This window comes from Epargyreus clarus, unplaced genomic scaffold (assembly GCF_041222505.1).
Source record: "Epargyreus clarus isolate Ecla_fem2 unplaced genomic scaffold, WU_Ecla_fem_2.2 ptg000003l, whole genome shotgun sequence".
NCBI lineage: Eukaryota > Metazoa > Arthropoda > Insecta > Lepidoptera > Hesperiidae > Epargyreus > Epargyreus clarus.
The window spans coordinates 13,134,081-13,254,165 of record NW_027332211.1 but is presented as its reverse complement, the minus strand read 5'-3'; the positions used below and the strand labels follow the sequence as shown (position 1 = coordinate 13,254,165).

Genomic DNA, 120,085 nt, shown 5'->3' with positions numbered 1-120,085 from the left:
AGAAAACATGTACAATACGAATATTTTTTTATATTATATGTTCTTACTCCTTTATATAAATTTAGTACACTGTTATTAAAAGCTACGAGCTGTCAGCCTTACCTTTTGCTATAAAAATATTTCAGGCGCTACGATGTAAAAAAAATATTATAAACTTTTTTACAATTTGACTCAATTACTAAAATTACAAATGACTCAAACTAGGACATATTTATTTCTTTTCGACTATTGTCTAATAATGTACCTGCTAAACAATTTTACTACAGAAAATGTACAGGACAGAAAAAATAAGGTGTTCATGTTAATATCATCGCATTAAGTTTTAATCTAAACAAACTGCCTGGCAGGCGCCGCATTTATGTTAGTTAACCGCAGATTATGACGTTATTTTAATGAAGCAATTTATTATAAACTAGCCTTCCTCGTGCGAATCCGTCAGCTTTTATGAAGGAGAATATTTTTTCTACATTTCACTTTTGTTGCATTAATTTATACATAGATACTTATAAACATAGGTCTCATTTTAAGAATTGAGTCAAGCGATGCTGTAAATATTATTGAGAAGGGTGTGGTAAGTGGTACAATCGAGTCTATGATATAAATCTATAGTAATCTTTAGGCATAGCAAAACACGCATGACCGACTACGTAATAGGTACTTAAGATTGATTGATACATGAGCAGCAGCGACCACTTACCATGAGTCCACTCAGACTACATCATAAGCTCATAAGCTAAGAAAACCAAAATTAATTATATATTAATTACTTTCGTAAACAAATGCTATGAATTTGTTACAATTTTTATGAATATATTAATTACTGGATAAAAACATATTACATAATTGAGTGCGTATTTTTCGACTCACAACCAATTATGTCAGAATACATATATCTTATATATACATATATTAATAATAAGAACCTTTTTAAATCCGATAGCAGCGTTAAATATTTTTAGGATTTCTCCAATTGTTTCGAAACTAGCAGTAGGCTAAGTAAAATTAAAAAAGCCGCGTCCGCCTATTTAGATAGACGCCTTCTAAAAATATCAGCAAAGTAATCTTAGATCAATAACTAATTAATAAGTATAAAGCTAACTAAGCTTTATTTACCGATATCCAGCTGCAGCTGACGGCTGCTTGGAGCACGACAATAAAACTCTTAAGTCCTGCCTGGCGGAAGATTTACTCCAGCAACTTAATATACCGTAATATCGCTGGGTAAAGGCGCTTCTCCACAGTCAACGAAGCTAATGGGAAGCTATGAAAATCAATAATATTTCTACTATTATATTTGCACATTAATACATGCATGTTTACTCCATATGTCACAAGAGTTGAGTTTTGACTAGTGAAATAAGTTCTGTAGTTATATTGGTACTGAAAGAATTCGATGTTTGTCAGGCAGTTGGCGATATCGTCTTCTAGGTAATGGTTAAATAAAAACAATACATAATGAATTTCATTCATGTAATTAGGTAAATATTACAAGTAATTGAAATAAATGTTAGCTATACGATTACGATACGATTACGATAACCCAAATAGATTTATAAAATACAAGTTAGATATATCTATTTTTATGTAAAGTATCGTACCTACCTATATTAAAACGAGGTACCTTAATATACAAACTTAAGTTATATAAGTTATATAAACTAATACCTAAGTTTATTTATATAAAAATAAAATTAATTACTAAGCTAGACACAAAGGCAAAAACTACGAAGTGAATATTTTTAGCATAGAAGATAATCGCACCGCAGTACGTCACAAGCATACCACCCTATCTGTCGTTCCGTCCGAGCCTTAGTTATGATATAACAAGGAATCAGCTAAGCCAAGGCTTAGGGTGTCTTATTAATTGACATGGCGTTTTTTGCCTTCCAGTAAATGGCCCTTGCGTTGTTTGTGGCTAAATTAGAGGTTTTGGGATTTGTAAGCTTATTTCATACTTGTTTAGTTTTGATTCTTTGTTGGTTATTGATTGATTTAAACCTTTTTTTATAATATAGGAGTAGCAGACGAGCATGTAGTCCATCTGATGGACATGCTACTGCCGCCCATGGACATCTGTAATCAACCCCAGATAGGATTAGATATTCCTACTTGAGGTCGGCCACAGATGCGCCGCTACCCCTGAGGACTAAGCTGGAACGCCTCGGAAAAGTCTGTCTCCCTTACCACACCCTTCAAACCGGAACACAGCAGCGCCTAACACTGCTGTTATTAGGTAGAAATAGGTGTGGTGGTGGTGCCGCCGGAGTCGAACCACAAAGGGTTCTGTTTTAAAATTAAACGGTAACATATTCTCAAATAGTCTAGACTTTAGTAGACATATTTTTAATCAGTAGACTGTTTGATATATTGCTAATGAAGTTCATTTATTTCTGTATTTAAGTTCAGTTTCAATAATTTTAATAGTATTAAATAAATTAAATAACAAAATCCGATGTGGACACGAGAACAAATTTGGATAGATGACTCGCAAAGTATCAATCAAACATTAACTTAAACTCTACGACAATTAACTTCTACGCGTTAAAAAAATGTAAAACTCAGAAAAATTAAAAAGATATACTTACTTTTATTAACACATAATACAATTTGTTACCTAAAATATCCAAAACAAATGGTAGTAGTCTAAGCTTATCTTTTAATAACCCTCCATCCACTCTGCCATAACTTAGAGCTGATCCGTACATCGTATTACGAAAAGAAGTCGCTGGGTATGTAATCTTCGTAATGACCCCTTAGCTAGTATGTACGTGTTTCTATATAACACTTTTTATTATTTGGCTATGCTTGTAGATAAGACACTCTATCCTAATTAGTATGGAAACCTAAAGGATATTTTTTGTCATAAAAACAGATTCGGCCTTGAAAGCTCTCAAACCATTAGTACTAGTAAAAGTGTAATTCCCTGAAAACCATTCATTAAAAAAATCATCCTCGACAGCTCATCCAAAATACGCAGATGTACATATATAAACCTGAGAAGTCTAGACAATAATCCCAAAAACAAAGAGTATAAACTTTCTAAGGCGTTCAAGGAACTTTCTGTAATTTCAACGACGGAAATACAAAGTTATAATCGTCCCTTCGTTTTTATTTTAAAAGCCAATTCAATAGCGAGTTACTTAGCAAATATCTTCAAAAAGAACTCATGAACTGTATGAATCTTATAGCGGCAGAGGCGCCGCTATAAGATTCATACAGTTCAGTGTGCTATCTCAGGTAGAAATCAAATCTTATCTGAGTTGATAACAGATGCTACTAACAGGTCTACAGGCGACAGTAACCAGTTGCCATCAGGTGGATTGCATGCCCGTCTGCTACTCTTATATTGTAAAAAAACCGACATGTGACAATTCACCCACTAATCACTTCACATAAAATTACCAACATACATATTTCACATCCCCATCTTAAGAAAAAACATCCACAATATTAAGAAATATAAATAAAAAGAAGGAAAATCTCAGTGTCCACACTCCGTACGGTGTTTGTTCCAGCCGGCAGAGGTCGGTGTAATCTCAAATCTCCCGCTACCAATTTATTTTCATTAGCGATCATCCTCGGTTAATTTTATTCCCTACTTACCCCGCGAGGATCGGTAGATTTCGGGCACGGTAAGTATGGAAACGGCTGTTATATCTGTCTATATTTATTCAATGACACTGTTTCTGGTTTAAAGAGAATCCATAAAAAATATGTGAATTGACTCATGACGTGATGATTCCTTGTTTATTATAATTTATCAACCACATTTGAAATATCAATTATTATAAGTTTTCCATAAGAAAGAGTATTTCATGTAATGTAGTATTTCATGTGTGTAATGTATTTCAAGTAATACGAGTATTTCCACGCTTTGTTGTTTCCCATCACGTGCTACTCGTAAATGTTATGATCGTAATATCTTTTGATACGAAGAATAATGTGAATGAATAAAAAATCTTATAAAATATATATTTTTAAAAGAATTATAGTACCTAGCCGTTGACACATTATTTCTTATTTTCCCCCAGTTAGATATATCTTCTCTCGGATTTAAGGGGGTTTAGCCCGCTTGGTGACCATGACCAAAAAGTGAGACTACAGGTTTGAGAACATACACATCTTTGAGAACGTTTTGTGGAAATCTTAGTCAATGTGTGTTTATAAGTCAGTTTATAATCGTGCGATAATGTGATCTCCGTTTAAATGTAACAAGAAGTTTGGCATTCTAAATTAAAGGCATGTCTAAGAAAATTTAGCCGGTTTCTTTCGCTGTCTTAAAGTGTATCATTCCACATCGATTACCCGCTTCACCTCCTATCCCGCAGTATCTGCGAGCTGCTTAATTCATTTCCACGGGATAATATTATTTTTTTACTCCCTCCCGCTTTTTGTGACGTTCAACCGCGGCTTATTTTTTATTCATTGCATCGCCAGCCAATCGCGGGATTCAATTATCCATCACTCGCTTATTTTGGACATGATCGATGCGTAATCAACGGTTAGTTTTCTTTTATTTGCGGACATTACGCTTGTTGGTATTGGTATTTTGCATACGTTTTGTTTTAAATACCATTAATCTTATTTGGTGACATCTACTTACTTTTTTCAATTCTTTTTTAATTCGGGTTAGTTTTATTTTTCTGTATGAACAGTATTTTTTACAATACAGTAATTTTTAAATATTTAAAGAAATTGAGTGTACATCACGTGGTTTCTGAGAAATAATCTTCATGATTCACCAATGCTTACCGTTCTATCTTGGTTTAAAACAACAATTCTATAAGTATTGATACAAAAACTCATTTTTATAACGTTAAAGATATACTTTGTAACAACTATTAATTTGTCGAGTTTTCAACATATGTGAATTATGTTCACGTCGAAATCAGCGCTGGAATTAATTTGTCGCGAAATTAACGCATGAGTAACGCCCACCCTGACATCTCGCTAAATCGCAGTTATGCATCCTAGTAGTAAATAATGTCATGGAGCTGATATTACCGCCGATTTAATTGTGTTAAAAGTTCCATTTCACTCCTGGTATCACTTGTAATGTCAAGTGATCGATACAATAGGTACCTGCCTATTACGAGAAAATGATATAAATTGGTAGTTGTATAGAAATTAGAAATTTTGTAAATTGGTACTGGTAGTGGTAGTAGTATTTATCAAATTGAAAATGGAGTAGTCTTAATCTCTTGAGAGAATTAAACTTACTTGCGTTCTCTAGGAATTTGCATTTAATGTCGTTATTAATCGTTGAAAATATTTATACCACAGAGAGCAGAAACAAGAATTACGTTTTCTCGCCGTATTTTTTCAGTTTCTATAGATGGTCAATACGACTACATAATACAACACATAGACGGAAAAACATATTATAAGTAAACTAATAATTGATGACTTGTTAAAACTCATATGAAGTTGTATCATCTCTGTATAAATACTGTTAATTTTCGCCGCGTCGCATACATCGCAGCCTCAGGTGAAAAGATCCCACGCTATCCGTCTGCGCTGCTGGCTTAACTATTTATTGTTACCGCGCATGTATCACAGTCAGTTTAGTTAGAGGATCAACCTTTCCCTTTCGGATAGAGGACATGTGACATGATGTGAACACTTGTGATATTGTTTACGTTTTTTATACGTCCAAATTACATAAATATCGTTTTATTTATTTGTACCGAAAATAATTTTGTAGAGTTTTTTATATTATAAAAATATTTCAAGTGGGTATTGACGTGCATTGAAATTTAAAACAACAATTCTATAATCATAAATTTACTGAATTTATTTCATATTTAAATTGCTATTTATGGTTGTAGAAATATATGGGAGTTATTATAGTAATTTGTAGCATATGGATTGATTTACTCGTAGAAGCAATATAAATATGCTACGCTCTACGCTCGTAGCAACGAAGTTATTTTCTATTGGAAGGAAAACGGATTCTAATATAACTTATACTTTTTGTTAGGTGAATTTTTAAGCTTACTTTTTGGTTATATCTTTTGTAATATAAAGGGATATAAAGATTGTAAATGAAGGAATTAAAAAATAGTACATTACAATACGAGGACGAAAAATTTTTTTCTGACAAGTGTGAGTTTGCAGGCCGAGCCGCAGGCGAGGACTGCAATCACACGAGTCAGAAAAACATTTTTCGTCCGCGTGTTGTATAAAATTTTATATTACGGGGTCGGAAATGGGGGTTTTGCGCACGCGAAGCGTGCGTAAAACGTCCATTTACGCACGCCGTGATATAAATAATATTTCGTTTTCAAGGGTGCAAGAAGTTCCCAGCAGCTTGTTTTGCAAAAATAAAGCCAATATCGAATTAAAAAATGTATGTATTATAATATTTGTATAATGTGCTTCGAGTCTAAGTCATTCTTATAATTTGAAAAATGCCTCTAACGACCTAATGGACGTCAGAAAGGGTTCCAGATTTAATTCTTGGCTTAGTACTAAATAAAAATAAATTTGAAAGACTATCCTGGGTCTGGCTCTTTATACATTCGTCGATGTATTACCTCGTATCCACTTAAATACGAGGAATTAATTAATCTAAATTATAAATATAAAAAGAATTACTTATTTAATTATACCAAACACCTTAAATGAAAAGCAAAACAAAACAATACAGTTTAACAGTTATTGCTTGCTTTACGGTCCCATCGGTCTAAACAAGTTAATTCTTAACGAGCAGTCATCAAAATTGTTTAATTGCATCCCTGAGGGACAGCTAAGCGTGAAGGGTGACTAATCAGCTATTAAACGCGGCTTTCAAAGACTTGGTCTTGAGGAACTCAGGAAATTAGCTCTTTAAAAAACTCTCCCCTATTTTTGTATTTGTAAACGTATCACTGTCAGATGGTTTACAAAGTCTCGTCTTGTCTGTTCATACCTTAGAACAATGGTAGCGATAATTTTTGAGTCATTTTTAATTTAATTCGATGAGATAAATCTGTGCGTCCGGTGTTGCTAAAGAAGTGTGATTCTTTTGTTTTAAAACTTTTGTGTTATTTAACTAATGAAATATACATGCATATTATGTACTGCGATGGTTATTTAATCTTAGAGTTATTTTAATAAAATCCCCTAGAAATCCATTCAAAGCGATAAAAGTAACCCAATTAAAAACATGTCTTCCTTATGTTTAACGGTTATAGTGTACAAATAATAAGGATATCAATAGATAATTAAAATAATAATAAAATAAATGAATAAACATATATAAACACACTCATATGTTTTGTCATATAAAAAAAGGTTTAACCAAAATTCGTCCCGCGTCATTTAAGATCAGTCTATTACCATTTTATTTCCATTTTATCAGAAGCTTATACAAATATACATTACTAGCACAGATAAAAAATAATGAAACATGCACGGAAACCGAAGCAATGCTATATATTCCGTACCGGAAACGTGCAGCTAACGCGGTTTACGCGCGAGATAACGACGAATGCAGCTTGTATCGTAAAATAAACGAGCCTATTTGGCTTTCATATCTTGCATAATGCCAACTGTCATTAGGAAAGGTTTGAAGACGGTACAACTCTATGGGTCCAAAGAAAGTTTAAAAAAATGAAGAGTTTTCCATTAAATTGTAATCACACAGTCCATATTAGTTGTAGCCCGCTTATGGATCTCAAACAGGATCGATTACTTTAAATTGGTTACAGATATGTTGCTACTAATAATAATGACTAAGCATTCTTTAAATAGTACAATTAAACTATATTCGCATACCCATAACCCTATCCTAAGATGATATCGTGGGTACCATAATACACACATAAAATCAGTTGAACTGAAAAACAATAGGTGGGCCTATTGTTTTTCAGTTAAGAAGCCAAAAAGGTGACATTGCTTTCGAACCATGAAGATTTCTATCATTTCTCGTATATATTTCATGTACTCACACATACAATTAACAATAACACATTCCCCAACCAACGTACAAACCCATACTTTGTATTCCACAACATCAAGATTTTCGTCCAAATTTTCCCGTTTTGTCGTTATTATCCTCGACCTCACTTATCGCGGTATATTTAAAAGCATGATGACTTAGTAACTGAAAGCAACATTAAGTAGGCGTCCATTGTGCTGTGGGTGGTTGGGGGTGTACAAATAAAGAAGTTTAAAAATGTAACAAGCTGTGTTCTGGTAGATAAGGCTGCGTTTCCGCCGTCTCCCTCGCCGTCACGGAATTATTTCAACCATTCGACAAAACCCGGTGTCGTGTCTGTCGCATTCAACACTCTATCTTTAAAAAAGTTTAGTGATGTGAACGGACACTATTTCAATACGATAGTCGTTCATTGATCTCGTTCTAGTAAATGTAAATTGCAAAATGAAGGCGTGGATAGTTTTAAAGTGCTGCAACTTTTTGAGTTGCGACTTCAATGCCTATTTCTGTCTTAAACCTAATTTAAGAGCTGATGTGTTCTGAAGTAAAAAGTATGGTAAGTGTACACGAGATTATTCAACTTAACAGTCGGGAGCCTCGAGAATGGACCTGTCATTGTTATAATATATTATTTATACTAAATATAAAACCCATTATTCGTATTGCTCGGGTCTCCTCTCAGAGTGTAGGAGGTATATCATGTTGTACTGCAATTGGCCAATGGCCAAGAACGGATAATTAGATTTCACATATACGTAAAAACTATATTTCAAGCCTGTAAGTTGTTTTTTAATCACCGATTAAGCTAGGTACAATTATATTTTATACGCCATATCATAACGATGAAAAATCAAAGGGGCAGAGTTTTTAACCACTAGGCTATCACTGCGTTTTAACAATAATAATTAATTAGTCTTAAACCGTAGATATTCCTGATAGTAATAAATTGCAATAAACTCAGTTCAATACCGTAACAAATTCAATACAGATATCGATATTATTTTACAAGTCCCATCACTAGTGACAGATCTGGAGAGCGGCCGTGTCAGATGCCCGCCGCTGTTTCTTAATTTCCTCTCCGAGATAAGATTGGCTTTTAGCTTTTTATTGAATTTTCTATGTTAGACGTACCGCTTTACGACTCACTTCGCGAGCGCTATTACCGTATAACTATAGAACAAATAAGAAAACACGTCATGTCCCATAGAGTTTGTCGGAAATACTGTAAGTATTGTCATATGTTTAATTAAAATGGGTGTAAGTGTTGGTAAAGATTATGAAATACTCGTACATAATTATTAAAATTGCTAGATAAATTTATTATTTGTACAACAGACTTTGTAGTGTGTTGTTTTAAATAAACAGTTCAAAAAAGGAACACTGTATTATTTGTGTATTAAATGAAAAGAAAATAATTTAATTAAATGAAGAGAGCATACTAAATAGGACTAGGGAGCGGAGTCTACATTTTCATATTTTATGATTATTTATTCAATGTTTTCTACTTCAGAAAACGACAACTACAAAAACAAAAAATACCTCAGCTTGATAGATAATTAAAATTTATTTCAAATCGACTCACTACTGGTACATGTGGTTCAAACTCTACTTACCTATCTGATCTACTGCTACTTTATATTTGAACGTCTTCGATTAAGAATAAAATAATTAAACTTTGACTCCAAATGATTCGAGGTAAATAAGACAATAAATAAGCTTCACGAAAATTCAATTAAGACGCTTAGATTGTAAATACAGAATAAGTGTTAAGAAAACATGAAATAATTTTAGTACTAACTGACTTGAGTGCCTATACAAATATATTTTAGCAGTCCTGAGATTTGTAATGTTGATTTAAATACTTTAGCGTAGACTTATTGTATAAAATAAATATGTACTTACCAAAATTATGTATATGTATATAAGCTTACATATATTTTAGATTACTTTTTTAAATGAAATGGCAAACGAGCATACAGTCCACCTTATGGTCACTGCCGCCCATGGAAGTCTGTTCCAGGTTCACACAACAGTGGTTCTACTTAAGGCTGATTACAGATGCGATACTTTTCCTGAGGATAGTCACCTTATCCATATCCTTAAGGGATTAATTTTTTTAGTAATCTCTAACGCGAAATTTAATGTCTGTATACTCAATATATTAAATAGGAACTTATAAAAACAGACGAATATAGCACTCTGACTTTCCTTAAATATTAAGTCACTCATGCTGTCATGCTTAATATTATCTACATATACCTCCTCCTTATTTACATATGCGGCATAATTCCCCACAAAGTCGGAAAAAACCTACATTACGCAACAAATTAATATATTTTTTAAATGGATTTTCATGTTTAAATAACTAGCAAATATGAAGCTTCATTAAACACTAGATACAGTTCAAATGTTATATATCTGTTGACACATATAGATAAGTAAACTATTTCTTTAATTCGCACTTATTCGGCAAGCACCCCACAAACCCATTATTCGTGATCCCGCGATAGGTATGCATATTCGTCTTTTGGGTACAGTTTATCCGCTATCAGCGAGACGTTGCCACAATAATATCATAACGGGGCTATTCAACATTTTTATTATTGTGCTACTATTGTCTTATGGCGCGACGGCTGCTGATAACGGTTGGGACACACGAGCTTTCAGTTACGACAACAACTTCGCACATAATGTATCTCCAATATATCATATGATTTGAAATTTACTGCTAAATATATTCGGAAGGAAAAGGAAAACCATTTGAATTTCCGATTTTTATCATGGAAAAGATCTACGTATAAAACACCTTAAATACACAGACTTTATTGTAAAAGGTAAAAACTATTGTATTCTATCTTGTTTAAGTTTATATACTAGTTATGAGTATAAAACCTAAATTGATGATTACCTATTAATTTAAATCAGTTAGCAATGGAGCATACAATACATAGCACAACGATTTTTTAAAGATGTAACTCCAAAAAAATTAAAAACTGTGATATAACCCATAACATCCGTTACCCATGGAAATCTGCAATAAATTCAAAATACGTCTTTATTCGGCAAAAATAATATCTCCCCGTCCTGAGAACTAAGTTGAAATGCCTCCTGTATCTCAGGATAATCGTCCTTCAAACCACTATACATATAACAAAACTTAACACTGATATAACACGTCAAAATTAAATTCAGCAGTATACATTTTACTACCTTAGTGATCATTTTACCACCTTAAAAATCCAATGTCCATTCACTCCATTCTCAGCAGATGTATAAAAATTTAATTTAGCAGTTATAATTCTATCACTTTAAAAAGTAATGTCCATTCCGCGTAGCCGTATGTCCGTACCAAGTATAGCTGGGAACGGAGATACGTTGCAGATTTATACCGGTAATGTTTGTTGTTTCACCTTCCCCGCGAATAATGCGCCACCGAGATTTATGAATAAGCTCCGTTGTTTAGGCGTGATCGAAGCGATAAAGAACACTGACAAATTGTTGCTCCACTGTTCCTTGTATTACTCGATTTTGGCCTACTTGAGAGTCAAATTTTTAATTTAAATAAGTTATGTGTATAGCAAAATTCTGAAGCAGTAATAGCCTAAAGCAGCAGTGTACCTAGTGGTTGAAACAAGGTCGCTCAATCGAGGGGTTGGAGGTTGAAATCCCGTCTCTGATTTTTCATAGTTATTAGCGTATTTTAAATTAGTTATCACTTGCATTAACGGTGGATGAAAACATCGCGAGGAAACATAGCTGGGAAACCCTAAAACCCGGACTACGTCCTAATCCTTCTCATTCTGAGAGGTGACCTGGGTTGATGACGATGATGATAGCCTAGATGTTGAAGCTCGGTCTCTCAATCGAGTCCGAGTTGCACTTTTTTCAAAGCTACCTATGTGCACATTAGAAATGAATTGTTACTCACTTAAAGCGTGAATGAAAGAATCAAGACAATCTAAAATGACGCACTTCTGAAACCGACTTCAGTTGTCATTCCCTTTAATTTTAACCACTTTTACGGACTTTAAATTAGAACATGCCCACGTAAGGTAAGGGTAATTTAGTATCAGATGAGAGGTAACTCCGATGGCTATTTAAATTGTATATTTCAGTCACATAGTTAAATAGATATTGTGCTATAATATAAACAATTTCTTATTGACTCCTATACGGAGATATTCGTAAATCTTAAGGGCCTTTATCTTAGGTGGCGACCAGCACCGAGCAATGATTTAATATGTTAAGGCGAGGCGAATTTATGGACGCCTTAATAAGGTATAACGTTTACTCAGGTTTGATTTAGAGCTTCCTAGATTACGATAAATGTATCGAAGTTGATTATGGATTTCAGTTATGCGGGAAAATATATATGGTAGAAAATTACAGTTCGTAAAACAATAATTTCGTTCGTAGTATGGTTTTAAATGCATACTAAGTTCGATTAATTAGAGTATTCTCAGTCATAGATTAGTAAAGATTACTCACTCCTAACAAGAAAATGTACCCAGTGTTGAGAATTGAATAGAAATAGTTGCGTAAAAAAGTTTTGCCACGTCTCCGTGCTAAAATGTCCCTAAAATATTTGAAATAATTATTTATTTACCCTGTAAATTACGCAGTATTAGTTATTTATTCGTAAATTTTCTCTAAAAATGTATTTATTTGTCTAGAATTCTAAAAAAGAACTTACTATAATAAGCCATTTGCGGCTTCATTCAATTTCAAGGCGGCGAAGTATCTTTACTAATCTATGTTCTCAGTATAGTTATTTAGGGACTATGTAAAGTATTACCAGTGATTGAGTTAAAATATATAAGCTAGTGATAAGAATATCTGTGACTGTATTCCTACCTGTACCTGTATCATAAATATCCTGAAAAATATGAAGTAACAAAGATGTCGGTTCGGGAATACATTAAAAATCAACTAATTCGGCCATCCTGTTCCGACATCAGAAGGTCCTTATGTGTCCTGACGTCCGATTTAGTCCTCACGTCTTAGTCTTAGTGAGGACTTACATGGGATGTTTTGTGAAGTATATTTTCCTCACGTGTGATAATAATGTTCAAAGCAGAATACAGCGGCGTTTAACACTATTGATTTAAGGAAGAAATAAGTGGAGCGGCGGTGACACCGGAGTCGAACCACGAATACCCCTACCTAAAAAAAATCATATATACAAAACAAAACTTGTTCAATGATTCAATATACTATACTTTGACAATCGAATTATAGAACAATAGTTAAGCTATTTTAAGATTGACAAATATCGATAGATGTAAGAGAAATTAAGTATAATCATTGTGATTGCTCTTATGAATTTCTGTTTCGCAGATCTATATTATTGCTCTCAATTATCTAAAAAGCAGAAAAAAATATATTTATGTTAAAAAATACATTTTCCGAGAGTTATTTGAGGTGAATAATGTCTTCAAACTTTAGCTCTTCTAATACTTTTTTGAATTTAAAATCATCGTTTTCGCTGCTACGTATAATTTGAATTTCAATCCCGAATCAATAGACAATATTTCCACAGATAAAAAAGCATTAAAACGTTATCCCTACCCAAACTATGTTACATGCAAACTTTTTTCATTGACTGCGAGGTTTTACGGGGGCGAATATAATTCCTTGGGTCGTAAATCTTAACTTTAAGAGAAACAGGGAGGGGGGATTAAAGATCAGTAATCTTACGTTGGGATGAGTTATGGCCGCACCGCGATCCTCTTTATTGTGACTTTAAGAAACTAAGAAGCGATTTCGTAAGGAAATTAATTTAGATAATGATTAATGGTGTCTTCTGTAAGCAGGAAACTCCGGTGGGACTAGTATTTGCATAATTGGAAACGCTAGGTTTAAGATAGGAATGTGTGGTGAGGTGTCGCGATAGAGATGTCGTGTTCGGTTTGTTTCGTTCATTTGTTCAATTTTATTTTACCCTTCTCGTATCTACATATGTTAAATTAAAATTGACTGGCTGAATACACAAACGAACTATACGATATTATCTAGCAACATTTTTTTGACATGATGTAAAACGGCTTTGTTGAATATATATGGACACTTAATTGGGGATGAAAACTTCTTATAATCTTTCTTTTAGTAAGTCATAATTTAAATAAAAACGTTCTAATTTAACCTTCTGAGGCAGAATATATATACGATCTATCTATTATCAACCTCTGATAGGACTCCCGACCTATTTGAAGTTCAATACACCACCACTTCATACTAGGTGGGCCGCAATCCTGTTCGCTTCCATTAATTATAGAATATTGCAATATAATAATGATTGCATAAAAGAAGCATTATACAATTATAAGAAAAAAATAGACTTTTTTTTCCATAAGTAAAATTTTATTAGAAAAAGAAAACAATTTATTGCAGGTTACTTGCTACGAGTACTAAAGTATTCTAATTCTGATAAAAAATATTATTTTTTATTTATTTGCTAGTATGTTATGTTTAAGGTTTATTTTTTGTTTCAATGATCCGTATTACAGACATAAAGAAGGCAACTTTTAAGCAACTTCTAAGAGGTTAACCTTGTTTCAGAGTTAACTGAAGAATATTTATAGCCGTAACTTTATTTAATATCTGGTTAGCGTATGCCCCCGTATTATAAGGAAACTTTTAAGCTGCGTACTGTTACGGTTGTATTGATGAAATTTGTTTTATCCTAGTGTGACATATAGGAAATATGTACTCTTCTCATATGAAAATATGAAGGTAGAAGTTTATAGTTCAATGTTTTGAAGATATTTTGCAACTTCCGATGGGATCTAAGTTCTCTGTTATACTATCAGGTTTTTTTTACAAGTAGATATAAGTTGCAAACGGACATGTAATCTACCGGATGGGTAAGTGGCTACTGCTGCCTATGACCATAATCAACGTAATCAATCCACGAAATTCATCTTAGAACTTAGAAAAGAGCATCCATCATGACAGAAGACAGTAGATGTCTTCGACTTTGTCCCTGTAGTTCCGGGTCTAAAATAGGGCTACGGTATCCCCTGCCTGTCGTAAGAGGCAACTAAAAGGGGGCTTCAGGGGTTGCGGGTGGCAAGAGTGGGACGACGACGGTATGTGTGGGCGCATACCGTTGTACACACCGATGGTGTGGCGAGCGTCAAGCTCACCTGGGCGGAGCCCGACGGGGCAACGCGCTAAGAGGACTCCGGTTGCGTTCCTTTGGAGATCCCGGAGCCCTCTACGCAACGCAGAGGACGGCCACCGGGGGGGTTTTAGTGCGGTAAAAATCATAACCCGGCGTCGCTCCCACGTTGTCGGGTACCTTTTGAAGGTTTTTCCCTCGATAACAAAAAAAAAAAACGATGTCTTCGACTTGAAGTGGCTCTTTGCCACTTCTTTTAAGTACAACAAATATAACATGGAGTGTTCAAACTCAGGATGAATTTTGCTACGGGGAATATATCAGGCTTCCATGCTCTTTAGATTATATGACTTATTAATTTTGACACAGTATATTTCTGTTTACTCGAAAAAATAATTTAAAATAATAAGTCATTTTAATAAGTTACGATCTATTATTCTTCATATTTTAGAAAACATTTAAAGTAGGTAACCGTTATTTAATCCCCAAATACTTTATTCACAAACAAAAAATACTCTAAAGTACAAAGAAAACCCAATCCCTATGCACACTACCCTCTTTATCTCGTTCAAGTTTCAAAATAATTCACTGAAACTCCACGACAAAGGTGTAATTGAAAGATCGGAAATTTCCAAGCAAGCACATATTTCAAAAGCGCTCCTCTTGCGGATAATATAAGAAGATAGAGGACAGACTCGGATATAAAATATGGCGTCCTTTCATGAATCTTATTAAGATATCCTCCGAAAACCGATAGAGACGGCACTATATCAGATGATACGTGAGTGAAGAGGACAGTGGGCTACTCGGTTTACGTATATTAAAATAATACAGCCGGTTAAAGAGGTGCGCGGGAATATATCGCGCCCTGAACTATGAATATGATTTTCTTTAAGAGTGGATGTAGTTTCCATAAGAGGTATTTAGTGTCAAAGGGCTGTTATCTCATTGAAGTTATGCCGCACAAGCAAGGTTTCAATTTTCTTTTTAGTTGACTATAAACTGTGTCAACGAAACTTAAACTTGTGATAGGAAAACTAACGTTCAAAAACGTTTCGTAAATAGATTCTATTTATATTTTCCGATATAAGCTTTTTGTAATGTACCTATTATTTATTTGTGAGTACCTTTGTATAAATATTTTGTGACTAGTAAATTTTATACTTAGGAAAAATCTAAGTACTTTCTACGAAATCTACGTATGTATCTGAATGTATGTTTGTCTTTTTATGTATGTCGTCAAGATCTTAAATTAGGTAGTTATTTTATTAGCAAAATTTTACAATAGTTACAAACATACATGCGTATACCGGCGTTAACATTTATTCAAGTATTGAAATAGTAGCTATCATACCATATTTTTATCGAAAATCGATTTATTTCTCAACAAGTAAAGTTGATTATGTGTGTATGATGTATCCGACCTGTTTTGCATGACTCGATAGCGCTGCACTTTGAAACAAACTTCGTGAGATACGGCCTCTCGCTGAAAATATTTAAGGTATATTGTCGTTATCAGCATATCCATTTTATCCTATATTACTTTGGATCTATATTTTTTAATTTATAGCAGAAAGTGGGTCAAGTTTTCACTCGACCGCTACACATTTCTAAGGTACCTTGCTCTTATCCTATCTAGGATGGATGACAAATGTTCTTGGGCAGTAGTAACCACTTACCAGCACTTAACAAACAAACAACAATACTCACCAGAAAAACAACTCTCAGAAAATCTGATACGTAATCACTCACGTTACCTTAATAAGCTTACTCAGGATAATAACCCAAGCTTTTAGCTCAGTAGCAACCCAAGCATCATCCCAAGACAAATCTATCGTCATTTCCTGACCTCCTTCGCGTACCTCAAAACATCAGGCTTATCATTCAATTTCTACGCGATATTAGGGGGCGATATGCAAAAATTGCCCATTGTTAGGGTTACCATCGTTTATGAAACTGTAATCCGGACATATTTTTTAAGAATATTGTTATAGAAGTTATACTTCTTCAAGCATGCTATGGGCGGCAAAAATATTAATGAAATTATTTTTGGATCGAAAACAGTAACGAGAAACTTACGATAATAATATTTAATAAACAATAATATTTCATTATTATCAATTAACATATATGATATGATACTCAATTCCACGATATATAAAGAACAGAGTAAAACACTGTTTTTTTACGACAGAAAAGTAAAACTTCTCATGTGCGTACTTACGAACACACGCTTTGTTTTATCAGTCTCCATCGATATCGCCACGATTACATGTAAATGGGAGGCAGACCACTAACCATCAGATGAACGACATACTTCCTTGTTTTAATTTCTAAAAAAAATGTTCGCGTTTTGATGAACTATTCTACATTGTTCCACTCCTACTTGGAAAAATAACAATCAGTCCCAATAAAGACCAAAATTGTGGTGCGCATACAAATCGCGTTTATCCCCGCATAAATAACATTAGAGATAGCGTGCGTGAGAGTGTTTTTGTAATTACCGTATAAATAATAATTCTTCGTACCGTAGATTACTGTTAGAGATGATTCATAGCGCCTCGCGTCTTACGAAACGCGTCGTAGAAGAAAATGCTTAAAGATGCATCGTTATAAAAGGAGATAGCATTTTTGCAGTATTTTGCTTAAGGAGATAAAAGTATTTTTTTAACATTTTAAAAACTTATCTTTGGATGGTTTAAGGTATAAGTACGTAGACATATTTAAAGTAAGAAGTGATAGCCCTTCTATTAAATTTGTTTTAAGCTAAAAATCAGTAGGAGAATTATGAGCCCTTATTTTGTTTATTTGATATGTGGATATGAAATTACATAATTAACAACGTTACAGAAGTTAAATAATTAACCTTTTGTTTTGGATTTTAAATATTGCAATTATTTTCTGCTATTTTTATAGCGAAGTACCTACGTAGAACATACTATACCTATAAATTCTTAAAGAAATAAACGATACAAATTCCAGATATAGGAGATATAAGTATGCTAAAATAAATCAATTTAAACTTCCTACGCTAACACACGCTCTAAGCGAAATTCTTAAACACATCATCCAAGTAAAAGTAAATGCACAAACAGTATAAATATTCATTAAAATTACCGCGGGATCCTATAAGGCGAAAGACAGCGTAAGCTTAAAGGTGGCATATAAAGCAAAATTTCTATGCGCGAAGACGATGTATCACTAGCAGCGATAAACGAGTAGCGAGCTTTGAAACTGCAAGACGTTAAAGCAAATTAGAAGATTTAACTTTTGTCTTTTAAGCTATAAGTCCGACAAACTTTTATGGCATGTGACAGGGGTGTAATTGGCCATCACATTGTTGGTAGATTGTCAAAACTGCCTAAGAAGTAGAACATTTTTACGGGTATGTTTATCAATTTTTAATATATTACTTATTACGAATCGCTGATATGAAAAAATATTCGTATCATTGTCAAACAACATAAAGTGACGGTTATGTTTATCAATTTTTAATATATTATTACGAATCACTGATATAAAAAAATAACAATGCATATTGCATTGCGCAGATACTTAAAACTTTAAGGATTTTTCATTCTAGAGGGCGAACTTCTCATAATGGGGCGATAATTACAATTTATTCGATTTGATTAATAAAACATTTTTTTTTATAATATAGGAGTAGCAGACGAGCATGCAGTCCACCTGATGGTAAGTGGCTACTGCCGCCCATGGACATCTGTAATCAATCCCAGATCCAATATTAGATATTCCTACCTGAGATCGGCCCCAGATGCGCCGCTACCCCTGGGGACTAAGCTGGAACGCCTCGGAAAAGTCTGGCTCCCTAACCACACCCTTCAAAACGGAACACAGCAGCGCCTAACACTGCTGTTATTAGGCAGAAATAGGTGTGGTCGCTTATTCGCGGACCGTGAGACTTCGGCCGAAATTACTATGCTTTATCCCCTTTGGCAATAAGAGGAATGAGATACTGCGAAATATGAGAGTCATTATTTAGCCCGCTTTGTCAACATACACCTGATAAATTTATATTGGTCGAGTTATCATTATTACTTGAATTCACTTTGCGTTGCCTTTTAATCGGATGAGAAAACGAGGTTGCCATTTACAATCTCGATGCCTTTGAAATGCTGTCTTCAGTTTTCACTAATTAGTTCGATGTTCAATACTAAGTATAACAGAAAATAGAAGCTTCCTTCTAACAGTTTTCAATGTAGTCGTTTGTCGATCTATAATTTTAGACTGATTTATTGGGGACTTACTACAGTATCATTTTGTAACGGCTACTTATGAAACTACAGTTTAAACATCTTTATTGTTGATATTTCGACCCACTTGTACAGCGGTCATGGCACTATCGTAGGTGACTAACAAATATATTCGTTTACCTGTTTTTAGAAAAATATCTGCTTTTTGCTTTTTTTTTAATATCTGTTTTTACGAACTAAAGAAGCAAACAAGCATTCAATCCTCATGATGTTATGTGGTTATTTTCACCCATTAATATTGATATAAGTACAAGTCTGATTGAAGTAGATGAAATCCACTATAACAGTGATTCTACTCCTGGGGACTAAGATGCCTTATGCAAAATTTGGTACCTTATGCCCCTGCCCTATGCCTTAAATTTGCCCTTGAAAAAGGAGTTCAGAAAATTGTGGCCATATTGCCCCTGAATTCGAACCAATAAAAATCTACCTTAAATAACTAATAACCATATCGTAATAATAGTTACAATACCTACATAACAATACCAAACGCGTTGAACTTACACCTACTTCCAATAATTAAAAATCCCTTCGTGGCTCAAGTTCAGCAACTTAATCGTTACCCGTAATGATACATTGCTTTATACCGCCCACGTCTTACAACCATCCCACACTAACATTTCAGCGCGACCCACGTAAACTCGCTTTTACAGCGAAATACCTTACTGTGCAAAGGTTCCACGAACAGATAGGAGTATTAGGAAGCGTTTACACGGGCGGCACGTAGCGTAATAAATAATATAGTAATCAGTGCGATTCCTTACATCCCGTCTCTTATTAGGCGTGTACCAACATTCAACATTCGCTAATGCCCTGGCTTACTAACACATGTGGGACGGAAAGATTCCACGAGAATTTATTGTACATCGGCTTATGAATCATAAATAAGGAGGGCTAATTAGAATTGCCTTAACAATACCGTTGAGGTAAGCGCTATAATTTACTCGAATAGAGGCATTTACGTTTTACTTCTTCTTTATATATCTAAAGAACCATATAAAATACATAATGTTTATAAATTGCTAATTTTAGTTTATTGCACATATGGAAATTACAATCATATTATAGTATGATGCGTATTACGGCACAATAATAAAAATGCATTTTTACGATGATGATGATGATATGAGATAGAAACGGCTCTATCAATTTTGAGTTGACTTTTACAAAAGCCACACTACATTGACTAGTCTTTTTTTGAAAAAAAAAGGTATACATTCGTCGATTAGATAACCTCTCTTCTTTGGGAAGTCGGTTGAAAATAATAATTATATATAAATTAACTTGCTTGAGGCTAAGCGTAGTTGTCCCACATCGCATTTAGTCTCTATCCCGTACTAAAATGTATGATAAAATAATCGTATCAAAGTGTCGCTTGCTTTAATGAATATCTAATATCCCATTAAACTTTACACGGGAGAGGCAACAGATAAAAGTGGCGCACACACTCCCGCCGATAATGCGGACAAATTATGAAGTTCTAACAAGTTCGCCAAATAAATCTCCTTCGTACGGTTATCGGGCGTAGGCGCGAGCTGGCAGTGTTGCCAGTTTTTGAATTTATGTCGTCATATTAAATTTATCGCTATTTAAAATTGTTTTTTAAAGCTTTTTAAAAATCCTTAATAGGAATCAGTTGTGGTTGTAATTGACTGATTTCTTGCTTCTTGTAAATTACAATTTTTATCGTCATTTCCCAAACCGCTGAGATTTTAGAAGGTCAAATTTTAAAATCGATTGATCATGTTAAGATTAGCAATTGAGAAAATATTACTCGAATCATTTTTAATCTTCATAATGTTTATTATAATTTTTTAAGCGTAATGAATTAACCTACATTTTTAAGCGCTAAGCTTAAGTAGGCGGATGGTTATGGCAACACCACACACCCGCGTATAAGTAGCAGGGTAAAGAATGGAAAGGAAAGTTGGCGCAATAAATTAATTGGCGACTAAGTTGCGAGTAAGGCGCGCGATCCAACCAAGTTTAGACTATTAATTTGGGTCTTAGAACGCCGACAAATAACCGGGATACGGTCATGTGAGAGTGTGAGAGTACATTTATGTTATGAATATTATTATGAATTGTTATGTCAATATATTCTGCAGACAATAGAAAAGTGACACTAGGTACTAATACGCATTGGAGTAGCATGGTGAAGTGATCTAAGCCTTCTCTTAATATGGAGGGAAACCCTTCTGTAACCCAAGGCACACTAAAGTTACTTTTTATGATACTGACATTAGGTTTTTTCTTTTAATTTTGCGAGCACTTACAAATGCAAGAGCAATTTATTTAACTAATTAATAGTGATGTATGTAACATTTAAATATTCTCAAAAACTACTTACTAGCCTTTATACCTATATATCCATATACTTACACACACACACACAATATACAATTTATAATCTACGCCATCCACATACGGTCGAAATAAAAACTGCAGGAGTCTATCACCTTCAAATTCTTAATATTATAACAAACAAACTCCCTAAAACATCGATCAACGTTTCATTCAATTTCAAAACGTTTACAAATCACTAAATTACCAAACCCTAAAGTGATTACCATAAATATAGCGGGCTCTACATTCGTATCACATCCCTAGCGTATCGAACTACGTCACAACACTTACAACTGATTGATTCGATAATAATGACGAGTAAACTTTCCGAAACGACCACTTCTAAATAAGCGGGTCTTCTTTCGATGGAAGCGAACGATTTCGCTTACTGGTAAGCGATGAAAATATAGCGAGAAAAAGCTTAGCTTAGCAAAGTAATGTGACCTATTTTTTTTTCGATATTTTAGATCCGTGAACTGTATTAATAACTTCGGTTGTACTTGTTTATTACTTCATGACGTAAACCCTATATAAAGTTATTTGAATTCCTACTACAATAAAAAACCCTCCAAAAAGTATCAAGTTATTATCATAATAAACCGAAAATAGTTACTTAACCCAAAGCTTGCTAAGATAGTTGTACATATTTACTATTACAGATGTTATTTGGTATAAGTCTTTTCAAAAATACATAAACCGAGTTCTACTGCTATTTCTACAATAAAGAGTAGTGTTGCATCTACCTAGTACTTACTGATGTAAAGTTTTTTTATAATACAGGAGTAGCAGACGAGCATCCAGTCCACCTGATGGTAAGTGGCTACTGCCGCCCATGGACATCTGTAATCAACCCCAGATAGGATAATATATTCCTACCTGCGGTCGGCCACAGACGCGACGCGCCTGAGGACTAAGCTGGAACTCCTCGGAAAAGTATGTCTCCCTTACCATATCCTTCAAACCACAACACAGCATGAGGACGGTCACAGACGCGCCGCTACTCCTAAGGACTAAATTAAAAAAGTATGTCTCCCTTACCACACCCTTCAAACCAGAACACAGCAACGCTTAACACTGCTGTTATAAGGCAGAAATAGGCGTGGCGGTGGTGCCACCGCACCTATGCCGCCGGAGTCGATCCACAAAGGGTTTGGACAGGAGTCTCTACAAAGTGTCATTATTCTACATCTACACATCTTCTGGTAGACAGGGGCTGGAAAACTTCGATCTTTGGTAGACAGAATTGAATAGATATTTACAAAAAACAGGCTTAAGTTGACAAAAATCTTATCGCCTATCTTTCATTCATTCATGATGTGACGAGTCAGTAAAGTTCGACACAAAATGACTACTTTACTCAATTTCCAGCATTATGCTCCGAAGTGGGTCAATAAATTCACATTCGTGATTACTTCAGACCGTAATTTCACATCTTTTACCGATTGTGGGACCAACTTTGTGTAATGCTAATGATTTAGAGAAAACCCTTCGTGTTTTGTATTATTTATTAGCCATTAGGAATTTTAAGTTTGGTAATGTTTAGGTAATTAAACTAATACACTGAATCAAGGGAAATATTGTTTACTTTGTGCTATTAAACTTTTGAAAATGTAGCTTCAGCCTTTCTGGTATATTATGAGGCAAATAGTTGAAAATTGAATTTATTAAATGATGTAGATATTTAGTGTTACAATAAAAGTATTACTTACAAATTACGTACCGATATAAAGGTATTTAACTAAATTTGTTTCAATATTATTTTGATACTTACGAAAAAATAACTAAATCTTACAGAAATATGTAATATGAAGTAACATTTTGACTTAAACAAGTGTCTAACAATCACCCACCACACCTTTGTAACCTCAAAGTCGTATCAACGAAATCACTAAACCCGACCTTATAAAAGTTTCCTCAAACTTTGTAACCACGTGGTCGGTGGGCGGATCTAACTGCGGCTCATCCCCCACCTGTTGGTGATCCGGCTGATCCGCCCCCCTTCGGATCTGCGCGGATATAGCACGGATATATACGCCGAGTATATCCGATCGCCACGCCTGAAGCGCCGCCCCGCTGAAAGAATTCTCGCTGAAAGCTTTCGTCTTATATACTTTTAGGATAAGTTTACCTAAACCATTATAGCATTGGAAGTTTGTATGATTCAAAACCAAGTAAGTAAGAGAAAGAAGAACATGAAATACTTGCAGCCGTTAAATAATAAATGTTTTACACGTATTTTTCAGACTATCAGAGACATAATAATTATAGCATATTGGACGACTTGGCACATACCTAATTCAGAGCGCTGAAATTTCTATTATTACCCAAATTGACCTAACCCTTTTACAAAACGGATTCCTAACCTTATTGCAATTTACAGCGCTTTGGATCTCGGGAAACGGTAGGTACCTATGTGCATTTAAATTTTCAAACCCACATTTTTTTTTCCAAATCTATTGAGAGCAAAGTTTCTAATTTATCTTCCAACAAGAAACTATAAGATAGACAATTATAAATATATCTATTACCGGCTTACACTTCTCGTAGACTTTAGACATTTATAGGTATACCCACCCAGTTTACACCTTGTTTAGAATACTTAGGTTAAGAGTACCTACTTCCAAATTACCCAAATCACGTGTAACAACTAAATCTCGTCAGAGCACTCAGTCCGCACGGACAGACCATCTAATGGACGGTCTGAAAACCTCTAATCACGAAGGGTCCATCTCGGACCCTGTCTCAGCTATTAGTTCATCTTACTAAGACGCTCAACCGACGACAACTAAACTCCTAATTGGCTCCAATCAAATTACGAAACGGGGAATCGAACCCCGATCCGGCACTTAACAGTCACGGATCCTTTTAACGGTTTAGCGATCCCCTTCGACGATTCGGCAATTAAGAGATACGGTGATACCTTAGTCGTATGTACATTTATTTATGTTGTAGTCTAAGATGGGTTCTGTGAAAAGTATTTGAAGATATAAAGACAAAACAATATGGTTGATGGATTTATATAAAAGACTAATTCTATTATATCAAGCACCATAATGTACCATTATGAATAATCAATTAAGTAGTTTAATTTTTATTACTTTTGTGCGGCAAAGAGTTTAAATGGAATAGTTATTTTATTTATTTTGAATAGTTAGGTGAACTATCGATATCGCCACATACGTGTTTATAGCAGCAGTATTGAGGTTTCAAGAACCACATCTTGGGGAAAATATCTTCTTACATGTGGCCTTCATTAAATTTCATGAGTAATGTTGTAAATTCAAGTATACTCTTTTATAAGGTTAAGTTTCAAATACGTAAGTATGCAGTACACCTGTAAGTCAATATCGTGCATGAACATTTGCAGGAAAGTTCATATCAAAAAGGTTCTATTTGAAGCCGATAACAGGTGCGTTTCCATTCATGAGGACTAGATAGTTGGCCGCCTCAATTATAGTTCAGCCAAATTACTTTTATTTGAATCTGATCATATTTATTATTGTGTTGCAATAACCACTTAGCCTCAGTCAAAATCAACCGCCCATAACTTCTATTACACAAAATATCCATTTGCTAATGTATACTCTAAACTAGATTTGAACTCCACCTATACAGATCGCGGTAATAATTTCCCACTAACTCGTTCAAAGGATGATGATATTGAAATTAAGTTTTGGCGAGAGTGGACGAGAACTAGCAAGTTAGGGGCTCCAAGTGTGTGGCTCGGCGGACGCAAGACGCCTGCCCACTTTGCTTGCCGATGGTTCTAAATTAGCCCAACTGTACGGTGACACTACACCTTAACATGCGTTTAACCATTGGTTAGTCCGTCGCTGGTTAAATTCTTTCAGTGGTATTTATAAATCCGATGTATGTGTAACCACCTTTATTTACCCTTTTTTAATGGACAAAATGTCAACTCCATTGCAATTCCAACAGCATGCAGGTAGGAACTATAAGAAAGAACAAAATTGAAAACATTAACATATTATACTCTAGGTACCTACGTGCAATAACTTATTTATGTTATTATACATTCAAGCAGACTGTTCAAGTATATGTTTTGGAAAAATTCGGTTTTATTCAATGACGGCTGCATAACCAAAAAACGAAAAAACATTTTCCCAATAAACATAAAGTTCTGTTTGTCAATTAAAGCAACGAACGTTAACAAACGGAATTGTTAAGCTTTAACTTGTCTTCGTTTTCCATTTTTTGTCCTTATAACGCGATTATTAAATTTAAACGAACGTTAAATGGTTCGTTAAATATTTTCTCGACAGAATACGCTTACTCTTTAAATGTTCAAGTAAAAATAATTAAACATAGATTAACTTCAAAATTAATTCAAACTGTGCCACCACTTCTTGGTCATCGTACCGACCGTCTTTAGAGGCATTACTGGGAAATGCACTAATGCCCCTTCGATACCTTGGAAACGGCGGAAAACTGTTAAGGGGCTGGTTAGAGGCATTCTAAGACTCTGATATAATTAGTGCATTGTGCCTCCGACGTCCTGCATGACAATCTTACTATTCCATTATATTGTGGCGTTGTGGAGCGATATTCACCGTTATACTAAAGAACTTAAGAGTAGCAATTTCTTCTCGAGGTTTCATAGTAAATTTGCGAAGGTAAACACAAGTTTGCTTGAGTTACTTGCCACTTGCAAGAGGTCATTATCATCCGGAGCAACATAGGAGCTATTGAATAGGGTACGTTAGAAGCTTAATAATTCAATATTGGGGCCTCGTAGCTTGCGTCATTATGGTCAGTCTCCTTACGACAATAGATTTCAGTTGAGCCTATTATGTTCATAGTACACTAGTAGGTAGTAGTTATTTAAACGAGCTCTATTACAAGAGACACTTTAAAGGTATATATGACCCAAACAATATCAAATACTAAAAATGTCGCGTATACCCTGACCTCAGTAATTTAAGTAAATCGTATCGAATTACAATATCAAACATCGATAGACGTGGTCGGGTGTTAGTGGCTACTCTTCGTTCGCTCTATCGTGTTTTAAAGAGCTCGATAAGACATCGGTCCTGTACAAATTCCAATCAGCGCCCCTAGCGGTTTGTGTCAGAACTAGGAAATCGTATGGGCCAATACGTAAACAAATACCAAAACAGTCATATTTGTCGAAACGTTAAAAAATCCTGGTAAGGGTACTGGTTGTGATTGTGGTATATGCTCTAGATTTTTTGGACTCTCCCCTTACAAAACGCAAAAAGTAACATAGTTGCCAATTATAATTATCTGTTTTTTTTTTATAAATAAAAACACAAACTCCACTAATATCCTTTACATTACGAAGGCTTTCGTGAAATTTCGAGCATTGATAACTAGAGCGACACAGCTTTGCGAATAAATATGGATCTTTTAAAGCGTCGCCTAATTGCCTTCAGATGGACCGGCGCCAATTACACCCGACATTTAGCTCGCGACCCGATAAATGGGGGTGATATTGCTGCATTCCACTTCCAGACGACTGTATTGACTAATGACTACTTTTTATAACATAAGTAGTAATTTGTATATCTATGAGGAAGTATTTGAATGTTCGATATATCCGGAGCTTAAATCGTGCTTGAATGAAATCGCAAATGATATGATTGAGGTCGTATTAGCTCAGATAGAGTAATTTCATGAGTGAAAAGCTCACGATACATTCTCTGTCATTTTTTCCTTAAATCTTTTCAAAATCCATGTAAGCATGTGAAGACCCCGTACACACAATTTTCTTTGAACACAAGAGCTTTCTTTTAGCACTAAGAGGATGTTATCATATCAATTCGACCTATTTACTTTCAGTTATAGACGATGAAGTAAAAGGATAACATCAGAAGGATATATTTAACGTATGTAGTTCTGAACACTAACGAATATATCAAAATGTAAATCATTCTACAATTTGTGCAGATCGTAATTGATTGAAGCCTCATTTCGGTAGCGTCATTTTGGATAATTATATTTAAATAGCAGTTTTTAAATCTTGGTTAAAATGTTGTTGATTGAAACCCTCTAATTAGTGTTTGACTGTTTTATCAAATATTATGAATACCCCAAAATTTAGCGTGAATTGTAATGAAATACATAAGCTTCGTAGCGCGGCGATCAGAGCACATTAGCCTTACGATACTGCGCTCTGATGGTACATTGGGGACACACTGACAACACTGTTGTAGGTCAAAAGTAAACACCGCAATGGAACCACGAAAAGTTCTACTTCACATTCGCTCTCTGATTTGTTGGATACTCTATCTGACAATGTGTGCGAGCGGCAATATACCCTATAGTTATTGTATAAGGAGAAGACAGTTAATCATACGGCGATTTGTTGACTATTCTTTAGGTGCGGCAGTGTTTTTAATTACGATTATACATGTACATAGATTTCAGGTAAATATCGTTACTAGCAACTTATTTTATACGCGTGGCAGATATCCCACGTGATAGTCACATGGCAGTGGTTAATCGTTCTAATATTGTAACTATACACTAGGAGTAGCAGACGAGCCATATAGGCACCGGATTGCTGAATGAATGTCAACTCCAGATAAGATTAGACACTTACCTGAGGTCAGCCACAGATGCGCCGCTACACTTGGCGACAAACTTGTAATGCCTTAGATTAGCATGTCTCCCTTACCCTTATTAGCAATTTATCTGCTCGTCGGTCTTTTCGGCCGTGTGTTCGAGATAGTAATGTGTGCTGTCTCGTTGCAGCGACAGAGGTTATCCGTTCTGCTAATATCAATGTTTATGCTAATGTGACAACACCGAAATAATGTCCGTTATTGGAGATAAAGATAGAAAGAATTGGATCCCGAGAGAAGTTCAATACTAGCGATTGTTTGTTCGTCATTCTTCTCAGCCGTGTGTTCGAGGCGGTAATGTGCGCGGTAGTTTATGTCCCGCGCGATAGTCGCAGCGACAGGTTATTCGTTCTGCTAATATCAATGTGTATGCGAATGTCACAACACCGAAATAATGCCCGTTATTGGAAATAAAGATAGAAAGAATTGGATCCCGAGAAAAGTTCAAAACTAGCGATCGTTTGTTCGTCATTCTTCTCAGCCGTGTGTCCGAGGCGGTAATGTGCGCGGTAGTTTATGTCCCGCGCGATAGTCGCAGCGACAGAGGTTATTCGTTCTGCTAATGTGCGCTTGCATCTCGTTTGCATTTTGCATTCCCAGTTCTGTGGGGTGGGTTTCTGTAAATAAACTGGCATAAAAGTGCTATAAATATTTCTCTTGCTGGAGTTATGTATCGCGTGATGAGTCTTGATTTTAGGACACTGTTTACGGGTACTCTTTTTTATCTAACTACTCCATATTTTATGAGTAATTTAGTTCTAAAGAAGTGCTATGTTAATGTTTATGTAACTATAGTTCTAGATACAATCTTAGAATCAATATCGACAAACCATGTTTGAAAAACCTGTGGATGATGATTGGCTGTTTAATGGAAGTCACATGTGGCAAAACATATGCTTGTAAATCTAGTAGACTGATGACCTGAAAAATACAGCCTGAAATCTTTGTTATCAGATTTTTTTTAAGGTGGTAGAACCCTTTGTGGTTCAACTCCGGCGGCACCACCGCCACACATATTTCTGCCTAATAACAGCAGTGTTAGGCGCTGCTGTGTTCCGTTTTGAAGGGTGTGGTAAGGGACTTTAACATACTTTCCCGAGACGTTCCATCTTAATCCTCAGGAGTAGCGGCGCATCTGTGGCCGACCTCAGGTAAGAATATCTAATCCTATCTGGGGTTGATTACAGATGTCCACCAGGTGGACTGCATGCTCGTCTGCTACTCGTATATTATATAAAGAAAAAAATATATACATCTGCCGAAATTGTGAGAATTAATTAGACCATTTCTTAAAGATTGATTATTGAGAGATCATAATATTTTTACTTATATTTTTACGCCAATATTAGGTACATGAGTCCGAAAAGAAAACTGATCATCGTTTAAAGCTCCAAGCATAACGAACTGAAACTCGGTCTTCAAATACAACGAGCGTAGCGTCGGAAAATTCGCAACAAAAATAAGTGGGAGAAGGCGCGGAAAGGGGAGGGAGGCGCTCACACTATTTTCATTTCGTGTAGTGCCACATTTAATTTTGTTGAAATTCTAACGTAGCTTTGCAAAAATGTCAACTTTATTCCGCTTCAGCCGGCGTCTTCGTTTCACTCGGATGCTTCGCTTCGCTTCGCTCCTTCATTTTCTGGAATGTTCCGCAGTTTCGCGACGGGCTTTGAAAGTATAACTTCATGGAAACTTACAGCAACTAAGACGTGGCTTCCGGCAAAAATTCACCAAGGCGTATTTAATTTTCGTTTTGACTTCTTCGTTCTGTGATGAGTTGATTGAATATTTACTCTTACTTAGGTATACGTTTTGATTGTGGCTTTGTAACGGATAGCATCTGTCACTTACAATTAATACAACACATAACATAATGTTAGGAAACTTGACAGAAAACTAGTTAAAAACAACGTTTATAAATCTCGAAAATTTTACTTTACTAAGTTAAAAAAAAACAAGTAACCATACAAATTATAGATTCGACAAGAAAAATGGCAGAGTAACGTTCTTTACAATGATCGGAAAATAACTACCCAGAAGGCGATCTACAGTGCCCTTTTATACGCCTATTTTTAGTTAATACCCTCATTTGACAATTAAATTTTCTTCTTCTATCGTCGTTGCTAACAATAACATAATTTTACCATTAATTAACCATAACCTAAATAAAATTAAACTCTTTCTGTTTAAGAGTCACTGCCATTAATAGATATCTGAAACCACTTTTAATTAAGTGTCCCGTTAAATAAACCTGCATTAGACATTCCTTGGACCTAAACCACAGTCGATATAGGCCCGTTATTGATAACCAATCTATCGAATGTTTTGCCAAACAAAAATCAACATTTCACTATTTCTTCAAGGATGAATGTAGTGCCTTCAGGCTTACGTAATATTTTTATGATGTCACAATTTACAATTCAACCAAACACAAACTTACTAAACGGTGCCTAAACAAAACCAATCCTTAACAAAACCATAAGCCGAATCGGTAACTTATTTGCCAAATGCGTTCAGAACACGGCTTACGAATCTTATAACCCATCTGAAATTCATATTGAACGTCGATCGTATAAAGCTGGGTACACACTGTAAAAGGCTGAGCTCCCGCGGGGTTGGCGATGGCACTCATCGGGAGAATAAGCCTGTTTCCCGACGGTGGGGTTTAGGGACGACATCGACTCAATGCTGTTTTATTCTACTGCCATCAATACTTAAAATGCTTGTGAATGGCTAAGTTATTTCGTGTCGATATCGATACTACACCTATCGGTTTGAAACGCAGTAGGTTTCGGGTTCGATCCCCGCCAGACAAATCATTAAATGATGTCTGTGTATTCGCCTTTGTGTGTCTACGTATTCGTCTTTTTTGTCTCATAGGACGTATCTTTTATCGACGTCAGGTTGTTCCTGTGTTCTATATGGATGAGTTAAGCTTCGTTCGTCCGTGGCTTTACTTGCTACTAAATCTTTGTAAAAAAAAATGCAGCAACTTGGCACAACACGGGCCTAGAAGTCGAGCTAATTTAATAAAATATTGATATAGACACAATTTGACCCTCAACATGTACCTATCGTACAAGATGTAACGACTGCTACCCAATAATAAAAACCCTAACGGACATCTCACGTGCCGCGGCAGGTATTAATTATTACTACTAGCGCTAACAAAACTAACTGTCAACCGCGATTGAATTTGGAAAATTCTGCAGATCGATTGTACAATCCATCACCTATGTGTATTTTTTTTTAATTTTACTTGTTATGTGTATTTTTTTAAATTTTACATTACCTTCATTTTATCGACTATCGATAACTAACATGGCACATGCCTTTGTAAAAGGATTGACGTTTGCGGCCGAAGACGATCGAAGCAGCGGATTGAGACGGAGACAAAGTCGCCTCGAAATAGGACCTCTTAATGGCGAATATTCAGATACTCGAGAGCTTTGAGCAAGCAGTTTTAAATCAAATAGAAATCAGTGATACATTTACTTTTGGTAACGATTTGTCTTTAAGATAATAACAATATATGTATCATCGAGAAGAATACTTAATGTATAAATAAGTCGATGTTAAGTAGTAATCACGGGTAATTTTCTTTTGTCTATCAATTAACTGTATTAATATACTTACATTCTCTTCCATGTCTTACTTCGTCCATAACGTTGAACATAACTGTTTCTCTATGTGTGTCTGTTTCTACATTCATCTGTCTATTCAATAGATATCTACTTGCATTAGGTAAATTGAACTGGTCGAAATTTTCACGTAAAGAAAAGGAACATCCAGTGTCAATCTCTTTTTATCTCGAAAATATTCCTATTTTTGTGAAAAAAAATGAACAAATCTTCTGTTCCTGTGTGTGTATAGAGCACACACCTGTATTTGGTTTTTTAAGGTCTGTAGTATAGAGCATACAGACACCCAGTGTATACCCAGTAACATGAAAATCCATTAAAAATGAACAATATAAATGAATAACACGAAAATGAAAAGCAACTTAAGTATTACGTCATCATATCGCCGAGTCAACCCGACAAATTGCCCTCATCTCGTTTGGCTGGGTCAAACATCTTAACATATGACGGCAAATCCTTAGTGGGCACAAATAAATACGCTATTCCTTGGGTATTATATTTCCTTGATCCCCGGTATTAAGATATGGAAGGGTCAGCAATAGATCGGCCTCAGACCGTAATTCCCGACCCCAATTGATATGAGATGAAAGTTTTATTGTTTTATCTATTTCGAAATACTTTTTAGGGTTCAGTAGTTTGAGTAAAAAATAATTGTTGTAGCACCTGTTTTCGTGCATATTTTTATGTTACTCTTTGTATGTGCAATACACCTGATAGATACAGAGATGAATTATTGCAACCCATTTTTGCCTGTTAGTAATAATTGATGTTAGTAAATTTTCGAGTTCATTACAGTTCAAAATTTGACAATTAGGTAAGTAAAAAAGGTGAAATTTTGAACTTTAGTAGGCTTGCGTTGGTAAAAATTATGATTATTAATTATTTAGTTCCAAACCTTGATTGATTACGATAGAACCTAAAATAATTTCAAAAGTTTTTCTTAGTTCCCGTTTATGTCATCTGTGAAAATCACGTGAAAAATAAACGTTTAAACGGTGCTTGGCTTGATAGCCAAGCTTTACTGATGTAAAGCTGTATAATATAAATTAGATAAATAAGTACCTAACTAGTATGTTCCATCATAGATTTTTGGGCAGATATAACTCTAATCCTTCTCTAGATGTACAAGGTTTATATACGGTACTAATTATATCTTGTAAAAAATTAAAATGCAATTCTTGTAATGAATACCTACGTTAGTTTATTTTATGTAGACATGTGCCTAATTACACAATTCTTTTAATCCGGATTATCTTTGTAGATAAACATTATGATTGATAATATAAAATACCAAACGTTATGTAAGTTATTGTGCTATTTTTAAGTAATTATTTTTATGCTTCGCTTATATTTCGTGAGGATAGTGAAACTGAATTTTCTAACTATTTGTGGTTTGAATTCAGAGCTACTACCACTGTATGATCGTATTTACTCGTATGTCTGAATTATAACAGTAATGTATCTCCACTGTCGTCTTATAACACCCCTGTTTGGCTTTATAGAGTTTGTTAGAAACATGAGGCGTTAGAACTAACTAGGGGAAGTAACGCAGTAGTGATATTCTTTAAGTAAAATTCGTTTTAATTGGATTGTTATTAACAATTTGTTATTATAGACGGATTACCGCAATCACATACGAAAAATCGACTTTCCTAATTGATACTTTATGCATAATAATAACTTTTCTTTGCCATTAACCCTTTAAATTAATATTTAACAATAATTATTATACTTTACTGTCCAATAAATTGTACATACAGACTTATGTCTAACAGTAATCAGATAGTGCAGTATACAGATAATGATGACATTAATACTAAAATAACATAAGTATAGTGAACTCTGGTACTCATTGTAAGATTTAACGTGTGTTATGGGTTTACACAAATTTTACATTTTACATTTAACACAAATGTTACAAAAAAATATATAACTCAAATATAATGTGTCGTAGTTATGAACTCGTATGTATGTCTCATTCTAAGGCATGCCTTGCATCACACACACCTTGACTGATTTTTCCAAGAGGTGGCGTATTCGTCTAAATTGTAGAAGCGACAAAACGGTTTTTGAACGGTTTTTCTCTAGTAATATGATTTCTTTCTTAATAATAAGATTGCCTGCTATTAACCCTTGTAAGTGGCAACATAATCCCGTGAAGTATCTCAAAATGGACGTTGCAATCCGAAATCTGCGAAATAGCGACGGAACAGTTTAAGTCTAAGTAAGTGGCGTTCGGCGGCCGAAGATTTGCGCAGCGGCTCTAATGGGCTTTATCCTTATTTATTGAAGTTCGACCACAAATTTAAAAATGTTTTCCGCTTGCCCGTACTGTAAACTGTAGTATTACAAGTGTAAACGGTAATGGAATAATTTGAAGATGTTTTGTAGTCTCCTATTTTATTTTTGTTGTCAACGTCAGATTTTTGGGAAATTAGATCATTATCGTTTGTTTTAAGGATTCTTTGTCTGGTGGTACGTTTACCTTTGTGTTTGTTTATAGGATTTTTAGGTATCATAAAAAAACATCGCGAAATTCTAATTTAATATCATTTCCTAAAGTACTCCCGCGAACACATTAAACGCCTCTACCTACTACAATATCTATACCATATAGAATATCGCCACCATTAGTTTACTTTGCCTTCACCTTAATATTAACCTCAACGTTAACGTTAACGTTTCCATAATCCATTGCGTAACTTCACGCTTAAGTATGTTCCGAAGAAGATTTCCTCATTATTTCGGATTATTATTAGGAAATTAAGGCACGGGTTGAAAAATAATACGTACGTATTAAAATTAGTACCCATATTCTGTTTTCTGTAGGTTTACTATATGTACGAGAACATAATTTCAATTGAGTGTTAAACATATATTAGACAAATTAATGTTAAATGTCATGTTATGCCACATAACCTTAACAATAACTCCGAAAGCTCGATTCAAGTTTTTAATTGTTGCTACTTATCAACATTTGCTCACATAGTTATAGACATGAATAAACAACCCCCTGAACGCTAACTTCGAAGGGGGGTCGCAAAGGCCCCGTGTAAATGAGTTCAGACAGGCGTTACGACGCGAACGTGTCGCGTTTTTGCAAAATCGACACCTGGGAGGTTAACCCTGAAGCACTTAGGATTTACGACGAGATGGGACAAGACAAGACAGCTATTGCCTTAAAGATTACTTGTGACTTTCACTCAAGTTTTGGGGTTATTGGTTTTTTAGTTATAGCTGATAATGTAGACCGCCGGGTAGTCATAGAGAAAAAGAGATAAAACAACGTCATTACAACAGTGCTAAAGTTGCTCTGAAGGAAATATTTCTTGTGACGCGTCCTCTGCTACAGTTAAATTACTTAGAATTGGCAATTACGTAAACTGGACTGAATTGTCCTCATCGTTGCTCATTGATATTGGCATCTTTAGAATATTCGATGCATTGTCTGATCTTAAGAATTACTCATTACCCACCTTTTAATGAGCACCTAAGAAACAATATCAAGATGAAAACAATCCAGGTCAAGGGCAAAAGAGCAGGAATAGGCCGTAAAGAGGGATAAAGCCAATTCTATATAGATATCTGTTGTCAACATTGTTTGAAAGACTCATATATACTTTTCAAGAAAATCACAATTTTAAACCATAACATAATAATAATAATATGTTTGGCTGTGATTTGCGTCATTATCTTAAAATTTATGAACAATAAACATGATATCCTCCAAAAGATATTTCTCTCAGCATCTCGATACACGTGGGCGATAAAGATAATCCTTTCAATGATATTATAAAGAAATATGTACGTAATACATACGTAGGAATATATACACACATACGTAGGTAGGTTCACAAGTAGTACATAATGGTATTACAACAAACAATGGCATATATAAATGAAATATCATAATAATAAATTATTTTTTAGCGACAAGGACATAAAATACCTCGTAAATAGTAAGTAAACATTTATTCATCGACACGAGAATGCGTTAATTTCAAAAATTAACAAGAAGTCATAAATTATGTGATATTTAGCAAAAAGTGGCGAGGCCGTAGTGAATCACATATTTTCAAGTAAAAACTATTTCTTTGGGTAGGACGATAAGTCGATATTCCTAATCAGTGATAAGACAGTACAGATAAGATGTACGATATGTACAGGGTGCTCCATTCGAACCGTTATTATTGCAAGTAAACCTGTTTTATGGCAACACCCACATATAATTTCAGATTAAACGTATAAATAGAACAGTGCAAACATATGCAGATAATATTATAATTTATAACCATCATAATGCAATTTCAATTTTCTAACGTAATGTAGCATATCAACCAACGACTGTCTTTTGCTTTGATTTAGACCAGATAAAGAATTTTCGACGTAGATGATGAATTTTCGGCTACAGATGCGTGTAGATGCTCCTGAGTGCTAATTGGAATGTCTCTAATCGACTACATTCTTCAAACAAAAATTTAACCGCGCTTAGTACTTTTCTTATTCAAGATTCAAGTTTTTTTCTTAATAAGGTCTGCGGAGTCGACACACTAGGGGTTCTACCACCTTTGATAACTAATCATTTCATTAATAGGTCTAGTAGATACCAAATATTCTGATTAGGATTAGTTTTCCTAGAGAAGTAGAATGAAAAGTAACAAAATGTTCCTACATTAACATTTAAACGTACTTTGACAAATAAGCATCCTAATTCTCTATTTAGCAACTTTAATAATGTCACATTTCGTTTCTATATTAACCACAAATAAAAACAGGAGCACAATAAATCATGCAGTATTCAACATTGCGTAATTCTGACGATCGCAGATAGGATTTTATTAGATAACTACAATCAGTAGTGAGTTATCGGCTATTCTATTTAGGATACATCCTATATCTATGAGTCTTGTGGCTCATAGCTTGGGCGAAGCGGTACGGCAAATATTCATTGCAAAATCTACAAGGCAATATGTAAACTCATATTATGTATCGAGTTTCGTGTTATGTTAAAAGTTAGTGACAATTGTGATTGTAATATGCGGAACTGATTCTAATGGGTAAGTTTGCTTTATAAATATTGCATCTATTTCATAGTAAAGAGATATGTATTATCTTACACCCAGTGTAGGTACACTCGTATTCATAAATATAGAGTTGTAATCATTTTTTATGACCATTTTGAATATCAATTTTGTAGGTTTTACGAACGGCTGGACTGAAAAAGTTATTATTTGAGCTTAGTAACAGCGAAAACTGAAGTGTGTGTTTTATTCCTGTGAGGGTCAATATGCGTGTAACAGAAGTACATACAGATTGTGTGATAAGTATTTTTGCGCTTATAGCTCTGTGGTTTGTGTTTGTCGTAAGCAATGTATAAAGTTCGGCAATGTCGAACCTGGTCGAGAGTTTTATGACCGTGAATCCAGGTCCTGGTCCCATACTTTAACCTTACTTCTCCTTTGTTATCCTTGAATATCACTCGTTAAATTTTGTCAGAACAAAACCACCTTGCTCTCAAATCACTTTGAAATCACAAATCAAATAGTTCGGGTAAACATACCTGGTGTTTGATAAGTCCATCTGGGACCTTAGAAGGCTGGTAGTAAATACTAAGTAATATGGACCTGGCTATATACCTACATGCTTGACTGACATCATTTATACCAAGAAGTGATTAAATCCGTACAATTTTATTAGGCGTTCGGATTATCTTCAAGAGTAGTGAGTTACGAGTATTTGAGAACAACTTCAATTAGAAATTGTCTTATTTGGTGACAATCCATTGACAACATTCATTCATTGCCAATCCATTGGTAACAAGACAAATATTGGAAAATAAAAAAAATCCTACTGTGCTTTCCAGAAGCAGTTGCGTGGTTGCCGTGGCTATGGCTGCTGCTAGCGACGGTATCCGCAGGCGTGATCCGAGCGCAGGACGACCAAGTGGAACCCTGCCAGACTTATACTTTAAACAATGTAGTTTATTTAGACTGTTCTGATCGAGGTCTCGTGGACCTACCCGAAGGGCTGGACTATAATGTAAGCATTTAGTGTTTAATTTTCAACGTAATATAGACTGAATCCAAAATATGTGTATAATTATTTTAATAACGATTAAATAGTCTAAATACAATACTGAATAATAAATAAATACAAGAAGTAATGGTTCTTAATTTAATTCTAAATTCATAACATAGGAAAGAATTTAATCATATTTTTGGTATTATTTACAGGCTCATGTATTGTTGTTGGCGAACAACAACTTCGAAACGTTTCCTCCACTACTACAAAATTTCTTACAAGTGCAAACTCTGGACCTATCCGGGAACAGCCTGACCCGACCGCTGCCCAGCTACATGGGAAGTTGGACCTCACTACAGACCCTTAACCTATCGAATAATAACTACGATTCGTGGCCGAGCAACGAACACACATATCACATGAAAAGACTAGATTTATCACGAAACAAAATCAATAACATCGACGAAGACGCATTCACGAGAACGCCACAATTATTTTTTCTCGATTTATCTGAAAACAGAATCTACGATTTGCCACCGGGATTGTTCACTCACGCGAGCAACTTAGGTACACTCATTTTATCCAGAAATTATTTCTCAGAAGTACCCAGCTTTCGATCGCCCTCTTTGAGGAATATTTACTTGAGTAACTGCCAAATAACACGTATAGACGTCAACTCGCTCACAGGAATGAACTCATTATTAGAATTGGATCTCTCTATTAACGAGATCGAAAACATTCCGGACAATTTTGCCTCGAATACTCTACAAGAATTGGATTTGAGTTACAACGAAATTAGTACGCTCACAGACCGCACCTTTTCTTTATTACCGCACTTAGCGGTACTAGACTTGAGAGGGAACGAGTTCAAAGAAGTATGGTCGACCTCACATTTTGCCTCAAATCCGTTTTTGAGGGAAGTTCATGTGAAGGGCAACCGATGGAGCTGCGAAGGATTCAGTGTTAATCTTTTGCTCACATTTGAATATTTGACTAAAGAGCCATCGAAGGTAACTGATAGGGGCTCACTTATATGTTACTCGCCATCGAATGTAACACATTTAAGTTGGCAGCAGGCGTACATACTCACTTGGCACGTTGAGTCGTCCACAAATTCGTACACGATGATGGCCGTGTTGGTAGGAGTAATTATTGGTATATTAATAACATCATTCGTTTGTCGGGGAATAATGGTACTGAATAAGCCAGACCCGCCGCGACCGACGCCAGAAACTACGGTCTTAAATGGTTCCATGCCTCAGGAAAGAGCTAATTCGGTGATAATGAGGGTTCCTCTACGTGAGGACTTGCCTCCTAGCTACGATGAAGCTTTGCTAATGCCGAGGTTAAATGCGTCTTTCCACTCATTACCAGACTTCGTGGACGAACCCGAAGAAACTTCTCGTCGGTATCGCAGATCGAGGTCTATTGGAGATCTAACTGAATTTAGACCTAGAACTATTGACAGGCGTTCTGTAAGACGAACGGTTGAAATTCACATAACGTAATTTTTTTCTTGTCAGTTTATTAATTTTATAATTATTTTTACTCTAGGTTTACTTAAGTTATAGCAATGTGCTTTATTATTGAATTACCAAATAAATTATTTAATAAATTAAGGATAATAATATAAAGAATAGACCAATACAAAATTATTTTTTTTACCTGTACCCTTGCGTTTTAAGTACGTTATGAATATGAATATTGTATGAAGGTTGTTAGATTGGTTGTGTGGCACTTCAATGTTCTTAATATCTTTTAAGTAGCGCCATCTCTGAGAAGATTTGGAACTAACATACAACTACACTATGTTAGTATGTATTTGGTTTTTAACGTGGCCACTAGATGGCGTTATTTTCAATTTTAATTCAACAACTTCTAAGTCCTTCATTATTTGCTTTATGTTATTTTTTTATAATTTCTTAAATGCCCTTATTTATTAAAAATATTATTTTAATTATTTTTTAACTCTAACACTCTTGCATGGACTGCTTTTGCAATAAGCTTTGTAAGGACGCATGAAATAATACATTATCAGAAATAAATATAAAATATATACATCATTGATTAGAGGTAGTTAGTGCACGCTAACGGTCTCATAGAGCTCTTATCATTATCAATGATAACACGTCATGATATTATTTGGCTCATACAATGTTATCTCATGGTTGGGATCGCACGTAAGACTATAGATACAGAATTAAACTGGAGTATACAAGTGTCTCATCGTAAATCCCTTAATATATTTGTTTCTGGTTAAATATAAAGAAAAAACTGTGCGAAAATGACAAACCGGGGTGTGCAGTGATACGATTATCAAAGTGATCGATAACGTACTTAAGTGATAAAAAGTGTGTATTAATAATACTACCTTTACTGAAATATATATTAAACATTTAATAAGTGCTTCAAATTTCAATGTTTTACTCGGTTTATTCATGTGGTGAGTAAATAGTTGCTTTATTTTTATTCATAAAAAAATAATTTTCACCTAATACTGAAGTATGTAAATACGATAATTTCAGACTCTAATTTACTGTCATACAATATAGAACAAGTCTTAATAGTAACCAATGTATCCCTTTAGGTACCTATCCATATTAAAAGTTATCATACATTTTTCGATAAACACGTACGTTTTAGTAGCAAATCCTCACTTAAGTACTTTCTCGGAAACATTACTTCTTAGTCACAAAATTACTACAATGATTCACAAACGTAGAAACGAGTCATCAATGAATTATTTAAACAATTTAGAAATTATCTCGGATAACGCACAAGCATTAGTCAATGGAAGTAAAACATACATTTCCTAACCTTGTTTGCAGATTTAATATCAAGTAGGCGACCTAAATTTAGGTGTTCCATAACCAGAGGCTTTATCTACAACTGATAGCGATGATAAAATTGTTGTATGCGCCTCCTAATGTTTCATTATTTACCCACTGTGTCTTTAACAGGGACAATGCGCGCCTTTTAGGGTTACTGAGGTTACACGTGACAAGAAAGATAGATCTATTGCCCAACTGGCAGCAGGTGTTCAGAAAGCGATTCATTGTTGATTTATATCGAAGGTATTACAGTTATAATTATTAGATAGTCAAAAACTGATTAACTTTACGTATATTTGAGTGTTTTTCCTTTACAGATAGTAATGATACGAAGACGGTATGATCCTAAAAACGACCAGCCTTCTTCTTCTATTGGTGATGATAAATGCAGAACTATTGGACTTCGATGACAATACAAATGATGTTTGCTATTTGTGTTCCTGTAGTGCAGACAGAGCTAGTGTGGACTGCTCTCGAAGAGGCCTCACTACAGTTCCTGATGGCCTTAGTCATACGGTAAGGAAGTAACATATTACGTGAATAGTACACACAGTACAATTTTGTCTACAATGTAATGTTGAAGGTGGTAGAATCCTCTATGTTTGCCTCCGGCTACACCACCGAAATATCTTATTTTTACTGCCTTATAACAGCAGTTAAAATAAGATAGAGATATTATTTTTGTTTATTTTCTATTTTGCAGATCCATGATATAGTAGTGTTGTATAATGATATTAAAAAATACTTTTCAGGTGACGAAGCTCAATCTTTCAAACAACGAGATAAGTGTTTTTCCTGAAAATCTCGGCAGATTCTACAATTTAATATCATTGGACCTGAACTCAAATCTGCTGAAAGTTTTACCGGAAAATGCGTTGCAAAATCTGACTTCTTTAGAAGTGCTCAATTTGTCAAGAAATCACTTTGAAGCTTGGCTTAACCTAAATCCTAATGAAGTTCTTAAGCCAGCGGGAAATTTGAAAATTTTGGACCTATCTTACAACAGACTACACACCTTAGGAAATTTAGCAAATCAAGAACTTTTCATTAGTCCATCCCTTGAAACATTGATATTGGAACATTGCGAGATTGATTCAATACACGGAAGATCACCTCTGAGTGGATTAATCAATATAAGAGTCCTAAAGCTGAACAATAACCCACTTGTAAGAATCCAAAATCTTATATCGCCAACACTCAAAAGTTTATATGTGAGCAATTGTCAGTTGAGCCATATTAATTACAGTGAATTGTCCTACTTACCATCATTAGTATATTTGAAAATGTCACATAACTATCGCCTGGAGCTATCATCATCATCGAATAGCCTGTATTCAAGTTCACTTAAATATTTGGATATCTCGTATTGTAACGTTTTTCAACCAAGCCTTCAAGGATTTTCAAACCTGAGAAAAGCAATGATTAATCATAACATGATACGATTCTTGCGGAGTAATGAATTTATTAATAACTCTAAATTGGAATACTTAGATTTATCATACAACAATATAGGATCTCTTAAAAGCGATACGTTTCGAGGACTTACAATGTTAAAATATCTTGATTTATCATGGAACGAGATAGCCGTGGTACCGGAAGACACTCTTCTAGAAATGCCATCGTTGACACACATTAAACTAGCAAGGAACTATTTAAATAGAGTTGGCCATTTGAAATCACTGTCTTTGTCAATTGTAGACATGAGTTCATGCGAAATTAACGTGATCGGCAAAGATTCCTTAGAAGGACTGCAATCATTGGTGGATCTAGATTTATCTCGTAATGTTATATCTCACATCCCTGACAGTATTTCTTCGAATACACTAAAATATTTAAACTTGAACTATAATAGAATCAGTTCTGTTGGCAATTTAACATTTTTCATGTTACCAAGATTGACAGGTTTAGGCGTTGTAGGCAACCGTTTTACAAACGTATGGAGCAGAAGTTACTTTGAATCAAATTCATATTTAGAACGATTAGATTTAAGTGATAACATGTGGAGATGTGACTGCACAGATAAAAATATGTTTGATTTCTATGAATTTATAACTTTAGAACCGAACAAAAAAGAAGAATCCTATAACCTTATATGTAACAGTCCTAATCAAGTAATAGGACAAACCTGGTTGGAAGCGTGTTATTTTACATGGAATCCCAGCGAGAAAGTGGCAAATGTGGATGGAATAATATGGTTTTTAGTGTCAATGATTGTGGGTTTAGCTTTGTGTATAATTTTAGTTAACACAATAAGAAAATCCATGAACCGTCGTTTAGTAGCTATACAAAGAGAACGTGAAAGACAAGTAGAAGAAGCAAGAGATAGATTGAGACAGTTGAGGATACGTGCAGAGCAAGAGGCACTATGCAATACCCCCGATCCACGCGATTTAATCGCACCACCTTCTTATGATGAAGCTCTCTCCATGCCAAAATTAAATGCCTCATGCCATTCTCTTTGTGAAACAGGCACCGGAAAGACCAAGAGGAGGAGAGGGCGTAGGAAAACTAAGTCAAGTGGAGATTTATTAGAGGAAACGGAAAGAGATTTAGATGTTAGGGCCGTAGATGATTTAGAACTTACGGATACAACAAACAATAATCGAAGGCGTCGTCGGCGATCAAGAAAATACGGAAGTCATGAAGTAGCAGAATTGGATCAGTCGCCTGGGGTCCGCCGGCGTCGTATGTCAGAGTACGGTGGTACTAGCGACAGCGTGACAGTAGACATAGAAACCGAAGCATCAAGACCATTACGGCCAAGACAAAGACGTTATTCTAGCGATGATAATGAACCTAGAGAAAGTGATTTTTAAAGATCATCCCAAATAGGGCTTTTGAATATGTGAAAATAAATTATGTTGTTTTATTTTATTGTACTCTCGTTTTTATTAATAAAATGTTTAGATACCTCAATAACAAGATAAATGTAAGGTAGAAAATAAGACAACCACTTATTATAGTGAAGCATCCAATAAGCATAATTAATCAATGAACTGTGTATTTAAGATAAGCCTAATTAATATAATAAGCTAATTCAAATAACTTTGTTATTCAGATAGTTTATATCTTTTTTGCATTTACTTGTTAGGTAATTGTTATAATAAATAAATACAAATAAATCTTGAAATTGACTTCTAATTAAGTTTTTTGAAATCTATGTTTTGTCTATTACTTTTTGTTTTAGTAGCGCCATCTGTAAACATTGCTGTAAGTTACATCAAAAAGAGACAATGAGTCTAGTTCTAAATCCTTCCACTAGGTGGCGTTAGTTGTTCACCTGAACAAACTAATAATCTTATAATAAAATTCTCGTGTCACAATGTTCATTACCGTACTCCTCCGAAATGGCTTTACCGATTTTAACCAAATTTTATTATTATTATTCAGGTGGTCTGAGGATCGGCTACTAACTATTTTTCATACCCTTAAGCGATAAGGGTTGTTCAACCTTAACATTTTTTTATTTATGTGGCAACACAACGTTTGCCGGGTCACGTACTTTTATTATAAAAATCTATATAAATGAGGAAAGAAAATAAATATTGTTTTATACTTAGTGTCCTTTTTAATCTATTTATTATTTTTGTTTACTTATAATGACTACGCCACGTACAAAAATAATATGTTCAAATTTCAAAAATTTGATCTATGAAATAAAACAAATGATTTAATTGAACTGTATTAAAATAAAAAAGGTCGCAATCAGAAGATAAATGAAACCAGTCATACGTGAACTTTGTAATAGCACGAAGGTTATAGTAATTAGTGACTAATTACAGTACAACCTTTTGTTAATTATTTTTACAATAAATAGATGCAAAGTTCCTTAACAATCCATTATTGTCCCAATGCTCATCGATTATAAAGGGTTGAAAGGAAATGATACTATAGTCCATCCACGGCAATTATTCTTCATGAATACAGTCTATGAGGAGGATGCCGGTTTCCATACAAGCTATTCTTTCACCACTACTAAAGTGATAATTGTATACCCATTATTTGATTTTTGAGATATCAGAAATTCCTATATGAATTAACCCACAGCTTTAGCGTTTAAAGGCTTGGACTTCCATTACACAATAATATATTCATTATTTATTCTATAAGTATATTTATTACTGTATCAATTCGAATATTTTTATGACAAGTTTCTTTGTTGCAATATGCTCCATATTTCGGAGATCACGAAAGTGCATCATTTCAGCAACAGAGCCATGATTTTTTTATTGTAGGCTTAGTCCAATTATAAGCAATTATTTTGTCTTAATTATCTACTTACTTGCAAAAAAATTGTAAATAAAGTAATTTAGTCCATTAACTTTAAACTGATCATAAAATATTTAATCGTAACGAAATAATTATAAATTAATCTGCGGATTTAATTAATGTAAAAGTTATTAATGTTAATAAAGTAACATAAATTCGGCGAACGAAATTAATTTTTATTTCAACTTAGTCCTTGGTGTGAGTACTAGAAATTCTCGTGTTCCGCATGCAGACATTATCTAATTATGTTACTTATATATTCCTTAACTGCGTTAAGTGCTGCTGTATTCCGATTTCAAGTAAGAAATACATTGAAACCTTAATCTTCGGTCGTAGCAACGTATCTGTGACTAGCTTCGTATAGTGTATACCTATAAGAGGTTGATTACTGATGTCCATAACCCAAAGTTCAATGTTCAATGTTCAATGTTCACTGCAATCTGGTTCTGGAGATTTTACTAATGTTATAGCATCAGGATTGTAAAATTATCAGGATATTCCATGTCCGTGGTAAAGAAAAAACATATTAATTATGCAAAAAAAATAACAGTGGTATTTTCTTACTGTTGTCAAATTTTCTTATTCATTCTTGTATGTACATGTTGTATTACATTTAGGGAATAGTTTAGATGTAGGCATATTAAAATGAAAAGTCACAAATTTCCAATCAACGTTTTATATCGTAATGTTTGAATAAAATTACATTGACCTATAAAACTTCTTATATTCGAAAAACATTATTGTTCTCAGTTTGTTCCTTCTTAATATACATTGTGGTTCATTCAATAAAAAATAACAGATTTGATAAATTATTGCGAATAATAATAGTAAATCAGTAAAAGCACAGTTATACAAAAGTAATTAAAAACTCTTAATTACAAAGTAGAATGATTTTCTCAATAAAACCTAAACAAATATACATTGATGACAAAATTGAAACCATTACATACATAATAAAATAATAGCATCAATTACTTAAAATAAATGGTATCACATTCTTAAATACTAAATTCAATAAAATTACTTAAAAGGAACTTACGCATAGACCATGAAAGAACTAATCTCTCTTAGAAAATGATGAGGAGACATACATTGAAGCTTACAACCAGATGGATCATTCGTTGTTCCAGTATTGTACAACGTATAAGTTCGCTCAGTATAAAGTAAGTACACAACCATTGACATCTCCAAGAACTGTACGCATTATTGAAAATAAAAGTAAAATTGCATAACACGCAACATAAATGATTGTACAACATGAATAACCGAAACGCGGGCCTCTACTGATGATAATCATTAATAACAAATTTTACAACTATGATGAACATGGCAACATTATTACACGTATAAAAATATTTTTCTTATCGTGCGATATACTCTCATAAATATATTATACCACTAACAAGTTTCAATAAAGGCACTGTCGACTACAAACACACTTTGGCAGCACTTAATACACAGTCAATAATTTCATACCCTCATTCACAAGAGTTCCCCATGATATGCACACAGAATAATCACAGAATTTTGCCAATAGTGAAGTGTTTGCTAATTGACACTCATTTACACAAAGTGTTCTTGTCCATGTCTAAAAAAATGATTCTCAAGTAGTTGATTTACGCACATTTGCATCCATTGCTGGTGTTATGATTATGTCTCCGGCATTCGACCTACTCCGAGTGACTAGTACTGGGGTTTTAGGTTTGGGTGTCTCAGACATTTTGATCCTGACCCTACCCATGTCAGGTGAATAAACCGGCACATACTCTCGAGACGGCGACAAAAAGTCCGAATCTATAGTTTGATCTCCATTAATTAGTGGGTGTGAAACATCCGATTCTGTGTTTCCATTAAGTCTGGGTATTTCATCATCATGAGCGGGCACAAATATATCTTCACTTGACAATGAGTGGCGGTCTTTCCTAGAATCAGGCGATGTAGGATCTGATTCAAACGAAGTCTCTTGTTGAGGAATTTCAATATCTTCTGCCAAATTATTGTCTATAGAACTGCGTTTATTCTGGTTTGTGTCTCTTGGGCTATCAGTCCGTACATTATTTTCTTCATTGTGTTTAACTCCATTTCCAAGTCCGTTTTCCCCTTTCTTTTGATGACTTTCATGTGTAGGCACCAATTCGTATTTGCCATTAACTATTCGATCAGTTGGAGTATCTGATAAAGCGGGTTTACCGAGTAACGATTTATTCATGTCTACCATTTCCTTAGATGCTTTTTCTACATCTCGTTTCTGTTGCCTTAAAAGTCGTCTGTCTCTACGCTTTCTCATTTGACCTTTTATTATGGCAAATCCAATTAATCCTACTAGTAAGACGACAATTAATGCTATACAAACATATGTACCAGTTTTATGTGTAACTTTCTCGTCACCAGTTGGTGCTTGACCTAAAACTTCAGAAGCATGTGTAACGCGAATTTGTTCTGAAACGGTAGTATCCCTTGAAACTTCCTGAGTGACAGCTTTTTGGGTTACAATATCAGGTTCGATTTTGCTGTGCCAATCAGACCCTCCTTCGTAAATAGATGGAGGCTTAGGAATTGGAAATTCGGAGGTAGTACTGTCATCATCAACAAATATTTTTCGTACAGGTCCGGGATTGAGTTCCTCATATATCGGTGTAGTCGTCTCTACGGCAGGTTCCGTGTTAAAATCATATTCATCTCCAATTCCATGAAATCCAAATCCAGAACCTTCGCCAGAACCTTCAATAGGATCTTCCGTAGTGTGAACTATGTCAGCAGCAGGAATTACACTTTCCTCGGCCAATATATTTTTATACATTTTTCGTTCGACTATAGGTTCTAATACATCACTTATTGTTGTGCTTTCCGCGTCTCCTGATCCATCTATTAAAGGGAACGATGTAGTATAGCGACCTACTTTCATAAATTGCATACTATCATCATCTTCACCCTGATCGGCAACACGGATGACGTTGCCTTCGTCTAAATCATTACTAGCTACTAAAGCCATAGACTTCAAGGCAGTGGTTTCTTTTCCAATACGAACTGCGTCAATCGGTTGGTCCCCCATCATCATATCTAAGTAATTGATTTCCATTTTAGACGCTTTACAAATATCTTTAGTTTTCAGTTCTAGCCATGACCGACCCTTTAATTTTGCAGGAGTTTCGCATTTAGCACTGTCGATATGTACATTTGATACTAAAAAGCGATCACGTGCCACCAAGTTCTCACATGTGCAATCAAGAGGGTTTCCGTCAAGCTCTAAATGTTCTAAATTGACCAAGTGACCTAAGTTTGAAGGCACATCATGTAACAGATTGTTAGTTAAATCTAATGAACTAACACTTGTAGGCAGATGTGTAAATGAGAGCTTCGCAATCCTGTTGTTGGCGAGATTAACATGCACTAGCTTTCTGGCATTTTGTAAGAATTTATTTAAATCTGTGATACCGTTGGTTGACAAATCCAAGGTGACGAGTTCGGTAAGGCGGTCAAGTTCATGGTTGACCTTCGTAATGTTGTTATGGGAGAGATCCAGTATGTTGATATTATGATGTTTCTGGCGGAGAGTGTATTTGTAGAGCTCTGCGAGGTTGCTGCATGTGACGCGGTGAAGGCCATCTCGTGTGGTGCTGCAGACGCAGTGGTCGGGGCAGATGGTGGCCAGTGAGGGAGCGAAGAGGAAGGTTAGCGCTAGGAGACAGGCGTTCACGGAAAGACACGCCATCTTGATTGAAGTCACCGCCTGGAACGAAAAAAACGAACAGTTATATTGGTGACTAAATAAGATTATCTATTACTGCAATGTCGGTGTAAATGTATACTATCGTTACAAAGGTCGTACAGTCAGAGCATTGTAGTCACGTGAGGTAAATCACGTCTAATCGGTTAACGCTATTCTATTCGTGGTAACATCCCGTATAAGGTTTCAGTCACAAGCCACGGTTGTCACATCTTTAATACAATTTCAAATTAAGTTCATGTTTTATCTCGATTCAATAACTTATAGTAAATAAGTAAGAGATAAAAGTTTAATATTTATGTGTTTCATCGTAGATTGAGAAATAAGATTATCTATCATTATTTTTTACGAGCCTTTGAAAATAATAGGTCAGATATAAGTGTCGATTACTTTAGCTCCATTGTGACTGGAACCGCACGTAACAAGTGTTATATAAAACATTAGAATATCTACGGATATTGCATGATAGGAATAAATAAGAACTGCCGGCAACGTCGTCTAAATATAGGGTATAACTAAACACAGTCGAAGTCCCCGACGGCTATTGCCTATCAACTCCACCTATCCAATTATTGCAGCTGCAGTTATCCGACAATTTGAATCTAGGCTTCCTTTCATCGGTAACAGCTAACAACGCACCAGCCAATTTGTATCTCTTCCAATTTGCAACGTGTGATTCTAGACCTTAGATTAAATGATGTCTTCGTGATGTAACAAGTTTGTTATAAAAAACCCGATAGCTTAAAATTAAAACACTGGAAAGGGAAGTATTGTAACATATCACTTCCAAAGTTTAGAAGAATTCAACGACACCTTACATATTACAACTGTCAAGCCATTTGGCCTGTAGGACGTACCAAATAATGAGACATACATAGGCTGGGAAAACATTACCCTCCTCGAGTAAAAAGCCAAAAATCTCGTAAGTTTCGTATCTCACAACGGATTGTTAGACAAACATTAAATTATTTACCGACAATTACGTAAGTCAAACATTTTCATCATGAGGTCTAGGTTATCAGAAAGAGATTTATTTAAATGTTTATATTTTCATACATTTAATATCCAACAAAGAATTCTGAATTTGATAGACACAAATAATGAAAAACACGTTTACGACTACTCACAAGATAATAAACTTCAAAGGAGCATCTAAAAACGATTTCGCTCGTCCTACGCAAAGCTGTATGTAGGTAACCGTAGTGTTATGTTTAAATCAGTATCTATTTGTGTCCACGTAACATCCTCAGTGCACTTGGCCGGCGCTCGCGGCCAGAAGTGGTTCAATGTTAGCGGCAGGAAGAAGATTGTTAACCGTTTGTGCGAATGTCGTCACATCTTCTTCACGGGGGGCGTTTTGTTTGCATATCAAGGAATATTGGAATCATACAAAATATATGACACATTCTCTGAAAATACCGAAAAATAAGATCGGGTAAAAATAATGATGCGTCCTGTATTAATGCTAAAAGATAGATAATGGCCAGAAATGATGACTATTATGATGAAATATTAGACAATAAGTGTCGTTAAGTACTAGGTGTAGATATTACGTACTCAGAACTTAAAACGATAGGTACTTATAATAAATAAATAAATGCCACTGTCTATCACATATTATAATATCATTTAACATATAGTTAAGTACCATGCAAATTAACTACCTTATTACAATTGTACATTCTTCGACATTTAAATAGTGTTTATACTACATAAAATATTTTAAAGGATAAAGATTTAATGGAAAGGACGAAATTGATTTAATTGGTTTGAAACTGGGTTCAGGGTCAAAAACTTACATTTCATAGGTAAATGACCGCTGAAGATATTACTGGTAGTAACATCAAAATAAAATTTCTAAAGAGTATTAAAATACTTCAAACCATGAAGTTTTTCAATGTATATGTATACATCATGCAGTTGCGTGTAAGCCTCAATTACATGATATGTGAAGAGGCTGTCATCAAAACTTCAAACAAGTGATGAGATACAAGCGATGAAAGCTGATGATTGTAATATTTTAATTTATACCTGCTTTGACAATATCAACAAATTGACGTCGTGGTGAACATAATATGATCTAATTACCAAAAAAGTACGGATTATATTATCATCAATCAACTTACAATACAAATAAATTAATCGGGATAAAAAGAATAAGAAATCAGTGATCATTTCAAGTAATTCTCAAATATTTTAGACGCGAATTTATTAAAGTTACTTTACTCAAGACTTGTAGTTTTGGTTATAAGACGGACATTTCGCCAAAAATACGCTCATAAAAACGGACAAATAACGAGATGCTCAATTGTAAAGTAACTTCGCCTTGAGTTAATCACTTGGACCAACTGAATTGCCCTTGACTGTAAGCGCTAACAAAATTTGACGTTTCCTGCAGCACGCCTCAAGTATATTTCGTTATGTAACAGTTACTTTATATTATTTTATAGTTGACCTTCTTTCTTAAAGTTGTTCAGTTTAAAAATATCTGCGTTTTTAACTTTCCCACGGCTAAGCTATATTTCGATTGAGTTTGTTCATCTTTAAATAATATGTTAAATTTGCTGAGGTCCGGTTCTAAAAATTAATATTAAGCCACGCCTTAGCAACTAGCAACAGTTTAATTATAACATCTATATATTTTACTTCGGTTTAAGTATATTTTCACATACATATCTATGAATGTATAAAAAAGGTTACTTGTAATTTTGTTCAAAGAAGAGTTAACTAACTTTTGTCTGACTTGATTTACAAAAAGTTGATATTTAAAGTATGAAAGGGAAATGTAGTGAAGAAGAGCTAATTAGTAGCCTAATGGATTTTAATTTTCTTAAATTCCTATTATACATCTTACATAGTGTAGTAGAACAAATAGTTCTAGATCTGATGTACATCGTAAGGAAATCTAAACGTTGTATTAAGATTCACATTAGAAAATTCTCATTAAGATTGCAATGACAATGACAATTAAAATACTTTCACGACTTGAAACACAAATAAATTACAGGAAAGGACAGACCACACATCAACAGATAAAGAAATTGAATACTAACATTAAAAACGATATTAATAAACATTGTCAAGGGATCGACCTTTGTATGTACAAGTAAGGTAAATACAGGCTATTGAAAAAGGTTGTACAGGCAGTGATGAAATCGTGAGTCACTGAGGTCGGCGGATATGCAGTCGGCCGTGGTGCCTGAAACGACTATAAAGGCAGAGTGACTTCATAAATTTAAACAGGGATAACAGGTTCGATTTAAATGGCTAGTTTTAAGAGCAATGGGTTGTTTATGGACTCGAGATACTATTAATTTTGTTGACAATGACAATAACCTTTGCTGATCAAGACACTTGAAGTACAAAGCTATAAATATTTGAAGGTGGTAGAACTCTGTGGTTCGACTCCAGTGGCATTACCGCCACACCTACTTTTGCCTAATAACAAAAGTGTTAAGCGCTGCTGTGTTCTCGTTTGAAGGGTGTGGTTAGGGAGATATACTTTTCCGAGGCATTCGGGCTCCTCAAGGGTAGCGGCGCATCTGTGCGATCAAGCTCGAAACTAATCTTATCAGCGTTTGATTACAGATGCCTGTAGGCAGCAGTAGCCACTTACCTATCTGCAATACCTATATTATACAAAATAATAAATAAACGCTTTCTACAGTCAAAGTGCACACTAGGAACCCTAAGTCTTTGTTGCTAATTCACAAAAACATGAGTACGTACGCAAAAACAGTCAAACAAAACAGAAAAGTTTAAATTAATTATTTAGATGTCTGGCCGAGGATCACACCTGACTCTGCGTGTCATACCGGCATCATGGCCTTTAAGTCACGCAAGTGTATGATGTTTAACGGCTGCCATTTTAATATTTTTATTCTCATATAAAACAATAGATTTTTAACACCCAACATACCTGTAATTTATAAATGTAATATAAAATATTTACCTAATAAAAATAATTACAAGAAATAATTTTATGTTTAGATTTTAGATAATTTTCATTTAATAAATGATTTATTGAATATCTAAAGTAGCATATAATGATAGTAAAGATTTTGTATTATTTAATATGTAGAATACCTCGTGTTTTTATTAATTTAAAATAAAAAATAAATTTCTTTTTTATGTTATAAAAAATAAACTATTATTTTTTTTATTTTACTTTAAATAATAACTATACAAGTTATAGTTAACGATGTTAATCATTACCCAGATTCGTATGTACCTAACGCATAAATGATAAAAATATCACGGATAATTTATAAAGTTATAGTTATTTCATTGACCTATTAAATCGATAATTAGTTTACGTTAATGAAGCAATAACGTTTATTTTAACACTCATTTAAAATTGTAATAATTAAATTGATAATTAATGTTTAGGCTATTGTACATTTTATTAAAAAATTATCATAGAATCACATTTGTGTCTGTCTGTCACTTATTAGAAATTACAACGTTAATTTTAAAAAGTATGAAATATATGGAACAATCATGGTTCGAATAAAAAGCTAAACGTTATATCTTTAAATTTCTACTGACTGACTGACTTTCATAAGAGCCAGACTTACTCGACTTTACCTGCTATAAAAACTTTGTGCAATAGTAATAGTCAGCACTGTCATCCTAAGAAGCTATGGTAATTAAAGTATTGGCCAAGTGCGAATCATACGTGCACACTTTTAATTCTAGTATTTGTTGTGACAGATGGACAGACAGCGGAGGCTTAGTAATGTGGTTTCATTTGTGCCTTTGAGGTAGGGAACCGTAAAAACATAGTCAACAACAGTAACTAAATTTACCCTCTACTACTATATAATATAAATCTTCTAACGGCAAATGAAAACAATGTTCTCTTTAATTCCTTTTCTATCAACACATTTACCAGACAAATTCTCGCCAATTAACAGTACGAAAATGAGAAATCACGTGATAGACGTGTACGACTGGTCAATAAATTAACCACATGACTGGTAAGTGACTAGATATTAAACAGCTAAGCAATCTGTGCAATACACTGTCAATAAATCAGGGAGGTTTTATCAATTAATAATATTGCGGTATTTCCTTATTGCTTTCTCGTACCCATCGAAATAACAGAGGCTGTTTCTCAAGTGGTTAAACTGATGCTCAAATGTTTAATGTAAATGAATTTATTCTTTAAATTTTATTTTCTTCGCAATAAACCATGATTACCTACTCATTGGCCTTGCTATTGCAATCTATGTAATCTAAGTATACAAAGTACTTTATGATCGGTCTAAAATATTGACCGCTCAACAGCTTAACGCTTAACAGACTGCTCAAAATATAGCCCATATCATTCGGTTCATTTAGAGCCTTTAGGTCAAAAGTTTAGACGAATCCAACGATCCATTAATATTAAAATCCGTCTAGCCGTTCAGTTTGCAGAGCGTGCCAAAGAATGGGACATTTATATATAGAAAAAATATTACCCTCCTCATTGAGGTAAAAAATGTGATGATTTTCTTCTCGTAAACGACTTCATCCATGTTATTGAAGTTTTTTAAAAATACATGAAACTGTGACATGAAAGGACAAGTTCAGTGACATTTAAAACAAATTTTAAATTGACAAGAACGAACTTAGTTATCCTGATTTTTCCTCTAACCTTACCGTAGACACCATACTATTAGAGAGGTCAACGAAATTAATCCGCTAAGATTATTATCCCATACATCCTGTGAACACGGCTTCAGATATCGTGCCTCGATTGCGTCACGTAACACAGTTTTAGACGGATTATCTTCTAATTAAGTTAGCTAATTAACGAATGTTGTAACAGATTCGCTTGTCAAATTCTCCAGGGTCATTTTACTTATGGTACATGTATTTGCTTATTTTCAAGAGACATGGGTACCTAATACTTGTATATAATTTTAGTAGGTACTCTCATCCTCATAGTTCTATTCAAAGCTGTAGACATAGAAACAGAAAATGACATCCAAAATATACCTAAATACAATACATTGAAGTAGACTGATAACTTTGTATTCTTATGTGTGTTACAACGCTAACACACGCAAATTAACAAACACCCAGTTTCTCTGCTGGGGATCAAACCTGGAACCCTCAGTGTGCAAATATAGTGACCAGTATCACTTCCACTATGATACAAATGTGCGTAACAGCTATATATGGCTTGATGGTAATAAATCTTAAACCTGTATCATTAACAAGTTAAAATATTATACAGAGGACAAGGAACAAGATGCCAATTTTGTAAAAACGATATTATCTCATTGAGAAAGGTCGTCTTAATGTTTCAGGTAGCCCTTCACCTTTGGAATAAGGAGTATATAGTGATGTAATGTAAAAAAAATGCCTTATATGGGTAATCCTTTAAAGCAATGCCAATTAATCACAAATTGGATCGTCATAAGACTTAACAATTACTTTTTTTAACTCTTTTTCATTCGTAAAGTCTCGGGTGATTTACTACAGAATACGGTCGGAAGTGGGATGGGTAGCCCCTATTGGCAAAAGTCATATGCGCTCCCGTACATTGGAGAGGACGTTAAGTTATCGATCCTGACTATCATCAACGCCTAGCAGTTGGTAAACTTCGGAGGAGGAACCTTTTGGGCAGTTTAAAATCTAACACGGATTGACCATTAATCCGTATCCACCAATGCGTATTGGAGCAGTGTGGTAGAGTTCGCTCCAGGCCATCCTAATAGATGGCATCCTAATAGTGGGCACACAGCAATGAAATATAAAGAGACTTGCAGTCAATTAACAGAAAAACAATAAAAACCATGGAATAGAATTAATATAATTTCACTTCGTTAACAGTTATTTATTATTTCTGACCAGAACTAAAAAGAGCCTAATAAGGCACTGTTCGATTTTTCAAAGCTTACCTGGTATACATCACCAATTAATCATAATTATAGAAAGCCGAGCGTTATTGTGTTCCAGTTTTAAGATTATGGAATAGTACTGATTTGAACACCTGTCATTTGAATTTGGTAACCGGTGTCCATGGGCCACAGTTATTTAACATCAGATGACCACATCAAACCAATGAATAACTCAGGTAAGATTTTGACTTTCGCAGCACTAGACATGAACAAACTTCGAATTAATACCAACGTAATAATTGTAATAAAACCCAATCGACCAGATACTGATCGTAAATGCAAGTAGCCATTAACTGAGAGGAACAGCAATACCTACTTAATGATTCATTTTAAGCAAGGTTTTGCTACTGGCTTTACCTGATAGTTTTCGAAAATAACATCTATACATAAAATAATAATGTAAGCTTCGAGTCTGTACAGTCTGTACATGGTTATTTTGAAAAAAAAAATAGTAAGAAGAACTAAGCAATATATACATTTCATCAATATACTTATCTAATATTCAAAACTTATATTTTTTTATAAAACAATATTCGATCTTATAATTAAAATTAAAGAATACAATTGTTCAAGTTCCGTCAACATATTTTTAGAACTTTTCAAAATTTGTAATACATGCAGATATAATTTGAAACTGGTTTTTGAAATTCGATATCGTTCAAATCAGCATTCCTTTCGGCTTAAATGTAGTGATTTCAAAAATATATTAGTATTGCATTAGATAAATTGGGTTTATTAAAGGAAGTTACGAAACACAATAAAATATAGGTACTTTCAATTAGACAGTTGAAAACCTTCGATTATAACTGGACTCCGTTCTTAAATTTAACCTTCCGAGTTCAAATTAAATCTAATCAAAAATATTTTACTCAAAGTAAGTAAAAATATTAACAAATCTCGTTTTGGACGTCAGTATTTATCGCGAGGTGTTTCCTTATGAAAAAAGAGAGGCGAAATTATTCGAAAACACAAACATAGTAGATTAATGATTTTTAGTTTACCTGTCAAAGTTAAAAATTAGAAAATATTTGCCTACAAAGGTTGACAAATTTCGAAAATCGACAAGCAAAATTGGTTCACATTGAATATTACTAAGGGGCATCTTAAGTTTGGTTCAACTCTCATGATTCCAGTAAATGGTTTGCAATCTCGCCATCTATTCATTAAAAGTGCATATCGGGCTGCCATCAGGTGAACCGTTGGGGCCTCTACTTTTATGAGCACTCATTCATACACATCATTCAACTTCTGTCATTGGACATGCCATTATTCTAAACATCGCTTCGTATTGACATTCAAATGTATAAAAAAAGATAAAATTAACCTTTTGAACTCCAACATGAAAACAAACACAACTTAGAAAACGTTATTTTAAAGCACAAGAATACACTTCAATTTTATTATTATTGCTATTTTATTTTATGCACACAGTGCATACTTAACCTTGTAATAGTCAGAATATAGACGTAAGTCATTATTATGTTCAAAACAGGAACCCTAACAAAGTTCAACTGTAAAAACAAGACAAAATAAACAATAACATAATGACATTGCATAGTCACCGTGACTGCGACGCTTAAACCACATTAGATAGTTAAGTTACAGCGTCATTTGAAAATTGTAATTGTTGTTTCAAGTGGTTTTCATCGGCGGCTCTGTTAATGATTGTAATCAAACTTTACGCTAAAAGTTAGCAATGAACTTTAAAGGTATAGTTTTATACTATGTTAGCGTCTACCGAAGCCTATTGACATTTAGAAGTCAACACACATACAGTACTAGTATATTTTTAACCAATTAATTAGAACAGGAGTTTTGAGGTTAATCACAGATGTGTTACAGGACTTATTTAGAAGGTCCTAATCTCCTTTCAAACCCGAACAGAGCCGTGATTAATATTAGGCAGCAATTCAATTTAGCATAATTAGCACCATTACATTCCTTACAACATATTTATCCACAATGTAACATAAAAATAAGCACGAAAAAACAAACAAAAGTACGTTTGCTAATTTGCGCATAACATTAAAAATTCATCTAGCATTGACCTTCACCTACACAATGCTCATATTTTTTGCTAATCGCACATTGGTTCATTTATCCCGTATGTTATCTAACAGTATAAATAACCTCTTGAACTTGTGGTACAGTCGCTGTACGCTAATCTAGTCCCAGGGTTTCCAAATGAACTTAGTAACAGGAAAATGATGCTTTTTTATCCGACTCAGAGTATTTTTCGAACATATGTATGTAGGTATGTGCGTCTTCTTCTTGTACTCTATACTTCAAACGTGACGGATTAAAATATCATCATCAAACAACCTATTACTGTCCCACTGCTGGGCACGGGTCTTCCCTCATAATGAGAAGGATTAGGTCATAGTCCACCGCGCTGGCCAAGTGCGTATTGGTAGACTTCACATACCTTTTTTTTTATAAATCTCTGATATGCAGGTTTCCTCACGATGTTTTCCTTCACCGTTTAGCAAGTGATAATTAATTTCTAATACACACATAACTTGGAAAAATCAGAGGTGCGTGCCTGAGATTTGAACCTCGGACCCCTCGATGGAGAGGCTGAGTTTCTTAACCACTAGGCTATCAATGCTTTATTTGATTAAAATATGATTAAATTTAAATACATTTAAATGTGGTATCGTCGTGTGGCATAGGTTATATTTTTAAGCAGTTGGATTTTTAGTTTCTCATAATAATTAGCACCATTCTATTACTTAAATATTTTAGCGATATTAATATTATTTAAAAATACTTTAATGAGACTGTTTATTAATATTTAATAAAAAAATAGTAACTGCGTTTAACGAACAGAAATTGTAATTTTTTTCTTGCGTAGTTTCTATTATTAAATCATCTTGTCTTTCTGTTATGTCTGCTGTCTGTAAATCTATTCGTCCTGACTTCACAGTTAAATTTATTAACCAATATGTATAACAATTTTTGTATCTAGTACACTCTAGTTACAATATCGAAATTTTAGAAGGGCACGTGATACGATTGGAGCCGCAAGCAAATAAATTAGAATAATTTACAAGTTTCAGTATCTGGCAGCCCTACACACTCGCCATTAACGGATGTGTGGGCCGGACCACCAATAAATTGCGCGCTGAATATAGCCACGATTGTGTGCGAACTTACATTTCCTTTGCTATTACACGAGCATTCGTTTCAAAAATAGATATTTATTGTGAATTCGACGCGTTCTATTCTATTCGTTCTCTGCGGTTTTAGTTCTGAGATTTTCTATAAGCGGAGTTATCCTTAACTCATATTACCTACAAATAGTAACGTTAAAAGTTTATAAACATTAAATTTACTTATCGGAAAATCTAAGACTTAATCCGATGTCCCATTCTGGCTGGCCGATTAGCCGTTTGGCTGGCCCGTTATTTAAAACAATCTTTATCTCATTAAAAATCATATTCATAACTATGCCAATATAGAGAAGGGACATTAAAATTTGACATACAACAAAATTAGCATTATTACGAGCTTCCCCAAAGCAAATAATTGCATAACAAACAAAAATACCTCCTCCTTTTTGAAGTCGGTTAAAAACAGAGATGCTCCGGTTTATTATCCGGTATAAAAGTGATAGTAAAGATATATCAATAACAAGCATTACCGTTCTACGATTATAAAAAGTAACCAGACGCTAATTGCAAACGCAGAAAGGTTTCCTTTCAATATGTTTGTGAACTGCCTGCTTGTTTTCACACTCACAATGGAAAGAAACTGATAGTATCGATACCGTTGAGTAGATGTTGACTTTCATTCAATTGGTAGTTTGTAAATAGCTCCACAGGGCATGATAATCACTTTTATGTGATCGAAGTTCAAACAACGATATAGTTATAAATATGTATAGTCTGATTCATAATTAGGTGTCCAAAATGTAAACAAAGGTGTTGACCTATCAAGAAAATACGTTAGAAATGGTAGTTTCTTATTTTTGTCGATATTAAAGTAATACAACAATAATAAAATTGTTAATAAAACGAAAACAATTTCGTTCCATACAGTAATAATAATAAAAAACAAAGTTTACGGTAGAAAATTAAAATGAGATAATGGTAACACAATCGGAATCCAAGACATTTCTTGTGCTGTCATTTTTAAGTTTCGTAACTGATATTATTCATTTTCGTGATTGTGATCGAATTCGAATGTTTTCTCGTTTACATAACGCGTTTGTTAAATTATGTATATTTGTTAAATTTTAGTTTTTTGTTGAGTTTGTTACAGTTTTTGTTTCTTGTTAATTTTGACAGTGACATTTCTTTGTTTACATTTTGGACACCTAATTATGAATCAGACTATAGTCTAAACCGTTATTCTGAATAACCGTTACCGTATATAATAATATTATTATTTACCAATAAATATTGCATATAGATTAGGTTCTCAATTATAGTGATATTAAAATTAATATAAATGTGCAATAAGTTAATTTATTTCATACAATGTGTTTTTAATATGACATCGAAATATGAGTGTGGCGTGAAAACGACTCAATTTTTTAATATGTGCAATGTGCATGACGGGTGCCGTACTCTGTAACTACCTACGGTTTGTAATTATTGGGTACATCATCTTCACATGGGATCACAAATAATGGGAAAATGGAGTTATTATCTGAGTTCTAGATAGCAATAATTTGTTAAATTAATTTGTGCCATACGTCATCATTTTATTATTCTAACTTCAACATAACATTAAAATCAATGAGTTACATACATGCATTTAGGTGCCGCTGTTACCATCACTTATGAATAAAATCGCATATATTGACAATATTATATTTTTGGCTTGTATTATTTTGTAAATATTTTATGGGCAGTCTGAAAATAAAATGGAAATATATAAAATAAACTGTTACTAGGATATAATCTTAAAATAGAACTTATTGTTCTATTTTTTTAAATCTTAATTACGTCACAATCTTTACAAAACGATAAAATTTCTGATAGATGTCGTTATAATGACACCGACAAAGATGGCCACCACGTTTCACTGCAAATTTTCTAGTGAATGACTACTAAGCATTTGATGCAATTACGTTCAGATCGCAATAATCTGAGCAATTCGTAGAAGCAATAAAACTCCCTTCAACCCTTCGTAAGCCACTTTCGTAACTTAATGCCCTCAGTTTTATGCGCCGGCGCACTCGCTCGTAAATGCTCATGCGCTGCCTCGACTCCGTTTCTGAAAGACGCCTTAAGTTTTTTCTTCGTATTAACGTCATAAGGTGCGTAGGTTCAAAGTATAAGTAACATGTTTTTACATAAACAACACATAGACATTGTAGAGAAAATAAATGTGTGAGAAAATCTTATATATAAAATTCTCGTGTCACAATGTTAGTTACCGTACTCCTCCGAAACGGCTTTTTTTAATTTAATAACTTGCTTTCGTCCCCCGTAGGGGTCCCAAACCCAACTTTGAGAAGCAATGCATTCATGACAATTAGTAAAGCAACTACCTGAATCTACTAACACGTAAGTTAAAGTCAATTAAATGAACCGATAGTCGTTTTATTTTATTCATTTATTCACCATTACATGTGAAATCCGCATTAATGTTCTGCGATTCATACTTTATGTATGTGACCCCCGGTTTATCTTACCGTTAGACTTTAGACATGACACGTATTGCTATGTACTGATATATCTATGTTATGAATCACATAAGTTATCAAAATAGAAAATGTATTGAATAAACAGTGTTAAGGCCTTACTACACTATACTTTGAATATAATATGTAGGTATGTGTGGTGACCTCCTGCTACTCGTCAAGAGATGGCGCCACGAGTATTCTGAATCACGCTATCGAAGTTTTCTAAATATCTGGCATATATACAAGCTCCGAACTGAAACTGACGAAGCACGGCCGCTCCCCGGGCATGATCACCTAGCCCGGCAGGGGATCTCCGTTTGCCAAATATGTATGACTCCGTAACATAATTCTCGGCATTTGTGATTAACCAAAGATAGAAAGAGATATTTACGTCGGCTAGAGATAGCGCTGATCTCAACCACCCAGGCCTATAGGCCTATGAGACTTGACATTATGGCCTATACACCTATATACTACATACCGTATATTATGTCCATAGTTCCATGCCTAAAACTTTTAATATTTTCATTAATTTCTCACTTGTGAGAATATTTCGCAAACTACTTTTCCCAGCAGGGGGAGGGCAAAGTGGAAATGTTGACAATAAGTATGCCGTGTAGAAACCGTAAGAATATTTCGCATGTAAAATATGCACATCATCTATTGGTCGGGTTTGCATATGATTTGTAAATATATTAGGTAGCTCTTATTTCGTGTTGCAAGTTTTTAAAATTGTAATCAGTATCCGAACCGTTACTTGAACTAGACTTGATTTAAATCTTATTTAGATATGTAATTCAAAATCAGCGTAATATTTTTTTCATCTTCCGATCTAAATATTTATACAGGCTAATCTTAGACGTTGCATTTATTCCAATAAGACTTTCAGTAAATAACTGTACTATTAGCATGAGTTTACGATCGAAAACTCAATCGATCGAATGGAGAGCTCGACGACGATCTCCGTACATTACAATGACAAACTTTAGCTCCTAAACGACTGAAGGCGTTGCATGTAGATTTGTAATTCGTATGGACGAAAACCTGATATTTTTAAATATAGAAATAACAGATTAGGAACCAGTTAACCTAATTAGGTATAAATTGTCACCGCTACTCATGACTACTTGTACTATAACACCAGATAGAATAGGAATTCTCCTAAGCTCACAACTGTGTATCATCTACCTGAAGACTAATTGAAATAATACCTGAAGACTCTAGATTTCCTCGACAAATGTCTCCCTCACCACAACTTAAGTGAACAAACATTATCTTCATTACTTATTAATAGTAATAGCGGAAATATCAAGAAAGTCGATAACACACAAACGTATGCCATACATTAATATATAATCACGTAATTACTGAATGCCGGTATTCAGTTCACGGACGGGTCAATATTGCATCAATGACACATTTCATTAAATTCATTATAAAATTATATATGTTAAGCACTGTGGCACTACCATGAGTTGGCATAGAAACGCCACTATAGAAATTGTAAATAGAAAACTATTGTCATTTTGCTAGTGAATAACATAACTACTATCGTTACGGTATTTCTTGACAACGTCTGTCAAATTAATGACTCATGGGACCGAATTTGTATGGCAATAGATCATAATGACATTCGCTAGCGATTTGATTTCGATAGGTTTTTTACGTTACGAGTGGCTCACACTACGGAATTTAGTTCTACGAGTAACCACCAGAGGCGCTGTACAATTTTTCATACATTTATTTTACGCAGTCGCTAGCGAGTAATACTTTTGTGAACTCATGGTAGTGCTACAGTTCAGGGTCGGGTCAATATTGCATCAATGACACATTTCATTAAATTCATTATAAAATTATATATGTTAAGCACTGATAAAGTTATCGAGTAGGTATCGACGTGATTGCTGTTGAGATATACTCGTAGTTGTAAATTATAAGCAAACGCTTGTTATAGATATGTTATAGATTGTAAGTACAGAATCATGTTTGTTTTATCGGGTAATTATTATATATGAATGAATTTGTTGTTTTAGATGTCTATGGATATAACATAGCTATCTATAGTATCTAATACTAAGATACTAACTACTACTACTTAGTAAGTTTATGTTTAAAATTTTTATTAAAATCTTAAATTAGTTAAAATCTTTGTTTAAGATGAGTTTTGTTTCGATTTTTATTCACATTATTATTTTTTGCAAAAATGTGTAATGTTGACACAATACTATCACTTTGGATATTTCATTTATAGCGAATTATAAGAAATTTTGTCTACATACATTTTCCTCAATATATATTATATATTTTCCTCATAGGCACCTATCATTTACGATATAATTGCATAAATTAATTAACGTAGCGATAAAGGTGCTTCATTAAGAATAACGCCACATAATTAACTTCTAACGCCATACAAATTGTCTGTTATCGACACCATATGTATGTAAATATTCTTACACAGTAAAAAGCAAGGAAAATTTAAAATCAATAGTATCAAAGATTACTTATCTGTATGTCAAAAATTGTATTAATCATAATTTGTTCTACACACTTTATTTCATGTTGCCATTAGAAAACAATTTTCCACAAATAAATTAAAGTAAAGCTAACTAAACTAAGTTAGGCAAGTAAAGCCCTGTGGCTTTACTAAAACATAGCAGCTTTACCTGTGGTAAAGCTACCTGTGGTAAAGCTGCTATGTTTTAATAAGAAGATTAGTTTTTAGTTTTTACTAACACGAAACTTATTCAACACCTTTACAATTAAATAAATTCAATGTATAAAATTCATCTGCGCGTAGAAAGTGATTAATTAATATTTCATTTATGATAATTGCTTTTTGCTAATTAATTCAAGAAATAATTTACTTACTGCCAATCATATTTCCGACAATCTCGGATTATTACGTCTGCCCCTGAACGTGAGCAAAGTTCAAACACGAGTATCTTGAAGCTAAGTTTATTAATAAATGCATACTTGCAATGTACAAGCAATTGTCATAGAAAACATTATTTTGCTGAAGATATGTTTTAATAATATTTTAAATTTATTATTTTCCCACTAAAGGGCATGGGGCATGGTTTAGACCATGGTCCACCGCGCCGGTCAATGAGAGTTATTAAACTTCACACACGACGTTTTCTTCACTCACGACGTTTTCTTGCACCGTTATAGCAAATAATAATAATTTCTTATACGCACATAACATTTCAATGCATGTACTCAAAACATCTCCACATAAATGTTACACACATATTACCATCCTCTATAGTTTATCAACTCAACAGACCTCTACATACCTTCTGTACTAGCTACACTCACATCGCCCCCGTCTACCGCGAAACAAATGAATACCAAACAAACATCGCTTCTTCAAACAGACATTACAAACACAACACTCATATTTCGCTCATTCCGTTCATACAGTTTCAGTGAATGCTGCACTGAAAGTGAAATGTAACATTTATTTGCGGTCTTTACTCAAGGTGAGACATTATTGTCTGAGCTTGGATTTAAGCCAAGTCGAAATTTGAAAACTAGACGGCATCGTAAAAGCTAATTATGAATGCATGCATTCCTACAAATCAATCTATGCTCAGAGTAGTTCCTGTCTTTGCTTTGACTATCAAACGCATGTGTGTGTTTTGTATCCGGTCCAAAAACTTTGGTGACTTTTGGAAACTGTGTCACGTTACGCGACATGCAAATGTAGGTTTGCCTTACTTCTCTTTATCCCATACGAGTCTCTCCTTATAGTAGGGAACAGGGAAAGCTTGGCGAATACCATGCTTCTTCCTTGCGAAATAGGGGAGGTACGGGTTAATGAGTTATCCATGTTATTTTCAAACTGCCTACAATCTTCGACAAGATTCAACTGCTATCTAATTCTAACAAGCAAGACGAACAATAATTTAATAATTTAGCGTATAGGAGGGATTGAAATAAAAAATACGTTTATCAAAGTATAGTTTGTTTCGATTTTAAAATACATCAATTTAGGAAACAAAAAGTAGTGTTGTAAAAACTGTACTCAGATTCTTAAAAGAACGTCGGATATGATATATCTACGTACAATATAAAACTTGTAGTTGTTTACGACAAATCGATTTAAAACGTTTTATTATTCATTCATAAATCCGCCTCCACAGACGTCAGAAGACCGAGAGTATATCACAAGTTTTTGCAAACCAAAACGATTACATCGACGCGTATAAATAAACGACCTTTTTTTTTGCGAGGGGGAAACCTTCAAAAGGTATCCGACGACGTGGGAGCGACGCCGGGTTATGTGGAATTTTTACCGCACTAAAACCGTCCTCGGCGCTTGGTGGAGATCTCCGGGATCTCCGATGGAACACAACCGGAGTCCTCCGAGCACGATGCCCCAATCGGGCAGCTGGGGGAGCAGTTTACGCTCCTCCCACACACGTAGTGTTTACAACGGTATGCGGCCACACACACCGTCGTCCTTCCCGGGGTTACTTGCTGGACGGTTCGAGCTCCCACCCTTGCCGCCTGCAACCCCAGAAGCCCCCTTTTAGTCGCCTCTTACGACAGGCAGGGGATACCGTAGCCCTATTCTAGTCTCGAGACTACAGGAACAATAAATAAACGATCTTACCAATCATTTACTTCTTATATACGTGTATTATTCACGAAACTATTGTTTTCACTGAGATTTCGTAGAAATATATGAAAAAAAAATTACAAATGTAATAAAAAAAACGAATACATAGTTCCTTTCAATTTTTGGTCTAGCAATTCGCAAAATATTTTTTGTTACATAATAATATTTAATTTATAAGATATACATACGTACATAATATATTTGGTTAACGATTTTATGAAATATATATTTTGAGCAATTATAATTTTGTTTAATACATAAATTCATAAAGATACATAATATTTTAAAGTACCAAAAAGTAGGTACAAAAAGGACCAGCTAATAAATTATTTTCTCAATAAAATATATAATATCTAAGTATTAATCTTATTTGAATTTCAATCGATATCGCAAACTATTATAGCCAATTATGTAACGTCAATGACCACCAGCTAATAAACTCTACGATGTTGTAAGTAATATATCCGCATACGATTATTTATTCATATTTAAATCCCATATCGAAGTAAAAAAGGTTCGTGTACTTATTGAACTTTTACGTAACTTGTAGGTACTTCTGTGGATATAAAAATATCTTCTGATTTGAGCAAAAAAATATCATTTATTAAGAATAGTTTAACCGTAACTGACATTTAACAGTTAACATATTATATTGTATAGCAACTTCATACTGTCAATTTTCGTTGCATCGTGCACGTTACATCGTTCACATTTCAATGTTGTATTTTTTCTAACGCACTTAACAAGTATAAGTTAATTATCTTCTTCTCTTCTCTTCTTCTTTTCTTCTTGTTCTTTTAATTATCTTAAATATTAAATGTATTGTGCGCCGCCTTTATATTTTCTGCACATCCTTAAGGTTGACTGGTAGAAAATGCTACTTAGCATTAAGTTCGCCTATTGTACCACTTGTTTTTATTGGTCAATAAAGTGTACTAAAAAAAAAACTTATAAAAGCACTTATGACATACAGCTATATGTATTTTAAAGTAAAAATATGTAAAAAGAAGTAGCTACTCATGTGCCACTCTCAGTCTTCTGCGTTTGCCTGAACGTGCAAAATTTGTTTTTCAAAGAAAAACTTTATCATACATACTGATCAAAATCTTGAACACCTTATATTTTTTGTGGTTATGATTTTACAAAAAGTTAATTACGTTAAGACAGTGTTAATTTTGATAATGTTATTCATTAAAATTTTCAAAATTACTTTACACCCATTTACTTTATAAGTTTATACATTAAAATAAAACAATCTTAATTTTGTTATTGCGCCAAATCAACATATTTAAATTTAATTACCAACAAAGTAATTTAGCCATTAAAATTAATAACCAAATCGCAAATAATGTGACGTCAAACACTTTGCACAGCATACTTCACTCCATACATAATGTAGGGCGATGATGCAGTCGATCTGCCACAATTTACGTCATCATAATCATCTGAAGCATCGTTATACGGGTCAAGTGTGATTTTCAGCGATTAGCTGTTTGCAGTAAGGTCTTTTTGATACAAAATGTCGTTACTCGTTTGACATAGTGGATGTTTTCTATTGTGGTCTCATTCCTACTTATAATTATCGTAATTATTTTGAGTGTGTACCTACTATCAAGATATATGAAGAGATGAAAAAGATTACACTATTTTTCATCTCATCTCATCAGCTCATCACTCAACACTAGCCGATTGCTAAACATTTATTGTTACTATATCTGCGGATGTTACCTGTTTGTTCTCACGAGTTTATTTTGAAAAAAAGCTAAACCGATTTTGAACTAACTTTTAGGGAACGAAAATGAAAATTCTTAATACATAATAAAGGCTATTTTTACGCTTTAAATATAACTCGTTCACGGAGATGCTCACAAATGGAGCTACAGGAATGTCGCGATAGAAATGCTTGGCACGGTCTTAATTAATTCCGTGACTAATTACAATTTATAAATACTTTATGACCAAAAATAGTAACTGAAAATCGACAAAATCTATGCATACTTAAATTTAAAAACTCCATTGAAAAAATACTCGTCTTCAAGCAAAAGCCTACACCCAGCGTCTATCAAGTCGAATCAAAGACATACTGACACACAATAGGGTACAAAAAGTGTATTTCTGTCATACCGGGCACATAGCCAAACTAGAGCAGGTGTCAGTGTCACCTAGAGACATCGGGACGCCTGAGGAAATTGCACGTATTGAGAATTCACACTCAGAGATATGTAGACGAACTCAGAGAGGGCGTATTTAACTTGTAGGGCCACGGGAAAACATATGTCATACATACGGAAGTGTATTAGGATGTTTACGCCGTTAGACCGTCTGTCCATCCGTCTGACTGTCAAATCTTTCAAAAACAATGTTTTGAACTGTAAAGGCACCACTAGAAACGTAATGTGTTCTATATTTTTAGTTTTTGACACAATTCTATATTTTCAAATTCCAACCAAAAAATGTTTTCAGAGTTGGAGAATTTTCGGTAAATGCATAACATATTATGTGATTGTACAGAACCTTACTTATCTAGTTGGACTCACTCTTGACCGATTTTTGACAATTTTTGGACAAGAACCGATGATAATTTCGAAGATATAAGTAATTCTAAACTCATAAGGTTCTCAATATTATATGAAAATTCGGTCAAAAAGTTCGCCATAATTACTTTTTTATTTTGCTTAGAAAAGGCAATATTAAATCTAAGACACGCAGTTCAATTTCATTCGCGTACGCGGTGAATAATCTCGGTCAAGTTCATACGCAGATAATGTAGGAGTATAATTATTCATGTCCATTATCCCACAGTTCATATTTATGATCGTATTTATGAACCCGTATTGGAGTTGCTATTATAACGATATTTACATATCCTACAACTTTGTAATTTTTTTTTTAATTTATTTGTTCAAAATGTTGTGTTTAAACGTTTTTTTTTTATTTATTTTATTTAGATAGTAAATGGCGTTGAACGAAATCAAAACAAATAAAAATAATATTTTGACAAAAAGTGGAGTTGGCTGATTTGCGAATTAAGGTATCGATATTATTTTTGAAGAAAATTATTATTTATGTACAAACTTCAGTTAGCACTATTTCTTAATTTAATTAATAATGTTTTATAATCTGTCAAATATTAACTCGGTGTGTTTACATACACACATGGTTGCGTGTGTACAGGACTGAAACGAAAGTCACCAACTATCCGAATTGTAAAAGCATTCTGGAGTAAGCACTGGGCCTGTCTGAGGTTTTCAAAACCTGGAGACCAGCACATGGTCATAAAAAAAATGTGCCAAAATATTTTAGATCGACTTTCATACTCCTCTGCCGTTTACTCAAGAAGATTCATAATTACAAAATTTGAATCAATACCTGAACGATTTTAATCACTACCCCAACGTACCCTATTAATTAATCGTGAAACTACTTTGTCGATGCGAAATTCGAATCACGAAAGTTTCGATTACAATAATGGCTACGCTTAAAATAAATTTGGTCTGCGCCAAATGCTATTCCCTGAAATGAATACTGGGCAGTCTTAAGTAGTTTAACGAGAAAAGTTTTGAAACATAATATTTTGTATGAACATTTTTTGCTGTGAAAAAAATAAAATTAAGGTCGGTTTTTTTCCTAAATTTTAAGAGTCTACAATTAGTTTTATATCAACTATTAATTTTAATTAACAAATTTAATTGTCCAAAATACGTAATTACAAACAGTTAGGTAATTGTGGGCCAAATCAGTGCGTCATAAGCCACGAGTTTGAGATGTCAGTTTTGTTAATATTAATTATCTGTGTACAATCGTACGCGAACGTTCATAACAAGTTTGAGTTTTTGCGCGGCAATGGCGCCAGCCACGACACCTATCAAACCGTTCCGTTTCACGCACCAATATTTTTAAACTTGTTTTTATTTTTATAATCAACACTTCACTGACAGTCTACAGAGGTTTTATTCTACATATCATGTTTATGTAGCAACAGATCGAATGTTATTTACTCTTTAAAAATAACTTGGAATTACAATGAAGTATTTATATATTAACATTTTCAATTATTATAAGTACATACTGATTATATTCTGTCGACGTTTTTATTTTGTCTATGTTTCGTAAAAGCTCCCATCAGTACAGATATACACAATAACCTTTTAGTCGTTTACATTTTAGAATTTACGCCACAACAAATATATACGTTTTGATCAGTATCTATGTATGATCAGTAGGTATGTAAACCTCTTAGTACCTAACATTTTAGAGATCACTAACAAACATGGTACCCGGAAAAACGTATGTGTTTATCCTGTACGATACTGCTTGATAACGTAAGGTAAGGCTTAATATTAGATGATATCAAAGTCAACAGCGACCATACCCTGATAAAAAATACCTTTTCTTACCAAGCAAAAACAAAAGACGTCACAAATTCACAAATTAGCAGAAACTATATTATTATATTATGTTTTTCCTTTAAGAGATCAAAGCGCAGATACTAAAACCATTATTAAGTAACCATTTCAAAAACTAAATCTAATTTATTTACCGTTACTAACAGATTGCTTCAGTGTGATAAATGAAAACTTTCAACTTTGACCCGTCTTCCAAGTAGATAGCGTGAAGCGAACACTTTTTGTGGCAACTAACATTAGTCAGGTCGTGTAGGTAGCCGGTTGATGAAATTTGACACATCAGTGCGAACCATGCACAAAAAGCAACCGTTTTGTAGAACCCGTATTTTTTCAACAAATTAGTCTTCGGTAAAACATTGTGCTCCGTGAGAAAATTTGTTTGCGGCCATAAGTTAGAAATAATAAAAAATATATGGCTATTATATTTCTGGCACTATTCCACAACTAAAGGATGGGAACGAAGCAAATCGAAGCGAACGAAGCGTAGCGAAGCAGTGGTGTTATAACGCCAAAAATAAGTGTGGTGGTAGTACGGTTTAAATGTGCTCGTAATTTGCAAAGTTAACGACGAATTCGTGCGAGTCCGTATTGATTTTATTTGCAGTACCCACTGCTATCAGTGATAAGATAGGGTAATCTACTACGGCTCTAGTGTGCACTGTTAATATTAACTTTAGAGGAAAGTATTTATATAACTGTAATAATGAGTCTCTAGGATATTCGAGTTAATTTTAGTTATGTGTATGTAATATTATAAGATGTACATTTTTTTTATAATATAGGAGTAGCAGACGAGCATGCAGTCCACCTGATGGTAAATGGCTACTGCCGCCCATGGACATCTGTAATGAACCCCAGATAGGATTAGATAGATATTCTGGCGCTACCCCTGAGGACTAAGGAACTGGAACGCTTCGGAAAAGTATGTCTCCCTTACCACACCCTTCAAAACGGAACACAGCAGCGGCCAACACTGCTGTTATGGGGCAGAAATAGGTGTAGCGGTGATGCCGCCGGAGTCGAATCACAAAGGGTTCTACCACCTTCTAAAGAGCTTTAATATGTAATGTACTTTGATTCGAATAGCGCTGTTATAAATATAGTTATGGAGTGACACAAAATTCATATCGTACGTAAATATTTAAAAAAATAAGGTAAAAGTAAATAATATTAATTTGTGTACCTAATACGATTTATATAAAATATTTAAATCAAAAACAATGATAACGTCATATAAATTAACTCGTGTAAGTCGTGTGAAGTGTTTGTAATATATGAGCTACTAGTAGGTATTGATGTCGCAACACTTATAAATATCTATGTCACAACATGCAAATTCACAGAAGCAAAAAATAGTACACTCAAAAATACTGAATCATCAAAAATATACCAATGTCGTACATTTACAGAAACACACACTTCATGCTATTTACTTGTTTACGAACTAGCTGATTGTATTTTAACTAGGTATTGTGTATAAAATTAATTTTCAGTCACTTTAACGGTAAAGAAAAACATCGTGAGGGAATCAGTCATAAATGTTTTAATGTTTAACTATTAAGTAAGTGTGTTTGAGAAGTTTACAATCTGTTCTTGACCAGCGTAATAACTAATAACTAAAGCTTAAACTATAGCTACACCATTTATTCTGAACGACAAGGACAATGACAGAAAGGGGGTTTATATTAGGTTTTTATATAATCTAGAAGTAGAAAAGGAGCATACAATCTATCTGATTAAAGTAAGTGGCTTTACCGATCTTGGATGTCCAAACAACTCCAGATAGAATTAGAGTTCTACCTCAGGTAGAGGTCGGCCATAAGTATCTATCCCCTGAACAAGTAGAAAAACTGCGTGTAAGTTACCCTAGTGGGGTGATGCAATAATCCTACAATCGGTCTATCGACTACACTAATACTGTCAACACACCGATAGCTGAAAGGTAGTAGAACCTTCGTTTCGTGACTCGATACTATAGTTTATTTGTATTCAACAAACACTTTACTGCCAATATCAATAGATAAAGAATACATAACAGAGAAACTACTCATGTCACGTATTAATAAAATTATAGCAAAAAAAATCAATAGAAAGTGATGGAACTCAGTACTTTTCTTGTTTATAAGGACTTGCGCTTGTTAAGTAAAAATAAACTTAAATAAATGCCGCACTACATAAAAAGCAAAGGATAATTATCGACCCAATTTTTTGTCTTTCCCGCAAGGTCCTCAGTGTGCGACGTGCTTACCTTTATTTGAATGTAAAAACGTGGGCAACTTTTTTGCTGCTGATAGAATAGTTTTAAATATTTATTCACATGGTTGCAACTACTGAGTAAATCTCGTTACAACGGCTTTTGTGCACAATTATATAAAACTTTAGACTAAAAATATAGACTTATAACTCCACCATAATATTAAAGCCCACGAAATTATGCACATAAAGACTAGAAAATCACAGATGAATCGTTAACTTATTTAACGTTATGAAACTCTGAGAAAAATACCATCGCCTCTCATTAGGCGGTATGAATATAATTCGACATGACATAAAAAGTTTAAATTCACAACATTCACATACTACTTTTGCACTCAATCACATAATTCATTAGTCGAATCTACAATGCGTCGTTCCGCCAGACGTACTCTTAATTTTTTTGATCTGAGTATAAAACATTTATAAAACCAATGGAACCGTTACCAAAATAATTATAGAGTATTGTATGAACACGATACAATTTCCTTTACCCAGTTACTCAATGAACTCGAGTGAATCAATGGGAACTGAATTTACTAAAACAATTATACCATCATTATCATGGTAAGTACTCCGGTCACGCTCATGATTCAAATTGATCTAAAACTATGAATTAGCAGGGAGGCGGGAATATTGTTTATGGCGTTCTCTGTTCAATACAGTTTAGTAATAAACCTAACTGTTTTAATTAATGAAAACGGGTGAAAAGTGCATAGGCCTTAGCACAAGCTTTTAAATAATTTTTGAGTTTGAATTTTTAATTGATCTCACTAATTAAAGTCTATTTAAAATTTACTATAGAAAACTTTATCTTACAGTTACAATTATTTATTACATACATTCACAAGGTATTATTAAAAACAAAGAAAAATACTTTTTTGCTAGTTCTTTAGTACCTTCTAGACAAAACAACGAAATAACACAGATAAGAAACGTAACTTATTTAAAATCTTATTATCATAATAACTGCTCTTCTCAAAGATGCTACCTAAAATAAAATAAAAAATAACGTAGAAGACCACAGACGCGAAACAGTACGGCACCCGTTTACTATCGAAAGAGCAATTTCCCAAGTAGCGTCGCATAAAATAAATTGTATCGTAAGAATCAGAAAGTATTACAATAAAAGCATCAAATGATTGTAAACAAACGTTGAATTACAAAAGAAAAGCGAATGTCCACTGTTACCAATTTAGTGTAATTGGACATAATTGAGAGTCGATTGATGTGGTACACTCTAATTAAAATCAATTGCCTTATCCCTTGGCAGCTCTCTCCAAGTATTTCGCCAAAAGTCTGGTAACAGTTTTCAACGTGATCGTGAGCATTTCAAACGTAATCTCACGTGAAAAAGAAATCTCTAAATAAATATCTTATTAAAAAAGAAATGAAAAAAATTCTGTACACTTAAAAGGATACACAAGGATGCCATATCTAAACCAAAATACATACCCAAAACAAAAATCTAATATTTTCTTAGATAGCTGACAAAAAACTGTATACCAAACCGCTCTTGAACCAAATAATACGATAACTATAATAAAGTTGATGATTCTTAAAGCTTCTAGAAGAAATCTTATTTTTCTGCGCCAGATAAACACTATCTCTATATTTATCGTACGTTGAGAGTGAAAATACTAATTAATTCTTCAAAAGATACAATAGTAAAGTAGGCATCAACATTATAATTAGAACAAGGTCGTGACACAAGCGATAATGGATATATTTTTTGTGTCTTGTGATAAGCAGATTTAAACGGCGTTTTAAAGATTGGTAATAATAATCGTATTAAGATTGTTTATAATTATGTTAACATGTTATAACAGTTATACAGATAAACTGGTGAAAAAAATATGATATTAACTCGTACGGTGCTGAGGTAACTTGTTTAAGTTTATGCACATAAATATGAAAGGAATAAAGAAGTATGTGAGAGTGAATAAAACGAGTGAATGATTGAATTGGACCCATTCACCCTAAAGACCTGAATGTTGACTGTAAAGCACTTATAAATCAATGCCCAAATGCAACATCGATTCTCGGTACTGATAGTGATCTTGAAATTTAATGTTCTATATCTGTCAAGAACTGCGTGACGAAACCGTAACGCTGTAGTGCTCTTAAAATTTTATACCTGATTTAAAAAAGTGACCTTTAATTCAGGAAGTCATAAGGAAATAACGGTAATATCTTACCTAACAAACACGCTTGAACGGTTAAGGCATCCCCTCTCTTGCACTTCTGAAACAAAAAAAAAAGTATTTAATGTATAACTTAGATAAAAAAGCTTAGGTAAACTAAAAACTTAATAAAATTCAATAAGAGATTGTGAAGTTGAGAGATATAATTATAAATAAATTGTAATAAAATCTACGAACTCAAGTCATTTCTGCGAAGTCACATGAGGTACGCTTCAATTATGCCAGAAAAAACTTTGAAATTCAAGATTCGCAGGCCGCCAATTGTGATATTAAAAGAAATACAGCTGCTGACATTAACGATAAAAAATACAATAAAAATATTTGCCTCAATGATCTTATAGCGGCAGCTGAATGAAAAATACAATCCTCTATTATACTGTACAATGATCGGCCAGTGAACAGCTGTTTGTGCCGCAACGTATTATTACATGATACAGGTAAAAGATCGTACGATCGAGCCATCCTTCCCTTTCAATATATAACGGTTGCATAATCAAAGATCCTTCGCCACGACCACGCCTTACAATAAAATATTACTTAATTTCCACACTGGAATTTTGTATTGGAAATGTCTTGAATCATGTAATTGCAAATGATCGCAGAACGGCCTGACCGACTCGCGAGTCGAGACTACGGGGCCAACGTAAACACGATATACAATCTCGGTTTACCATTTAGGCTTCGATATTGGATCATAGGTTATCGGAGAGATTGCGCAGAATTACTGCTTGCATATATTCAATATTGGCTATCGCAGTGGTATATTACAAGGAGCTCTGTTATGCCCATGTACATAAATTATAGTCGCGTTATATGAAACGAAGACAGTACATAGATTGTCTGTGAGATAAGTGTCTTTGTATTTAAGAGAAGATAAAATTCTTTTAATTTCCGGAGTACGACGAGTAAAAAATATGAAGAGTAGAAAAAAGAATATAGCTAATTGTTCTAAAAGGTCATGGTGCAAAAATTATCATATTTAATGAGTCACTCCGACTGTAATACAGGTCAAGAAAGCTCCGACACGTAACTTTCCTGTTATTCCGGTTTTTAATTTTCCCAAATTCGTTGTGAAATGAGTATTTGAAATCCGGTTCCAAAAAACCGTCTAATATGACGTAAATGAGTTAAGTAAACGTCTCGTCATAAGTTTGTCATAAATAACTAACAAGGTCACGAGATAGTCATGATATGATAAAGTCTGACTTTGATTTGACTTGGCGTAATCAGGAATAAGTATGAGGGAAATATGATATCACATGTCACATTAATCAGGACCTGTTATGAAATACTTTATCATTTAATCGGACATACGTAGCATGCGGCTGCAAGTAGTTTTAAACGAGTAACGTACAATATATTAGTGTTGCTGAACGATAAATAATTATTTAATGATATCAAACTCTCAAAAGATTGTATTATATTTTTAAAGAAATGATGATTTTACCCATGATTTACCTCATTTTTTCGAAGTATATCTTCGTAATAGAGGATAAAGGAGATTTAAAGGTACTTTAAAGTCTGATCACGCAGTAAACAATCATGTGACCAACGATGATGAAAAGCTAAAATAATGTATACATCGTCGAAGTCAAGTCAAAATAATGTATACATTTTGCAACAGTCTGATATAATCTGCATGAGCAATAAAACGTCATGGACTTAAAAATATACTTACATCTGACTACGCGGTAGTTAAAGTAACGGTAAATACAAACCGCTGCAAATACCGTACGGGATATAAACCAAAAACGGCTTTGAACTGCACCGGTCTCTTATTGCCAAATTCGGACGCTGCGTTGCTAACTCACTGAAGAGATTCTTACAATGATCCAAATAAGAATATCTCTTTGAAGATCTAACATCTGTGCTCTCGTTGCCCAGATCATTCACGATAGCCTTATGTTTAATACATTCAACAGTAATAAATTACATGTACCTATTTAAACTTAATTTGTACTGGTAACAATAATTTCCTTCGCAACGTAAGGTTCATGGTATTTTTACATATTTATACACACAATGCAAGGTTGCAAAATCTAGTTATGAGTCCGATGGTAACTAAAATTGAAAATTATGATTCACTTGCCGAGTTATATCATCAACTGAGCTTATTATTAGAGCCAAATCAATCGAAGAGGATCATTATAACTCACTTGATAAATATGTAATTTACTTCATATGTATTTGAATATTTCTAAAAATAAATACTTAACAAGTCAAAAAGATGAAGGTACTTCTAGAACATAACATGAATGAAAATGTAAATTAAAACAATGAGCAGTTGCAACCAAACGACAATTCAAATTGAGCATTGAATTTCCAATTATGCAATAAGAATCATCACATTTAGAAGACCGAAACTGGTATTGTATTAATATGATCCAAAAAGCTAAAGTGAGGCTATGCAAAACATGATATGTTCTACATGACAATTGAGTCGTAGGCCGCCGATTTGCATGGTATAAGATAGGTCTCAGACTGTATTATATTTCCAGGTCGAAGTAGACTTTCTACGTGGTCTTTCTAAAGATAGCTTGTGGTCAGTTACAGTACACGGCAGAGATTGCGATATTTAGGTCTCCATTTAAATACAAATATATATAATATTAATACAAACACACAACAAGACGTCACAATTAACTTAATTTGCCATATTTTATGTTCATTAATATTAGTACCTATAACAAAAAAGATAAGATAAATTTCGAATACATTAAATTAATTATTTATAGCACAATAGCAGGAAAATATTTTTTAAAATAAATTAGTGTCAATGACTTGTGCATTACATCAGTAAATAAAATTTTAAAATTACTATTAATGATTACTACTTAAGTTGTTGTCGATAAATCGAATACAAATTATTAAAATTGTACTTGCATTACTCGTACTGAAACGGCTTAATATAATTCGCGCGTTATTTACAAGGTATAATAAATTAAACCACAAACTAAACTCCAATTAAAGAATGACAAGAAATCCGATAAAGAATTGGATCAGACAATGGTCAAAGACAAATAGCAAGCGTGGGCGCAAGAGAAAGTGGATTGTGATCTACGAACGAGGCAAAATATTATATTTGCAAATCGATACACTAAGGATCATACAAATGCCACTTAAGAACTATTAAATGAATTGGATAAGTATTAACAATAGAAATGAACAATAGGATCTCCGGGAGATTGTAACGAAACAATAGTAATAAATCATAATTCAGGTATAGATTATGCAAATGAGGATGTTTTAAAGAAACTAAATATGAAGACTGATAAGATACTGTAAGTAAACCAACGTAATATTAATACAAACATTTAATTCGCAAAGATATATTGACCAGTCTGAAAGGATTAAGACTTTTCTATTGGATTATTGGTAGGTAGGTCATAAAATTGATATTATTAAAGCAATAAATAAAAGAGTTTGCAATTAAAGAGTTAGGTTTTTAATTTAAGACAAAATTAAATAAACAAAATATTAAATTGGTTACGGGGTGTTGAGATTTTAATATTTCGTAGCTCGAAAATAACTACTCGTTATTCACCAATTCACTACCTTCCAACATTTTAAAAACAAGAATCTATACAAGGCTTGGAAAGTGAAAACATATACGTAGAAACCTATTTATGATAATCTCAACCATGAACAAAAACCTTGCATTGAAATAAACTGCTATTGTCATTATGTCACGACTCTTATTGAATCTTACATTTAGAACTAGTCCACGTTACTTGCATCCAACGCAGATGGTTACGTAAGTTGCATGCAATTTTCATGCTCAAATGCGAATGCATTGATGAAAAATTAGAAACATTTGCGGTTGCCTGTAGTTACGCATTAGCCCGTAAATTGCTTGCAAGCACGAGTAATCTCATCTAGCCAACATCCATTAGATTCCACGCAGATACTATCGTGGGAATTATGTACATTCGTAAGGAAACACCCTTTAATTTTTCATATACCTTCAATACATTATAATGCTACATCCTTAATCAGTTATGAGGTAAGAGACCCCAAAACTTTTAACAGCTTTGAATATTGCATTACAAAGTTTATACATTCTGTAATATGATTTGATATCATTGTCAGTAAAATTATATATTCAGAATTTTACAGTACTTTTTGTACTAATATAATATTATAATCAGGTGTTGTTAAAGACTAGACTTAGTGTGTAAAATCATCTTGCTTGAAGACCTGTAATCTTGTTAGTTGCTAGTGGCAGATAGTGCGAATAAAGAATCCTACGCATCATATAATATGTGTAGCCCAATATTTGATCTTTACTTATCACCAAGGCCCTGTGAATGTGTAAACATATTAAATTTAATATCAAACGAATATCACTGGTGATAATAGTGATAAAAATGTTTGAACATACAAGGTCAGGAAGGGAGCAGACATTTTATGCCTTACTGGACAGAGGATTACTGTTCGCATAAAATACATAGTTATAAACATGAGTTTATGAAAAAGGTAATTTATAGAAATTATTGAAATTAATGGTTTTGGTATGACTCAAATCTAAGAAGAAAATAATGAATGGCATTTCAAATACAACAAATACAGAGAAAGTAACAATATATAAAGATAGTGATATCAATAAAGCAATGTTACATGTTGAGTTAAGTGTATTTAGTGTTTGTATTATAACTATTTTCCACGAATAAGTATTTTCAAAGTGATAATAAATAACAACACTTGAAGAATACTTAACGTCTGAACCACTTAAATTCCTTATTGCGATGTTATAGGCGCCATATCTCTCAAAAGTAACCCATAAACTGACTATAGTTATATCAACGGTAATAAATATATCGTTAACTGCTGACATTTCTCCCAATTAGTGTAACACTATCTGAGTAAATCTAATAATAGAGATGAACAAAACGGGAAAAGACCGACAACTGACGGGTGACGACAATATTTACAAATAAGATGTTGTTTTTAAGTGGGTGCACTGATTCATCTTGTGTTACCCTGAACTACAATATGTCGCCTACGTAAGTTGCGACATATCATATCCAATCTTTGCATTTTTCCTGCAAATTTGTGAATCACTACGACTCGGAATCCGATCTGTGTAAGTAATAATGACATCATATATGCAAATCGAATTGCCACGGACGACAGCGACTTATCCGTGAATTATGTAACGCCGCGTCACTTACGTCCGTGAGTAGTTAAGTTCCTTAACGAGGGAGTATCATTGCTGTGATTACGGCAGTATAAAAAGTAACAAGCGTAATCAAAATTGAACTTCAACCTGTAATTAGCTAACCGCGCGAACTTTGAATGTGAAGAAGCATGCGGACAAAAAAGGGTCGTGTTGGACGGAAGGGCGAGCACAAAGGGTCCTCGGTGTCGGAGGTCTAGTAAATAGAATGTAAAGGAAACGGTTTTTTGTTAAACATTTGGAATCGGGCGTCGGCGTGACGGAGCCAGGTAGGAGTTTCTCTAGCGGCGAGTTCGCTCTCCTGTTAGATATTATCTCGATTACTTACGGGCACAACGTCGCTATCTCAGAGCAGACTGTTTGCACAAATATGGACGACCTCACCGTTAGCATACGTGACTATGTTGTGTGTACAATGCATTGCTTTTACATGACTTTAATGCTTTGTTTCGCGTATCTATGTTTTTATAAACAAGCTCGACTTATCTGAGTCAAGAGCACTTCACATTACACACATTTTGGTCTACTTTAAAGACATTTATGACACATATTTTTCAAATATCGTCCATTGAATACTGCTCCAAATATTCCACTTGAAGTATTGTTTTAAAATAATTTGTTTCATTTCACAAGTCATTGACACTAATGAATACGTAAATATCGACAGTCTACTGCCTTACTACAGTTAAAATTTACTTCACAATGTAATAGACTAGTAGTAGGTACAATTTAAACGTACGTATTTATTTGATTTTTCATACAATCCTGGAATTTATGGTACTGATTCACATCACTAAATGTTATATACTGTCATGGCTTGCGCACTGCGATAAAAATGTACAAGTGGAATTTTAATCTGTGGCGTGCTACAAAATTTTAATTGTACAGAAAATGGGTATGAATAATAAAATATGAAATGTCTGCGAATATTTCGTTACAAACAAAAATTCAAACCTTCATTTTCACAATACTGGTACTTATCAATGTAGAAAAATTTAAGATTTTATTTAAATTCTAACAAATTCTATTAGTACAATTGGTATATTCTTTTGTTATGCAATTGAATAATGGGTCGGCGACGTTTTTGACGGTTAAATAATTGGCTCTATTGTCTACTTCTCGTCCTTGGAGTGAGGTCATCGGAAAGAGGGTTCTCAGGTTATTTGTCGTCAACAATACCCAGGGGAGCAGCCTCGTACAATATTAATGTTTTGTACCCTGCCATGAATGCGCTTAGACAGGTCAAGTCGATTCATATGCGCACCTCTTTAAATATTTATCACGTCGGACCATAGCACGAACGGATAAACACTTTTTTGAGTTCTGACTTTTACCATAAATAAAATAACGAATTCGTGCCCGCCGCTCCGTTACGCTTTCGATTTAGAATAAATTTCGAGTCTCGGCTTATGCTTAAAAAAAAAATTCAATGACACCAACACGAAACGGAAATAAGAATGTTTCAAATGTGAATAACAATATTTATATTTTGGAGAAAACAACGAGATTAATGCAGTTTTTTTTTCTAATAAATATATTGCCGTTTCTGCCACTCCAATGTCTTTCTTATGAACATTTTATTAATTGTGTCAGAGAAAACAATAAAACTGACGATACTCAGTCTCCGATATTAATTTAGCGATGGAATTTCTGTCTGCGTTTGCAATTGTTAGCAGCGAAAGCGTGAGGATTGCATTACTTGATCTCTTGAAGCCTTTTTACATTCCGAAGTCGTGCCATTATTTTGTACAGTACAATAAAGCAGTACGTAGAAAGATTATTAAAACATGTTGCTACCAGTGTTGCCAACCAAGGAGGAACTGTCTGATGGAAAAAATCTACAGGATTAAACTTCACTTTACCCTTATGTACAAATTCTACGAGTTAAGCGACGTTGAATGGTTCCGGTTTATGTGTATTTCTCCGTGAGTCTATCGCAAAATCACAAATTCGCTGCTACTTCTGAGAATAATTTATAAAATCTCCTGTAAGTGTATTCGCTTTACCAATTCCTTCACATCAGAAATAGCAACTAGCTGTTCTCTGACAGAAATAGGTGTGACGGTGGCTTGCAATCGAACCACAAAAGGACTAAGGCACCAATAATTCATTAGGCAACTGAAACACGGACTCCATAATTCATAGATTATCTCAGTCTTCTAAATATGACTTAAGACGACGCAATACAATTCCTAGCGGCGTATTCCTACTGGCGTATCGATTGAAATTAGAGTTGACACGTATTATGGTAGAACAATCGATTGTTTTATGGAGATCACGTATCGATTCGTTCATGTACAATGCATCTCCAAACATGTGCATGTATTGTTTGTAATCCGATGAGGTGTTACGTAAACACTAGTTTTTATATGAGTAGATTATTTCAAGTATTAAATCGTTATGTAATTCAATTTTAAATAGTCGCTAATACACTTGGAGTAGAATCAGTAATGCTGTAGTAACCAATACGCTTATGAGCACTTGTCATCAACCATACAAGTAAATAAGACAGGAGTTCTAACTGAAGTGCCTAAGCACCCAAGAACTAAGTTAGAACATCTTTTAATATTATTTCTGCCTGGAGGTCTGACCTGGACTTCCAGGTTTGATCCCAGGCCAAACAGCATGCTTGTTGAATGCGGAATTTCGATTGTTTTATATCTGGGTATTTGCGTACTGTATCGTAAGTGTGTAGCAGTCACGTGACACACAACTCTAAATATTGAGTAGAGAAATATTATGAGTAAAGTATCTACGACTATCTATCACCAACTTTAGATAGACCCCATACTTCCATGTTCGATTGAACCCAAACCACTTTACGTTGGGTAGCGATGACCACTTACCATTAGATGCATAACATAAAAAGCATGACCGTTAGAACCAGCTGACTTAAACATTCCGAGGAGTCATTACCACCAGCAGAACGCCTCGGGCGTCGGTTGCCATAAAACATATCCCACCCCATTTGCGGAGACAAGCAATCTAGTCGCAGTTAATAGCGATTTTATGGGCTGGAAGCCACAACAAGGGATCCGAGTAGGGTTGCCAACTTCGCTGGGTATTGCTGGACCGGAAGGGAAAATAATGATGCGTAGTTAATGTAATATAGTAGTGGTTATAAATGTCATGATTATTTGTAAAAATATACTAATTACAGCTACAACGTAATTGAAGACCTCATTAGTATAGCAATTTTAATTAAAAAATCTTTTTAGTATGTAAAGCGAATAATACGATCCGCCAAGTTTATGCCAATATACGTTTTAGAAATATTATAGACTGCAAGCTTTATTTATTCTAACGTTAGGCACGAGTTTCTCCACTCATAAAACCTAGAGCATACCTACTCTACACGCTCAAAAAATTAAAAAAAATTAATATATTTAAACTAAAAATCCTAACCTAACACAATAAATCCCTTTGTACCCTCAAATATGGCCACCCTACACTCGTAGGAGGGGCCTAATGAGCGGCGTACGGTAGTAATGGCACCATAGCTTACCGGCCCGTTTGACCGGCTAATTAGCTGAAAGGCAAATATTTCCAGCCACTTTTTAAACCACACATGTCTCGTAGGAATCTCAGTTAATTTAACTTTGGGAACCTTTTGCAACATGTGTCATGGTAATGAGAGCCGAAAATTCGCGCTTACTTAAATGTGTCAAATATCTATGTAATTAGTCAAGTTGTTTTTAAGTTATGTGGTTTCGAATAAGTTACAATAGCGACGCTTGAACTTATTACAATTGGGCGATGCTTAAATATATTATACACTAGCTGACCCGACAAACTTTGTACCGCCTGAAAATCTATTTTTCAAATATATTTCATAGAAAATATAGTCTATGTTACTCGTGGATAATCTAGCTTTCGAATGGTAAAAGAATTTAAAAATTGGTCTAGAAGTTTTTGAGCCTATTCATTATAATCAAACAACCAAACAAAGTTTTCCTCTTTATAATATTAGTATAGATATATTTAGAAGGTAAAGAATAACACAGTATAGTTAAAGGAAAAAACTCAATTTACGTAAATGTAGTTTTCCACAAAGCTATTTTTAAAACTTAGTAATAGAGAAGTAATATTAATTATATTATTTTTGATTAATTAAAAATAATAATTTTAATAATACAAGTTAATCCAAAATAGTATTATGCACGGAAATGTTAATTAGTGTCCATTGTTTAATATTATCTAAGAGTGACCTTATTTGCAAACAATAATTACGCCTTAAAAAGGTAACATAAAACAATGCCCATTTAAAAACATATAGGCATTTAAATAAGCATAGCTGACTGCCTATATAGGTAAAGCCTATATTCTCAATTAAACTGCCTATTAGAGTAAAAAAAGTCGCTACCTCACTGGGTCACAATTGTCACAAACTACTTGTTACTTTGATCTGCAAACAATGCAAAAACTACGTTAATTTAAAAGAAAACTAAATTTAAAATTTAAAAAAAAATCCACGACGGTTATAATGTAATTGAAAAAAGATACCATAATTAAAAAAAACCCGACTTAAATTATATATGTGCCAAGACAAAATTAACGTATCATATAAGTGTAGTAACGCTTTCATATAAGTTGAATAGATGTCTCACATAGTCGCACATATGAACAACAGAGTATTCGTTTTCATAGCACTTCCCTACGCGTAGTCCGCGTAAGACTGCTAGTCCGCTCTGAATATATAAATGAATCGCGTCGCCATATCAAATTCGCAACAACTTCAGAGCGGACTAGAACTGAATTGAACTGCTTAATAAAGTGGAAAAAGTCGCGACGCCAGTGTGTCACTAACAACCTGTTACTTTAATCCGCAAACTGTGAAATTCAATAAGCTCTGGGTGAAAGTAAGCAAATAAGAAACTGGCCATAAACCTCTCTTGCTACTCAATAATACTAACTATATTCTCGCTATACAAGTGACAGAAATGGTGCAGATATGGACCAAGTAATTGCTTTCGAATTTTATTAACTTTGTTGTAAGAAACTTGGAGAATTTCTTAAAGTTAGCGACGATGTAACGCCAATTGTGGTGTTGTGTATTTACGATATAGTTAAGTATTGTCTACGTGTAAGCAATAGTAATTAGTAATAAAATCCTACAATGTACTACCTCATTACTAGATTGAGGTTTTTATAAGAATTGAAAAATTATAAAATACTAAAACGGAATATTGTTTTTTAATTTTACCTTGGTAACGATAGGCAATGTTTGCAATGTAAGAATTACATTACTTTGAAAATATATAAATAGTATAATAATATGACTTAGAAATATTGTATTCTAAATATGAAAACAAGATTTAAAATATTTAAATACATAATTTCATTTTTTTACTAACAATGCGTAATAATTTGTGTAACGCAATAAAAATCCCAATGTCTTTTCGCTCTTATTTTTTTCTTATGTTATTACATTTTTATACTTTAGTAAAGAATAATAAAGAGTCGGTATTCAAATTTATAGGAATAAAATAGAAATAAAATCCGATATTTACTTAAAGTTTTGTCTCTCCGAAAAAAGATCTGAATTAATTTAAATTCGCGCAACAGAAGTTTTACTTCAAATCTTCGCTTCTCCATTAATAGTTCCTAAACACTTCTCACTACCACTAATACTAGTTAGCTCTAAAGGTTTAGCGAATGCGCCTCGAGACATAACTATGTGTGCCCTAGGGTCCTTTACTTTGCAATCATGAGTTTAACATCTTTCACTGTACCCACTCATCTGTCTGCACCATGTGATCATACTTACACCACTTAGGAACAATTTCAGCACTCAGTGATTTGTACAAAACTGTTATGACGATTTAGGCCTAGGAAGTGTACACAGATGATTGACGTTTCTAGTGCACCTGTGCTACCCACGCGAAGTAATAATGTAAACGAAGCCCTTGGGCTATTTTGTACGCAAGAGGTCCGTACTTTCGTCCGAAGTTTCGGGCTCTACGGTGATTTCAAGTCTGTTTCGGACGGACTAGTGGACGGAAATGTCATTTTGAAAGCTAGTCTCTAAATCCTACTCTGCACTAAACCTTCCCAAAAAATCGAATTTGATCGTAGTTTCATTAGATTGGATTGGATTTGAAATTGCGAATAAAATTGTAACTTCATTAAAGACACATTTTCTTCAAAAGATAACGAAGTACCTACGTACACTTGGCATTGAATTTGGATTCATATTACTTGTATGGATTTTAGTACACCAAAGCAAAATACGATACTATTACCACCAGAACTAAAGGATCGGTCTACATACTTACATATCCGTTATTTTATTAGCGATAATACATTTTTATTACATCAGCCAACGTAACAAAATGCAGGTATTCAGTGTTATTTAGTTCAGTGACGAGGTACGAACAATAACAACTCGTGCATATCGATTTCGTAACTTGTTGCGTTAGCATGCACACTAAATCAGGAATTAATGTCTTTTACGCTTTTAAGGAAGGTGTACATAACTGGCACGTGACCCCAACATACCCCTTAGGGGGTTAACAAACGAGCGACAGTAAGCTAATACACGCTGACATCCCGCGCTGACTTGCGACTTTGCGATTGTTAACGACAGTCGTACGACAGACGGTCACATATTACTTCTTAGATTTTAAGACAATGTGTCCTCAGTCTTATAAACTGTGACGTCACATCACACTTGTTTAGGGTGGGTTAGTTTAGGTTAAGTAAAATTGGGTCAAACAAAAGATTTTGGAGAATACACAAACAAATGAAGCCATTATCCATTATTGAGAATTATGGTAGTCTGTAAATCAAAAAAAAATCTCTCAGCAGGGATTTTTTTGCCACGGTCATGATTCGACATATAATAGAATACGATAAAAACTACACAAAAACATAGATTATATAACTGTAGGCTGTTTTCTGGCAAGTAATGGATAAAACGATCGTTTATATCGAATAACATCTACTGAAAACATAGCTATATGTCCAATTTGACATAAAAACGTCTATTAGCTTTAATTATAACTCACATAAATTACTTCCTTCTGTTTTAAGGTTATAATTTTTTATACATTGGACGTAAGTAGGCATCTTGCGATGAATAAAATCAACATTTTTTGGTACATTATCTATTAAATTTAGTACAATTTATCTCATGCGATGAATAACATACATAAATATTTTATCTAGGTACATCGTGCGATTTTTTATAAAATTTGAAGGTATCTGATTGTTTTATGTTTGCATTTATGGTACATGTTTTTGTATGTTTCTAGGTCATTATTAATTAATATTCTTCCCACATTCAGTCTACAACACAAAAATAATAAAATATGGTGTTATTTTATTTAAATCGAATAGTTATTAAATTCAAAGTAATAAATAATTCATGCTCTGCAATTAATTTTATTCAAAATATATCACAATAAATGTAAAATCATTCCTATATCTGTAACTAACATGACAATAGCAATTGGCTAATATTATATTCATATAGGTATTTTAAATAAATTCATCATTTAGATTGCTATATAACCAGAGATCGAATCCGGAACCCACCGCGTCTCAGGTAGCTTGGAGATCGTCACCATAAGAAAAAATGCTAGACTATTTAGGATTATCAAAACATTTAACAACTGAAATTTGATTGAGCTGAACATTACATATAAAGCCTCATTATATATAGGTATAGAATTAACACGAGTAAATAAAATTAGCATACCTAATTAACTAATTAATCGAAATAGGTCGCGTAATATGAGATTACGCGCTACTGTAGTTAATTAGTGACTTGAACGGTATTGAAACGTGATACCGGCGCCGTAGGATATTATAAACTAACTAATGTTAGTCTCAGTTGTTTTACTGAACCCATAATAACCTAATAGGGACCAGACAAGAATAGATGAACTATATAGCAAACTATGGACTATGTAGTTTCTTATGGACTCTTCTTCTATGGACTTATAAAATTATTTGGGCTGTGTTTTGGTTCAATATCGGTTAGATAAAGTAAACAATTAGGAGTTAGGTTAAGTGAATCCCTACGGGCAGCAACGCGTTTACCGTCGGCCTTAGGTTAGGTTAGGTTGGGTTATTAGGAGTAAATTACATAAATATTAATTTTGGAAATTTGTTAATATTGGAAATTAGGGTGGTTGAATTTTTTTGCCTATTTATCAAGCAAGAAGTTCAAGCACCTTCAATAATAATCGAAATGCCAATAATTTAGGACAAGGCACAAAAAATACGTCATTCAACCTATTTTATCAATATAATAAAAATCATTAGTTTTTACGACTTACAATACAATCGAAAAGATAATTATACGAAATTATTGCACCTATATAAATAGTTATACTATAAATAGATTACGTAGTTAGATTTATTTCGAAAACACTTTCCAATTTTCAATTCCCGTGGAGCCGAGAGCAATAATAGGAATTTCTCTAGAGATTTACGTATGCCATTTCCCTGTGCCCATTACCGCAGAAATGAGCATGGCAATAAAACCTGGGATCGTAACGAAGGCGATATCTATTGGATTGACTGCTTTATTATCTGTGTTTATTGCATGTTGGTGTTACCAGTACGATGTTTAATATATTGCCGATTGTTGGGCAAATATTGTTACTTCAAAAATGACTGAAATATTGATAGAAATGATGATGTTATGGGTTCGATGGTAAGGCAGACTTTTAGGGCTCGTTTACACTGGTTAGTTTGCCATTTTCAGCAAATGACTTCATCATGCCGAAGATACCTTTTTTACCTAGACTTTGAACTTTGTTGAATGCCATCTACAGCGACAAAATCGATCTATACATTTTCAGTCGTCACTTACCAAAGGCGCCTGTATAGTCGACGGTCGACTTTCGACTGCGAAACGGGCGTTAAACACCGGGTCGGTCGCCTTCGGCAAGGGAATTAGCCTGACGACGGTGTAAATAAGCCTTTAGTATTTCTCAGCCCCGAGGATAGAAACGCATTTATCTACACGCTCACTTAAAACTACAATCCTGTTAAAGGTTGGTTGCAGATCCATAGGTAGCTTACTGATTATGCAGACGGCTCGTTTGCTATTTTATTTTTAGGGTTCCGTAACCAAAGGGTAAAAACGGAACGCTATTACTACGCCTCCGCTGTATTTCTTGAATTTTAATATATAGACACTTCAATTTTTACAGTGAATGTATCACGATGGTTTCTATAACAACAATACTAAATATAACAAAAATTGCAAAAAAATATGGGCGTTTCATACAATAAAACGCTATTTTTCAGCGTTTATCGTATTATCTATTGAACTGTAATAGGTAGACAATTTTCACATCTACTTCGATGGTTGCAATCATAACAAATACCCAAAAATCTCCGATATTTCGACACGTACCTGGCCCATTTTTTATGTATTAAAGCAAGTTATGTAATACTATGTCATATTATCAGTGATATCAGGAACCGTTGCTCTTCTCTGCCGAGAACCCGCTATTTTTGTGGGTAGAACGTGTGAACGACAAAATAATTAATTCTCGCGAATATCAACTTCAAAATGCATACAAAATTGTTTGAAGAAACGACACTTCACAAGAACACTATATTTTAAAAACTTTTTTTCAATCACAGCCTCAGTTTCCTGTGTTCTAGGTACGATACAAATACCTACATGGACGAATAAACAAACACCCAGACCTAGAATAGAAATCTAAATTCATCAATCGGATGTTCTGGTCGGGGATCGAACCAAAATCTTAAAATGTTTGTTTTGCTCGATATACCTATAATTTTTCATTTAGCTTAACACTGCGACTTACATAGAAATAGCATTGCATTTCATTCATAGAAATATAATATATATAATATCAATGATAAATAATATTTTATAAACAAAATTTTTAACTTTTCAATTTTGAAATACTCTCAACAAAAGACGGGTTCAGCGACCTAATACGGTTTTATTTGGTTTGCCTGCATCAAACACCGCTTTCAGAAACCAGTCCTTGAGTCTAGATTCGTTCCTAGACTTAGACAATCTACACTGATTGCGTGGGCGTTGACTGGTACCAGTGTTCTACAATACCACAGTTGCAATCAGTTGCATATCTGTTTGAATTCCAAATAGGTTAAATTTAAAATATTTCCTAAAAAAATATAATCCTTAATATTAAATAATTAAGTTTTAATTCTAACAACGGATATCAAAATTTTGCTAATCCTTTAGATGTTCAATATCTTAAAAAAAATAGAGTATTAATCGTGATTACAATTATTCTTTATTATAAACTGAAATACGACTTTTTGTGTCTTAAAATTTATTAACAGCTTATATTATAGTTATAAAATTGCATTATTATTTAAAATCTTTGTAACCGAGTATTAAACCTGAATTCCTCTGGATTCAATACCTATATTGTGACCACTATGCCACTCTGTCAATTATTAATTCTCCATTCCTTAAACAAGATCCCGAAGTATCATTCACAAAGGGAAATTGTTTGTTCATAATTGTTTTTGTATTCAAAAACAGCACGCGTAAGGAATATAAACAATACCAGTTAAATATTCGTGTGAAATATGCGGTTTGAATCGTAAAATAAACATATTCTGGCACGTGGTAAATATTAATAACTGTTTTAAGAGAATTTGAAGGTAGAGACCCTTTGAAGTTCAGCTGCAATATTACATCTGATTCCGCCTTATACTCGTAATAGTGGTATTAGTGCTTTTTTTCTAGTTGGATGAGTATGTAAAAGCAGATATACTTATACGAAGCGTTCCAACTTAGTCACCAAGAATAGTAACCTAAGAATAACACTTATGATCGATTTAAGGTAGGAATCCTAATTCTATTATGATTAATAAAGTATACACGGTAGTAACTACTTACCGTTTAAAATCTACCAATCTGCACATAACCAAAATCCTAATTTTAAGTAAAGTCCCATATCTACTCGTAGCAACGCACCAGTAGAGTGTTCCAAACAATAAATTTACTAATTAAAGATTTACTACTTATCCTTACTAATTAAAATAATTAACTACAAATTCAATTTTAAGGATTCTTAATAGTTAAATTATAGCCTGCTTCAAACGTTCATTAAAACTATTTAAAATAAGAATACTTTTCCAGATAGAACTAATTAACGTTGTTAACCTACAAACGACACACGCTATGTATTTTCGCAGTCCTAATATTTACTCAGCACAGACTAAATAATTTATCTGCTTGTACAAATATGCATTACAATACGTCACACTATCTACAGATACCGAACTGCATTGCACTGTTTGTGCAAATACATAAATAGCGATACCTTTCGAGCTGTTATGAGAGGAAACGTGCAATTTTAATGTTGAAGCGCGCCGCCATCCGCCCAGACCGGCCTAATGCCATAACCATGTAGGGAAGCTGGGATATATCCTAGCTACTCATTAGGAATAGCCTTGTGCAAGTCCATTAACTGGACTTAGTCGTTTGATGCTCGACGTATTTATTTACATTTGTTCAACTTCACGATATTCACTATTAAGTTACATTCTGCGGTATAAATAATTTTGCTTTCTTTAAAAATATAGTTTAAACCTATAAAAAGCTAAACTTATTATTCATAAAATTTTGGTGTTAATTGTAGTAGTGTTATTTTAAATACTCTTTAATTGTCTTTAAAATTATATTTTAATTATTATAAATAAAAGTAACTAACAAAAAATAATTAAAAATAATTTAAAAATAATATTAATAACATAAAATAAAATCGTAATGATTAACAGAATGAATGTAAAAATAAACACAAATATTTGAAATGAAAAGTTATTTGGTTTTATTAAAATTAAAATATTTTAAATTTAATTGTATTGGAATAAATTTCTACACATATAAATTTGAATGCCTGTCAATTATTTCAAAATGATTGCTATTTTCTAACCTCATAATTTTGTTATTTTTGATACAAAAACATAAATAAACAATTATTTAGGTATTACTTTCTGTTCATCTATAATTATGTCTCTCTGTTTAAACGGGATTCTTTGGGAAACATTTATCACTTTATTTATTTACGATTTTAAACGACTTTTAATGAAAGTACGTAAAACTTCATACAAAATATCCAGCACATTATTATGTTTCGGTTTACTTTAAGTTTAACTGTGCACTTCTGTTCAACACAGCTTCATTCATTGTCCGAGTTTTTGTGCGCATCCATCTTTAATGGATTGTCAAAGAACGCTTTGTTAGAACCATGGGAAAGTTTAATGTACACCAAATGCTAGATAAAATGTGTGTTCGTTTACAAAGAAATCGACAAAACAAACACATGTTGTGCAATGTGTTTCTAGAATTAAAAGATACGGTGAATAAAGAAACAGACGACGACTGATTGTAGAAAGCTCTTGAAAATATAATTTTCAGTTAAATATTATTGACATTATTTACATTTACAATTACAATAACATTATTTTTATTTACATTTACAATTACACTTTATTTGCGTTTTTTCATCATCAACCTATTACCTACTGCCCCAGTGCAGGGCACGAGTCTCCTCTTAGAATGAGAAGGATTGGGCCATAGTTTACCGAGTTCGCCAAGTACAAAGTGTTTTTTTTTATTAAATATAACTTATTATGTTCTCTTTGCTCACTAAGAATAGAACCATTATTTGACAGATAAGTATTGTAATGCCATAATAACTAAAAATAAAAACAACAAACCTGACTAGTTATAAAAAATACAGCATACATATATCTCCTACAATTTAAAGAAACTCAACGACACGTCATGTGTTAAAAAATCAACTTGTGCGTGTCGAAAAATAAGACGTAAATACACACATACGCTCGAAAAAACGCTGTTGAGTAAAAGTGGCGACATATTTTTAATTATTTTAAAAATATCATTCCTTATTCAAATTTTTAATTACACACGCTTCGTTTATTTATATTTCTGACCGCACGCCCTCTGTCACTTGATTTATCACTAAATTGTCATCCTCATGAGAATATCGCACCCATTTGTCGTTTCATTAATGAAGAGCCATTTAATATCACACAGTAATTAGGTAAGGATGCACAAATAACGATGATGAAATACGATTAGACCTAATTGTAAACATCTGGCTGTTTATCTAGTCAGATAAGCAATGCAGTCATATGATTAATACTTTAGTGTGCATCATAGTTCAAGTTCTATTGTTTAAGAGTAGGTACAAATTGTTTAATTAAAGTAACAAAGTCTGACTACTGGGGCAGCCTGGTATAATGTATTTCTGATGCAAGCAACAAGTTTCTGTATAGATTAAGCCCCAAATATATCTTTTAAAAGACCCTTAGACATTGACAACTCCTATGGTGTTTGTAATGAAAACAAAAATATTTCATCATCATGTCAAAATTATACAGTTGACGGGCAATATAATTGTTTATACATACTTGTTTACAATGAAGTTCCATGATTTTTTTTAATATCTTCTAGGGGTTTTAAATAGATGCGAAAAGTTGTAATATGGTAGATAAATGTTTATCTACAAAATATTCCAGTTTTTTAAACCCCTATCAATAGTTATTTGCAACAGTTAATAAGTACGCATATAAATACTTATCGAAATTAAAATTAATTAGCAATTTATATGCAAAGAACTGTAATTAGACACTAAACTTGATTCCTTTTTTCTTTTGAGTGAAAAATTCCACAGTCGTATTCGTTTGTGCGTCAATGAAGCTACTGAATTTACTGCATATTTATTTACGCACTAGGTATTTGGAGGTAAATATCAAATAGACTAGCTTAGTACGTGCCTACTTGTTGAACAAATTCCGTAGTTTTACCTTCGTACCTAGTTTAGCCAATACGATGATTAATCAGTAAGTGTATTTCGTAAAGTAAAGATTATTTTATATACCGTATGACAAAGTTAAAATTAATTTTTCATCAGCACTTTGACACGAGTTAATCTGTAAGATCGTTTTATAATCACGAAAGCTCAATCCGCGATGAAATGTTAAATGTCAAATTCAAATGTCGATGGCGCAACTTTCGAGTATAGAAATAAGATTAGCTATTGTCTGTGAGGAATTCTAACATTACATAGGTCAACAATTTTTTTATTTTTTTTTGTGCATGAGTTTTACTTAATATATTCTGATTTTATAAGCAAATATATATAAAAAAATGAAATTACAAATCGATAATATTTGCTTTTATAGAAATTAGAGCAATTTAACATTTTTTTATTTTCGAGTCCAATAAAGTCGGTCTTGGCGCACTAACGTTGACAAAAGAGTGGCAAGGGGGCGGAGTGTAGTGTTTCTTGCATCGCTCCTTGTGTACGAAAGTAAGTGATTGCTTATTTCAGTGGAATAACGTAGTTCATTTTTTTTTTCGTTGTATCAGTCTGTACAAAATGACTTCGAGAAGTTGTAAACGAGACGCCGACTCATTTTATTATATTTGCGGCGAATTTATGAAAGTAAGAGAGAAATAGGACGATTTATGTACAAATTTAAAGATTTCCAAGGCATACCAACTTACTTCCATCTGTATACTGTATACCTGTTAAAAATCAAGATAAAAAATGGGCCTCACATATTGTGTCAGGTAACACTTGCAGAAATATTCTGGACGGTGAGTTTATATTCATTTTTTTATCTTTATAACTATTTTATAATTACTTTATATAGTTATAATACGGTACGATTTATTGTAGGTTGGTACCGAGGTGAAAAAAGAGCAATGAAGTTTGCAGTGCCAAGAATTTGGAGGATAGGTACTCAGTAATCATCGCATAGATTGTTATTTTTGTATTGTGAATCCACTCAAAGAAAAAAAATGAAAGAAAACATATTATCCGGATCTACCAACGACTGTTTAATGTTCATTATACTTGCATTCTATTTTGAAATTTCTATTATAAGAATGTATCATTAATTAATGTTTTTGTATCTTTTAATAAATTAACTGTGTCCATTTTTCATGTATAGGGTCTTTCATTGAGCGTTTCCTATCTTAAAATTATATAAAACAAATTGTGTGTGATATATTATCGAATTTTTTTAATCGTTGAAAGGACCTATTGCTGCCATTATGTGTAGAATATAACATCGTTCAAATGTCCGCACGGCTTTTATGGTTATGGTCTGCAAAAGGCAGAGTTCTTATGGGCGACGGGAAATCGTCTGTCTCAGATTCTAGTGCACACTCACGGACAGCGGCGATGTTTTCGGCAAATCTTCCGTTTCGTTGATATACGGATGTTAGTCAATCATTTAATGACCCAGTAGACTTCAATTTATCCACCAGATTGCGAATAGTCCTCTCGGTAGGACGATAACGGCGACCACGCGGTAACGGACGATTGTAGCACGCGTTGCCCGAACAGAATAGCTTTTTGATACAATAATTTTATTATTTGTTCGTGTTGTTGAATGATATAATCATCCATAGTAATTTGGCAAAACAAACTGAATAAATTAAAACTAATTTGACAGATGTTGCTTCAGTAAGATGACCGTTATCAACTTTCAAAGTTCGGAAGTCCTTGTTAGAAGACCCTATATTTTCATTAATTTGAATTTTCCAATTTGTACACATAAAAGTAAATTCAGAACTGTTTTTTGTTCTTTTTCTTATTTCTAGGTATAAAAGGAATAAAAATAACGTATGTATAACCCATGCTCAAAAAATCTGTAGACCGGTGTTATATATATGTAATCAGCGTTCCGAACGCCAAGATTTTTACCTGGTTTACATACTCGCCGAATACCGACGAGTAGGCGCGCTTACGATTATGTAAATACTCGGGTGTACTTGGCAATTGCTACGACGCTCGTACGTCCTCCCCAGGGTGCAGGTTTTTCAGCGCGTCCCAAAGGACTACACGTCTGTCCTCGTGCACGGTGTCTACATACTCGTCATTATTTAGCGAGTTACTCGGGCGATTGATCGAGAATATCTAAATCTGGCATAATTTTCAAACTACGATATTTTTTTCGATTTTAGTAGGTTTCAGGCAATCGAAAATGTAATCAAGATTGAAATTCACCTTCAAAGGGCGCACATAAAAAATAACATAAAAAAAATGGTTGCCTGTAAAGTCGGTTTTACGGGCGAAGATTTTACGTGACAACGTCTTTTTCTCGGTAGAATATTTATTGATATGAATATAATTAAATTGCACAATAGGAACAAGGAATTGAATGAAAATAAGAATTGCACAAATTTTAACTATAGAAATATATTTTGTTTAGTCTCTAGTGCTGCGCGCGCGGCAGACCGATCATAGTTGAGTGGGAGAGAGACGCAAGGCATTCGGCGGGCCTCTCTCTCGTTCGGTGACTCATCGTAACGTTACCGGGCGTTACACTTTTTCATAAGTGACTCCCAGCCGCAACCTAATTTAAGACGTTGTCACGTCAAAATGTACTTTCACGTAAATAATATTTTAACACAAAGAATATTTAAAGGAGAATGCCCATTCTTGGTACTGATTTTTCTCATGCTTCAAAATGAAAGTAATATTAAAATTATTTTTTTATTTTTTTACATGATTTGTCGACCAGAATAGTTTCTTTGAACAGGGGATTCCATTTAAGTTAAAATAAGACGAAATGTTGATTGTTGTTCTTAAAAATTAAAATGGCGGTATTTTAGACTGGAGATTCAATAAGATCAATTAATGTTTTGACTAATGATTTTTCTCATGTGTCAAAATGAAAGTAATATTAAAATTATTTTTTGATTTTTTTACATAGTTTGTCGATCAGAATAGTTTCTTTGAACAGGGGATTCCATTTTAGATAAAATAAGACGAAATGTTGATTGTTGTTCTTACAAATTAAAATGGCTGTATTTTATACTCGGTATTCATTATTTTAGGTTTTTAGGATTATTTTAGGTTTTTTTTACCTATTACCTCTAAAAGTAAATGGAATATGTTAATCGAACTACATTATAGGTACCTACTATCAGTTAAAACCGACCATGAATCTATCGTTGGATGTTTTCGATGTTGAGGTTATGTAACATTTCGGTAAATAACTTCAGAACCCGGGTGCTGATATAAAAAATAATTATTGGTGGTAGTATTTGGTTAATTATACATCGTCTACAACAAGTTTCAATTTGATGCAACTCTGGACGGCGGTCCATACATTCATGGGCATTGTCCTTTTAAATTCTTACACGAATTAAATTTTAATGACACGCATTATTCTGTGAAACACGTAAAAACGGAATATTCGTCTAGACGCCAACTCCATAATTCTGGGCACAATTAACAAACAATAGATGCACGGCCCTTTGTTCTAAGTAGGCGACAGCACGAGATGTGAAAATAGGGTTGTCACATTGGGACAAAGAATAATACCATTTTTTATTTTAAATGTACACAAAAAATATAAGCTACAGTTATTACCTATAATTGTGTAATAATAATAACATGACATCGCCCTTTATTCTACATTTTATTGTCGGTATACGGTAATCTTCATTTAAACGTGCTTATTCTACTAGGTGAGACCGAGATAAATCCCATGATGTATCCCATGAAAGAAAAAATAACTTTTCCTTACTGTATTACGTAGATATATTTAGCTATTAACATATTATTTCAAAATGACTTAAAATTAAAAAGTAAAATTAATAAAATTAACGCTGATTTTGTCCAGGGAGCGTAAGTGACAACCCTAGCAGCCGCTTCATTTAGTATTATGGTAATATTGTTTATTGTCGAATGATACAATAGGGCAACAATTACAATAGCTCCTGTGACTCTAATGTGGCCTCTGACCCATTTGTATTATGGACGCGCCTCTGAACCGATCCAAATGGCCTATTTACTCACCAGGGGACTACTGTGCCGCTTTATTAGGCATATCTAATTGATTGCTTTTTTATTTAAAAATACACACACTTATTAAATATTTATAAATATAGCCAACGTAATCTCTTTAAAAAAATACAGTAAATAAATAGCTAAAAAAAATAATAATATTAAAATAATAATGACATTTAGCTCAGTTAGGTAAATAAATTGTTAACAGATATAATTAAGGTTTTTTTTTGTATATTAAATTAACATTTACATATAATGATAATATGATAAATGAAATTTTATAAATAATTGAATTATAATAAAATGTGCCAATATATTATTTTTTTCTACTAAAATATGCCTATAAAATGTATCTTAATTAAAAAAAAAACATAGGACGTAGATTCATGTTGTCCGATCTCGTTTTAGTTTTTATTTTGTGGTAGTACTCATATAAAATTTATTATCCTAATACAAGAAAAAAAATGTAAAACTTTGCCACCCTGTCCAATTTTGAACAATAAGGCATCTCATATCCTTTACCCTAAAGATACGGTGAACTTGAATTTTACTTACGAGCATATCACCTCACGTGCTACCTACGTCATTTCATATTTAATTAAGTACTTATCTTTATCGTCTCGATTTTACATTTTTACGGTCTTATGTTATCTGCACTTAAAGCTAAAATTTAAATAAAATCAAAATATCAGTACGGTAATATAATTTATTTTTAAACGATCCACTTTTGTGAAGTTTAATGTTATTTTAAGTGGGAATCCATTCAGATACGATATTCGTTTACAGTTCCGAAGCTATAAGCCAAGAGGTCCATCAATTTTGGCGGCACTAATCGCTTTAACAAACAGGTGTATGCAGCTTTTGAGAACCGTTAGGAATTTTGCAATAAGCTAAGAGGTCGATAGCCAAAAATGATAACCCATAACGTGGGGAATAAAAATGTTACCTAATTAGTTTCTTGTGTACACTGTATCTGATAAGCCGACGTAACGAAGTGAAAGCCGAACTGAAAACGTGTACACTCTGAAACACTGTGGCACCTCAACCGGTAATAATAAATACGCAAATATAGGCTGACAGGTGTTCAAAATAAGACCAGAATTCGCCTGCACAACTTGTCTTCAAGCTAATGAAGCTTGCTAAGTGTTGTGCAAATCTGATTAGGCGGACAATTGTCTGTGCTGATTGTTTCGAAACTCAGCTGGATCTAGTCCTCATATTCTACAGTTATGAACAGTCATTATAAAATAACTTTAAATAGAGTCAAGTCTAGTCTACCATTACTGACTCTGCAATTACGAAAATTAGCCTCGAATAAGGTATAAAATTTTAAATTATTGCAACATTTAAAATATCCGTATAATATCATTCTTATATAATTCATTGTAATTTACTTAATATCTTTTACAAAAAATAATTGTAATAATAAATGTTAAAATACAAGAATATTTATACGTGAGAATTATTTTACAATAAAGTTCAATTTTACAATCGAGTTAATTTTTTCAATCAAAAAATATAAGCGTAAAAAATGAATTATAAAGCAAAATAAGTATGAAATTAAGAAAATAACAGGCATTACGTATGGACCGAATGACATTCGTTTATATTTAAATCGCTCATCTCTAGACAGTATCATACCTACATGGACCCAATGACATACTTTTTTTGCACGCGCCGAGTGTTGTTACAGTTGTTTGGGCTAATTATTTCCAGCTGCACTTTCACTCCATTGAATATAATTATTGTATTCGAATCCGCTATTTTAGTGTTAAACAACCGAAAATATTTTGTGTGATTCTATCTATATTTTTATTACTTTTCTGTTATTATAAAAGTTCAGCCAACAAATTCATAATTCGTTTTATAAATAAAATAGTATGTATTAAAACATTAAAAAAATTTAAATGCTTTAAATTATTTTTAGAAATAATTTTGAAATAGATAATTTTAAAATTAAATATTACACACATTAAATAATTACAATAAATATTTTTAAATTTAGAACATATTTAATAGAAATTCATTTTAAATAATTTTGTCACTGTCATTCATAAATATTAATTGGATACATAACTTGCGCCGAAGAATAAAAAAAACATTTTAAAGGCGAAGAAAATAACAAAATAAATTTTAAGAAATTTGTAGCTTAGTATTACTATTAGTGCCTTGTAGGTAGGTACATGTCATTGTTCATCATTCAAACATGTATGTATGAACTCCTGTCCAAAGTGTTTACACATTGACATAATCATCACGTCATGGATCAGCTCAGATCAAGATCAACATCTGTCCAAAGTATCATAGTGACAGGCATTCGTGGGTGCATCTTTAGAGAAATTACCATCAATCATGAAAAGTAAACCGTGTTGTGTATTTATTCTGTTTGCGTGACGCTACGGGCGTTTACTAGTACTGTCAATAGATAATATAAATATATTACGTGATCGATGTGATACGGCATCGTGTGGAAATAGATTTTTATTAAATTTAATTTAATTATTAGTTCTGTTAGAGTTGCCTATTCTTGTAATGGCCGATTTATTTGTTTTATACATCACAAATGTGTAGTTTATGCGTCCTCAACATTTTATATAATAATGTGATAATTATGACAATAAAATCATTAATATTTCAATACTGATTACTGTTACAGAGGAAGAAAATGAAACTTACCTATCACTCAAAGGATCTCAAAAATATTCATATATGTGAGTTACATCTTTACTTTATTTATTAATTGATTTATTTACTTTAATAATATTTTAATATTCCATAATCATACTTTATTATTTAAAATTATTTTATTATATTATTGCAAAAAATGTAATAATTTGAGTTATACTAAATTAAAATCGGCGTAACTAAGAATAGGAATTCTTTCGCGTAGATAGTCACAGGTGTGTGCTTAGGAGATAACATTTTATGCGGATAAAAACCCCATTATGTCATTTAACAGCTCAAACCGAGGACGCCGGTGTTACTACAGAATAAACAGGTTTTAACACAGTTTTACGTATAAACACGATAATAGCGGAATTTTAATCGCGTAATACGATCAGAGATGGAACAATAATATAGAAAATATTTATAATTGATATATAAAGTGAGCCTTCCCATACATATCGAGCGTTTACTAAACCGGATTTTGTTGGTGATTTAATTTATTACACCTTTTACGGATATCATACTTTTCTAAACTTATTTCTGAGAGTTATAAATATAGTAACTATGTTTAAATTATTTGACCTTTCTAGAATAACTTACAATATTATCACTAACCTACTTTCTACAGAATTTTAAAACAAAAGAATATATATAAATTATTATCAAATAAATTTAGGGTCCTTTTATGAAATTTTAATGACCTTTTTTAAATATACAGTAGCAAACAGTTAAGTAGTCCACCTGATGATAAGTACCTACTGCTGCTGATGAACATCTGCAGTTAACCCTAGATAAGACTACATGAACTCAGCCACAAAAGTGTTCTTACCATTAAGAAGCAAGTTGTAATGCTCATGTAATGCTCTCATATACGTGTCTTTCCCCTAGTCCCTATAGAGTGGAACCACAAAGAGCCCTAACACCTAAAACCTTTAATTATTATTCAGGAGTTTAATCGTGCTCATTAATAACAAATACACCCATTTACTTCCGAGTAATTGATACAAGTAGTTGTCATTGTATATCCCAACCGCAAAACCAAACTGGACCAAATTGGAATGCGGGCGAACAAAGTATAAGTATAGAACACGCTTACATATTGTTTTAGGAATTCCATCAAAAACAATTTGCGATTATAAAGCTGCTTACACACGATCGATTCTAATGACGACAAGATATTATAATAATCATTAATAATTGTAATATAGGCGATGTCATACACAAATTACTTAACATTAACAAGCAGTAGATAAGAAGATAGAGCAGTGATAGCGTAATGGTCAAGAAACTCGGCCTCTCGAACGAGGAGTCCGAGGTTCGAAGGAAAACATCGTGAGGAAACCTGCATACCTAAGATTTATTTAAAAAAAGTCTCAAAGGTATGTGAAGTCTACCAATACGCACTTGGCCAGCGCGGTGGTCTATGGCCTAATCCTTCTCATTCTGAGAGGAGACCCGTGCCCAGCAGTGGGACAGTAATGGATTGATTACGAGATAAGAAAATGATATTAATGATAAACGACTGTTAATAAATTACATTTTTTTTTTTCAAATAATTGTCAAATATCGAACGTCGGTAGAAAAACATTAGTTAAGATTATGAACAAGCGTAAATAGCCACAAAAACTGTAAAAAAAATTAAAATAAACACATCATATTAATAATAAATACTAACAATATATATTTTTAAACCCTTCTCCCCATATTTATTGCATAAATTACATAATATGTTTTTTTTCAAATAATTGTCAAATATCGAACGTCGGTAGAAAAACATTAGTTAAGATTATAAACAAGCGTAAATAGCCACAAGAACTGTATAAAATTAAAATAAACACATCAGACTTAAATAATAATAATATATTTTTTTAAATCCTTCTACCCATATTTAATGCAAACGGTACATTTATAAAATGTATTTTATTTAATGTCACACTCAACAGATTCTTGACCTAGAAAGTTAAAAATTTGCACATTAAAATTTGATATGATCATATACCTACTACCCGCTGTCAGCGGCTTCAATATAATAAATACGTTAGTGGAATAAAAATCTACGCCTTTTTGATGTAATATGTAAAATATTTTTTTAAGAACAACGATCTATGACCATATGACATGTAACGAATTATTGGAATAAGACCAATTAGTCAACTGTAATTATAAAAAGATATACTCACTAAAACATTAGTACATGTAACTTTATTTAACACTAGCTGACCCGGCAAACGTTGTGTTGCCATATAAATAAAAATATGTTAAGGGTGAACAACCCTTATCACTTAGGGGTATGAAAAATAGATAGAAGCCGATTCTCAGACCTACTGAATATGCATATAAAATTTGGTGAAAATCGGTAAAGCCGTTTCGGAGGAGTGCGGTAACTAACATTGTGACACGAGAATTTTAAATATACGATTTACAGCTAGATTTATAGGCAAAATATTTCAAAAATGTAAATATCTATGATACTAAATCCGTAATGTTATCGTTTTTGGGATTAAATATAAATCCTAAGCTTATCGGTGTTGTAGGTAGCTAATCACGTCCTATTCGTACTTTATCGATTACGAAGATAAAAATATAGACCAGATAGGTAACTGCATACTTTCAATATGTATACATTGTAAATATAAGAAACATTTATTAAGAAAATTATACATAAAAATATCAACACTTAAATGCTTATTTCTATATTAATATTTATATATATAATATTTTATTTCTTTTATTATATTTTATTGTTCTTAATTATAATTACAGAACAATTTAATAAACTTTTATTAAACGTTTAGCTCAACAATATAGTTTAATAAAAACGCTTAATAAGTATTATAAAACTTAAAAACGATTATTTTTAAGGTAATCAAATAATTATAAAAAAATAAATGATACTACTTAAGAAAAGATTATTCCACGATAATGTACTTAGCAATCCTTTCGTTATATCGTAATCGTAAACAACATGCACTCACTAGCGATTAATGATTAATGAAATACTCATTTCTTAATTAATGTTGTAACGTATTGCTCGAACATCCTGTCCCATTAACGCCCGAAGTATGTAAACACGTTGGACTGGATAGACAAGACTAATATTTACATGTGACAAATGACACTAATTTCACCAATACCGTTTTCGCACTAATATGAAAGGTAAATTTGTTAGCCAAATATTTTTCGCAATATATTACCATCCAAACTCTTACTATAATAACGTATGACTAATTAATATAATTAATATCGATTAATAAAGTGCTTGATGTAGAGGTATTTCTTAAAAATAAAAACTCCTTTCTCAAACTTTCACAAGATACCAAATGAGTGCCTATTAAGTAGTTTCCAGAGAACTTTGAACTAAAAACAATAATCTTAATAAGTATGCACCCACTAAAGACTAAAGATATAAAACAGGATGTATGTTAGTTACGGCATATTAAATTGCGTAGTAAACCACTAGGCAGAGTTATAACTTCAATTACTAAGAACTAAATAACTAGATTTAAATTAAATTGAAACGTACAAGGAAATAAATCAAGTGGCGGTCGAAATGACCCGGTGCCGGTGGTCGAGGGGTTAATCGAGACCGTTTGCTAATCGCACTATTACCGTGAAGAGTATAAGGCTGTGTACACACGAATGTATGTTCCATTCCAACACTGGATTTAGGATGATCTAAAAGCGACTAAAATAAATGTACGCAAGTATTCTCAACTAAAATTAGCATCTTATTATGACAAGATCATTATCAAGGATTGATCTTTAATTGTATTAGAATATTAAAAATGGAAATAGAAAATAGCTTCTAATTTACTAGTACCGATAGAATAATATACTGTTTTTATTTTATTAATATTGATTATTAAACTTAAGTAATTATCAATTTATTTTAATAAAATCAATTCGTATTTAAAACTATAATTTTATGATGAACAGTAAAACCTTTTTATTCCCGACTCGTGAAAACTCATGAAATGTACTATATAATCTTTTACACATGATTGACAGCTATAATCCCTATAGTTGACAACCCTATTGGACCTAACATCTAGCTGCAACTCGATGCGCAGACTCCGAGCTGTCTCGGCCAGTCCGGGGCAACGCCTTTCTTATGCACAGACCTAGCCTTGAGAAGAGAAAGACGTAAAACAAGCACAGTGACAGCCTCCGCCAGTCATGCGGATAGACGTAAGACGCTATCCGGCGCTAAATCACGTCAAAACAGCAAAAAAAAGTACCTATATAAAAAAGATTCTAGAAAAGCTTAACTGAATTTGATGTCGAAAAACATTTTTTCTTTTACTTTATTCTATCGCGTAATAGAATAAGAAAGATTAGATCCCCGGTTAAAATTACCATGTAAATTTGCGTCAGACCCAAAAAAAAGTTGCAAAAAATAGCTACTTTATCCATTGTCATCTATTACAAATAATTAATAAGATACGTGATAATATTTAACCTACGTGCCGCAGATACTGTAAAGTAAAATAATTACTGACTTCAGTATTAGTAGTAGACTTTGGAACAAAGATAATAATTGATAATTAATTTATATCTGTGCCACGACTGAATATATAGATAGATGTTCACACACGCAAGCTGCTCTTCTAGAATATCCATCAAATGGGTACCCACATGTCAAAATATTCCGAAGATCGCCGCACGAACTTACACAACTTGAAGCAAGCGACCTTAATTGTGTTTCACAGTAACAAATACATTGCATGATCACAAACAATATTGATTTGACCTGCAAGCGAAGATCGAATGCAATAACCAGACACCAGTGGTAGGTAGACAAAATGTCAACCTCTGCCGACGTCACGAAATATCACGCCATACGCGTAAGTATTCAAAGTATTGCAAACTACACATTTACCGAAACTCATAAGCTACTTGATATTTGACTCGTACAAGGCCAAGGTTTTAGAACAAAAAAGGACAAAAAAAATAAATTATTCAATGAGAACGGAAATCTGAAAAAAGGAGGCAAGTTGGTTTTCTGGATTCGTTTTCAATTTAAGGTTTACTTAAATTATTTGTCAATTTTTGAAATAGTAGATTTAATAATACAGAATTAATCCGAATATTTTTCTATGCATTTATAGGACACTTACATAATAACTAACATATAAAATAGTTCGTTATTCGTCCACAAATTATACCCACAACAAATATTATTATAAAATTTCAATTTAGCTTCAATTTTATTATGCATTATAGTTACAAATTAACATTTATTATAAGCATCTTTGCAACATAACACTTAAGTATAATATAAATGTAAGTACCCACTAATTTGTACAAAGAATAATTAACGCGGCACAGAAAAATAAAAATCCTTGAAAACTCGTTTTCACAAAAACAACCGCGTTAGTAGTCACACATATAATTATTTATTCCTATTCTAGAAAATTACGACAAAAGTTTAATAACCGTCACCTTAACGACTTAAAAAAATGTTCCAAAGATACAAAGAAGGCATTAATTTTTTCGATACCGGCTTTACTGCGAATAATTAAACAAAAAAAGTAACTCACCTGAAATGATTGTGCAAACCGGTGTTGAACGGATAGATCGAAGTCGTGTCGTTGTCGTAAGGTAAGGGAGTCCAGAAAAAATACCCGAACACTGATCGTTCACTGGCACTGTCACTCGGATTCGTGCGCGGCCGGCTTTTTTCTGTGGGAGTTATCACGCCACGTCTGTGCGATGCGAAGCACGTGGTGGCGTGATGTCGAGTCAATGGTTCGGAGCGGACTGACTGGCTGCTGCCTATCGCGGTATTGCTCGCTCCGCTGCACCGATAGCCGTTCCAACTTCCAAGTAGTTTCAACTCCAGCGAGTGAGTATCGCCGGCCGGCCACAGTCAACTGTGCTCGCGCTGAGACGCAATCGCCGTCATAGGGCCATTTGTTCCAGTTCCATTTGACCAATCGAGCTTCATCGATTCTACTGGTCTTAGTTTAAAATTGTTTTCCGATATGCATTCTGACTCTCATTATTCTCGGAGTTCTTTTGCGATTATTAAATTATATTATTTAAGTTTACGTAAGAACTAATTCAGTTTTTTAAAAAACAATATTTTTTACACCAATCTCAAAACCATTTTAAAATTTCGCAAATTTTATGATTCGCATTAGTATAATTACAATAAAGTTTAATTTATCGTACGATGTCTATTAAACGATTTGATAACGGAAACACTATAATTATAGTCAATTAAAGTAAAAAAAACTTCTAGAAAATGAAGGACAACTAAAATAGACAGGACGGCCGAAGAATTATTTTCAAATGAAACTTACATTATGCACTTATCTAACGATATTCATATTATTTTAAAATTGATTCCAAATCAGATTACAATAATGATAAGTTTCTTGAGACCGAACCGCGAAGTACAAACTAAACCAGTTGCCGCCCCTGAACACGGTGTAGTGTCGGTAATTCTGACCCCAAAACTGTAACAGATAAGAGACACGGTGTCTGTAGAAGAAATACCGGTTGTACGAGGTGCACTACTACATCGTACGAGACCCGCACCACCAGCATTCGCTATATAAATTATTATCTAGCCTTTTTCTTATTGCCAAAACCCCACGACCATTGACCAGATGTCTTGCGAGTCTTTTATTATTTTTCAACATCCAGTTTGTATTACAAGTATATTAACTACCAGTTCTGTTCTTGTTCTCTTTATTTCGCGATATTTTTTAATTTATGGAGATTGTTGACGCTACTGTGACGCATGTGTGCTTTGATGTAATTATCTGCGCTAATTATCATCATTTCTAAATCTCTTGTTGTCTTACGACTTTTTATCGATAAGATCGAAATTTGTGATTTTTTTTAGCCGGGAATGGTCAAATTTCAATCTTTTATAGGTAAAACCTTTGAAAGATTGATTATTAATGACGCGAATTAGAGTCAGTAACATTTATTGCAATAGAATTTGAATTTAAGACTGTAACTTTTTGGATGAGGATACATTTTTTCATAAATATGATTTTTGGTTTGAGTTTTGAGACACACCTCAGTAGATCCTAAGGTTTCAATGTCATAACAGGGCGTATCAAATTACTAATAACCTAATCTGTATTAGAATCAAGTAACTAGCCCAAGACAGTGACACCAAGCAAATATACATCAGAAAAGTATAATATTTAAAAGAGGTAATTAAAATCCAAATGCATTAACATAACTACATTTTACTTATTAACCAAAAACATTAAAAGAAATTAATTGCACAGCAAAAACCAAGTCACGTTTCGTTATACAGCACAAGTTTCAATTTCACAGCGTTAACATTTCATGAAAATTACTTGTGACGCTAAATTATTGAGTACACTACACTTCCCTACTTAGCATTGTCTGTTTTGTAATTTATTCAGAGGACGAATAAATATACTTCCAATGAATGATTTTAGTTGTGTGATAGCTTCACTGTTTTTGGTTGTCTAATTTTTTCTAAGAACTTCGGATCGTCGAGGTCAGACAGTTATTATCAAAGAGACCAACCACAAAAAGTAGGCAGACTGGCTCTGAATACCCTCGAGGGACGCGATTGTCAATATAACGAGGCATTTAAACGTCTCGGCCATGATAGCAACAGACGCTTTGAGATTTGACTCCTGTGACGGCAAATTGAAAATATAATTTAGTGGTTCAACAAATTTACTGATAGGTTATCTTTGATGCTACTGAAGTAACTTTTAGTAACTAGATGTGGAAGTTAGAATAATATCATATTTTTTACAGTACATGCCTTCAAAAATTGTTAAACCCGTAAATACTGAGTTCTAAAAAAATAAAGTTATTCTCTTAACTCATTAACTCTTAATACTTAAAATGTTACAACAATAATTCTACTAATTCAATCATTATTCTGAAGTCACGAGCATAACCTAGTAAACGAAATATAGATAAAAATAGCTACCTAACTAAACATTTAGTTGTTTAAAAAGCAATGCTTTTTAGTCATTGACTTCTGCTAAAAAAATAAAAAAATTAAAAAAAAAGTTGTGGTAAAAATGATGCCGCAGAGATAGTTACGTAAAGATAAGGTTACACTAGTGCAACACTGGTTTACGTTTACCTTGACTTACGCTTACTTAACTTTATTACCTTACTTGATATAATATGTGTAAACAAGCTTAACCGCGCGGCTCTATCCTCTTCATAATTTTTCGATTATTGCGCTGAAACTCCAGAGATTTGAGGTAAACTATAAGATTATATATAGAAAGATATTAAAGATAGATGGATAAGATAAACTATAGAATTTATAGAATCCATTTTATCTAATACAATGACAACTCATTTATTGTTAAAATCCATCAAGCTGTTTGGACTGCAACGCAAGCCAAAAAATGAACATTTTACATAGGTACATATGCTTCAAAACATATTATCATAGTAAAGAAAGAAAAAAGATAAAAATGCCTTTAAGTATTTCATATGCTCCATAGAATCGTTTCAAGTTGAATGAAATTCCCATCCAAATCAGTTCACACAAATAAGTACGTAAACAAGCTTTGTAAAATACACTTCTTTTGAAATCATATGCAATTATACGAGTACATCCACTTATTGCATTATTTTTATGAATACCTTGGAAAGTATTGGTAAAGGTATCTATGTATGCAATAACTTCAGAAAGGCACAAAGAAAGACCTTCATAGTCTTGCATCTATAAATGTTTGTGTAACGTGTATTCTCTGCATATATGGATTTCTGTTTATTCAATCGATCGACAGTACTTTGTTGATTTGTAAAAAGTTATAAACAGATAAGATAACCTTCCAATGTTAAATCATGATGGGGTGCAGCTATTCTTTGCTGTTTATTTTACCTTAGTACAATGTAAGGAAAAATAACATGTTAATAACATAAAGATGTAATATTTATTTGTAATAAAATAAAGTGTTTTCACAAGTTACGATTAAGCCACTCGTTTATTTCTTCAAAGTGTTATTATATTATTTTCAGGCCCCGCATATAGGTACCTACCCATTTACCTGCAATAGAAACTTGTATCTTAAACTTTTCAAGTGATTCATTTTAATTATGATAGCCTAATTATTTAAGACGGTCCAATTATTTCCAATAATCCAATCATTATGTAAATTATATCAGCATAATTAATTAGATCAATATTTAGATGTTTTTGGAAAGAACTAGGTATTTGGTTAACGTATTAAAGCAATGGTATTCGATACAATAATATAATTAAATCATTTTTTAAAATCATATGTCTGTACAATGTGGCAGGACCTGTCTTACTTACATATAAAACAGATTTTGAGTTGTTAAAGGGTCAAAAGTTCCAAATGGTCCATGTAATATAACACACAGTACTGCTGCTCCAGTTCATTTTTTAGAACTTGTCTGACATGCTACCGTGTGCCTCGACCTATGGATTAGTAGGAAATTTAGAGTGATTTTAATTATCGTAAATGTTATACGTAACGGTGATTGTGATTATTATAATTTCTATAATGAAATGAAATGAAAACAGAAAATTAGAAAATTTTGAAAATTTGAAATTCCAATAATAATTTCAAATCAGAGTCCTTTAACGTAACGCATTGCTATACTATTTCCATTTCTTTGTTTTCTCGATGACAGTTCTTTGTAGTATTTTGAACAAAGACAAATACAACAAGCTTACGCCGTAAGAAAAATAAGACAATTTACTGGGAAATACACAAGAACAGGAACTTTTAATAAATGTTGAGGAGAGCTCATCGTGTGACAATGACGATTCATCAAATTTTGATTAATATAAATAAATAAAGATTACTTGTCGTATTAATTATTTCGTTTCATTGTCGAGTACCTACCTATACCTAGTTATTTTACAACAGCTTCGAAAATTTTAAAGAAGTAGGCATTATCAATCAAAAATATACGTGTAACATCTTGTAATGAAATATAATATTATAAGTATATGTCAAATTATATTATAATAAACTTGTACAAAAGTATCCGGCAGTAGTTTAGTTTCTTACATTTTGTAAAAAAACGGGTTTATTATCGTGTTACGTTTATTGTTATAGCTCCTATAGTAATCATTATGTGTAGCACATCACTACCTGTCCATGAAGTACAGTATTATCTGTGTGACATTTTAACGTAAAAAACACAAAATGACATGGGCGTCGATCTGTCATTGAGAAAATAAAGAAATGGAAATAGTATAATTACAGAATGGATGTCAAGAGGTAAACGACGTAACTCACGTTCTAGTGTTTTTCACTACGTGTCGTCGAACGATAACAGCGGTAATTGTCACATTTGTAAGATAAAAGTAGCTGGAAACGGATAATCTTATACGATGCTCGCATAGGGTTGCTAGGTTCCCGCCATAGCTGTTTTTATAACAAAGAGGTAGAATAAATATACCTCTATAACAAATATAGTACTATAACAATTTTGCATTAAATTTGTTTAAATGGGGGAGAAATACGTAGAGTTGAAAACGTACTGTACAATTAGCCTTTGTTACACTGATGGCATAAATAATTCTAGGATACTTATGGTTTCTGACGGCTCCAAATTTTAACCAACCAAAATATAATGTCTCGCGCCCGATGGAAAAAATATACCTACTAGCGGATGAAAATTTTAGTTTACTCCTATTTAATTTTTTTTCTAATTGCTAACAAAAGTGTGTGTACATAAAAATGCAGACTTAAAACTTTAATAGATTTTTTTCAAAAAATCATTTTTTCCAAACATGGCAATCTACGGCAGTCGATTTAGTAAGTCGCCAAATATATTTTCCACTAGTATAGTAGAATAAGGCAGGGCATTACTAAAATGTCAGGTCATAAGATCGAGTGCCCCAGAGTTATTTTCTATTTTTGGGGATGACAACCCTAATCTTACCACGGTGGCACAATTACTCCGGCCTACTTCAGAATCATCGACTTCCTTCTGCACGCCTACGAAATGTTTGGTGGACTTGTTGTTGCTTGAATTACGTTGTTTTGCTTGAGTGTTTTCATAACATGTCTTCTATTATGTGATTGGTAGTGGTTAATGTCGTTAGCGTTGCGTATTTTAATCCAAAGCATTGAGATAATTGTTCTATACTTTATACTTTTGATGAAATCTTGATGATGATAAAATTATTTGTGTCGAATGCTGCTACGCCACTGTCTGTCTATGTTTTAGTTGCTAGACAGAAAATACAGGCAATAAATAATAGCTTAAAAAACACACTTTTATTAGTAATTGAACTAAAACTAGAAAATAATTTAAGTTATTAAAATAATAATTCAATTCAGAGTAAAAAGCGTGAGGTGCTTGATATTTTACCTGTTACAATCATTTTTGTTATTTAAACAAAAATCGGAAATGCACTTATGTACTTAAATAAATGTAAGTATCGTCGGGTTTCGCTTATCCATCAAAGGCTATGTACAATCGAAGGTAGCGTGGCATTGACCTAAAGATAAATGGATCAGTTAGATTGGTTGACTCACTCATATAATTTCCATTGAAATTTACTTTCGAAAACAGAACAGATGTACTTATATGTATTAATATGCTCATATTCTACATTTAGTACGTTGCTTCTCTTTTTTAATACACATAAAAGGCATTATTTTAATGATATGAATAAGCTAACAATTGTTTTGTCAATTGTTTATGTTCTATTTGTTAACTATTGACGTACTTTAATGTTATAAATTAAAAAAAAAAAAACATTTTCCATTATGATTATGGTTGAATTTAGACGGCTATACGAAACATAAGTAAGAAAAGTATCTATATATGACATACATTAATTATTAAAGCACTTTTTTATCTATATGATACCATATCTCGTTTTATATAATGTACGAAATAATCTCGAAAAGTTAAACCAATTTGAACGGAACTTTCACGAATGATAAACTCCTGAGCAAAATGGCAAGCATGTCAATCATTTGACAACCAGCTAAGTAGTCTGGCCTTAATGCGTTTTAAATCAAAAATATACAACACACCTATGTGTATTAAAAATAATTTGGTAAAGAAATAACTTTCCCCATAAATCTCCATATTGTAACGGGGAAAAATCCTCATAGCTTTATGGGAATTATTTTTACATTTTTGGTGATTACAAGGAAAAGAGGACCTTGATTGGCGAGCACTTTTAAGCAAAAGGATTACAGAGGGATGGATGACCTGAAGAAGATAGAGGAATAAAACCTACTCCCGCAGGCCGCAGGCAGGCAGAATGCATTACCTAGGTACTTAGGCATTGTGGGAACAATTTGACAAATCCAACGACACTTCATATGGGAAAAAAATATGCCACGAAGTATAACATTTATTGCATTTGCGTAAATGGGTAGAGAAATACTTTGAGAGTTGAAAACTTACTGAAATATAACCTTTGTTACTCTGGTGGCATAATCATTCTCCAACGACACTTCATATGAGAAATTCCGTCAAACAGTTTGTACCTATTGCAGAATGTACCAAAGAATGATAAATACAAAAGAAACACGCACAAAAAACCCCATAAAGATTGTCCCCCGTAGTCTGGTAAAAATTAAAAGACATGAAATGAATTGTACTTAGAAGTTGCAGGATGCATTTAATTTAATCGACGTGCCGTGATGTCATTATAACACACATGAGGCATACATCACAGTCTCATTTCCCCCTAGAATCAATAAAATTTCCACCCCAACGCGCAGTTTCATTTATCTATTGGCTTGTTTGACCACAAAATGATAGAGATAAACTACTTTATCGCAGAATACAAACATTTATACACGCTATATAAATAATATTTATCTGCTATCTATCATGATTATAAATAACTGTTATTTATTTGACATTTGTCACTGAGGGTTAAATTTTATTACTTGTTTCCTTATTCACATTACACAATGTATTTTACAGATCTTTATTTTGAAAACAAATATACAGAAAAACATTTAGATTAATAGGCATGAGCTACGCGTTTAAATAATTATAATTTTAAATTCAATGGTACTATACGAATTTTATAATTTTATAATATTGTATATACAGAACACAATAACGAAATACAGCGTTCCTACGTAGGTACAAATTTATAAACATTATGTAACAAATAATTACACTTACTAACTAAAACAGCTTTGAGGTTGTTCTATATTTGAGCAAAAAATAATATTAGCTTGTGACGACGACGTTTTATAGACCTGTCGTGGAAGAGAACACCACACACGCTAATCGCTCCGTTACTCGCTCACAGTCAAACAACTTCCTTATAAATAGATGTAACGAATAACAATAAATCGTCGTTTTCCCCTCATTTCTGATCAGTGGAGTGTAAAAATACTAAAGTGATTCGGTTTACGATATCACTATGTTGCTTAACTTATGCAATTAACAAAACTTCGATCTTACTTACTGCTTTACGGGGTGTTTCCATAGGGCAGGCATATGTTCAGCAGTGGATCTTAAAAAGCTGATGGATACAGACGTTTCAGTTTATTTCTCTGTACAAAAATGAAATAATAACATAAAAGAGTTGTATCTTCCCCTTATTGGACGACACCGATGGTTTCCACCATACTTATCATATTTATGTTTACTTTACATGAACGGCCTTAACTGCTGCTGTGTTTTGATTTGAAATGTGGATATTTAAAGGGATACCAATATTTGACGAACTTAGCCCTCAATATAGCTACAAATGCTTTACTGTGTGTTGTTTAATTTAACAAAGTATTGAAAATGTAAGTACCTCCACATAGTAACTATATAGCCCATCAAAAGGTACCCGGTGCCGTGGGAGGGACACGGGGTTATGTGGGACTATTACCGCACTAAAGCCCCCCCGGTGTCCGTCCTCGGCGCTGCGTAGAGGACTCCGGGATCTCCAAAGGAACGCGACCGGAGTCCTCTCAGCGCACTGCCCCGTCGGGCTCCGCCCAGGTGAGTTTGTATCACCACACCGTCTGGTGTATACGACGATATGCGACCACACATACCGCCGTCCGCCGTCCGGGGTCGCAGTCCGGGCGGTTCGAGCTCCCACTCTTGCCGCCCGCAACCCCGAAAGCCCCTTTTAATCGCCTCTTACGACAGGCAGGAGATACCGTAGCCCTATTCTGGTCCCGGAACTACTAAATATTTAATCTATCCAATGTTTAGCCTATCACAGGTCGTCATTTGACAACCTCAGTACTAGAAGTTATCAAATTACGATTTTTGGAAGGCTGAATTATATAGTTGATTATTAATAGAGTGACCCCTTCATTTACTATTATTTAATATTTTAGCACCTATGTTATGTTATAGAGGCCAAAACATACTGTGTAAAAATTAATGTTTATCTATTACGGTTTAAGAATAATAGAGCTCTTTGACAGACGGGTAGACACCGGAAACTTAGTTAGAGTTCCGTTTTTTCCCTTTAGCTACAGAACCCTAAAACACTGTTACTAAGCAATGAAGAACGTTTTATTAGCACGTGTAATAATTTCACGCTTAGTGGCTTATTCACGGTCTTTATACATACGTACATATTACGTGACGTCACAACATTCATTGTTGTTTCATGCAGGAGAAGATAATGTGTTTTTATGTGAATACGCACATACTTGGGTATTCCTGCCTAATAGAAATTGTCAACTTAAAATCTTTGGTAGATTTTTTATAATATAGGAATAGCAGACGAACATGCAGTCCACCTGATGGTAAGTGGCTACTGCCGCCCTTGGACATCCGTAATCAATCCCAGATTGGATTAGATATTCCTACCGAAGATCGGCCACAAGTGCACCGCTATCCCTGAGGACTAGGCTGGAACGCCTCGAATAAGTATTTCCCCCTGCCACACCCTCCAACCCAGAACACAGCAGCGCTTAATACTGCTTTTATGAGGCAGAAATACGTATGGTGGCGCCGCCGCAGTCGTACCACAAAGGGTTCTACCAACTTGAAGTAAACAACGGATAGATTGAATATTGATAACGTGCATTAAGAGAATAAAGTACCTACAGAGTGGAATAAAGATTAATAACATAAACTTGTATATTAAACGCGTACGTATAAAGTAGATATATCGTCATTGAAAAAATCATTTTATTGATTATTATCTCAATTATTTATGTATTTTCTGTATATTGCATTAGCCTCGATAAAACTACGTATATTTACTTATAAAGTGTTAATAATTGCATTAACCTTACTAAAATATCAAAGTTACAGACAGTGTTAATATAAACATATAAAATATATTATTTATTTCCCAAAAATTAAAAGTACCTACATCACTTTAACTCATTTGAACAAACGATTTAAATTTAAATTAAGCATAAGGTAGCATTATTAAACGTACATTTTACGCAAGAATATTGCGAATACTTACAATATTCATTTAGGTTTTTCTACATGCTACGTGTAACATACGTAAGTATTGATCTCACACCCCAGTGCTACGTAAAGGAAACATTCAATCATTTAGTATTATATACAAATTATTATAAAATATAAAATTAACTGAAAAGAGGAAAACACGTATTGAAATAATGAAATGATTATTTTTTTGTAATACCTGACAGTAAGTGGCTATGCCGCCCATGATCATTTCACTCTCAACCCCAGTTAAAATTAAGATTCCTACTTGAGGTTGGTAACATATGCGCTGCTACCTCTGATGACTAAGTTGGAATGCTCCGGTAAGTAAGTATATCAATAATCTCCCTTACCACACCCTTCAACCCCCTTCAAACCCCCTTCAAACCAGAAAACAGTTAACACTGCTGTTATTGGGCGTGGTGGTGGCGCCTTCAGAGTTGAAGCACAGAGGTTTCTACCACCTTAAAATTAAGTATTATTGTTGAAAATAGAATATATGTACGTAGTGAAAACCTAATGTAGGTAGTTTTCCTGTAATTGTTATTTTTTACAAAAAAGCAACATCCCCTAAAATAATTCTTAGATTAATCTTAACAAAACTAAAGACACCCTAGTGATCTATTTTTCTACTAAATTGTTATTTAATCATTTTAATTGTCACAAGAAAGTTCTCTAATTGTTTCCCATGTTTGTTTGTCTGTTGTTTGGTGATTATCTAATTGAATTACCAATTAACTAATGACACATAGCACTTAATTGAAAATAACTTATTGTTTTTAAAGTAACAACTTCCATAATGACTAGTAAGCTTGTGTAAATACATAAGTGAGCTCTTTAATGGGATGCCTAATTAAATGGCATATTTATTTTCAATGGCAGCAACGCAAATAAAACGTATGACAGAATTGAGAGAAATATTATAATTAATATTAAGAAAAGGTAGATTTTAAATTTTCATGCTTAGCAAAAAATAACTTATTAAAGTAGTTACATTCAAAGTCTAATAAGTAAAATTATATTAGAATACCCTAAAGGAAAATCGTCCCATATAATTTTCTTAAATTATACAAACATTTTATTACTCAAATTATACTTAATTTATTCCATAAGAAACCGAAATAACTTATCTTTTTTCCGCAAGAAATAATTGTAATATATCTTTTATCAATTATCGTCATCAAACAAGACCTTGTTGTTAGGCGGCAAAAAATACTTTGCTGTAAAACGATTTAAATAAAATTATTACAAATGTAGCATCTACTTAAAATGCCATATAAGAAAAATAATTAAAATATCCATATAATTTAGTATATACAAAATATATACAAAATAATATATACAAAAGTACTATTTTAAATACACATTTCTAGAACTTGAACGTTTACAACGTTTAAAAAAAGAAGACGCTTTATACTCTCATACACTAAGGTTCGCTCTATCATGGGTCATAGACACACACAAAGACGAATACATAAACACCCAGACCCAGAACAGATATCTAAATTCATCATACAGATATCTGGCCGGGGATCAAACCCGGAACACTTTACGCTTCAGACCGGTATGATGCCGCCCCTACACGTGTGTCGTAAACAATTAACAAAGTATTTATTTTTATTATAACTACCCGAATGGGGCGGTAAAAAGATATTCAAACTCACATCTGGTGCCGTTGTGAATTAGGCTTGACCTTACATACAATTGAATTTGCACGGCTCATCCTGGTCGAATTGAGTCTCCTGTTTCGTCCTCCGTCATGGCTATCAATGAATTAGGCATACGAAACCGGTATAGGGTTGCCACCGTGTTATTTATAGCAGATTATAATTGAATAGCAGCAAACAACAATTAGATCTTGAGTTAATTGTTTGATTTTCACAAATTTATTTTAAAAACTATGGCTTATGGTCTCGAAGGACCTTAACCCAATAAAACGATTTCTGAAGCTAAAAGTTTAATTTAATTAAATCTTGATTACATAATTTGGGAACTAAAAACGATATTCAACTTTAAAATGGTATTCAGCCTCAGAATTCTTACTCTCTAAATTTTCAGAAGTCCTTAAATTAAATATGCTCAGTAAATAAGATGCAGTTTACGTATAAAGAGTGGTTAAAATTGGTTAGGTCGTCTTAATATGAAAAAAAAGTACGAACCAGAAATAAATCAAAATTTTACAATTTAAAATTGGCAACCCTAAGTGCAGTTGGTACTGCTTTTCACTGCTTTGCAACACGGCAGTTACATTTTCGTCGTTATCGGAAACACCTGACCGAATCGCAGATCAAATTACACAATACAATACCTGCCTGGCGAAATTATACACTTTTGCACGCTTCTATGGGTAGAATGCATAACTAAATATGTTTAATAAAAAAAGTATCAAACAGTATAAATAAACTGTTACACACAATTCAAGTAACAATTAAATATTACTTCTTGATAGTCTTACTACAGAATGAGAAGATTTAAAGCATTTTGGTGGATTGGTGGTTGCTACCCCCTTTTAGGTGCAAAGCTAGTGACGTCGTTCTCCCAACTGAGGTGGTCTCGTAGCAAGCTCCATCATGCTGCTCCAAAACATTCCCAGACCTAGAGATATCCTGGCGATAGGTTACTTCACTATTAAAACAAGTTGTTAATTATTTTAATCTCTACCAAACTGCAAAGAACATAGAAGCATATAGTCAAGGACTTCACTTCTTGTAGGGAGAAACCTCTGTTCAAAGGTGAAATATAAAAAAGTTCCAACGACAGCAGCAGCCGACGTCTTCTATTATTAATATTGATATTATGGTTTCCAAATCATAATTTTGCATAAAATGTTGCACATACGTCTGAATTTTATAACTTTAAAAGCGATTAAAGTAATATACTCCGTAGCAACGTATCGTAATATGAGCAGCGGCGTCATCAAAGCGAGATCGTCAGGCACAGCTGTTACTATGTTGGTTTTCATTAATCCTTATCCAGTTCTCATCGCAAGTCTGTATACTTTCAATCTATAATGCTCTTCAATAAGCATAATAAAATATGCTATGTAGAACTGTAGTATTAATATTGCAAAATGAACAAACGAAAATCTTACGACTGAATAAAACAGAGAAGACGACAAAGGTACCGAAATCATTAAACAAGTTTATCGGCAAAACTAAGTTACTAATTAACTAAAATGCTACTTATTGGACTTTTACCACAAAATATAGTTGTTATGTTGTGGTTTTATTCATTTTTAAATTACATAACTTGTAAGATAGTAATGTAATAACTCGTAATGCAAGTTTTATAAGCATTTTCGGATATCTGATGAACTTTTAAAATACCAAAGAAATATGAAGCAAAAATCGGAATTAAAAGCAATTACAACACAATCATATCGACCAAATAATGTAAATAGTCGTTACGCAACCCAACAAGAATGCATAAAACTTAATCAATATATTGAAAATGAATTACATAAATTTAGTAGCAACTAAAAATAGCATTCAGGGAAGCGCTCGGTGGGTCTGCGAAACACCTGTCTTCGTGAATACCTTGATGAACTATAGGATGTGTACGAGGAAGGGATTGCAAAGTAAACAAACATCTCGTTAGCAAGGAACGTGTTTGCGTAAGAAATGTTTACTCGTAATCATGTCGGGCTAGCTGTAGGTTTTAAGAAATGTGCTATTTTGTTTGAAGAAGGTGGAACTCGTGTAGGGAGTAGCAGTAACTACCACCACGGCAATTATGTGTTAGGATTATCTGCACAGCTTCTTCTAATCTTTATGGGGAAGTAAATTATTCTAATAATAATAATGAATTTCGCATTTCCTCCGGTATAGCGCATCTGTGATCAAGTTCACTTCCGTCCTATTTGCTTTCAGATAGAGCACAGATTAATAAATAGTTACTACGTAAGTTAGAGGCATATTCTATTGCCTATGTTTTGTGTAAAGAAAGCAAAAGAGTATGCAGTACTCCCGTTATTAACAGGTCACTAACGCTCAGAAATATCTATAATCGATCCCTTATAGAAGAAAAAATTCAAATTCAATATGGATTCTTTGCTAATCCTGACGACTAACATAAAATACCTTAAAAAGGAAATGTACCCTTCAAACTAGAACACGGCATTCCTACATGAAATAAGGTAGAAAAAGTTTAGCGGTAAGACATATGACGATGTGTATGAGTAGTTGACGTATGAGTACAAGTTCTCGCATACGTGGAAATCCTTACAAAGTGAACAAACAACTTGTTACGGGAGAACTTGTATGTACCGGTAAAATATTCACTCGGAACTCGAACCTCGGGTTAAACATTGAAAAT

At 33.5% G+C, this 120,085-nt stretch overlaps 2 protein-coding genes across 2 annotated transcripts; one reads left to right on the top strand and one right to left on the bottom strand.

Moving 5' to 3' along the window:
- Window positions 1-36,785: 36,785 nt before the first annotated feature.
- On the top strand, window positions 36,786-43,575 carry LOC140749122 (uncharacterized). The gene is given in 5 exon segments (XM_073082152.1): window positions 36,786-36,964; window positions 37,771-37,946; window positions 38,141-39,450; window positions 41,119-41,275; window positions 41,512-43,575. Coding segments are annotated over 5 exon segments (3,711 nt in total). The 5' UTR covers window positions 36,786-36,960.
- A 2,113-nt stretch (window positions 43,576-45,688) lies between these two features.
- Window positions 45,689-106,267, bottom strand: wdp (Leucine rich repeat protein windpipe). Its single transcript, XM_073089629.1, has 3 exons — window positions 105,961-106,267; window positions 74,765-74,810; window positions 45,689-48,758 (listed from the first exon to the last, which is right to left on the bottom strand). Exon 3 carries the CDS (start codon window positions 48,738-48,740, stop codon window positions 46,632-46,634), a length of 2,109 nt encoding a protein of 702 aa, XP_072945730.1. The 5' UTR covers window positions 48,741-48,758; window positions 74,765-74,810; window positions 105,961-106,267; the 3' UTR covers window positions 45,689-46,631.
- Between the last annotated feature and the right edge of the window lie 13,818 nt (window positions 106,268-120,085).

Bases quoted from the DNA above. Each gene is read 5' to 3' on its own strand.
- wdp (XM_073089629.1), bottom strand. From the start codon at position 48,740: ATGGCGTGTCTTTCCGTGAACGCCTGTCTCCTAGCGCTAACCTTCCTC.